General features: G+C 44.2%; 10 protein-coding genes and 1 long non-coding RNA gene across 16 annotated transcripts in view; 5 read left to right on the top strand and 6 right to left on the bottom strand.

The window, feature by feature from the left end:
* Positions 1-2,159: 2,159 nt before the first annotated feature.
* LOC311146351 (C-X-C chemokine receptor type 4-like) lies at positions 2,160-3,554 on the bottom strand. Its single transcript, XM_084182839.1, has 2 exons — positions 3,495-3,554; positions 2,160-3,311 (listed from the first exon to the last, which is right to left on the bottom strand). The coding sequence occupies exons 1-2, from the start codon at positions 3,507-3,509 to the stop codon at positions 2,205-2,207; spliced, it is 1,122 nt and encodes a 373-aa protein (XP_084038965.1). The 5' UTR covers positions 3,510-3,554; the 3' UTR covers positions 2,160-2,204.
* A 6,920-nt stretch (positions 3,555-10,474) lies between these two features.
* On the top strand, positions 10,475-19,826 carry mcm6 (minichromosome maintenance complex component 6). The gene is made up of 18 exons (XM_084183170.1): positions 10,475-10,669; positions 11,993-12,139; positions 12,956-13,066; positions 13,176-13,263; positions 13,408-13,569; positions 13,660-13,825; positions 13,909-14,054; positions 14,213-14,363; positions 14,509-14,650; positions 16,458-16,599; positions 16,702-16,809; positions 16,889-17,044; positions 17,153-17,281; positions 17,960-18,124; positions 18,360-18,480; positions 18,575-18,808; positions 18,892-19,031; positions 19,168-19,826. The coding sequence occupies exons 1-18, from the start codon at positions 10,572-10,574 to the stop codon at positions 19,270-19,272; spliced, it is 2,511 nt and encodes an 836-aa protein (XP_084039296.1). The 5' UTR covers positions 10,475-10,571; the 3' UTR covers positions 19,273-19,826.
* Positions 19,827-20,334: 508 nt separating this feature from the next.
* On the top strand, positions 20,335-27,325 carry LOC311146546 (uncharacterized protein). Its single transcript, XM_084183062.1, has 3 exons — positions 20,335-20,394; positions 26,516-26,798; positions 26,949-27,325. Exons 1-3 carry the CDS (start codon positions 20,349-20,351, stop codon positions 27,103-27,105), a joined length of 486 nt encoding a protein of 161 aa, XP_084039188.1. The 5' UTR covers positions 20,335-20,348; the 3' UTR covers positions 27,106-27,325.
* Positions 27,326-30,933: 3,608 nt separating this feature from the next.
* Positions 30,934-39,089, top strand: LOC311146953 (ciliogenesis-associated TTC17-interacting protein-like; the record flags this gene model as incomplete). Its single annotated transcript, XM_084183567.1, has 6 exons — positions 30,934-30,945; positions 34,620-34,706; positions 34,808-34,912; positions 36,021-36,144; positions 38,665-38,753; positions 38,856-39,089. The coding sequence occupies 6 exons, from the start codon at positions 30,934-30,936 to the stop codon at positions 39,087-39,089; spliced, it is 651 nt and encodes a 216-aa protein (XP_084039693.1).
* A 1,344-nt stretch (positions 39,090-40,433) lies between these two features.
* LOC311146758 (caspase-8-like) lies at positions 40,434-51,887 on the top strand. 6 transcript variants are annotated; one of them, XM_084183327.1, is made up of 12 exons: positions 40,434-40,523; positions 40,618-40,693; positions 45,267-45,423; positions 45,862-46,052; positions 46,248-46,353; positions 48,669-48,798; positions 48,974-49,129; positions 49,215-49,288; positions 49,416-49,530; positions 49,703-49,830; positions 49,956-50,317; positions 51,411-51,887. In XM_084183327.1, the coding sequence occupies exons 3-12, from the start codon at positions 45,316-45,318 to the stop codon at positions 51,538-51,540; spliced, it is 1,500 nt and encodes a 499-aa protein (XP_084039453.1). In that variant the 5' UTR covers positions 40,434-40,523; positions 40,618-40,693; positions 45,267-45,315; the 3' UTR covers positions 51,541-51,887. The 6 variants fall into 6 exon arrangements, with proteins under 6 accessions (XP_084039453.1, XP_084039455.1, XP_084039450.1 ...); XM_084183329.1 differs by having other exon boundaries at positions 40,464-40,523; positions 40,656-40,693; positions 45,221-45,423; XM_084183324.1 differs by having other exon boundaries at positions 40,464-40,523; positions 40,602-40,693.
* A 1,784-nt stretch (positions 51,888-53,671) lies between these two features.
* LOC311146638 (caspase-8-like) lies at positions 53,672-58,235 on the bottom strand (the record flags this gene model as incomplete). The annotated part of the gene is made up of 2 exons (XM_084183169.1): positions 53,672-54,723; positions 57,910-58,235. The coding sequence occupies 2 exons, from the start codon at positions 58,233-58,235 to the stop codon at positions 54,540-54,542; spliced, it is 510 nt and encodes a 169-aa protein (XP_084039295.1). The 3' UTR covers positions 53,672-54,539.
* Positions 58,236-58,537: 302 nt separating this feature from the next.
* LOC311146637 (kinesin-1 heavy chain-like) lies at positions 58,538-66,148 on the bottom strand. Its single transcript, XM_084183168.1, has 8 exons — positions 66,058-66,148; positions 65,615-65,739; positions 65,180-65,328; positions 62,786-62,973; positions 62,226-62,294; positions 61,907-62,113; positions 58,948-58,982; positions 58,538-58,616 (listed from the first exon to the last, which is right to left on the bottom strand). The coding sequence occupies exons 1-8, from the start codon at positions 66,112-66,114 to the stop codon at positions 58,598-58,600; spliced, it is 849 nt and encodes a 282-aa protein (XP_084039294.1). The 5' UTR covers positions 66,115-66,148; the 3' UTR covers positions 58,538-58,597.
* A 554-nt stretch (positions 66,149-66,702) lies between these two features.
* LOC311146639 lies at positions 66,703-70,086 on the bottom strand. Its single transcript, XR_014614700.1, has 4 exons — positions 70,001-70,086; positions 67,957-68,012; positions 67,535-67,622; positions 66,703-66,807 (listed from the first exon to the last, which is right to left on the bottom strand). It is a non-coding gene; the product is annotated as an uncharacterized lncRNA (long non-coding RNA).
* Positions 70,087-84,313: 14,227 nt separating this feature from the next.
* Positions 84,314-99,364, top strand: LOC311146833 (uncharacterized protein). The gene is made up of 11 exons (XM_084183429.1): positions 84,314-84,342; positions 92,319-92,399; positions 93,014-93,090; positions 94,938-95,122; positions 95,211-95,325; positions 95,411-95,510; positions 95,741-96,107; positions 96,211-96,349; positions 96,505-96,616; positions 97,119-97,194; positions 97,308-99,364. Exons 3-11 carry the CDS (start codon positions 93,021-93,023, stop codon positions 97,395-97,397), a joined length of 1,254 nt encoding a protein of 417 aa, XP_084039555.1. The 5' UTR covers positions 84,314-84,342; positions 92,319-92,399; positions 93,014-93,020; the 3' UTR covers positions 97,398-99,364.
* Positions 99,365-113,743: 14,379 nt separating this feature from the next.
* Positions 113,744-119,791, bottom strand: LOC311147141 (uncharacterized protein; the record flags this gene model as incomplete). Its single annotated transcript, XM_084183768.1, has 11 exons — positions 113,744-114,818; positions 114,996-115,133; positions 115,213-115,307; positions 115,522-115,738; positions 115,868-116,011; positions 116,258-116,470; positions 118,015-118,164; positions 118,419-118,637; positions 118,797-118,934; positions 119,071-119,214; positions 119,392-119,791. 11 exons carry the CDS (start codon positions 119,789-119,791, stop codon positions 114,727-114,729), a joined length of 1,950 nt encoding a protein of 649 aa, XP_084039894.1. The 3' UTR covers positions 113,744-114,726.
* A 72-nt stretch (positions 119,792-119,863) lies between these two features.
* LOC311147143 (uncharacterized protein) overlaps positions 119,864-121,896 on the bottom strand; it is a 10,515-nt gene continuing 8,482 nt past the window's right edge. Inside the window, exons 10-11 of the mRNA XM_084183769.1 lie at positions 121,669-121,812; positions 119,864-119,949 (exon numbers count right to left, since the gene is read on the bottom strand). Of these exons, the coding sequence (XP_084039895.1) occupies positions 119,894-119,949; positions 121,669-121,812 (200 nt within the window). The 3' untranslated portion in view covers positions 119,864-119,893. The remainder of the gene's footprint in view (positions 119,950-121,668; positions 121,813-121,896) is intronic.

Below are 121,896 nucleotides of genomic sequence, written 5' to 3'. Positions count from 1 at the left end.
GTATTGCCCCTGCATGCTTGCGTTCAGTTTGTTCAGTTTTCCGAATATGTCTGTTACATAGGCAAGAATACACATTTTCTTTTCATTACACAGAAAGTCAACAAAGTCTGTTTTTTACATCCATTGCAAATGACAACATTTCCGCTCTCAATTCAAAAACTCTTTCCAACACTCCCACTCAAAAAACACCAAGCTTCGGTGTGAAATAGAACATTGTTATGCTCTGATCCCATATCTCCACATAGTTTTACGAACAGGCGTGCACAATGTAGTTTACAATCAAAGTTACCTGCTGCGAATCGCCGAGTTCTGCACGTAGCTCTTTTGCTGCCAGTAGCTCTCGGTGTATTCATTATAGCTCAGTGGGTGTATCATACAATCCGTCCATATGGCAGAGGGAGACACATAACTAGAGTGCAGAGGCCTGCCTGCCGTCCCGTGATAGATGGAGCCCCATCTGTGCAAAAGCCCACCATTCGATCCCATGGAATCAGTTTTTTGTCAATATAGCCACGCAGCACACTGAACATCCCTGAGACAGAACAATATGTCCTCGTGAATAGCATCCCCCAACATGTAGCGAACAAAAGTCAATGCATGGGCATCTCGGGCCTCACAGCTAACGTCCATTTGGAGAGCATGTGGTGGGTATTTTGAGTCGTGCAGTCAGAGTTTCCTCCTGATTGCCAGCTATAGCATCAATTCTTAGTTTCACAATGTTATCTGACAAAGGTATTGATGTGAGTTTTTGAGCCTCTGCCTCCCCACACATTGTTTGAGAGAATGCCAAGAGTGTGCAAAGCTGTCCTCAAGGCAAAGGGAGGGTATTTGAAGAATCTCAAATATATCATATATTTTGATTTGTTGAACACTTTTTTGGTTACTACATGATTCCATATGTGTTATTTCATAGTTTTGATGTCTTCACTATTATTCTACAATGTAAAAAATAGTAAAAATAAAGAAAAACCCTTGAAGGAGTAGGTGTGTCCAAACATTTGACTGGTGGTGTATATATATATATACAGTATACACCTGTATATTTCTTTTTACTAGGATTTTGGAAATTCTCCCGCAACCCCATTTTCATATTAGGGACCCCTAGTTTGGGAACCGCTGCCCTTTACACACACACACAGGAATATTTGTCTGTTGTTAAGATGCAAATTCCTCCTCGTCTGTTGTGAATCACACACACCTGGTCCAGTGTCACACGTCTGAAACATGGCCGCCAGAAGATGTTTTGGGGTGACAAGTATTTTGCTACACTCTGCTCATACAGAAGTAATAAAGGCCTAGTGCACCAATTTCTTTGTGATTTTTATTTATTTATTTATCATCGGGTGCTATAACACCCTCAGCAACCCTACTTCCCGTGGCTATGGTCTGAAACATCGGCTATTTTCATTTTCAATGTGAATGTGTGTGTGTGGGTAAGGGGGCAGCAATGCCATGATGATAATAACGTGATATGAGGCATACCCATCATCTCACAAACACACACAAATAGCCCAAAAACCACACATGCGAAAAACGAAAAGCCCCTTACCTGTGTGGGTGGGGGGGTATACAGTTTCCATAACAACATCTGGAGAAACAATTAATGTCCGTCCCCCTGCCCACACACACAGCAGGATGTTTTAAGTGCGCTTGAATGGCCAACTGATAGCCCCATACTGATAGCCACGTAGTCTCGTGTAGCTCAGTTGGTAGAGCATAGCGCTTGCAACGCCAGGGTTGTGGGTTCGATTCCCACGGGGGGCCAGTATGAGAAAGAAATCAAAATAATGTATGCACTCACTAACTGTAAGTCGCTCTGGATAAGAGCGTCTGCTAAATGACTAAAATGTCAAATGTAAACTGCACCATGGGTATTTACCCGTTTCACTTTCAAGAGCGTGAAGATACAACATACACACACACCGTAACACCACTCAATGACAGAACAAAGTGAAGATGAATAATGTTTTTGTACATTTTATTACAAACATGTTTAGAAGTTTTAAAAAAGCATACATTCATGCATACATTCATACATACATACATACCATAACAACAGCGAATGGTAGCAAAACAAAATATATTTACAAAAAAATCTCAAGACATTAGAAAGAACTGACCAGCAGACTTCTCCTTACTCTCTCTCTCTCTCTCACACACACACACACACACACACATTATTAGGCTATAGCCTATTGTCTTTGTTAGCTGGAGTGCAGACTAGATGACTCTGACTCTGTCGTTGTGGACGTCATGGCGCCTGTTTGTCTACGCGGGAGAATCTTCAGGCTGGACATGCGTGTAAGTGTGAGGGCGCGGCGAGCAGAACTCTTGAAACCCACTCCCAGGAAGGCATAGAGCAGCGGGTTCAAGCAGCAATGGGCGTACGCCATTGGCTCAGACACCGCTAACCACACCCCAAGGCCTGACTCCAACGTACAGCCCCGAGGGATCAGCTCCAAGCGGAGGAGAGCATCCACTGCAATGCCAATGCAGTACGGCAGCCAGCAGAGGAAGAAACAGAGAACCAAAGCCACAGTGGTCCGCACCGCCCTCCTCTTCTGCCTCTGTCCTCCCAGAGGGCCGCGGGTCAGCCTGGACACGATCACACAGTAACACACCAGTAGCACCAGCCCCGGCACCACCAGCCCCACCAGCACCATCTGGAGTTGAAACAGGGACACCCACAGTGGGGCGTTCTCTGGCGGATAGAGCCTTGCACACACCATCTCCCCTTCTCCTGCCTCCTGGGTCCGAGCGAACACCATGTCTGGGATGGCGAGGAGACCAGCAGGCAGCCAGGCGCCAGCGTACACATACCTGCGAGCTAGCAGCTGCCGGATGTGTGTGGTGCTGGTGTCAGTGGCTTTGACCACAGCCAGGTAGCGGTCCAGACTGATGAAGGCCAGGATCAGCACGCTGCCATACAGGTTCACGGTGTAGATGACGTGCACACCCACACAAGTGACTGCTCCGAAGCGCCAGTCCCCTAGCGCTGCGTCCACAGACCAGAAGGGCAGCGCCAGCATGAAGAGCAAGTCGGCGGCGGAGAGGTGCAGCCGGTAGCGGTCCGTTAGGCTGAGCCGGGCCTTCCGCTGGCAGCCCAGTACAAACACCACCAGGCCATTCCCGGTGATCCCTAGGGTGAAGATGAAACCGTACACCACCGGGATGAAGATACGCTGCACGCTGGGGCTCAGCAGCTCACGGTCACACGGCTCCTCAAATCCAGCGCCGAAATCGCCCAAGCCAGAACCAAAACCGTAACTCGTGTCATTGTAGTCATAATCCGATTCTTGTATCACAAAGTGCTACAGAGAGAGGGAGAGAGAAGGATAATTGAGTCAACTTAAAAAATACCATGTGCAAAATTTTAAGAACCGATTCTACAATCTGATTAGTGATTAACATGATAACTGAGATAAATGCTGACAGCCATATAAAGTCCCATAACATTTTTGTTAACAAGGCCAAAATGCTGAATGAAACCATACGTTGTAGTAGGTCATGATGGAGACAGCTATATTTGTCTCTCTCTCTGTTCTCTCTTGCCACTTCTGTCTTTCTCTTCTCCAAGTGGAGTAAAGTTCTGAACCCGGTGAGGTTAAATAGCTGAGGCTACCCCTCTCCCTCCCTTGCTCCGCCCCAACACACACACACACACACACACACATCTGTGTCCTGCTGAAACGCTTTAACTGTTTTTTTGTGTTTTTTTTGTGGTGTCAGGTGCTGAAAGTGGCTCTATCGCAGGATATAGAGTGTGTGTGTGTGTGTGTGTGTGTGTGTGTGTGTGTGTGTGTGTGTGTGTGTGTGTGTGTGTGTGTGTGTGTGTGCCTTTGTTTACAGTTTAGGCCCCTAACATCAAATCTGTGAGAATAATATTGTTGGCAATGGCATGATGATATAATGCTGTTGTTGTCTATTGACAGTCAAACAATAAAGGAGAGGGGAAACGTTATAAAGGCATTCTCACTGCCCAGCTGTAGTGTGTATGTATGTATGGGGGCACAGCTGCTGTGTGTGTGAGATAAATTGAGAGAGCGGGAGAGCGAGTTTGTGGTTGCGCCACTTTGTCCCTTTTACATTTTACATTTACATTTACGTCATTTAGTAGACGCTCTCATCCAGAGCGACTTACAAATTACACAGAGCTGAATCAGAACAGTCCTGCATGAGTGGCTCCTGAATACGTTTTTGCTCCTCTCAGAGGTGCACAGGTGTGTGAGAGAATTCTCTGACTTGCGTCATCTGATATGATATGTTTATTATTGTGTGTGTGTGTGCTATTATTCTCAGATCAGATAGTGTTTCCTCCCGTTCTCCGTTCTGTTAAATACCATGGTCTCCCACAAGTTATTTGACCACAAATGAACAGTGTGTGTGTGTGTTATAACCGTGTCGCCTCTTGGTGCGCTAGTCCATACTCCACATGCTCAACTACAGATTGGCGCTAGATCGGGAGGCGCATGGTGCAATTGCGCATTCTGGGTTCTCAGTATAACCACAGCATGGGAGGGGTCGAAGTGTGTTTATGTTTGTAATAGGTGAGGCACATCCTGTGCAGACATAGACCCAGACAACACTGACAAAGGTGTCACCGCGCACTTACCACACTCTCACACCCTTATACAGATGTAAGATACTTTTGAGCCAGTTTTGCTACAGTAGGAAAATAATCCTTCAGCAACAGGAATGTGAATTATTATGTAGATTATAATTCATGGTTATTTTTTGTAGGGGTTGATACATTTTACGTTAGGGCAAATCAAGTCTGACGTTTTTAAAATGGAACTTTAGAAGCATTTTTAAATCTTGAATACACTACAAGTTTTCATTTCCTGCTGTGCAAGAACATTTTTATCAACAAGAGTGATCAAATTAAGATCCCACATCTGTACCCCCTCTCTCCTTCTCTCTCTACTCTTCCACACCATCATCCCTCTTTCCTTTCTTCCCTTTCTCTCGCTCTCTGTACCTCTCTCCTCTCCATTTCATCACCCACACTGTCTCTCCCTCTCCTCCCATCCGCAGAGGCCTAATTAAAGACCTCCTGTACTTAGGGCTCCACTTTGCACCCACTCCAAAAGATTGAAATGAAAATACGGTATTTGGATTGTTATCAGGCCTTATAACACAACTATGAACACTACCACAGCAAGGACTCCTGTAGGCCTACAACACTTACAGTATAGGGCATAAACAGTTAAATGCAGTTAAACACACACACACACACACACACACAGGCGAACAGGTGTTTCTGGTCGAACAGTTACCATGGAGCCTGTTCCAACGACAGCGCTGGTGACCAGCTGGGTTAGCTCCATACCTTCAGCTGTTTTACAGACCACCCGAGACAGACACACACACACACACACACACACACACACATCAGAACAGAGGAGCAAGAAAATAGTATTTCTGCACATAAGTAGAATGTTGGTGTAAAATGAAGGTAGAAGAAACACAGTAGGAAACAATAGGTAGGGAACTCGTCGTATTGCTGCTGCTGCTGGCCAGCTGAGACGTTTGAACTTAGAGCCAAGTAGGTTATTTGGGAGGGTGGGTCGTGGGTGACGAGCAGAGTCAATTTTCCCAGGGCCTCTCAAGCACTTCCCATACACACAAGGAAGCGGGAGAAACAGAAGCTAGAATTTGACTGCCCTTCCCAGCATTAAAACAGAGCTTCCTGACAGAGAGAGGGAGGAAGAGGAGGGGGAAGAGCGAAGGAAACAGAGAGAAGAGAGGAGAAGACAAATCAACACTCCTTAACAAGAACCCATTCCCGAATCAGTCACCCCTCAGCCACATCCACATATACACACGCTTCTACGCACGGTCACACACACACAGATGCATTAGGCATACCCCACATCCAAAACGTACCACTTCCCAAACCCATGCAGCTGCTAATGTGTCAGGGGTTTGGTGACACACACACACACATTATTCTCCTCTAGTCATAGAGTATTCATAACAGGAAGGACTTCCTCCCTCTCTATTTAGGAAAAGCAAACAGCTGGAAAGATCTCTCACAAACAGACACTCCTGTGCACAGGCAGACACATACACGCATACACACACCTGTAAAGATATGTCTACCAATGTTGAAACAGGCACAAATGCCCTCAATTTTATCCCTCATTTATCTCATCACTCGTCTCCTCTCTCCTCTAGTCTCCTCTCTCCTTCTACTCCGCAGTACCACTATAGTGATGGTCTGAACGCTTAATGGTGTGTGTGTGGTGTGTGTGTGTGTGTGTGTGTATTAGCTTACTGCCTACAGAACGTCAACGTATCTGTCAATGCGCGACAGACGGAGTTTCCTGTTGGTGAGACTCTGAACAATCCTGGGAAATTCGGACCGAGATGGGCTTCATCTTAAAGGGATAGTACATAATTTTGGCAATGAAGCTCATACTGAACGCAGAAGCATAAAAATAGTATCCACACGTTCATCTGACTCTGGGGAAGTACACTGAATAATACAAATGCAACATGCAACACTTTCAAAGATTTTACTGAGTTGCATTTCATATAAGGAAATCAGTCAATTTAAATAAATAAATTAGGCCCTAATCTATGGATTTCACATGACTGGGAATACAGGTATGCATTTGTTGGTCACAGATACCTAAGGTAGGGGCATGGATCAGAAAACCTGTCAGTATCTGGTGTGACCATTTGCCTCTTGCAGCGTGACACATCTCCTTCGCATACAGTTGATCAGGCTGTTGATTGTGGCCTGTGGAATGTTGTCCCACTCCTCTTCAATGGCTGTGCGAAGTTGCTGGATATTGGCGGGAACTGGAACACACTGTCGTACATGTTTATCCAGAGCATCTCAAACATGCTCAATAGGTGTCTGGTGAGTACGCGGGCCATGGAAGAACTGGGACATTTTCAGCTTCCAGGAATTGTGTACAGATCCTTGCAACATGGGGCCGTCCATTATCATGCTGAAACATGAGGTGATGGCGGCGGATGAATGGCACGACAATGGACCTCAGGATCTCGTCCCGGTATCTCTGTGCATTCAAATTGCTAGAATTGATCAAATACAATTGTATTCATTGTCCATAGCTTATGCCTGCTCATACCATAACCCCACCGCCACCATGGGGCACTCTGTTCACAACGTTGACATCAGCAAACCGCTCGCCCATACGACGCCATACATGCTGTCTGCCATCTGCCCGGTACAGTTGAAACCGGGATTCATCCGTGAAGACCACACGTGCCAGTGGCCAAAGGTGAGCATTTGCCCTCTGAAGTCAGCCATGACGCCGAACTGCAGTCAGGTCAAGACCCTGGTGAGGACGACGAGCACACAGATTGTGCAGAAATTCTTTGGTTGTGCAAACCCACTGTTTCATCAGCTGTCCGGGTGGCTGGTCTCAGACAATCCCGCAGATGAAGAAGCCAACTGTGGAGGTCCTGGGCTGGAATGGTTACACGTGGTCTGCGGTTGTGAGGCCGGTTGGACGTACTGCAAAATTCTCTAAAACGACGTTGGAGGCGGCTTATGGTAGAGAAATTAACATTCAGTTCTCTGTCAACATCTCTGGTGGACATTCCTGCAGTCAGCATGCCAATTGCACACTCCTTCAAAACTTGAGACATCTGTGGCATTGTGTTGTGTGATTAAACTTCACATTTTATTGTCCCCAGCACAAAGTGCACCTGTGTAATGATCATGCTGTTTAATCAGCTTCTTGACATGCCACACTTGCCAGGTGGATGGATTACCTTGTCAAATGAGAAATGCTCACTAAGAGGGATGTAAACAAATGTGTACCCCAAATTTGAGAGAAATCAGCTTTATGTGAGTATGGAAAATTTCTGGGATCTTTTATTTCAGCTCATGAAACACTTTACATGTTGCGTTTATATTTTTGTTTAGTATAGATAAAGGGCCTCATTGCCAAAATCCCAAACTATTCCTTTAACAGTATAAAGGGGCTTATTCTCCTTTATCTGCTCTGGTGTGAAAAAACTGGACATGTGAACGCATATTTAAAGGACATTACACTGCTTGCTTGGCAAGTACCACTTCATCCTGATTCAGGTCACACGAGGTTTGAACCCAGAACCTCTGCCTTGATAGCACATGTGACCACCCTCCTGGAGCATCTTACCAGTTGGCGCCACACGAAACACTAGCTATTTGCTGGTGCAAGTGGGGACACTTCAGTCTGAGGAGTACGTTTCACACATCCCCATGTGCTACATATACAAACAAACACCTGGTAGGCATCCACCATATTGCTTATCACCAGTCCTGTGTTTCAGATCAGTGTACAGTTGAAGTCTGAAGTTTACATACACTTAGGTTGGAGTCACTCAAACTCGTTTTACAACCACTCCACAAATGTCTTGTTAACAAACTATAGTTTTGGCAAGTCGGTTAGGACATCTACTTTGTGCATAACACAAGTAATTTTTCCAACAATTGTTTACAGACAGATTATTTCAATTATAATTCACTGTATCACAATTCCAGTGGGTCAGAAGTTTACATACACTAAGTTGGCTGTGCCTTTAAACAGCTTGGAAAATTCCAGAAAACAATGTCATGGCTTTCGAAGCTTCTGATAGGCTAATTGACATCATTTTAGTCAATTGGAGGTATACCTGTGGATGTATTTCAAGGCCTACCTTCAAACTCAGTGCCTCTTTGCTTGACATCATGGGAAAATCAAAAGAAATCAGCCATGTCGGGTTCATCCTTGGGAGCAATTTCCAAACGCCTGAAGGCACCACATTAATCTGTACAAACAATAGTACGCAAGTATAAACACCATGGGACCACGCAGCCGTCATACCGCTCAGGAAGGAGACGCGTTCTGTCTCCTAGAGATGAACGTACTTTGGTGCGAAAAGTGCAAATCAATCCCAGAACAACAGCAAAGGACCTTGTGAAGATGCTGGAGGAAACAGGTACAAAGGTATCTATATCCACAGTAAAACGAGTCCTATATCGACATAACCTGAAAGGCCGCTCAGCAAGGAAGAAGCCACTGCTCCAAAACCGCCATAAAAATGACAGACTACATTTGCAACTGCACATGGGGACAAAGATCGTACTTTTTGGAGAAATGTCCTCTGGTCTGATGAAACACAAATAGAACTGTTTGGAGGAAAAAGGGAGCAGCTTGCAAGCCGAAGAACACCATTCCAACCGTGAAGCACAGGGGTGGCAGCATCATGATGTGGGGGTGCTTTGCTGCAGGAGGGACTGGTGCACTTCACAAAATAGATGGCATCATGAGGAAGGAAAATTATGTGGATATATTGAAGCAACATCTCAAGACATGAGTCAGGAAGTTAAAGCTTGGTCGTAAATGGGTCTTCCAAATGGACAATGACCCCAAGCATATTTCCAAAGTTGTGGCAAAATGGCTTAAGGACAACAAAGTCAAGGTATTGGAGTGGCCATCACAAAGCTCTGACCTCAATCTTATTGAACATTTGTGGGCAGAACTGAAAAAGCATGTGCGAGCAAGGAGGCCTACAAACCTGTCTCCGTTACACCAGCTCTGTCAGGAGGAATGGGCCAAAATTCACCCAACTTATTGTGGGAAGCTTGTGGAAGGCTACCTGAAACGTTTGACCCAAGTTAAACAATTTAAAGGCAATGCTACCAAATACTAACTGAGTGTATGTAAACTTCTGACCCACTGGGAATGTGATGAAAGAAATAAAAGCTGAAATAAATCATTCTCTCTACTATTATTCTGACATTTCACATTCTTAAAATAAAGTGGTGATCCTAACTGACCTAAGAGAGGGAATTTTTACTAGGATTAAATGTCATGAATTGTGAAAAACTGAGTTTAAATGTATTTGGCTCAGGTGTATGTAAACTTCTGACTTCAACTGTAGGTAAGGGAGACAAAACAAGAGGTACATCCCAACAGTCCAAAGTGGCTCATTGTCTACTCTGCTTTACCTGCACTCAGTGCACTAATGTGAAAAAGCTGGACAGGTGAATGGCAGGTGATAAGCAATCTCCATGTTGCTCTCACCTGTCCTTTGTTCAGATAAGAGTCGACTACTGTGTATTCTATAGAGGAGAGATGAGAGAGGAAGGCACTTTGCCAGGGAGGACTGACAAGCTATGGTCCTTGTCCTTCCCCTGTGGAAGACCACGAAACCAGACAGCTTTTACAACACACGCAAATATAGTAATGCTGCACTTGAGAACCTGCTCTATCAGTTCAACAGCTTCCTCCAGTGGAGAAACTGCAGAACTGCACCCCACCATCACTCTGGAAGTAGCTTCAACCGGTAAGCGCTTTTTTTTCATGCAATGTTGCTCCTACAAGAGGAAATGGGGTTGTTCATATTTGCGTACCAAATTTGATTGGCTAGAATCTTTCAGGCTTTTACATGGTGTCAAGATACAACGATGGGATTGGTCAACTGTGTCGCCCCAAACGTCACATGGTCCTGGTTTTCGCGCGAAAAGTGCACTTTCTCTTCTCCAGCGTGCGTGGTAACATTAGTTAAGAGGAGACTGAAGAGATTTTAGAAACAATTTTATATTTCAGTACTAATCCAGTGAAAAGATGGATCTTGCACAGCCGACTCAGGAGAATGCGGGACAGATGGTGAAAGACGAGTTGGCAGAGAAATGCCAGAAGCTTTTCCAGGCTTTCTTAGAAGAGTGAGCGACATTATGTTATTGTTCTTCTTGGTACTTAACGTTAGCTAACTGGTAGCTTATAGCTAGCTAATAGCTATTGGATAGCTAGCAAAACTTTAACATAGAGAGACAACAATGTTATGTCTAGATTTACTATATTAATCAGTGTGCTACAGCAGTGGTTCCCAAACTATATATACATTATATTATATATATTAAATAGAATAATATTCAGACATATATGTGTGTTTCTATTTTTTTAGGGAACTCAGTCCGGCTTTAAACTTACTCTTAAAAGTTGTAATAGTAGAATGCACAAGGTGCAATATCGAAATTGGGTAATTTAGTGCATCATCAGTTCCTCATGTCATGTTAGTCATTGCATACCTAAGATAGCTATTTATAACAGAAATGTCCAAATCAACTAGCCCATGTCAGCTAACGTTTTTAAATTTAGTTTTTTTAGCCCATAGATATTGTTGTAATTTTTTAGTCACTCAAAAATCACATTAATACACATTAGACATGGCAAAATGTATAGAATTGCAAGAAAAGTAGCTTTAAAACAGGAAGATTCTCTCCACCAACAAAAGGGGTGTGAACAGTTTGAAGCCCCGTGTAGCTCAGCGCCAGGTTGGGGGTTCGATCCCCACGGGGGGGCCAATATGAAGAAAAAAAATGTATGCACTCACTAAACTGTAAGTCACTCTGGATAAGAGCGTCTGCTAAATGACTAAAATGTAAATGTCATGGGGGGGGGGCTGTTCAAACTTAGCAAGCTAACAAGCGCCTTGAAGTTGGTCAAGATGTGCACATAGTCAGTCTAGCCTCATAGGAGTCCTCTAATAACCTTATACATCAGATATACATGGAAATGGGAGACATACGATTAATACAACTAAAATCAAATTTTATTTGCCACATGCGCCGAATACAACAGGTTTAGACATTACAGTGAAATGCTTACTTACAAGCCCTTATCCAATAATGCAGTTTTTTAAAGAAAAAGTAAAATAAAAAAAGTGGTAAGTAAAAAAATAAAAGCAAATTATTAAAGAGCAGCAGTAAAATAAAATAGCAGTAGGGAGGCTATATACAGGGGGGTACCGGTACAGAGTCAATGTGCGGGGGCACCGGCTAATCAAGGTAATTGAGGTAATATGTACATGTGGGTAGAGTTAAAGTGACTATGCATAAATAATAAACAGAGTAGCAGCAGCATAAAAGATGGGGTGGGGTGGGGGAAAAACACATAATAGTACAATTTGTTAGAGGGCTGTAAAACGGCAGCCATCTTCTCCGGCGCCACTCTTATATTTGTTGTATTTGTGTGTGTGTGTGTAGGTACCAGACATCAGACGGTGAGGTGAAGTATGTCCATGATGCTGAGGAGCTGATCAGGCCTGAGAGAAACACTCTGCTGGTCTCCTTCACTGATCTGGAAGGATTTAACCAGGAACTGGCAACCACCATCCAGGAGGAGTTCTACAGGTAGTTACAGATCTAGGATCAGATTTTCCTTCTCTAAACCTATCAGAAGAGGCGAGACACTCTATCCATAAAAAAGGCATTTATTTTAAATCCATAAAAAACTGTGTGACATTTCGGTCATAGACCTTCATAAGACCTTCCCAAACTCTAAAGCTCAGTTCAGATACAACAGCTGAGAGGAGACGAGACGGTTTTATGCAGTTTTAGAACAAAGTTTGCTTGATCTGAACGGTCTAGTTTTAGAACGTTTCATGTCGGCTGCGGAAGTTTCCAAGATTCAACATCTTATCTCATGACTTGTGATGAGATGGATCCGTTTAGCCAATCAAAGAACAGTGCGCTGACGTTCTGTGTGTAGCCAAGCAGACAGCTAGCTAGCTATTTTGCTGCAGTTGAGCTACGCTAGCTTGCAGATATTTATCTGACAAGTCACAAAGTATGCCCTGTTTCTGGTGCATGCATTTAATGATACTTGTTTGCTACAACACCTTGCTACAACATGTGGCAATTTTGTATCAAAGTTGTATCACGTCATTGTAAAGAGACACCGTAAACGGTCTCAACCACCTGTCTTTTTTATCTTAATGCCCCATCTTTAGTCAGCTGTTCTACAACACAAAATTCTAAAACTGGCTAGTTTTGTCTCGTCTTTCCTTTTGTCGGCTAATGTGTATCTGAATCGAGCTTAACAGAGCACTTAGAACCTTCCTAGAACTTTGAGTGTTAGCTCGTGTTATTGATGATCTTAACATTACTCTGTCCAGCTAACAAACTCTTTCTCCTTTTGTTTCTCCTTCTATCTCTCCTTCTCTCCAGAGTATATCCCTTCCTCTGTCGTGCGGTGAGGAACTTTGCTAGGGATCATGGGAATGTCCCTGTGAATAAGGAGTTCTATTTGGCCATCCAGGACCTGCCCACCAGACACAAGTAAGACACATACCTGACAGAAGTTACAAGTCACACAAATAGTGTTCTGACAGGTTCTGTTGTGTAAGATGTTTTGTGTGTGATCTAACAGTCCTTGTTTTGTGTATAGGATCCGTGAGCTGTCCTCCCTGCGAATTGGTTCTCTGGTGCGCATCAGTGCTCAGGTGGTGAGGACACACCCTGTACACCCAGAACTGGTGAGTTGCACACACCGTATACCCTAGTATAGAGCTAATTAGTATTGAGGATAGTTAATGACGGCCCCAGTGCAGATATGATTCCTGAACAATCTTTAGCTGTGTGACATCTGTGTCTGATCCTCTCTGTTCTGTGTCCTTCAGGTGAGTGGGACATTCCTGTGTCTGGACTGCCAGGGGGTGTGTCCGGACGTGCCCCAGCAGTTCAAGTATGCCCCGCCCACCGTCTGCAGGAACCCCGTCTGCAGCAACCGCGCTCGCTTCCACCTCGACACACACCGCTCCAAATTCATTGACTTCCAGAAGGTAGGATGGCACGCGTGTGTGTGATTGTGTTTGTTGTCTGTTCTGACACTTCTGTGTGTCTTACGCTCGTGTCTTAACCGCTGTGTGTAGGTACGTATCCAGGAGACCCAGGCAGAGCTGCCCAGAGGGTCCATCCCGCGCTCCCTAGAGGTGATTCTGAGGGCTGAGGCTGTAGAGACGGCCCAGGCCGGAGACCGCTGTGACATCACTGGCTCACTCATAGTGGTGCCCGACGTCTCCCAGCTCAGCACCGCAGGTATGTACACACGCTGATAGACGTACACAGTTCACACACTGGCATGACACATTTCCCATCTCTCACTCTCTCTCTCTTTCTAGGTGTGCGGGCGGAGACCAGTTCCCGTGTAGGAGGGAGACAGGGTTATGAGAACGAGGGTCTTCGCGGTCTTAAAGCCCTGGGAGTCAGAGAGCTGTCCTACAGACTGGCCTTCCTCGCCTGCCATGTGGCTCCTACCAACCCTAGGGTACGACACGCTCACTCAAACCTCGAGACACACACAAACAGATGCTCATCCAATACTGGAGACACACACCCACATACACACTACCTCAGGTAACTAGTATACATATTATGCATGCATGTACGACATTTGTTTGAAGGGAGTTGTAATCGTGTGTATAGTTTGGAGGGAAGGAGCTGCGTGATGAGGATCAGACAGCGGAGAGCATCAAGAGCCAGATGTCAGTTCAGGAGTGGGAAAAGGTGTTTGAGATGAGCCAAGACAAGAACCTCTACCACAACCTCGGCACCAGCCTCTTTCCCACCATACACGGTCAGTACTACACTATTACTACAAACACAGCCTTTGCATGTGGTATTCTGTGTGTGTGTGTATCTGTATAATGTGTGTGTGTAATAAATGTATAACGTGTGTGTGTGTGTGTGTGTGTGTGTAAAATGTGTGTTTGTGTGTGTAGGTAATGACGAGGTGAAGCGCGGTATCCTGTTGATGTTGTTCGGGGGTGTTCCTAAGACCACCATGGAGGGAACATCTCTCAGAGGAGATGTAAACGTCTGCATCGTAGGAGACCCCTCTACCGCCAAGAGCCAGTTCCTCAAGTAAGACCCTATACACTTACACACTATACACTCCACATTACCTACTTACATGTAGGAGACTCCTCTGTCAAAAATCCCTCCACCCTATAGCCTACACACTTACACAACGACATACAGTTGAAGTCGGAGGTTTACCTACACCTTAGCCAAATACATTTAAACTCAGTTTTTCACAATTCCTGACATTTAATCCTAGTAAAAATTCCCTGTTTTAGGTCAGTTAGGATCACCACTTTATTTTAAGAATGTGAAATGTCAGAATAATAGTAGAGAGAATGATTTATTTCAGCTTTTATTTCTTTCATCCCATTCCCAGTGGGTCAGAAGTTTACATACACTCAATTAGTATTTGGTAGCATTGCCTTTAAATTGTTTAACTTGGGTCAAATGTTTCGGGTAGCCTTCCACAAGCTTCCCATAATAAGTTGAGTGATTTTTGTCCCATTCCTCCTGACAGAGCTGGTGTAACTGAGTCAGGTTTGTCGGACTCCTTGCTCGCACACGCTTTTTCAGTTCTGCCCACACATTTTCTATAGGATTGAGGTCAGGGATTTGTGATGGCCATTCCAATACCTTGACTTTGTTGTCCTTAAGCCATTTTGCCACAACTTTGGAAGTATGCTTGGGGTCAATGTCCATTTGGAAGACCCATTTGCGACCAAGCTTTAACTTCCTGACTGATGTCTTGAGATGTTGCTTCAATATATCCACATAATTTTCCTTCCTCATGATGCCATCTATTTTGTGAAGTGCACCAGTCCCTCCTGCAGCAAAGCACCCCCACATCATGATGCTGCCACCCCCGTGCTTCACGGTTGGGATGGCGTTCTTCGGCTAGCAAGGTCTCCCTTTTTCCTCTAAACATAACGATGGTCATTATGGCCAAACAGTTCTATTTTTGTTTCATCAGACCAGAGGACATTTCTCCAAAAAGTACGATCTTTGTCCCCATGTGCAGTTGCAAACCGTAGTCTGGCTTTTTTATGGCGGTTTTGGAGCAGTGGCTTCTTCCTTGCTGAGCGGCCTTTCAGGTTATGTCGATATATAGGACTTGTTTATTCTGGGATTGATTTGCACTTTTCGCACCAAAGTACGTTCATCTCTAGGAGACAGAATGCGTCTCCTTCCTGAGTGGTATGACGGCTGCGTGGTCCAATGGTGTTTATACTTGTGTACTGTTGTTTGTACAGATGAACGTGGTACCTTCAGGCGTTTGGAAATTGCTCCCAAGGATGAACCAGACTTGTGGAGGTCTACAACATTTTTTCTGAGGTCTTGGCTGATTTTCCCATGATGTCAGGCAAAGAGGCACTGAGTTTGAAGGTTGGCCTTGAAATACATCCAGAGGTACACCTCCAATTGACTCAAATGATGTCAATTAGCCTATCAGATGCTTCTGAAGCCATGACATCATTTTCTGGAATTTGCCAAGCTGTTTAAAGGCACAGTCAACTTAGTGTATGTAAACTTCTGACCCACTGGAATTGTGATACAGTGAATTATAAGTGAAATAATCTGTCTGTAAACAATTGTTGGAAAAATGACTTGTGTCATGCACAAAGTAGATGTCCTAACCGACTTGCCAAAACTATATTTTGTTAACAAGACATTTGTGGAGTGGTTGAAAAACGAGTTTTAATGACTCCAACCTAAGTGTATGTAAACTGTACTTACACACTACACCCCTATTCACTTTTACAATACCTGTCTAACCCTCACACAAAACCACCTCCACATCCCCTTCTACCCACACTATACACGTACACTCGCAGGCCTATCCCCTTACCCACTATCCCCTCTCTCTTAGGCATGTGGAGGAGTTCAGTCCCAGGGCTGTGTATACCAGTGGGAAGGCCAGCAGTGCAGCTGGTTTAACAGCAGCCGTGGTTCGAGACGAGGAGTCACATGAGTTCGTCATCGAGGCCGGAGCTCTCATGCTCGCTGACAACGTGAGTGTGTGTGTGTGTGAGCTGAGGATGGGGTGTGTGTGTGTTTTGTATTTCAGTTTGTGTTTTGTGCTTAAAGTGGGATGTGCGTCTCTTTGTCGACAGGGTGTGTGTTGTATCGATGAGTTTGACAAGATGGAGACGAGGGACCAAGTGGCCATCCATGAGGCCATGGAGCAACAGACCATCTCCATCACTAAAGCTGGAGTCAAGGTAGACCCTCACACACACTCACTAAAGTAGAATTGAACACACACACACGCTCCCTCTGACCTCCGTCCCTCTCCTCCAGGCCACTCTGAATGCCCGTACGTCCATCCTGGCGGCTGCTAACCCAGTCGGTGGTCGCTACGACCGCAGCAAGAGTCTGAAACAGAACGTCAACCTGTCCGCTCCCATCATGAGCCGCTTCGACCTCTTCTTCATCCTTGTGGACGACTGCAATGAGGTGTGTGTTTGTGTGTAAGAGGGAACATTTGTGTGTGTGTATGTGTCAAATGGTGTGTGTGTGTGTGTGTGTATAATTACTAATGGAAATATATGTGTGTGTGTGTAGGTGACAGACTATGCCATAGCCAGGCGTATCGTGGACCTGCACTCTCGCATTGAGAATTCAGTTAACAGACTCTACTCTCTGGATGAGATCAGACGATACCTGCTCTTCGCCCGACAGTTCAAACCCAAGGTAAGTGAAATGTGTGTGCTTCAAGGATTGTCACACTGTCACACTGAGTACATTTACATGCACACTAATCATTTGATACTAAACTGATTATGGCAATAGGCCGAGTATGGCATTAGTCATGTAAACACCTTACTCTGATTATCATATGATGCATTTTTCATCATCATGCTGATGACACTTTGCTTCTTGAATGTCCAATATCTTGAAAACATGACTGCTGACGACATTTTGGGACTGTATCAACTGTGAACGAATGAAAAAAAGACCCACTGTTTTTGATTTTCCCTTTAATCGGCGTCCGGTCATAATTGAAGTAAGCATACGCTGATTAAAACACCTAGATTTTTAAGCAATCTTTTGAAATATTAGGACATGTAATCACCTTAATCGGAGTTCCAGCGGTGTATTGGATCTGCGCATGTGCTAGCGCGAGCCTCTCATTTGCGCCAGTGAAGTGAGTTCTGAAAATGTAGCCTGATTTCAGATGCGTCCTTCTTCTTGCAAAGCATGTAAATGTTTTAATTGAAGTATTATATTAATCTGAGTATTCACAATAATCGTATTATTGAATGCATGTAAACATATCCAATGTCTGTGTTTCTGTGCCGTGATAGATAAGGCTTATGCCCAATTCCAATGGAGCAGTACTAATGTGGGTTAATTTGTGTTTTTGCATAGATCTCTGGTGAGTCAGAGGAGTTCATCGTGGAGCAGTACAAACGGCTGCGTCAGCGCGACGGCTCTGGGGGCGTGGCCAAGTCAGCCTGGCGAATCACAGTGCGGCAGCTGGAGAGCATGATCCGCCTCTCTGAGGGCATGGCCCGCATGCACTGCTGTGATGAGGTTAGAGGTCACACAACTTATACTTAACGTACACACAACTAATACCCAACGTACACATAACTTATACGCACAATGCTCGCACAACTGCTTTCTGCTCCCAAAACCTGTGTTTCGAGTTTGGTTCTGTCCTGAAGGATTGATCAAGTTTGCTCTGTTGGTTTGTCATAGATTGTGTGCTAATAAAGTGTTTAGGGTGTTCTGTCATAAAGTGTGTGTTATTTGTTGTTCCCTGCAGGTCCAGCCTAAGCACGTGAAGGAGGCATTCCGCCTGCTGAATAAGTCCATCATCAGAGTGGAGACACCAGACATCAATCTGGAACAGGACCAGGAGATGGAGGAAGAGGAGGGCGAGAACGGTACATACTCACACACAACCACACAACAAATAGTACTACTGCAGCTTTACTCCAGATATTTACATGTACTGAAACCTCTCTGTCCTCTCTGCAGGTCATGACGTTCCTGACGGAGTGAATGGAGGAAATGGCCAGGTGAACGGGCACGTTGATGGAATGAACAGCCACTCCAACGGAACTAACAGCCACACCAACGGAGTTAACGAACACACCAACGTTGTGAACGCCCACTCTGACAGCAGCTCCAAGCCATCCCTGCGTCTGACCTTCCCAGAGTACCGCCGCATCTCCAACCTGCTGGTGCTGCATCTCCGCAGGGCCGAAGAGGGTAAGGCACACAAACACACACACACACATTCTACATGTGGACAGTGTGTTATGCAGTGGTTAACTGTTTACCTGTGTGTGCAGCTGAGGAGGAAGAGGAGTTGAAGAAGACTGCAGTAATCAACTGGTATCTGAAGGAGATGGAGTCAGAGATTGACTCAGAAGAGGAACTCATCAACAAGAAGAGCCTGATAGAGAAAGTCCTACACCGACTGGTGCACTACGTAAGTACACACACACACACACACACACACATACCCATTGCACCATTGAGTCAGAGTAATAACACCTTTACAAGCCTTATGTCGAACAGACATCTTCACTAACTCTCTCGTTTTTCTTCTCTCTCTCCATCTCTAGGATCATATCCTGATAGAGCTGTCTCAGGGGGGGCTGAAAGGGTCAGAGACAGAGGCACAGGAAGAAGTTCTGGTCGTCAACCCCAACTACACTCTGGAGGACTAGACTCATCTCATGAGTCTGGTGGTCAACTCCCTCCCTAGCCAATCGCCTCTCTCTTTCTGTGGCTTTTACGTTGGACTCCCAATTCAAGACTGTTTTTATTGAATGTTGGTCAGTGTAATTACATTCTCAACTTTTGTCATGTTTAATTTTATTCCTGCTTTATAGAGTTTTTATCGACTCTGGCCTGTTTTAAACCTTTTATTTGTATTATTGTAGACAGGTGAATAATGTAAATATGTTGCTCTGATTTCTCCAGAGCATTAACTGGCATATGGCTGTTTGTGGGTCTCCTCAGTTAACATGATGTTAATCCTCTGTCTAGTGTGGTTTTACTTCCTATGTTAAATGTATATATGTATAAAATAATACACACAAATTAAAAGTCTAGCTTATGATGCATATTTTTTGTATAAAAAATAGAAATAACTGTTGTAGCATGTGGAAAAATGCTTCCCCAAAAAACGAAGAATAATCAAATGTGTGGTGCTGTTAATGCCCTCCCTGTGGCCAGTGATGTTTCAGGGAAAACTAACGCAATATACTTTAAAATGACTAAAACCAAATCGAAACTGTATAAATTATTATGGACCTACATTCATATCGTTTCTTGAGTGTCCAGCTCGCTAATATTCACCCAAATGAAAGCAAGACAGTCGGGGAGCATTGAAAATTCCCAGAAGGATGAATAGAGGACTATTTTGAGCACATTTTTACAGCGAGGAAATGTAACACATTTTCAGTATGGCCCTCTGGACGTCGTTAAAGACGGAATGCAGCCCCCGGGTCGAAATGAGTTTGACAACCCTGCAGTAAACATTTACCAAAGATAATGAAGTTATTAACCTGGGTGGAGGGGGATCACATTTATACCTAGTTGGAGTTGATATGATGATGATCGTAATGAATGAATATAGCCAAAGATGATCATGCTTTATTTTCCACTGATAAATCTACCAACCCTAATGACACTGGCTGACAAATCTCTCGGTGAATCGTCCGTTAGGTGACAGCAGAGGGCTGTAGAAAGCATGAATGGCGCTTTGCGCATGCCCAAGCAGAGTCCACTTTTACACAAGATGGCGGCACCCTGTAGGAAGCTTGCGAGGTCGGTGATGTTTAAAGGTATGTTTATTCTGAACTGCTAAAAAAACATTTATTTCGATATAACACATAAACATAGGGTGTCAGCAGTTTTTAGGGGTAATTATCATGTAACGGGTGTTCCTCTCCTTGTCTGCTGTCCTTCACCTGCTGCACAGGTTTGAAAACACAGGTCAAATGAAAACATCAACACCAGGGGTAACTTCCACAAAGCTGTGAACGAGAGAGAAACGCTCTGAATTTACGAACGGACAATCTGACAACGCTCTGGATTTACGAACGCCCAGAGCGCACTCTGGTACTCCAGATTGAATTTACGAACACACCCCAACATGGCTGTCATTTTAGCCCCATTTTGGAACAAAGTTTATGATATCCGCACTAGTAATTTTATAGGATCTCTATCTCAGGTAGAGGGCAATCGGTTCTATCACTTTTTAAAGTATTTTTAGCCAGATCCTAATTTGGATGCCGAATTTTATGTTCCTTTTTGACGGTGTAGAAGGCCCTTGCCTTGTCTCTCCTCTCGGAGCGTTCAGAGGGCATACTGGACGATCTGGCCGAGGAGTAGAGTTGATCCGAGCGTTTTGACCTCACAACCGCAGTCAAGAACCCAACAATCGTTGGCTAACTTGCTAGCTACTCTCAGACATAAATGAGAGAACACCTCACTCTGACCATTTTACTCGCCCTAGCAGAGCTGGTTAGGCTGTTTTCATGTTATCCACAGCGTTGGTGACTGTAAATGTGCTGTTACGCTTTTTTGCCGATGTTTACTGACACGGCAATATTAAACGGGTGATGAGCGTTCGTAAATTCATCAGATATTCTGCGCTCTGGCACACTCAAACGAGAGTTCTCTGAAATCGGAGTAGATAGCCAGAAGAAATTTACGAACGCACTCTTGGTCAGGGAGAAATCCAAAACCAGTCTAATTGTAATGAATGGCAGTAGAGGCATAGGTGATGAATTTTACATTTACATTTTAGTCAATTAGCAGACGCTCTTATCTAGAGCGACTTACAGTTAGTGAGTGCATACATCATTTTTTTATTTTTCATACTGGCCCCCCGTGGGAATCGAACCCACAACACTGGCGTTGCAAAATTTTCTGCTTTTACTTATGCAGGAAAATAAAAGTAAGGCATGTGATGTATCAGAAATTTTGTAATGGAATTATAGTCAACCTTAAATATTGTCATCTAATTATAAATACAGTTTATATGTGTTTTATACCAATTTTCCTTATAAATAGCCTCTAAAATACTGTACATGTAAACACCATAAATGTATCAGATTCAGTTTTCTTGGAAAGCTGTGAGTGCTATTATGATACAATATCAGTACTCATTGCATTTACAACTTGTCTAAGTCCTATCATCATCTGATTTGAGCCAGTGTATGACTGTGGATTGACTGCATTGCTTTAATTGAATATTGGCAGTTAATTTGAAAAAAAATTATTGAATCATTCCTCTAAAACTGGCTGGCTAGCTAGTTAACACACATTTACATTTAAGTAATTTAGCAGACGCTCTTATCCAGAGCGACTTACAAATTGGTGCATTCAACTTAGGATAGCCAGTGGGACAACCACCCTTTTTTTCTTAAAGAGGTAGGGTTTCAAGTGTCTCCGGAAGGTGGTCAGTGACTCCGCTGTCTTGGGGGAGCTTGTTCCACCATTGGGGTGCCAGAGCAGCGAATAGCTTTGACTGGGCTGAGCGGGAACTGTGCTTCCGTAGAGGTAGGGGGGCTAGCAGGCCAGAGGTGGATGAATGTAGTGCCCTCGTTTGGGTGTAGGGTCTGATCAGAGCCTGAAGGTAAGGAGGTGCCGTTCCCCTCACAGCTCCGTTGGCAAGCACCATGGTTTTGTAGTAGATGCGAGCTTCAACTGGAAGCCAGTGGAGTGTGCGGAGTAGCGGGGTGACATGAGAGAACTTGGGAAGTTTGAACACCAGACGGACTGCAGCGTTCTGGATGAGTTGTAGGGGTTTAAAGGCACAGGCAGGGAGCCCAGCCAACAGCGAGTTGCAGTAATCCAGACGGGAGATGACAAGTGCCTGGATTAGGACCTGTGCCGCTTTCTGTGTGAGGTAGGGTCGTACTCTGCGAATGTTGTAGAGCATGAACCTGCAGGATCGGGTCACCGCTTTGATGTTAGCGGAGGGTGTTGTCCAGGGTCACGCCAAGGTTCTTCACACAGTGCAGATAACACTATCTTATCACAGCACTGAAAAAATCATGGTTGACCAACTCCTTGACCAACATGGCTGACCTTTGGACCATCATAAGAAGATTCATGTCCATTCTAGTATTCTAATTCCTAATTATATGGGTCTGGGGACCTCTCACCAACCAAGAATTCACAAAATGGGACAAACACCAAATTGAGACTCTGCATGCAGAATTCTGCAAAAATGTCCTCTGTGTACAACGTAAAACACCAAATAATGCACACAGAGCAGAATTAGAACGATACCCGCTAATTATCAACATCCAGAAAATAGTCGTTAAATTCTACAACCACCTAAAAGGAAGTGATTCCCAAACCTTCCATAACCTCCCCATATGTAACTCTGTGTTGTTGTTTTTATCGCACTGCTTTGCTTTATCTTGGCCAGGTCGCAGTTGTAAATGAGAACTTGTTCTCAACTGGTTTACCTGGTTAAATAAAGGTGAAATAAAAATAAAAAATAAAAAAGCCATCACCTACAGAGAGATTAACCTAAAGAAGAGTCCCCTCAGCAAGCTGGTCCCGGGGCTCTGTTCACAAACACAAGCAGACCCCACAGAGCCACAGGACAGCAACACAATTAGACCCAACCTAATCATGAGAAAACAAAAAGATAATTACTTGACACATTGGAAAGAGCTAAACAAAAAACAAAGCAAACTGGAATGCTATTTGGCCCTAAACAGAGTACACAGAAGCAGAATACCTGATCACTGTGACTGACACAAAATGAAGGAACGCTTTGATTATGTACAGACTCAATGAGCATAGCTTTGCTATTGAGAGAGGTCGCCTTGGGCAGACCGAGAGAGAAGACAGGCTATGTGCCCACTGCCCACAAAATTAGGTGGAAACTGAGCTGCACTTCCTAACCTCCTGCCAAATGTATGACCGTATTAGAGACGCATATTTCCCTCAGATTATACAGAACCACAAAGAATCGACAGTTACTAACCTCGATTTCGACTTCAAATCTGACTTCTACTCCGACTCAGCTGTTCCCTTGTTCATTCCACTGTTTCATGGGCTACCAAAACACTGCAGGCGTAGATGCAGCAGACGAGTCGGCATCCTTGTAAAACTGAGACAAAGAGAATATCGATCGGCACTCCCTTCCGTTCTATTGGCAAATGTCTAGTCACTCGAGAATAAGATGGATGAGCTTCGTTCGAGAGTCTCCAATCAGAGAAACTTGAAAAGCTGCAATATTATATGCCTTGCAGAGATGTGGCTGGATGACTATGTATGTAGAACTCAGTGGTTTCTCCATGCAGCAGCACAATCGGACGAAGGAGGCCTCGGGCAAGTCCAAGGGGGAGGGGTGTGCCTCTTCATAAACAACAACTTGTGTGCTGTTTCCATTGTGAAGGAAATGTCGAGCTTTCGCTCAACTGATATAGTATACCACATGGGAAGCTGCAGACTTTTCTCTACCAAGAGAGTTCTCATCCATAATTATCACGTCTGTCTACATCCCTCCACAAGCCAACACCACTGACACTGAATGAACTGTATGGGGCCATAAACAAACAAGAAACTGCTCACCCAGAGGCAGCATTTCTTGTGGGTGGAGACATTAACATGGGGAGACTTAAAACCGTTCTACCTCACTTTTACCAACACGGCTCCTGCGCCACTAGGGGCGCTAAAACTCTAGAACACTTTTATTCTACCCTCCCTTAGGCAAATTTGATCGCAACTCTTACTATCCTGCTTCTTTTATACAAACAAAAGCTCAAACAGGAAGTGCAAGTGACGCGCTCAATACGGAAGTGGTCAGATGAAGCAGACGCGAGGATAAAAGACTGTTTTGCTAGCACAGACAGGAAGATGTTCCGGGTTTCATCCGATAGCGTCCGATAGCATTGAGGAGTTTACCATATCAGTCACGGGCTTCATCAATAAGTGCATAGACAACGTCATCCCCACAGTGACTATACGAACGTATCCAAACACTGGGCTAAAGGCTAGTGGTACCGCTTACAAGGAACAGGACACGGACGCATACAAGACAGCCCGTTACGACCTCCGACTAGACATCAAACATTCAAAAGGACAATATAGGAGGAAGATGGAATCCTATTACACCGGCTCCGACACTCATCGTATGTGGCAGGGCTTGCAGACGATAACGGATTACAAAGGGAAACCCAGCCGTCAGATGACCAGTGATGCAGAACTCCCAAACGAGCTAAATAATTGTTTATGCTCGCTTCGAGGAATACAGCACTGAGTCTTGTGTGAAAGCCCCTGTTCCGGATGACTGTGGGATCTCGCTCTCCGTGGCCGATGTGAGAAACTATTAAACAGGCTAACACTCGCAAGGCTGCCTGGCCAGGTGCGTTCTCAAAGTATGCGCAGACCAGCTGGCAAGTGTCTTCACTGACATTTTCAATCTCTCCTCTCGTCTGTAATCCCATAATGTTTAAAGCTGACCACCATTGTCCCTGTTCCCAAGAACTCCAAGGTAACCTACCTAAATTACTGTTGCCCTGTAGCACTTGCATCTGTCATTATTAATAGATTTGAAAGGCTGGTCATGACACACATCAACGCCATCATCCCAGACACCCTGGACCCACTCCAATTCGCATACCACCCCAACAGATCCACAGATAACACTTTCTCAATTGCACTTCACACTGCCCTCTCCCAACTGGACAAGAGGGGAAATAACTTTAGGGGACCAAAGGAATTGGGACAAATTCCCTTATGTGTATTAAAGTAGTAAAAAGTTAAGTATTTGGTTTTATATTCATAGCACGCAATGACTAAACTTTTTACTACTTTAATACACATAAGGGAATTTGTCCCAATACCTTTGGTCCCCTAAAGTGGGGGGACTATGTACAGAAAATTGTGTAATTTCTAAACTGTTCACCCGATAGGGATGAAAATACCCTCAAATTAAAGCTGACAGTCTGCACTTTTAACGTCATAGTCATTGTGTCATTTCATCCAAAGTGCTGAAGTACAGAGCCAAAACAACAACAAATGTGCTACTGGTCCCAATACTTTTTTGGAGTTCACTGTATGTACGCACTATATACACACTACACTGATACTCTCACACAAAACCCACACACATTCACATACACTACATACGCCCACACATAACACACGCACATACCGACACAACACAAATACACACACACACACACTCCTCATATGCTGCTACTCTGTTCTCTATTTTACTCTTATTATTATCTGTCCTGATGCCTAGTCACTTTACCATGCCTTCATGTACATGCTGTATCTACCTCAAATACCTCGTACCCCTTCACATTGATATGGTACTGGTATTCCCTGTTTATAGCTCCATTCTTCTGTATTATATTAATGTGTTACTATTTGTCTTTGTATTATAATTGTTTAAACTCTGCATCGTTGGGAAGGGCTCGTAACCAAGCATTTCACGGTAAAGTCTACACCCGTTGTATTCGGCGCAAGTGACAAATAAAATTGTATTTGTATGTACTTCAAAAAAGGTATAAATAAGCATTTACAAATAACCGACAAAATGCCTATTTGGCTCCTCCAATGTAAATCACTCATGACTGCCATGCACAGGTCGGAAGGCTACAACCGCTCAGTACATTGGAGGTACCGAAGAGGCATTTTTTCGGTTGTTTGTACATTTTTATTTAAACCTATTTTGGAAGTACATACCGGCCGTATCGGGAGTAAATGAAGATGATTGCTCAGCGAAACTCCATATTTGGTGAGTAACGAACGTATTTTGACGTAACGCTTGCAAAGCTGTCAAATGGGAGTTTGAATCAGGGATTCCTAGGCATTAGACAGGAGACCCGTCATACTCATCGTCAACATCTCTAACGCATAGATACTGGGGCAGCTGATTCCGAAGGCTAGAATTATTTGACCTGACCAGTACTCTCACTGTTTTAGGTTTGTGTCAGATCCCAGGCCGGTCACTATGGACACAGAGGTGCCCGATCAAGTTACAGGCTCTGAGGTGCATTCCTCCCTGGTGTCTCACCCGACTCTACCGACCACTGACCACCACCAGGCCGACACTGATCAGCACCAAAACAGAACAGCCGAGAAGCGCTGATCAGCAGAAAACGACTGACACGCTGAAAGAGCAAAAGGAAGAGACTGAGGAGGAGGGACCAGTGTACATCCCCACGAGAAAGGCCAAGAACCCCATGATGAAGATCGGATATGCCTGGTGAGAGACCCTTTGTTCTCTAACGTGGTTTATATTCAGATTTCTATTGTATAGAAACGGCTGACAATTTGATATTGTATTCAGGTGAATAACCCCTTTGGTAAGTTCCCATTCTCTCTCGCTCTCTTTCCCCTCTCTCTCTCTCTGTAGGATGATAGGTCTCCCTGCAGGTATAATAGGGTTCATCCTGATGAAGAGAGAGGTGGATAAGAACCGCCTGAAGCAGCTGAGGATTCGCCAGCGGATGAACAGATCCAATGAAGGAGAGTACGAGGGTAGCCGTTACCGTAACAACAGACTGGACTGATACCAACTGCACTGAGAAGATGTGTGTGTGTGTGTGTGTGTGCGTGTGTGTGTGTGTGTGTGTGTGTGTGTGTGTGTGTGTGTGCGTGCTTGACTGACTGACTGAATGTGTATGTCTGCAGCTTGTGTGTGTATGTTCACTGCCTCTGCTACCATTGGACTGATGAAGCCTTAAAGAGACTTACTGATGTATACAAATTAAAAACAGTTGTTGAGAGACACCCGTACTTTGCTCAGTAGCTATGTTCACACCTACAAGAATGTATATGAATCAACTGTATATGTTACCCCACTCTTCCACCAAGGCACCTGCAAGTTCCTAGACATTTCTGGGGGGAATGGCCCTAGCCCTCACCCTCCGATCCAACAGGTCCCAGACGTGCTCAATGGGATTGAGATGTGGGCTCTTTGCTGGCCATGGCAGAACACTGACATTCCTGTCTTGCAGGAAATCACGCACAGAACGAGCAGTATGGCTGGTGGCATTGTCATGCTGGAGGGTCATGTCAGGATGAGCCTGCAGGAAGGGTACCACATGAGGGAGGAGGATGTCTTCCCTGTAACGGACAGCGTTGAGATTGCCTGCAATGACAACAAGCTCAGTCCGATGATGCTGTGACACACCGCCCCAGACCATGATGGACCCTCCACCTCCAAATCGATCCCGCTCCAGAGTACAGGCCTTGGTGTAATGCTCATTCCTTCAACGATAAACGCGAATCTGACCATCACCCCTGGTGAGACAAAACCGCGACTCGTCAGTGAAGAGCCCTTTTTGCCAGTCCTGTCTGGTCCAGCGACGGTGGGTTTGTGCCCATAGGCGACATTGTTGCCAGTGATGTCTGGTGAGGACCTGCCTTACAACAGGCCTACAAGCCATCAGTCCAGCCTCTCTCAGCCTATTGCGGACAGTCTGAGTACTGATGAAGGGATTGTGCGTTCCTGGTGTAACTCGGGGAGTTGTTGTTGCCATCCTGTGCCTGTCCCGCAGGTGTGATGTTTGGATATACCGATCCTGTGCAGGTGTTGTTACACGTGGTCTGCCACTGCGAGGACGATCAGCTGTCCGTCCTGTCTCCTAGTAGCACTGTCTTAGGCGTCTCACAGTACGGACATTGCAATTTATTGCCCTGGCCACATCATGCCTCCTTGCAGCATGACTAAGGCACGTTCACGCAGATGAGCAGGGACCCTGGGCATCTTTCTTTTTGTGTTTTTCAGTGTCAGTAGAAAGGCCTCTTTTAGTGTCCTAAGTTTTCATAACTGTGACCTTAATTGCCTACCGTCTGTAAGCTGTTAGTGTCTTAACGACCGTTCCACAGGTGCATGTTCATTAATTGTTTATGGTTCATTTGAACAAGCATGGGAAACAGTGTTTAAACCCTTTACAATGAAGATCTGTGAAGTTATTTTGATTTTTACGAATTATCTTTGAAAGACAGGGTCCTGAAAAGGGGACGTTTCTTTTTTTGCAGAGTTTATAAGTTATCCTGTATGAGCTTATGTGCTGAATACAGTACGATGTTACAGGTGTCAAACGTATTGGCATGTGGCAGCAGTGTGTAGGAGGGAGGTCCCAAGGTGTGAGAAGTGTGCAGAAGGTCATGAGACAAAGGAATGTGTAGCATTGGGGAAAGTAGTGGTATGTGCTAATTGTAGGGGTGCCCATGGGGCTGGGGATCAGAAATGTCCCGTGCGAGAGAGGTAGATTGAGGTTTCCAGGGTTAGAGTAGTGAAGAAGTTGTTATATGCTGAGGCAGTGAAGAAAGTAGAGGAAGATGGGTCAAGGGGGAGGAGTGGTGAGTAGTATATACAGCTCTGGAAAAAATGAAGAGACCACTGCAAAATTATCAGTTTCTCTGGTTTTACTATTTAAAGGTATGTGTTTGGGTAAAAATAACTTTTGTTTTATTCTATAAACTACTGACAACATTTCTCCCAAATTCCAAATAGAAATATTGTAATTTAGAGCATGTATTTGCAGAAGATGACAACTGGTCAAAATAACAAAAAATATGCAGTGTTGTCAGACCTCGAATAACGCAAAGAAAATAAGTTCATGTTCATTTTTAAACACCACAATATTAATGTTTTAACTTAGGAAGAGTTCAGAAATCAATATTTGGTGGAATAACCCTGATTTTCAATCACAGCTTTCATGCGTCTTGGCATGCTCTCCACCAGTATTTCACATTGATGTTGGGTGACTTTATGCCACTCCTGGCGCAAAAATTCAAGCAGCTCGGCTTTGTTTGATGGCTTGTGACCATCCATCTTCCTCTTGATTACATTCCAGAAGTTTTCAATGGGGTTCAGATCTGGAGATTGGGCTGGCCATGACAGGGTCTTGATCTGGTGGTCCTCCATCCACACCTTGATTGACCTGGCTGTGTGGCATGGCGCATTGTCCTGCTGGAAAAACCAATCCTCAGAGTTGGGGAACAATGTCAGAGCAAAAGGAAGCAAGTTTTCTTCCAGGACAACCTTGTACGTGGCTTGATTCATGCGTCCTTCACAAAGACAAATCTGCCCGATTCCAGCATCGCTGAAGCACCCCCAGATCATCACCGATCCTCCACCAAATTTCACAGTGGGTGCGAGACACTGTGGCTTGTATGCCTCTCCAGATCTCCGTCTAACCATTAGACGACCAGGTGTTGGGTAAACCTGAAAATTGGACTCAGAGAAGATGACCTTATTCCAGTCCTCTACGGTCCAATCCTTATGGTCTTTTGCAAACCTCAGCCTGGCTTTGCACGACTTCAGCCCTGCCCCTAGGAGCCTGTTTCAAACCGTCCTCGCGGTGCACTTCACACCAGCTGCCATTTGCCATTATTTTTGTAGGTCACTTGATGTCATCCTACGGTTGTTGAGTGACATTCGAATGAGTTGGCGGTCATCCCGGTCAGTAGAGTCGTTTTCGCCCTCTGCCGGTCTGTAGCTTTGTTGTCCCCAATGTCTGCTGCTTGACCTTGTTCTTATGAACCGCCGTCTTTGAAATTTTAAGGATGGAAGCAACCTGACGCTCACTGTATTCCTCTGCCAGTAAAGCCAAAATTGAACCCTTCTTTTCCTCACTCAAAACTTTCCTTTTCAACTCTTTTGGCATGGTCAATAGTTATTTTTTGATTAATATTACTTTTGAGGTACTATTAGCACTGTTTTTTGCCATCCTGCTGGTCCTATTGCAAGAGGATAGTGATGACCACAGCAGTGGTTTTTATACTTTTCCTCGTTAAATAAGATTTGGTTCATGTGATCACCTAATCAGTGCCTAATTCAGTGGAATTCAACAGACACTGGCATGGAATGGCTGTCATACATGTAGAGATACTGATTTAAGAAACATTTGCAGTGGTCTCTTAATTTTTTCCACAGCTGTATGTACCAGTACAGAGGAATAGGCCAACAAGTGATATATGTTTCAGTAAGATTGGATTTTTAGCATTAATAGCAATGGTTATTAATTGTACTGCAGGGATGGAACGTAAGTCGAAGAAAATTTAGGTTGTGGTGGCAGCTGCAGAGAGGTATTTGGGTGTGTGAGACTTGACATCAGAAGAGTTACAGGTAGGGTGGTGTTAATTATTATGAATATATATATATATATATATATATATATTTATTTATTTATTTATAATTTGTGAGTAGTGTTAGATGGTAGGGTATTTATTTATTATATATTTTTCAAGCAGTTGTACTCCAGTCTAGTAGGTGGCGGTAATGCAACATATTGGATGCCAACCGCCGTTAAACCTCATCAAAGAAGAAGAAAAAGACTCAAGGCTGGAGACTATCTTCAGCAAATATGGTTGACAAAAATACTAGGATGGAAGCGAATGTAAATAATTGTAACGTCATAACGAATCATGCAAAAAATGTACAGTTGAGAGGAATATGTTAATGTTGAGACAAACGATTACGCAGATTTTTTTGTCAAAGTTAATTGACGAAAATCGCTATTTAGCAAGCTAGCTGACTGGCTAGCTTTATTGGCGTTGTGACATGAGTATGAAATTGTAATACTGGTTGTTTAATGTTTTAGGGACTCCTGAAACAACCACCAAACCAGGCTGTCGTCTTGTGAAACAGTGGATGTAAAGAATCTAGCTAGCTAAAGCATTTAGTGCAAATTGAATGTACAATTTTGTAAGCTTGCCTTGCTGATATTTGCTATGCAATGGAGCTGAAGTAACGTAGCTAGCTAACTATTTTCTTGCTTATTGTGTAGTAGTGGAGGATAAAAAAATACCTGTATGCTTATGGATGTGTAGCTAGCTATGTAGCCGATCGTTGTATGGACCCTAAAACGTTTGGTATAAATATTAGTTCAGAACCTAGCTATGAACCTCAGCTATCATAACTGGTTGTATCAACCTCAAAACAGTCTGAATGACATTAATGAAGCCTATGGATTGAGTAGAATATTTAACTTTGTGCCAATGATGCAAGTCCTATATACATGTAGTTATGACCATGCATGAGATCCCCACATTGTAGCCTGTACATTGAATATATTCACTGATCATGTACTCTACCTTGGCAAATAAAGGTGCAGTTCATGTATGAATGTCTGTGAGACATTCTTTTTCAGTCATCCAATCCCAGGAGTATAAAACTTAACACTTTGTCTGCATGTATCTATTAAAATTATACACTTCAACAGTGTTTACCAATCCTGGTCCTGGGACAGCAATGGTTACACATTGTAACTATACAATAGACTACAAACATGATTTAACTAGTTAAAGGCTGATTTGTAATTCATATATACAGAATTTAAAAAATGTACACTACCCTTCCTATGCATCATGTAAATACTCTAAACGGTTCATCTCACTATCTAATTTCCTTCATCGGCATTGATCTGAGGACACAGGATAGGTGTAGTTTTTCATTAAATGAGACATAATTTCAACCAGTAGAGAATGTGAAACACTATTTAAAAGTTAATTATCCAAGTGTTATAAATACATAATACATGCATTATAAATATTATATTCTAAATACAAGTTCAATCTGTACTTCAATGCACATCTGGTGTGCATTATAAAAACAAAGAAAGAGGCAGGTAGAGGTAAGAAAGAGGTAACCAGGGCCAAAAATAACTTGAACGTGCATTACTATTCACCCCCCAAAGTCAATACTTTGTAGAGCCACCTTTTGCAGCAATTACAGCTGCAAGTCCCTTGGGGTATGTCTCTATAAGCTTGCCTGGTCCGTGAGTTTTGGTGGGCGGTCCTCTCTTGGCAGGTTCGTTGTGGTGCCATATTCTTTCAATTTTCTAATAATGTATTTAATGGTGCTCCATGGGATGTTCAAAGTTTCTGATATTCTTTTATAACCCAACCCTGATCTGTACTTCTCCACAACTTTGTCCCTGACCAGTTTGGAGAGCTCCTTGGTCTTCATGGTGCCGCTTGCTTGGTGGTGCCCCTTGCTTAGTGGTGTTGCAGACTCTGGGGCCTTTCAGAACAGGTGTATATATACACTGAGATCATGTGACACTTCGATTGCACACAGGTGGACTTTATTTAACTAATTATGTGACTTCTGAAGGTAATTGGTTGCACCAGATCTTATTTAGGGGCTTCATAGCAAAGGGGGTGAATACATATGCATGCACCTCTTTTCCGTAATTTATTTTTTAGAATTTTTGGAAACAAGTTATTTTTTTCCTTCCACTTCACCAATTTGGACTATTTTGTGTACAGTCGTGCTCAAAAGTTTTGAGAATGACACAAATACTAATTTTCACAAAGTCTGCTGCCTCAGTTTTGATGATGTCAATTTGCATATACACCAGAATGTCATGAAGAGTGATCAGATGAATTGCAATTAATTGCAAAGTCCCTCTTTGCCATGAAAATGAACATACTCCCCCAAAAAAACATTTCCACTGCATTTCAGCCCTGCCACAAAAGGCCCAGCTGCCATCATGTCAGTGATTCTCTCGTTAACACAGGTGAGAGTTGACGAGGACAAGGCTGGAGATCACTCTGTCATGCTGATTGAGTTAGAATAACAGACTGGAAGCTTTAAAAGGAGGGTGGTGCTTGAAATCATTGTTCTTCCTCTGTTAACCATGGTTACCTGCAAGGAAACACGTGCCGTCATCATTGCTTTGCACAAAAAGCGCTTCACAGGCAAGGATATTGCTGCTAGTAAGATTACACCTAAATCAACCATTTATCAGATCATCAAGAACTTCAATTGTTGTGAAGAAGGCGTCAGGGCGCCCAAGAAAGTCCAGCAAGCGCCAGGACCGTCTCCTAAAGTTGATTCAGCTGCGGGATCGGGGCACCACCAGTGCAGAGCTTGCTCAGGAATGGCAGAAGGCAGGTGTGAGTGCATCTGCACGCACAGTGAGGCGAATACTTTTGGAGGATGGCCTGGTGTCAAGAAGGGCAGCAAAGAAGCCACTTCTCTCCAGGAAAAACATCAGGGACAGACTGATATTCTGCAAAAGGTACAGGGATTGGACTGCTGAGGACTGGGGTAAAGTCATTTTCTCTGATGAATCCCCTTTCCGATTGTTTGGGGCATCCGGAAAACACCTTGTCCGGAGAAGACAAGGTGAGCGCTACCATCAGTCCTGTGTCATGCCAACAGTAAAGCATCCTGAGACCATTCATGTGTGGGGTTGCTTCTCAGCCAAGGGAGTGGGCTCACTCACAATTTTGCCTAAGAACACAGCCATGAATAAAGAATGGTACCAACACATCCTCCGAGAGCAACTTCTCCCAACCATCCAAGAACAGTTTGGTGACGACCAATGCCTTTTCCAGCATGATGGAGCACCTTGCCATAAGGCAAAAGTGATAACTAAGTGGCTCGGGGAACAAAACATCGACATTTTTGGTCCATGGCCAGGAAACTCCCCAGACCTTAATTACATTTTACATTTTAGTCATTTAGCAGACGCTCTTATCCAGAGCGACTTACAGTTAGTGAGTGCATACATTTTTAATCCCATTGAGAACCTCAAGAGGCGGGTGGACAAACAAAAACCCACAAATTCTGACAAACTCCAAGCATTGATTATGCAAGAATGGGCTGCCATCAGTCAGGATGTGGCCCAGAACTTAATTGACAGCATGCCAGGGCGGATTAAAGAGGTCTTGAAAAAGATGGGTCAACACTGCAAATATTGACTCTTTGCATAAACTTAATGTAATTGTCAATAAAAGCCTTTAACACTTATGGAATGCTTGTAATTATACTTTAGTATACCATAGTAACATCTCATAACACTGAAGTAGCGAACTTTGTGAAGACCAATACTTGTGTCATTCTCTAAACTTTTCACCACAACTGTATGTCCATTACATGAAATCCAAATAAAAATCCATTTAAATTACAGGTTGTAATGCAACAAAATAGGAAAAACGCAAAGAGGGATGAATACTTTTGCAAGGCACTGTATGTAAGAATGCTGTTCATTGACTATAGCTCAGCCTTCTACAGAGGACCAAACTCTGCAATCTAACATTCCCATCAATCCTCTGCTCTCAGCTTCAAAACCACCGATTGGACAGGAAGTGTCACATGGTTCAGCGAGATGGACAGCTGGTGGTGAACAAAATCACCACTGTGGGAGAGGTGAGAAGGGGGGAGGTAAGGGGGCAGAGTGTATGTTTTTACATTGTGCTCTTTGAGAAGGATTTCTATCTGAGGAATTTTAACCGTGTGTGTGTGTGTAGGAGGTGAGGAAGCAGACTGTGTCGTACCCTCTGTCCTCTCTGAAGGGGTTAGTGTGTGAGGGATCTAACCTGCTGCTGCTGAGGGTCCTTGCTCTGAGGAAGAACGTTTTCAGGTCTCTCCAGAGATGTTCAATCGGGTTCAAGTCCGGGCTCTGGCTGGGCCACTCAAGGACATTCAGAGACTTTTCCCGAAGCCACTCCTGCGTTGTCTTGGCTGTGTGCTTAGAGTCGTCCTGTTGGAAGGTGAACCTTCGCCCCAGTCTGAGGTCCTGAACGCTCTGGAGCAGGTTTTCATCACGGATCTCTCTGTACTTTGCTCCATTCATGTTTCCCTCGATCCTGAGTAGTCTCCCAGTCCCTGCCGCTGAATAACATCCCCACAGCATGATGCTGCCCCCATCATGCATCACTGTGGTTTTATCACACCAGAGAATCTTGTTTCTCATGGTCTAAGAGTCCTTTAGGTGCCTTTTGGAAAACTCCAAGCGAGCTGTCATGTGCCTTTTACTGAGGAGTGGCTTCAGTCTGGCCACTCTACCATAAAGGCCTATCCCATCTCCACAGAGGAACTCTGGAGCTCTGTCAGAGTGACCATCGGTTCTTGGTCACTTCCCTGACCGAGGCCCTTCTCCCCAAATTGCTCAGTTTGGCTGGGCGGCCAGCTCTAGGAAGAGTCTTGGTGGTTGGAAACTTCTTCCATTTATGAATGATGGACGCCACTGTGTTCTTGGGGACCTTCAATGCTGCAGACAGTTTTTGGTACCCTTCCCCAGATCTGTGCCTCGACACATTCCTTTGACCTCATGGCTTGGTTTTTGCTCTGACTGTCAACTGTGGGACCTTTATATAGACAGGTGTGTGCCTTTCCAAATCATGTCCAATCAATTGAATTTACCATAGGTGGACTACAATCAAGTTGTAGAAACATCTCAAGGATGACCAAAGGCAACAGGATGCACCTGAGCTCAATTTTGAGTCTCATAGCAAACAGTCTGAATATTTATGTAAATAAGGCATTTCTGTTTTTTATTTTAAATAAATGTGCAAACATTTCTACAAACCTGTTTTTGCTTTGTCATAATGGGGTATTGTGTGTAGATTGATGAGGGAAAAAATGTATGTAATCAATTTTAGAATAAGGCTGTAATGTAACAAAATGTGGAAAAAGTCAAGGGATCTGAATATTTTCCAAATGCACTGTATGTGCGGTCAGAGGGAGCTGGGGTGCAGGCAGCAGACGGTGGGAGAGGAGGTTGTGGAGGTGTTTGGGGTGGAGAGGACGGTCGACTCGGTGGAGGAAATCCCAGCCACGTGGCACTGCTACTTCCTGTCTGATAGATAATGACATAATTTACACTTACACTATTACAGACTACAAAGGGAAGCACAGTCGCAAGCTTCCCAGTGACACAAGCCTACCAGACGAGCTACACCACTTCTATGCTCGCTTCGAGGCAAGCTACACTGAAGCATGCGTGAGAGCACCAGCTGTTCCGGATGACTATGTGATCACGCTCTCCGTAGCCGATGTGAGTAAGACTTTTAAGCAGGTCAACATTCACAAGGCCGCAGGGCCAGACGGATTACCAGGACGTGTACTCCGAGCATGTGCTGACCAACTGGCAAGTGTCTTCACTGACATTTTCAACATGTCCCTGACTGAGTCTGTAATACCAACACGTTTCAAGCAGACCACCATAGTCCCCGTGCCCAAGGACACTAAGATAACCTGCCTAAATGACTACCGACCCGTAGCACTGACGTCGGTAGCCATGAAGTGCTTTGAAAGGCTGGTCATGGCTCACATCAACATCATTATCCCAGAAACCCTAGACCCACTCCAATTTGCATACCGCTCCAACAGATCCACAGATGATACAATCTCTATTGCACTCCACACTGCCCTTTCCCACCTGGACAAGAGGAACATTTACATGAGAATGCTATTCATTGACTACAGCTCAGCATTCAACACCATAGTGCCCTCAAAGCTCATCACTAAGCTAAGGATCCTGGGACTAAACACCTCCCTCTGCAACTGTATCCTGGACTTCCTGACGGGCCGCCCCCCAGGTGGTAAGGGTAGGTAACAACACATCTGCCACACTGATCCTCAACACGGGGGCCCCTCAGGGGTGCGTGCTCAGTCCCCTCATGTACTCCCTGTTCACCCATGACTGCATGGCCAGGCACGACTCCAACACCATCATTAAGTTTGCCGACGACACAACAGTGGTAGGCCTGATCACCGACAACGATGAGACAGCCTATAGGGAGGAGGTCAGAGACCTGGCCGTGTGGTGCCAGGATAACAACCTCTCCCTCAAAGTGACCAAGACACAGGAGATGAGTGTGGACTACAGGAAAAAAAAGAGGACTGAGCACGCCCCCATTCTCATCGACGGGGCTGTAGTGGAACAGGTTGAGAGCTTCAAGTTCCTTGGTGTCCACATCACCAACGAACTATCATGGTCCAACCACACCAAGACAGTCGTGAAGAGGGCACAACAAAGCCTATTCCCCCTCAGGAGTCTGAAAAGATTTCGGCATGGGTCCTCAGATCCTCAAAAAAGTATACAGCTGCACCATCGAGAGCATCCTGACTGGTTGCATCACCGCCTGGTATGGCAACTGCTTGGCCTCCGACCGCAAGGCACTACAGAGGGTAGTGCGTACGGCCCAGTACATCACTGGGGCCAAGCTTCCTGCCATCCAGGACCTCTATACCAGGCGGTGTCAGAGGAAGGCCCTCAAAATTGTCAAAGACTCCAGCCACCCTAGCCATAGACTGTTCTCTCTGCTACCGCACGGCAAGCGGTACCGGAGTGCCCAGTCTAGGTCCAAAAGACTTCTCAACAGCTTCTACCCCCAAGCCATAAGACTCCTGAACAGCTAATCATGGCTACCCGGACTATTTGCACTGCCCCCCCACCCCATCTTTTTACGCTGCTGCTACTCTGTTAATTATTTATGCATAGTCACTTTAACTCTACCCACATGTACATATTACTTCAACTACCTCAACTAGCCGGTGCCCCCGCACATTGACTCTGCACCGGTACCCCCCTGTATATATAGCCTCCCTACTGTTATTTTATTTTACTTCTGCTCTTTTTTCTCAACACTTTTTTGTTGTTGTTTTATTTTACTTTTTTACTTTTTTATTTTAAAAAAAAAATGCACTGTTGGTTAAGGGCTGTAAGTAAGCATTTCACTGTAATGTCTCCACCTGTTGTATTCGGCGCATGTGGCCAATAAAATTTGATTTGATTTGATTTTGATTTACACCAGACCAGAGAGACCCAGGCCCTACAGGGCACCACTGCTCCTGCCATCTCTTTCTCTCTGTGTGATGTTATATCCTGTTCCCCTTTTGGTACATGGCCAGCCGAGTGCAGGTGTGCTCTCCCGTCACCATGAACCTACTGCTGCTCCCACCCCAAACACACACATGTACCCAAACACACACACGTACCCAAACACACACATGTACCCAAACACACACATGTACCCAAACACACACATGTACCCAAACACACACATGTACCCAAACACACACACGTACCCAAACACACACATGTACCCAAACACACACATGTACCCAAACACACACATGCACCCAAACACACACATGTACCCAAACACACACATGTACCCAAACACACACATGTACCCAAACACACACATGTACCCAAACACACACATGTACCCAAACACACACATGTACCCAAACACACACATGTACCCAAACACACACATGTACCCAAACACACACATGTACCCAAACACACATATGCTCACATACAAAGGTGTTCCCCTGTTTTCATGTTCATGTGTATGTATGTGTTGTGTGTCAGAGGTGAGGGATGATGAACCTGTGTTTGAGAAGAGGCCTCTAGCCTGGGAAGAGGATATGCAGATGCACTCCAAGTTTCGGGACAGAAAGGTGTCTTTCCCTACATCCTACCACTTACCCCCTACTCTCTTACTCTTAAACCACTAACCCCTAGGTTTCCAACATTATCTGACGTGTTTGTGTGTGTGACAGGAGGAGTTGAAGGCGGAGCATGCCACGTACCTGCGGCAGCACCCGGAGCTCTGCGCCATGATGGCCGACTTCCTGCAGTTCCTGTTACTACGGAAACCTAGCGTTGTCTCTGTGTTGTCTTTGTGTTCGCCCGCAAGTATTTATCCCCCTGCGCCTCCCGCCGACCCTCGGGGAGCACCTTCAACACCTCATCCTGAGGATACACACGGGGGCTGTCTCAATAGTCTGAAGTAGATTCCTCTCCATATTTCCTCTCCTTCATCTGCACTGACCTGAATGGGTTGGGTAGGTTACTTTCTAATCTTTGTAATCCGTTAGTTACTAGTTACCTGTCCACAATTGTAATCAGTAATGTAACTTTTGAATTACCCAAACTCAGTAATGTAATCTGATTATTTTCTGTTACTTTTGGATTACTTTTCCCTTAAGAGGCATTAGAAGAAGACAAAAAGTATCCATCACATTTATTTTTAAAATGTTCCTACACACTCCAACACTCAGACAATTTACAAATGAAGCATGTGTGTTTAGTGAGTATGTCAGATCAGAGGCAGTAGGTATGACCAAGGATGTTCTCTTGATAAGTGTGTGAATTGGACCATTTTCTTGTCCTGCTAAGCATTCAAAATGGAACGAGTACTTTCAGGTGTCAGGAAAAATGTATGGAGTAAAAAGTACATAGTTGTCTTTAGGAATGTAGTGAAGTAAAAGTAAAATGTTTCTCAAATATAAATAGTCAAATAAAGTACAGATACCAAGAAAAACTACCTAAGCAGTACTTTAAAGTATTTTTACATAAGTCCTTTACACCACTGGATAGTGGTCTCTGACTTGTGGTCAGACTCGCTCAGGTGGAACAAACTTAAACCTTTTTTCAAACCTGAATTGAATGTAATTGAGGAAACAGAAAGGTGTCATAATGTTTTTTTTGTTTGTATTTTTGCAATCAACCTTTGTGAATTAAAACATATTCCAAGAAGTAATCATCTAGTTTTTCAAAAGTATCTGTAATCTGATTACAGTATTTTTGCTGGTAATGAAACTGATTAGTTCAATTACAAAAAATCTCTTTCACCTGTCCCATATACAGGGTTGGGGAGTAACTGATATGGGACAGGTAAAAGCAATGTGATGTATGCTTGCAGACAGTGCCTACTAGAGATTTGCATTGACTTGTCCAATTAATTTATGTCAGTACAGATGGAGTGAAGAGAGGAAGTCACTTGTTGAGATGCAGCCCAGTTCTCTTTAATGCATTCCTTATTTCATCTGAGTGACAACTCAGGTTTGGGCAGTAAGGCGTAGCAGTTGTTATGAAGGAAATGAGATGGGGGGGATTTTACTAGATTATTGGGACATAAATTAGGAATTAGAGTTCATTTTTAGCTGTGTGTGGTATCAATTGGAATTTTAATCAAGCATAATTTTTATTGAAGCAAAATGTGCTTTTGTGGTTGTGTTGATTATACTTAATACATACAACAACAAAGGCCTTATGATTATCTCTGTACCCAGAAGAAGGATGACGACAATTTGTGAGAACTTTTTCTTCAATGCGTCATGTTACTGTACAACCACGCCCATTGTCATGACATACTTCCTGATTCCAATCATAAAACAGTAGAGAAGAAGTAGAACCGAAAGAAACGGGACAGCTCGAAGAGTGAGGTGGTATTTCTTATTTTTAATACATTTTGCGTACAGTGTATGTCACAGTTGAGTAAATTGACTGTTATCTTTATTTAGTCGTGTCTTCTCTCAGTGGCGTCTCATTAACTGACTACGTAGTTTCATTAGTAGAAGAAGCCAGGGGAAAATACTAGCTCAGCCGACCCAAGGTGAGTTTTGTCCGCTTTTAAAGTTTATTTTAAGTTCTTATCCATTACAACAGTCAAATGTTGTATTACTGTTGAATTACAAGTTGATTTAACATGGTGTAAACATTTTTTGCATAGTATTTGCGATAACAAAAGTACAGAGTAAGCTATTCTGCCAGCAGCACAAATGATGACGTCACGGTTATGCTTATTCAAAAATAAAAGTCCGCAGTTCAACACATCAATTATCATTAGCTGATTAAACAGATACAGAATTTTTATCAATGGCCAATGTTCTACCTGTCTCCGCTAAAGTGGGGTGGGAAATACACTACAGTTGGGTCTGTGGAATCTATATATGGTGTTATTTCATGGGGGACTGTGGTCTAATGCCGCATTCACGTTATGTCAAATTAATGTAAGATATTTGCGTAAAGCGTCCTATTGCTTGATTCTGATACTTCTCAAGTGGGTAACTCGAGTTTCCGACGTCACGTGAATGTGGCATAATTACCCAGGAGCACTTTATACTCCACCCATTCCATTGGCCACAACTCAGTAGGGTCTGTAAAAACCACAGCATCACTTTATGTAAGGCAGGGTTTCCAACTGCCGGCCCGCGGGCCGAATTTGGCCCGAGGGTGGTTTTATTTGGCCCCACAAGTTTTCTGAGCTTTTAGTTTGTTTAATTTTAAATGTTGGACATAAAAAAACTGTGAAAACACCAGGAAATCAGCTCCAAATGATTTTAATTTAAATCTGTTCCCAAGTATTTCCACGCATAGTAGAGAGACGTGATCATATACAAATGTAAGCAAGGTTTGAAATTATGTTTTAGTCAAATATATCGGTTTAGGCTTCTTGCGGTCAATCTAGTTGGTGATCCCTGATGTAAGGTCTTTATACTAATCAAATATATTTTGTTTTTCAGGGGGGCTTTGTCAAATGGCTGGTTATTACTCAGTCTGTCTTGTTATAGACATGCATTTAATCCTGCATGTTATATTAATTCCAAAACAATAAATTAATTTACTATTGTGTTAAATCTCAGTTAGAAAAACAAAGCATTCTAAAAAAATTTAAATAATGTTTTGCTTCCAGTGTGAATTAAAAGGCCATTCCATGCTAGACTTTCATGCACTCTTGCCTTGCCCTAATGGAGGTGCCAAATACTGATTATTAGCAGGTGATTAGTTGAGAACTGCTTCAAAGACACAATGATGGACTGGCATTAATCTGACCTAGATTAATCTAATGGGGATGAGCTGGCTGCACCTTTACACATTTAAATCAGCCCGAGGGCAGCCTTGACATGTCCCAAAAAATGCATCAGGTCAATCGCTTGGCCTAACAAATAAAATATATTTTTGGCAGTATCCCAGTAAAATCATGTTGCTATAGATTCACCCCAGCCTTCCAGTGATTTTCTTGAGCCCACCTTGGTCGCAATCAAAAGGTTTGCCTCTTGTACTTGGTTTTGGACTTTAATGGATCATATAGCCCATCTATATGTATCCCATGTACAGTGTATTGCAGTGGAGGGGGTGGAGAATGAAGTGCTGCTGGATATTTACAAGAGCTGGGAATTGCCAGGGACCTCACAATACGATATTATCGCAATACTATATGTATTGTGATTCTCACGATTCTATATGTATTGCGATTCAATACTGTGATTTGATTGCCATTCGATGTTCCAAACATATTGCTCACCGTATGTCTGCTGCAGAGGGACGAGAGAGACATGAGAAAACGAGTTTTGATTTTCTCTCTACAACCCAATATTTATCCCATATACAGTGTATTGTATTGGGGGCTATGGAGGGGGTGGAGAAATAAGTGCTGCTGGTTATGTACGACACAGTCCCATTAAAAAACGTTACATATTTCATAAGTAGAGACCCTACTGAGGGAAGTTTTTATTTTTTCTCTACAAGCCAATAAGTATCCCATATACAGTGTATTGCATTGCAGTGAATGGAGTGGGTAGAATCACCAGCATGCCGTATTAAACCCGTTGCCCAGCACAAGAGACCAAGACGATTGAGTAATTCCAATAACATGTATTTGATTAAAAGTGTATTTCTTTAAATATAGTCTACACAAACACTTTCAACTTATCAGTATGTGTGTAAACTTTCAAAAGAAATGCTGGTATAAATAATACAATATTAAAAATAAAAGTATGTCAAATTATCAATTTTATTTTTTCAAAGGTGATGGCAATGCTGTGAAAAACAGTTGTACTGCACTAGTGCAAAAAAATAATATTCCCAAAGTTTAGCATGTCTTTGAAGGAAAATAAATCTGCATCTGTGCTGCCAGCATAATATCCTGCTGCTAGCAGAAACCTTGCCACTTCGTTGCTACTGGTGTTGAGGCTGAAAGACATAAACTCAGCAAAAAAATAAAGGTCCCTTTTTCAGGACCCTGTCTTTCAAATATAATTCGTAAAAATCAAAATAACTTCACAGATCTCCTGTGGAATGGTTGTTAAGACACTAACAGCTTACAGACAGTAGGCAATTAAGGTCACAGTTATGAAAACTTAGGACACTAAAGAGGCCTTTCTACTGACTCTGAAAAACACCAAAAGAAAGATGCCCAGGGTCCCTGCTCATCTGCGTGAATGTGCCTTAGGCATGCTGCAAGGAGGCATGAGGACTGCAGATGTGGCCAGGGCCATAAATTGTAATGTCCGTACTGTGAGACGCCTAAGGCAGCGCTACAGGGAGACAGGACGGACAGCTGATCATCCTCGCAGTGGCAGACCACGTGTAACAACACCTGCACAGGATCGGTACATCCGAACATCACACCTGCGGGACAGGCACAGGATGTCAACAACAACTGCACGAGTTACACCAGGAACGCACAATCCCTCCATCAGTGCTCAGACTGTCCGCAATAGGCTGAGAGAGGCTGGACTGAGGGATTGTAGGCCTGTTGTAAGGCAGGTCCTCACCAGACATCACCGGCAACAATGTCGCCTATGGGCACAAACCCACCGTCGCTGGACCAGACAGGACTGGCAAAAAGGGCTCTTCACTGACGAGTTGTGGTTTTGTTTCATCAGGGGTGATGGTCGGATTCGTGTTTATCGTCGAAGGAATGAGCGTTACACCGAGGCCTGTACTCTGGAGTGGGATCGATTTGGAGGTGGAGGGTCCGTCATGGTCTGGGGCGGTGTGTCACAGCATCATCGGACTGAGCTTGTTGTCATTACAGGCAATCCCAACGCTGTACGTTACAGGGAAGACATCCTCCTCCCTCATGTGGTACCCTTCCTGCAGGCTCATCCTGACATGACCCTCCAGCATGACAATGCCAGCAGCCATACTGCTCGTTCCGTGCATGATTTCCTGCAAGACAGGAATGTCAGTGTTCTGCCATGGCCAGCGAAGAGCCCGGATCTCAATCCCATTGAGCACATCTGGGATCGGAGGGTGAGGGCTAGGGCCATTCCCCCCAGTAATGTCAGGGAACGTGCAGGTGCCTTGGTGGAAGAGTGGGGTAACATCTCACAGCAAGAACTGGCAAATCTGGTGCAGTCCATGAGGAGGAGATATGCACTGCAGTACTTAATGCAGCTGGTGGCCACACCAGATACTGACTGTTACTTTTGATTTTGAACTCTCCTTTGTTCAGGGACAAATTATTCAATTTCTGTTCGTCACATGTCAGTTGTTGAATCTTGTTAGGTTCATACAAATATTTACACATGTTAAGTTTGCTGAAAATAAATGCAGTTGACAGTGAGAGGACGTTTCTTTTTTTTGCTGAGTTTATGTACAAATAGTTTGGCCTGCAGCATCCCACCCTGCATCCCACTGCTGGCTTGCCTCTGAAGCTAAGCAACGTTGGTCCTGGTCGGTCCCTGGATGGGAGACCAGATGCTGCTGGAAGTGGTGTTGGAGGGCCAGTAGGAGGCACTCTTTCCTCTGGTCTAAGGAGATCCTAATGCCCCAGGGCAGTGATTGGGGACATTGCCCTGTGTAGGATGCCGTCTTTTGGATGGGACGTTAAACGGGTGTCCTGACTGTCTGTGGTAAATAAAGATTCCATGGCACTTACCGTAAGAGTAGGGGTGTTAACGCCGGTGTCCTGGCCAAATTCTCAATCTGGCCCTCATACCATCGTGGCCACCTAATAATCCCCAGCTTCCAATTGGCTCATTCATCTGTCTCTTCCCCCTGTAACTATTCCCCAGGTGGTTGCTGTAAATGACAATCTGTTATCAGTCAACTTGCCTGGTAAAATAAAACAATCTATGACTAGGAAAAAACTCATCAGGTAAAAACACATGTTGACATCCTATCTATAAAACAATATGAACTCGCTGAGCTCACATCCAGTCACTCACCTCCCCTTCATTCATTCATTCATTCATCCATCCTTCACTCATGACTGTGGCCTGTGAGTTTCTCATCCTGTCATCCAGGAGTTATATAGAGGCTGTTCACTTCTCATAGCCTTTTAGGAAGCCTTCCTCCTGGGCATCTCCTCATACCTGACCCAGCAATAATGGACCAACATGTTGGCTATAAGCCTCCTCTCCTCTCCTCCCCCCTCTCTCTCTCTCGCTCTCTCATAGCCCTGTGCAAGTGGATGTTGCTGTCTGGTCGGGGGATCCAGTGTGTGTGATGGACCTGCACCTGCTGTCCCGTATTGATGAGGAGCTGGACTCCTCTGAGGTGGCTGCCCTGTGCTTCCTGTGCAGAGATGTGCTCAACAGGAAACGCCTGGAGACGGTGAGGGATAGGGATCACATATAGAGGGCTAAAATAGAGATGAATGGCCAATCCTAACCTAATTCTCTGAAATTATTTGATAATAGGTATTAGGAATGTGGTAATAGCGCATCCTAGCCCTCAAGCAGACTATGTAGTTAGTTTATGCCATATTGCTGTGCAATCCTTTCAGATGTTACAAGTGCCGAATGGAAACTGGTGAAAGGTGTAACCAAAACCATAAATTGAATTTGATTTGAAAAATACAACAGAATGTACATTGGATCCCCAGAGCATAGCACTTAAAAGCTTGAATTAAAACACTTGTTTTCAAAGTGGTCCATGGCTATAGAGAGTTTCCTATCATCCGTCCATTCCTTTTATATCAGTGAAGGGGAGTGTGCAAGTGTAGAGAATTGGAACCTAGCCCCTGTCTAATCCTTCGTGGTCTGGCTTCAGGTGCAGGATGGGCGTGACCTGTTCCTGAGGTTGCAGGAGAAAAGCCTGCTGGAGGACCACTACTTCCTGTCCCAACTCCTCAATGTCATTGGTCGACTGGACCTGCTCCGCCTCCTGGAGACGGACAGCAGACAGCCGGAGCAAACGGCCCACACCCAGACAGACGCATGCCCTGCCCTCTCACAGTACAGGTAAGCACAGAGGTGTGTGTGTGTGACTGCATTCTCACAACAATGGACCACATAGAACAGCAACACTGAACGGTCATTCTGGTAATTCACTGGTTGCATTACGTCTTTTTCTCTCTCTCTCTCTCTCTCTCTCTCTCTCTCTCTCTCTCTCTCTCTCACTCACTCACTCACTCACTCACTCACTCACTCACTCAGGAGGATGTTGTATAAAGTCTCAGAAGATGTAACTCAGGAGAATCTCACCAAGATTAAGTTTTTGCTGAGCAACAAACTGCCCAGAGGACGACTGGATCTCTGCACTGTAAGAACACCTACATGCTCACATGCACACACTCGGGCACGGTCCGACCTAGCCCGAGCCCCACCTGAGCCCGACCCCTACCCAAGTCCGACATCATCACATAAATGAAATGAGGCCGAACTCGATTTTTAGAAAATATAATGTTGCCATTTCACCAGTAGGCTATATTGACTGTTGAGAACAAAGTAGTTGAGGCGGCAGCAGATTGAGAAGACGAGGAAGCATCTTTTCTAAGAAAAGTGAGTAGGCCTAGAAAACTCACCTTAGTTATGATCAACAACTGTTGATTGTGTCTTGACTTTATAAAACATCCATAGCTTTAGAAATTAGACAGATCTTGCTGCTGTTGCCCGTTTTCGAGTGTTTGTTTAATACTGATTACGTAATCCGAACCGATATCCAAGCCACACGCAACCACAACATGGACAAAGCAATTGCATTTTATGAATGTGACTGTTGTTGCTATGCTGTAATAAAGGCTTTACAACTTGATTTCTCTGGGATTTCAAAACATTTGTTTAGTGTTTACATTGATCCAAACAGTCAATAAACACCAACCTTTTAATCTACCAACACCTGTTTAGCACAGAATATGCCCACAGCGTGCGCTCCTCTTCCTCCTCCTTCTTGGTCTTGTATTTTTTCTTATCATTATTGCTATTATTATTATTATTATCATTATAATAATAAGTATTACTTTTTTATAATTACTAGGCCTAGTATGCTAGTAGCCTTGCATAATCTATCTATCCACCATTGAGCACCATGAGAGCTTGTCTTGTTATAGTCGTCTTTAAAGTCACTTAGGCCTACTTCATTTTATCTCAATCAATCATTCATTCATGTCACACAGCATGATTCATGCGTCTAAAAATGATAAAGCATTTTCTTTTGAAAATAAAATAAAAGAGCCTAGAATAATTCAACAATACACAAATACAGCAAAACTTGAATTAAACTCAGTCTCAAATAGCCGCCTGTCCTTTTTTAACAGCTGGACAACGGCGCACATTTCAGCAAATAAAAGCCTGTTTCAAATAAACGCCAGGTCTAAATGAGTTGCTTACGAGGTTGACCTTGAATTACCATGAATTGTTTAGGAGGTTTAATGTTTGATTTGTTACATTAAATAATTCAGTAATGACTTGACAAAATGATGTCAATCATCCGTTTTTATCGGCAGTGAGAAACTGCTAGCAATTGGCTCCTAACAGCTGAGAACTGCTAGCTAACTGGCAAGCAAAAATATAGTCAACAACTTCGGGAGTACAGACCCCCAGAAACTGTCCGATCGCCATCTAGTGGCGAAAGTAATAACCTTTTTTCATAGAGACATACTAAGACAAAATAAATGTGACACAGTGTGTAAATGATAACACATTAGTGCAGGAAATGAAGACATTTATTAAAATGCTGGAAGTGAATGCTAGAATGAAACAATTAACTATGAAAATGAGCAAAAGCTGTGTGCATTAAGGAAATGGACGCCTGGCTCAAATAGAAGCCTATCTCCAATAAGCGCCTGTTGTGTTCAGTGATTTAAGCAAATAAATACTGGACTACTAATTGAAGTTTTACGGTAAGTAGATTTTCTGCCTAACATCCACCATTTTAATAATCGCTCAAAAGCGCCATGTTGTGGATGCATGTTCTGAAATAACTGCATCAAGCCTAGGCCTGATTTAGGTAAACATTTGGATCAGTTATGGGTCTCCTTTCAATAGTTTACAAGGTCCAGAAAGGCCCATTAGCGGTGCAGTCATAGGGTGTATATTTGTTAGAATGTATCGGCTTCTCCTGATTCTGAGATGCGCTGCCTGTCTAGGTCTTGTGGATCATCATTCTCCCGAGTGCGCTCCAGCTTTTTTGCATCGCAATTTGAAACGTTTAATTAATCAGATAAATATGTTTAATCATTGCCACATTTCTCTGGCCCAGCCAATATTGAAATCCTGGTGCTGCAGCTGCTGCTGAGAGCAGTAGTAAAATGTGTGCTAGACATGCATTCTTTTTTTCTTTTTTTACACAGCGGGGCAAGCCCGAACCCGGCCCAAATCAATTCTCAGAGATTCAGGCCCAGCCCGTTAAAAGCCCGTCAGGCCCCGTCGAGTTCAGGCTGAAAATGGGAGCTCTATGGCTGCGTTTACATAGGCAGCCCAATTCTGATATATTTTTTTTACTAATTGGTATTTTACCACTCAGATCAGCTCTTTTGACCATGTAGCCTAACACACACACACAATTACACTCTCTCTCTCCTTCCCTCTCTCTTTCGCGCTCTTTCTGTCTCTATCTCTCTCCCCCCCTCCCCATAGACCGCCCTGGAGGTGCTGTGTGAGATGGAGAGGCAGGGGCTGCTGACAGAGGACAGACTGGACGAGCTACAGATGACACTGGAGGAGTGTGATACACAGCTGGCCCACACAGTACGGCAGCATAGAGGAGGTACATATTGACGCACGCATACACACACACACCTGGCTAGCAGGGACAAGTCACTCTCACTGTTCACTCTTCCCTCTCTCACGTCACTCTCTCTCTCACTGACTGATAGTTCAGTATTTATGCAGTATATAAAAATATATATATATTTTATTTTCATGTGGTTGCTGTTTTTCAGCAAGGGGCAGTCTGTCACGGCAGGAGTACACTGTTCAGCCAATCAGCAACCAGGAACAGCAACCAAGCACCTCCCACTGCTTCAGCATGGAGCAGAGGGCCCCCAGCCCCCCTCTGTTACTACAGAGCCTGTCTATATCAGAGACACAGCCCAGCCGTAAGAAACACACACACACATATATACACACGCGCGCGCGCACACACACACGTAGTTAAAGTGTGTTCTTGTCCTATGTCCATAGGTGAGCGTGGGCAAAGCGTGAGTGTGTACTCAGATTCAGGGATGGAACCTCAGCCTGGGTCTGGGCCTGACCAGGTAACCACTTCAACGATGCAACTTTGGAACACCTCTTGGGTTAGACAGTAGGGTAGACTTTTGACACCAGTTTATTTTTGTCCATGGTGGTAACTCTAGTGTGTGTGTGTGTGTGTGTGCCCAACAGATGGAGCGCTATTCCATGACCCATAAACCTCGGGGGACCTGCTTAATCATCAATAACCACCACTTCATAAGATTTTCAGATCTGACAGACAGAACCGGAACTGAGCAGGACGAGAGTAGGCATCCTCGCTCATTGGTTGATATTATGAGCCTGATCTCATTCAGTGAGGCCCATTGGCCAACCTGGATTTTTAATTCTCCCATCTCTCTGTCTCTCTCTGTGTCTGTATGTCCGTCTGTCTCTTGCTCTGTGTGTGTGTCTCTCTGTCTCTGTCTCTCTGTGTGTAGAGGCTCTGAATACGGTGTTCTCCAATTTGGGGTTTAGGGTGGAAGTGGGTAGCGACATGACAAAGAAGACCATGTTGGAGGCAGTACAGGAGCTTGGAATGCGGAGTCACTTACAGGCAGACGCTCTGGTGAGTAGTGAGGTCATAATTCTCCAGTCTCTTCAGGAGGTACAGTAGCTCTACTCTTGAAGCCCAATTGGACTCCAATGAATGAAAGTAGATTAAACTATTGTAATCCCTGTGTCTGGTCCTAGGTGGTGTGTGTGCTGTCCCATGGGGAGAAGGGGTGTGTGTTTGGAACAGATGGAGAGGAGGTGCCCATTCGCTCCCTCACACAACCCTTCACCAGCGAGCAGTGCCCTTCTCTGGTTGGCAAACCCAAACTGTTCTTCATCCAGGCCTGCCAAGGAAAGGGCTTCCAGCGAGGGTCACCATTACCCCCCCCCAGTAGGCGACAGGGGCAGTATGAGGCAGACGCCACCGAATCCGTCCCCTGCTATGCAGACTTCCTGATCGGTATGGCAACAGTGGAAGAGTGCAAGTCATTCCGAAACACTAAGGATGGTTCCATCTACATCCAGGAGCTCTGCAAACAGCTGGACTGGGGAGCGGACAGGTGAATTAGAGGGGAATGGGGTTAGTAGGTCTGGCATTAACCATAGAGATGTATAAAGATCATTACAAAGAAATAAGAGGTTGCCATTGAGGGATTCCACCATTTTAAAGGCCCAATGCAGCCTTTTGTATATCAATATCAAATAATTTCTGGGTAACAATTAAGTACCTCACTGTATAAGTTTTTCATTAAAATTGACAAAAAATTGCTTTTTTAGCAGAAAAGTATTTCTCAAGCAAGAATTGTGCTAGGAGTGTCTGGGAGTGGTCTGAGTGGGGAGGGGAAAACTGAAAACTAGCTGTTATTGACAGAGAGATTTAGAACTCTCTTTGTTATTGGTCTATTAACCAATTGACCGCCTAGTGATGTCACCAGGCAAGCCGAAACTTAATTTTGACTACACTGGGCCTTTTAAATAGTCAACTGGGTGGGAATTCAATGGGTTGGGAGCGATTAGCCAATGATCAGACCATTGTAGTCTTCTTCAAATTGGTTTGAATTCCCACCCAGTTGACTATTACTCCTAGTGCCACTAGAGATCCTGGTTCGAATCCAGGCTCTGTCGCAGCCGGCCGCGACCGGGAGACTCATGGGCGGCGCACAATTGGCCCAGCGTCGTCCACGGTAGGGGAGGGAATGGCCGGCAGGGATGTAGCTCAGTTGATAGAGCATGGCGTTTGCAAAGCCAGGGTTGTGGGTTCGTTTCCCACGGGGGGCCAGTATAAAAAAATATGTATTCACTAACTGTAAGTCGCTCTGGATAAGAGCGTCTGCTAAATGACTAAAATGTAAATGTAAAATGTTTGCCTAGTTTGTAAATGGCTTTATGCTATGTGACCGCCATCTAGTGGCCACAAAGGAATTACACACAATATTTGGTTCAAGATTCCAGCACTGCAGGTGGCGGTATGTCACAAATACAAGCTTTACACTTTTTTCAGACATCAGAAGAAAAAAAAGGACTCTTTTAAAATGGAGATGATGCTGCCTTTGCGGTCACAGACGCCATAATGGCAGATAAAATGTTGCGGTCTCTATATATCTCAACAGGTGAGAGCTGTATTGTGATGTGTATTTCCTGTTTCCTCTGTAGTGGGGAGGATATGCTGTCGGTGCTGACGCGTGTGAATCGTGAGGTCAGCAGAGGAGTGTTTAAAGACTCCAAACAGATGCCCGAGCCCAAGTACACCCTCACCAAGAAACTCTTCCTCTCCTACCTCTGAAAAACCTCTGGTTGGCTGACTTAAACCGTCAAATCTTGTCCCGCCTTCTGGACTAAGACACTTCAGAATGGCTGTCATGTCTTAACAGTAATCTATCATTCTCAGGAACCCTACCACAGCTTCCTCTGCCTTGGCCAAACTCCCATAAGACAGTGTGTTGAACATTAGTTGGCATGTCTGTTTTCCTGAAAGATGTTTTAAGCTCATGAGATTAATAACTTTTTCCATTAAATGCTGGCAATTGAGGAATGTTTACTTTATCTGTGGAGCAGAACTATAATACATGTGTATTCTATCACTGCTGGTTCTGGAGATGGTCAGTAAAATGGGTGTCTGTTTTTCTATTAGCCATGTTTCAAATTTTTTTAGTTCAAGATGTCTCTAATTCTGAGGAGTATGACATGAAGACTTCAGCAATCCAACTGTTGATCACATATTTATTTTCAGGTATAAAATATGTTAAGGTGAAAGGCAGGTAAGAAAACCCCAAAAAGGAAAGAAGATTAAATCACATAAAAACATGTAATATAGTAAAGCTTAAACAATGTGTTGATATATCAATTGCTTTGTTCTTGCTATGAAATATGAAAATCCACTTGTTTACAAAAGAATGGTGATTCTGAACTGTATCTTTCCCCCTCAATCTACACACAATACCCCATAATGACAAAGCAAAAACAGGTTTTTAGAAATGTTTACAAATGTACAGTGGGGAAAAAAGTATTTAGTCAGCCACCAATTGTGCAAGTTCTCCCACTTAAAAAGATGAGAGAGGCCTGTAATTTTCATCATAGGTACACGTCAACTATGACAGACAAAATGAGAAAAAGAAAATCCAGAAGATCACATTGTAGGATTTTTAATGAATTTATTTGCAAATTATGGTGGAAAATAAGTATTTGGTCAATAACAAAAGTTTCTCAATACTTTGTTATATACCCTTTGTTGGCAATGACACAGGTCAAACGTTTTCTGTAAGTCTTCACAAGGTTTTCACACACTGTTGCTGGAATTTTGGCCCATTCCTCCATGCAGATCTCCTCTAGAGCAGTGATGTTTTGGGGCTGTCGCTGGGCAACACGGACTTTCAACTCCCTCCAAAGATGTTCTATGGGGTTGAGATCTGGAGACTGGCTAGGCCACTCCAGGACCTTGAAATGCTTCTTACGAAGCCACTCCTTCGTTGCCCGGGCGGTGTGTTTGGGATCATTGTCATGCTGAAAGACCCAGCCACGTTTCATCTTCAATGCCCTTGCTGATGGAAGGAGGTTTTCACTCAAAATCTCACAATACATGGCCCCATTCATTCTTTCCTTTACACGGATCAGTCGTCCTGGTCCCTTTGCAGAAAAACAGCCCCAAAGCATGATGTTTCCACCCCCATGCTTCACAGTAGGTATGGTGTTCTTTGGATGCAACTCAGCATTCTTTGTCCTCCAAACACGACGAGTTTAGTTTTTTACCAAAAAGTTATATTTTGGTTTCATCTGACCATATGACATTCTCCCAATCCTCTTCTGGATCATCCAAATGCACTCTAGCAAACTTCAGACGGGCCTGGACATGTACTGGCTTAAGCAGGGGGACACGTCTGGCACTGCAGGATTTGAGTCCCTGGCGGCGTAGTGTGTTACTGATGGTAGGCTTTGTTACTTTGGTCCCAGCTCTCTGCAGGTCATTCACTAGGTCCCCCTGTGTGGTTCTGGGATTTTTGCTCACCGTTCTTGTGATCATTTTGACTCCACAGGGTGAGATCTTGCATGGAGCCCCAGATCGAGGGAGATTATCAGTGGTCTTGTATGTCTTCCATTTCCTAATAATTTCTCCCACAGTTGATTTCTTCAAACCAAGCTGCTTACCTATTGCAGATTCAGTCTTCCCAGCCTGGTGCAGGTCTACAATTTTGTTTCTGGTGTCCTTTGACAGCTCTTTGGTCTTGGCCATAGTGGAGTTTGGAGTGTGACTGTTTGAGGTTGTGGACAGGTGTCTTTTATACTGATAACAAGTTCAAACAGGTGCCATTAATACAGGTAACGAGTGGAGGACAGAGGAGCCTCTTAAAGAAGAAGTTACAGGTCTGTGAGAGCCAGAAATCCTGCATGTTTGTAGGTGACCAAATACTTATATTACAGCCTTGTGTCTTCTTGGGAATGTCCCTACAAGCACGGCACACCTGTATTTGGGGAGATTCTCCCATTCTTCTTTGCAGATCTTCTCAAGCGCTGTCAGGTTGGATGGGGAGCGTCACTGCACAGCTATTTCCAGGTGTCTCTAGAGATGTTCGATCAGGTTCAAGTTTGGGCTGTGGCTGGGCCACTCAAGGACATTCAGAGACTTATCCCGAAGCCACTCCTGCGTTGTCTTGGCTATGTGCTTAGGGTCGTTGTCCTGTTGCGCTTGGAAGGTGAACCTTCGCCCCAGTCTAAGGTCCTGAGCACTGGAGCAGGTTTTCATCAAGGATCTCTGTACTTTGCTTCGTTCATCTTTGCCTCGATCCTGACTAGTCTCCCAGTTCCTGCTGCTGAACAACATCCCCACAGCATGATGCTGCCACCACCAGGCTTCACCGTAGGGATGGTGCCAGGTTTCCTTCAGACGTGACGCTTGGCATTCAGGCCAAAGAGTTCAATCTTGGTTTCATCAGACCAGAGAATTTTGTTTCTCATGGTCTGAGAGTCTTTAGGTGCCTTTTGGCAAACTCCAAGTGTCACGTCTGAAGGAAACCTGGCACCAGAAATGTCTAAAAACCATTTTTTCACTTTGTCATTATGGGGTACTGTGTGTAGAGTGATGAGGGAAAAAACGAATTTAATCAATTTTAGAATAAGGCTGTAATGTATCAAAATGTGGAAAAAGTAAATGGGTCCATTTTTGAAAATTACAACCTTACCAATATGGAGAATGTAGTCAGTTTGACCATATGTCAATGTTAAGCAAGCTAGCTAACTTTATTATTAGCAAAGTTAGTTAGCTCACCACCAGTTGGCAAGTTGGAAATTTCAGATTTTCCTAGTTCCGACTTGGGGTGGCACTGTGAACACCAGCCTCTTCGTCAGGGTGTAATTGGGCTCGGGAAACTGCTCGGCCTGCTTGTAATCCTTGGCATTCTTATCCCAGTATTGCCCATCCTTTTGCCTCACGTCTCTATTGACATGCGTTAGGATGGTCAGGATGTCATCACCTCTAGAGAGAGCAGGAGATACACACATACCAGACAATGCAGACATTAACACCCAGAAAAGACAACAACTCACAACTCACTGCTCCCATAAAATACACATCGCCAGCAATGCATAAATTTCTGATTAGAGTCAGGGGACTTGTTCACTGTGAGCTAATAGATTTTATAGTAATATTATTCTAACCTTTACTTAACTAGACAAGTCCCTGGTTTACACCTGATAGTGTGTAGACTGGAGTTCTGAACAACACTGTTATTCTGTAGTATATGGTCAGTTTTGTATTGTCAGCTCTTTTCCTACTAAACATCTGCTTTGTTATGTAAGAATATTTTAGCCACTAGAACAGTAGTTCTCAAATGGTTTTGCTCGGGACAGAAATTGAACCAGGTTGTTTCAGTCACGACCCAATATTTTCATCGCGAAAAACAATCGCTTAAATACACTGCTCAAAAAAATAAAGGGAACACTTAAACAACACAATGTAACTCCAAGTCAATCACACTTCTGTGAAATCAAACTGTCCACTTAGGAAGCAACACTGATTGACAATACATTTCACATGCTGTTGTGCAAATGGAATAGACAACAGGTGGAAATTATAGGCAATTAGCAAGACACCCCCAATAAAGAAGTGGTTCTGCAGGTGGTGACCACAGACCACTTCTCAGTTCCTATGCTTCCTGGCTGATGTTTTGGTCACTTTTGAATGCTGGCGATGCTTTCACTCTAGTGGTAGCATGAGACGGAGTCTACAACCCACACAAGTGGCTCAGGTAGTGCAGCTTATCCAGGATGGCACATCAATGCGAGCTGTGGCAAGAAGGTTTGCTGTGTCTGTCAGTGTAGTGTCCAGAGTATGGAGGCGCTACCAGGAGACAGGCCAGTACATCAGGAGACGTGGAGGAGGCCGTAGGAGGGCAACAACCCAGCAGCATGACTGCTACCTCTGCCTTTGTGCAAGGAGGAGCAGGAGGAGCACTGCCAGAGCCCTGCAAAATGACTTCCAGCAGGCCACAAATGTGCATGTGTCTGCTCAAACGGTCAGAAACAGACTCCATGAGGGTGGTATGAGGGCCCGACGTCCACAGGTGGGGGTTGTGCTTACAGCCCAACACCGTGCAGGACGTTTGGCATTTGCCAGAGAACACCAAGATTGGCAAATTCGCCGCTGGCGCCCTGTGCTCTTCACAGATGAAAGCAGGTTCACACTGAGCACATGTGACAGATGTGACAGAGTCTGGAGACGCCGTGGAGAACGTTCTGCTGCTTGCAACATCCTCCAGCATGACCGGTTTGACGGTGGGTCAGTCATGGTGTGGGGTGGCATTTCTTTGGGGGGCCGCACAGCCCTCCATGTGCTCGCCAGAGGTAGCCTGACTGCCATTAGGTACCGAGATGAGATCCTCAGTCCCCTTGTGAGACCATATGCTGGTGCGGTTGGCCCTGGGTTCCTCCTAATGCAAGACAATGCTAGACCTCATGTGGCTGGAGTGTGTCAGCAGTTCCTGCAAGAGGAAGGCATTGATGCTATGGCCCGCCCGTTCCCCAGACCTGATTCCAATTGAGCACATCTGGGACATCATGTCTCGCTCCATCCACCAACGCCACGTTGCACCACAGACTGTCCAGGAGTTGGTGGATGCTTTAGTCCAGGTCTGGGAGGAGATCCCTCAGGAGACCATCCGCCACCTCATCAGGAGCATGCCCAGGCGTTGTAGGGAGGTCATACAGGCACGTGGAGGCCACACACACTACTGAGCCTAATTTTGACTTGTTTTAAGGACATTACATCAAAGTTGGATCAGCCTGTAGTGTGGTTTTCCACTTTAATTTTGAGGGTGACTCCAAATCCAGACCTCCATGGGTTGATACATTTGATTTCCATTGATAATTTTTGTGTGATTTTGTTGTCAGCACATTCAACTATGTAAAGAAAAAAAGTATTTAATAAGATTATTTCATTCATTCAGATCTAGGATGTGTTGTTTAAGTGTTCCCTTTATTTTTTTGAGCAGTGTACAATCTGGAAAACAATTTTTTATGCTATATTGATAGTAAATGTAGCACTTATATGGCAAGGGAAAAACATTCCCATCTTTCATTGTCAATAATAACATTTTGCCCAAATTCTTGATGAAGAATGTTAATAAACTCACTGGTTTGAGACCACAAAATCAACCAAAATAGCGCTGCTAATAGCTATATTGAAAATACTGTGATTGAAGAAAACATTTTCAGAGATTGAAGTTACACTATGCAGAAATCGCTCCACTATTTCCTGGTTGCTAAAACTCTAATAGTTCACCTAATTTCAGTTTATGTGACAAAATAAGATAGTCTTGTGTAGAGAATCATTGCACCACTGTGAAATATATTATATTAACCAAAAATATTGTTGTTTCAGCTCTTTGAAGATGGTGTACAAAACCGATAGTAAAAGACGCAACAACAACAAAAATAAGAACGGGAAGCTATGCTATATTGATAGTAAATGTAGCACTTATATGGCAAGGGAAAAACATTCCCACCTTTCATTGTCAATAATAACATTTTGCCCAAATTCTTGATGAAGAATGTTAATAAACTCACTGGTTTGAGACCACAAAATCAACCAAAATAGCGCTGCTAATAGCTATATTGAAAATACTGTGATTGAAGTTACACTATGCAGAAATCGCTCCACTATTTCCTGGTTGCTAAAACTCTAATAGTTCACCTAATTTCAGTTTATGTGACAAAATAAGATAGTCTTGTGTAGAGAATCATTGCACCACTGTGAAATATATTATATTAACCAAAAATATTGTTGTTTCAGCTCTTTGAAGATGGTGTACAAAACCGATAGTAAAAGACGCAACAACAACAAAAATAAGAACGGGAAGCAAAGAAATAGCGCACATAGAACAGATCTACCGCTTTAGACATGCTTTCAAGTAGAATGATATATCTATAACTCACATTTCTATGAGCATTTGGTCAGGTCACCCATAAAGTTACATATTGCCACTTTAAATTATTTAAAAATGTAAGTTCATTATCATTTCTACACACTTTTTAAACTGGTTTAAGTTCAGACTGGAGTATTTTTTCATAAAGAATCAATAAATAAACATTATTTTTACTCAGACGCCCGCGAGCCACCAGTTGAGAATTGCTGCTCTAGAGCATATATTCAATCAGGCTTCACCTGGGACAGCCCTGTTTGAGCTGTTCGCACAGAGTCTGGATGAACCAGAACCCCTGGTTTGGGTCTCTGAAGGACTTGTAGTCTTCAACAGTGGCCATGGCAACCAGGAAATCAGCATCAGCTGGAATGTAGATCTGGTGACTTGGATTTGCGTCCGCCTCCAACTCCACTCTAGCTTGGGTATCTTTCCCCCGACATGCCTGGATGAAGAACGCCTTGGGCTTGCCAATGAGGGTGGAGCAGTTGGTGCCTTTGAAGGGTGGAGAAGAGGTCATTGGTGGAGATGGGTTTGTCATCTGTGCCATAGATAACTCCTTTGTCACCATGACTCAGTACGCAGCAGACAAAGGCTTCGCCATGCTTCTCTTCACCAAACCTCTTCAATCCTTTGCTGGCCTGCACTGCTGTCTGGTCTAGGAGTACAGTCACCTTAAAACCAAGCCACTGGAACACATCCTTCAGAACATTTACAGGAAAGGCACACACACACAACAATTTCAAGACAAACACTAAACCAAGCCACTTAAATATCTCCCTTTTACAGTACCAGGATGTTTTGAGGCAAGAGGAACAAGATCAATGTTAATGCAACAACAATATGGAACAAATATGTTATAGAACTGTCTTTGTCTGATCCTTTTCTTTCCCCCATTTCATTAAAGTGCACAATGACCTCATGGCAGGCTGGTCATTCTGTACTGACAGACCTGGAAACACAGAGAAAAGCCATGGGATTAAGCACAAACATGCATACACACGGTGCAGAGTCAGGAGACAAGCACTTACTTAACTCAGTGCAGTGTACACAGGTTAAAAGCTCTATGTTCCTTGTGTATGTTTTGTAGTGCAAAAAGAAAAATGTTTTATTCATTGACTTGACTGGAGTTGGTGGTGGTCTGAGGTGCTCAGTTGGGTTATGAGTAGTATTGTGAATCTTGTGTTTTGAGCAGTTTGTTTTATTGTGTTTTGTGTAGTTGTGATGATTTGTTTGGTTTTGTTTTAGCTAAGAATGAACGCATACGGGATTGCTACAATTACCTCACTACTCGTTCCAACTGCCTGGCCAGTAGCATCTGGAAAAAACAGTTAGCATGTGTTAGTGTCCCTACTACAGACAATATGAGTTAGCAGATCCATGCTAACTGACAGTCCTGGTTGGCAGCATGTTATTGTACAGGAAGGATTGTTCCATAGGCGTGTGTTTTTAGGGAGTGATATTGGTTCTTGTAGAATCTGTTTCATTTTCTTCCATATTGTTATAGTGTTCTTAACTATGAAGTTGTTAATGTTCTTAGCTTTATCCTTTGAAAATAGACACGTGAAACGATTCTGGGTATGAGCATGGGTTGGACCATCCTTTTCTGGTCATTCATTTTGAAATAAAGTTTACTTAAAAACTGGAAATCAAATAATCCTCCATCGTTAAGACAGGGGTGAATGAAATGCATTATTATTGAAATATATATATTTTTAAATGGCAACAGAGAGAAACAAATGAGCACAATTTGAAGCCATATGGTATAAAGGATTACATGCACTAGAAATATCCAAAGGATGAAAAATTCGGAAAAAAAATAATATTATGAGAACAAACAAGATGGGTATGGATATGGTGGGAACATGTAGGTCTGAGCAAGTACGATGTCATTAATGTTTGTTGAAATGTATGTATGTCTGAGTTGGTGTTTTTGTCTTTATTCGTCTTTATTTTTATGTCGAAGGTTGGGCATTAAGTCCCAGCCATCGTCATGTCTAGTTTATTGGAGCCATGTCTGTGAAATGTTAAGTTGTCTTTTGTCTATGTCTATTTTCTATTGTCTAAGGATGTAAATAAAATCATAAAAATGTTTTTACATAAGAAAAAATTAAGTGACATTTTACAATAAATGTAATAACTGAATTCCCACCCAAATCCATGAAAACAGTAATATGTTTGATGTGCTATAATTCTGTCAACATCTAATAATAATAATATAATATGCCATTTAGCAGACGCTTTTATCCAAAGCGACTTACAGCCCAGGGACTGCGGTTGAAAATTAGCCGGCTGGCTAAAACCGGCACTTTTACTGAAACGTTGATTAATGTGCACTGTCCCTGTAAAAATAAACTCAAACGTGCATACATTTTTGTGTATGGGTGGTCCCGGGGATCGAACCCACTACCTTGGCGTTACAAGCGCCGTGCTCTACCAGCTGAGCTACAGAGGACCACATCTGATGGGTTTTAAAAAATTCTAAACGTTTGGAGTATCTTCACTCACTGTCCAACTGTTGCACTTATTAGAATTGTTTTTAAAACCTTATAACAATTTTGATGACCGTTGCTAATGTACAGTTGAAGTCGGAAGTTTACATACACTTAGGTTGGAGTCATTAAAACTCGTTTTTCAACCACTCCACAAATGTCTTGTTAACAAACTATAGTTTTGGCAAGTTGGTTAGGACATCTACTTTGTACATGACACAAGTAATCTTTCCAACAATTGTTTACAGACAGATTATTTCACTTATAATTCACTGTATCACAATTCCAGTTGGTGATACACTAAATTGACTGTGCCTTTAAACAGCTTGGAAAATTCCAGAAAATGATGTCATGGCTTTAGATGGTTCTGATAGGCTAATTGACATCATTTGAGTCAATTGGAGGTGTACCTGTGGATGTATTTCAAAGCCTACCTTCAAACTCAGTGCCCCTTTGCTTGACATCATGGGAAAATCTAAAGAAATCAGCCATGACCTTAGAAAAACAATTGTAGACCTCCACAAGTCTGGTTCATCCTTGGGAGCAATTTCCAAACGCCTGAAGGTACCACGTTCATCTTTACAAACAATAGTACGCAAGTATAAACACCATGGGACCACGCAGCCGTCATACCGCTCAGGAAGGAGACGTGTTGTTTCCTAGAGATGAACGTACTTTGGTGCAAAAAGTGCAAATCAATCCCAGAACAGCAAAGGAACTTGTGAAGATGCTGGAGGAAACAGGTACAAAAGTATCTATATCCACAGTAAAACAAGTCCTATATCGACATAACCTGAAAGGCCGCTCAGCAAGGAAGAAGCCACTGCTCCAAAACCACCATAAAAAAGCCAGACTACGGTTTGCAACTGCACATGGGGACAAAGATCGTACTTTTTGGAGAAATGTCCTCTGGTCTGATGAAACAAAAATAGAACTGTTTAGCCATAATGACCATCGTTATGTTTGGAGGAAAAAGGGGGAACGCTTGCAAGCCGAAGAACACCATCCCAACCTTGAAGCACGGGGGTGGCAGCATCATGCTGTGGGGATGCTTTGCTGTAGGAGGGACTGGTGCACTTCACAAAATAGATGGCATCATGAGGAAGGAAAATTATGTGGATATATTGAAGCAACATCTCAAGACATCAGTCAGGAAGTTAAAGCTTGGTCGCAAATGGGTCTTCTAAATGGACAATGACCCCAAGCATACTTCCAAAGTTGTGGCAAAATGGCTTAAGGACAACAAAGTCAAGGTATTGGAGTGGCCATCACAAAGCCCTGACCTCAATCCTATAGAAAATGTGTGGGCAGAACTGAAAAAGTGTGTGTGAGCAAGGAGGCCTACAAACCTGACTCAGTTACACCAGCTCTGTCAGGAGGAATGGGACAAAATTCACCCAACTTATTGTTGGAAGCTTGTGGAAGGCTACCCAAATGTTTGACCCAAGTTAAACAATTTAAAGGCAATGCTACCAAATACTAATTGAGTGTATGTAAACTTCTGACCCACTGGGAATGTGATGAAATAAATAAAAGCTGAAATAAATCATTCTCTCTACTATTATTCTGACATTTCACATTCTTAAAATAAAGTGGTGATCCTAACTGACCTAAGACAGGGAATTTTTACTAGGATTAAATGTCAGGAATTGTGAAAAACTGAGTATAAATGTATTTGGCTAAGATGTATGTAACCTTCCGACTTCAACTGTATCTTCATGAGCAGGGACAGTGAGGGACATTGTCTCACCGATTTCTGGTTGAGCTCATCGCTGAGCATCTCAAACTCCTTGGTCTTGTCCTCCACCTCCTGGCTCTTCTGGTAATAGTTAACAGCCAGCTCCTCCAATGCCTGCAGAACCTCCTTCACCTCATCCTGGAAAGCTTCGTTCTCAGCCTGCAGGCGGTTCAGCTCTGACTGCAGGTTATCGTGGTCGCGCCGCGACGACACCAGCAGCTACAAATACAAACATGCTTTGAACCCATTTTATGATTCAACCCATAGGGCTCTGGTTAAAAGTACTGCACTATATAGGGAATAGGGTGCCATTTGGAAAACAGACACTCACCTCCTCCTGGTCCAAAATCTGCTGCTTGAGCTTCTCAGCTAGCTGGCTCTGCTGGTTGATCTCATCATCCTGGACACAAAGAGAGAGGACATGGTTAACATCACAATCATTTTAACAGGGCTCAAACTGTATGTTGAAACGATCAAGTTTGTCTACATTTTGGCCTCACTTTGAGCGTTGTCTACATTCAAAATGAGGTGGTTAACACTGAGTCCATGGCTGTGTTTCTGAGAGAAGTCTGCTGCACATAAACCCGAACACCTAACCTCAGAGCCTGCTCTCGCTCAAGCACAGTACCCTCTCTGAATTCAACCATTGACTGTTCCACCCTGTGGTCTCTATGACACTCAGCTCCTTTCCTTCAACTTCTTGGCTGTTCTGTTCCTACAGGACAGGAGGTTCTGTGGCCGGTTTCACCATTGAGTTGGATCAAGGGTGCAATTGGCCCATAATGGAGATAGCCGTCAATGGCCCTGCCCATGCTGTCACAGAAGAGGTCATTGTAAAGATGAAAGATGAGCTTCGACACACACACACGCTCTGTGGCAGGTCTCTCTCACCTTATCGTCCAGCTGCTTGTAGAGCTCGGCCAGTTCCACCTCACACGTGTCCTTCTCAGCGTCAGTCAGACGGAGCTGGGGCATGTTTGGGGTGGAGGCAGGCTTGTCGTTGGGCAGATTGTCCAGGGCCAGCACCTCAGCTTGGGCCTTCTCCTTGTCAAACTGCTCGTCCACCGGCACACTCTCACCTGCAGGGGGCAGTGTGGTCACACAGAAAGGTCAGACAGGAGTAGGATGAAGTTGCTTCTAGAAGCTGATCTTCGGTCAGTTTTGCATTTTCCTCTCTAATGGTTAAGGTTAGGATTGGTGGAGGGAAAGCTGATCCTAGATCTGTACCTAGGGGAAACTTTACCCCAGAGAGGTCAGACAGACACCCTGTAAGGCCTTTACTGTACAGCACAGACCTAGTAGAACAGCAGGTCTTGTTCAATAAGGCATACCGTAGCAAGACTGTTCACAACAGAGTATTTTTGTTCCGGGTTTGCACCCATTAAACACGACCCAGGTTTGCATGGTCAACGTACGTGTGCGTGCATAAGTACGTGTACGTTTGGTGTCGTGTTAGGGAGGGGGGATATTTTATTAATCTGGAGTGGAGTCTTTCCACTCATTGCAAATGGTTTCCAGTGAATGATACAGCCACTCAGCTAAAATGAGAGCGAGACCATTATGTGATGAGCCCAAACCAAGGCTGCGTCCCAAATGTCACCCTATTCACTATATAGTGCACTACTTTTGACCAGAGCCCTATGGTCTGTCAAGGTTATGTTGGTCCTGTTCAAAAGTAGTGCACTACATACACTACTGGTCAAGTTTTAGAACACCTACTCATTCAAGGGTTTTTCTTTATTTTTACTATTTTCTACATTGTAGAATAATAGTGAAGACATCAAAACTATGAAATAACACATATGGAATCATGTAGTAACCAAAAAAGTGTTAAACAAATCAACATATATTTTATATTTGAGATTCGTCAAATAGCCACCCTTTGCCTTGATGACAGCTTTGCACACTCTTGGCATTCTCTCAACCAGCTTCACCTGGAATGCTTTTCCAACAGTCTTGAAGGAGTTCCCACATATGCTGATCACTTGTTGGCAGCTTTTCCTTCACTCTGCGGTCCGACTCATCCCAAACCATCTCAATTTGGTTGAGGTCGGGGGATTGTGGAGGCCAAGTCATTTGATGCAGCACTCCATCACTCTCCTTCTTGGTAAAATAGCCCTTACACAGCCTGGAGGTGTGTTGGGTCATTGTCCTGTTGAAAAACAAATCATAATCCCACTAAGCCAAAACCAGTTGGGATGGCGTATCGCTGCAGAATGCTGTGGTAGCCATGCTGGTTAAGTGTGCCTTGAATTCTAAATAAATCACAGACAGCGTCACCAGCAAAGCACCCCCACACCATAACACCTCCTCCTTCATGCTTTATGGTGGGAAATACACATGCGGAGATCATCCGTTCAGCCACACCACGTCTCACAAAGACACGGCGGTTGGAACCAAATTTCTCAAATTTGGACTCCAGACCAAAGGACACATTTCCACCGGTTACTTGTGTCCTTTAGTAGTGTTTTTTTTTGCAGCAATTTGACCATGAATGTCTGATTCACACAGTCTCCTCTGAACAGTTTATGTTGAGATGAGTCTGTTACTTGAACTCTGTGAAGCGTTTATTTGGGCTGCAATTTCTGAGGCTGGTAACTCTAATGAACTTATCCATTGCAGCAGAGGTAACTCTGGGTCTTCCATTCCTGTGGCGGTCCTCATGAGAGCCAGTTTCATCATAGCGCTTGATGGTTTTTGCGACTGCACTTGAAGAAACTTTCAAAGTTCTTGACGTTTTCCGTATTGACTGACCTTCATGTCTTAAAGTAATGATGGACTGTCGTTTCTATTTGCTTATTTGAGCTGTTCTTGCCATAATATGGACTTGGTCTTTTACCAAATAGGGCTATCTTCTGTATACCCCTACCTTGTCACAACACAACTGATTGGCTCAAACGCATTACGAAGGAAAGAAATTCCAAAAATGAACTTTTAAGAAGGCACACCTGTTAATTGAAATGCATTCCAGGTGACTACCTCATGAAGCTGGTTGAAAGAATGCAAAGAGTGTGCAAAGCTGTCATCAAGGCAAAGGGTGGCTATTTGAAGAATCTCAAATATGAAACATATTTTGATTTGTTTAACACTTTTTTTTTTGGTTACTACATGATTCCATATGTGTTATTTCATAGTTTTGATATCTTCACTAATATTCTACAATGTAGAAAATAGTAAAAAATAAAAGTAAATGAATGAGTTGGTGTTCTAAAACTTTTGACCAGTAGTGTAGGTAACAGGATGCCATATGAGACTCAGCCCAGGTGAATGTCCTCTCCTCCTCACCGTTCCTCCAGCGGTTGAGCTCATTCTCCAGCCAGGTGATGGTGTTCCTCAGGGCCTTTCCCTTCTCCTTCTCCCTCTCATACTTCTTCTTCCACTGTTCTTCCGTCAGCTCCACGTTCACACACACTGTGTTCTTAACGGTCTTCGCTCTGGAAACATCACAAACAGGACCAAAGCATTACACCCTATTCTAATTCAGCAGCCCTGAATAGCTCACAAAATAGTGATTGTGGTAACTCATTGTGAATTGTTTATGTATTTGTTTCATATGATGTAAAACTCATCATCATCAAACGTTTTGCTCTGTACTGAAAGTGATGTCTTGAAAATGTGACTGCTGACATGCACACTTTTGGCGGATTGTATCAACAGTGGACTACTGAAAATATTGTTTTTGAGTGAACTATCCTTTTAAGAGCTAGTGAGTGAGCCGACCTCTGTCCGAACATGAGGGTGGACTTGGTCTCCGACTCGTTGTTGGCGGAGGGGGAGGCGCAGATGACGATGGTGGTCCTACAGTTCCTACAGGTCATTTTACTGTCTCTGTACGGGATATAGCCCTGAAACAAAGCAGGCCAAACTAACAAAGAAAATTCATTAAGAGAAACAACAATACAATTGCCTCCAGGTTGTTAAATTCTGAACAAAGAAACAAAACAAATCAATCTATGATTAAAATAAAAGGTGTAGAATTATACAACTTTGAATCAGCTTGAACCAAAACCTTGCCTTGAGGTACATGTATTTTGACCTCTTAAAGAATTGAGGATACTGTTGATGTGAGGTATTGGTCTTTAGTGAGTCTATGCGTCTTTGCACTGAATGAACACCAAACAAACTGCCAGTCATAATATCCGTCATAGTAGAGAAGTACTCACAGAGACTTCAGCCAGGGCTGAAATGTCATTGCCCAGTGATGACAGAGACTTCTTCATGTTCTTGGCCTCGTCCAACACGGCACCCTCTGCTCCTGTCTTGCTGACATGGGAGGAAATAGACAGACAGGGACCTTCTGGTAAGATGGAGGACTTGAACAGTAACACTTGCTTTGCAACAGAGTCCTTAAGAGGCCTTAATATTATATTATCATGGGTCAAGCATGCGGTCTGAGGGACATTGCCTAACAATGTTTATCAGTCCTGATAATACTAAGATTAGGCAACTGGCAAAAATGAGGCTCACAAGATTAGGCAACTGGGAAAAGACAGATGGGCTATGTGCATTTGCTCAGAGATGGAAATATATTTTCCATTTCTACCATGCTGCAGAGAGGACTAAGTGTGAGAGAGTGCAGAAGAGAGAGCGAGAGACCGCTCTTGCTCAAGCATGCGGTCTGAGGAACATTGCCTAACACCTTTATTAAGATGACATATCGGTATCTGCCTCAGCCTCATCAGAACGGGAAAGAGCAGTGTGCAAGTTTCTCTTTTCTTTTCTAATATCATTGTTTTATTCCCACGCACCTGCGACAAGCTAACTCCGATGTGCAAGGGCTATTCCTACCTTTTCACTTCCAACCAGGTCGACGAGGTGGAGCTTGCCGCTGAGTTTCTGCTCTGTAGCAGTGTTCTCCTGCTTCACGCTGATCTGGAAGATACTGTGACTTCTGAAGCTGTGCTCATTCATATCTACAGCAAGACAACACATCTGGGATCAGCGCTGATCAAGCAGTTATATTAGTACACAAATAGACACAGATTGCATCTCAAATGGCACCCCATTCCCTACATAGACCAGAGCCCTCAAAAGTAGTGCACTATAAAGGGAATGAATATACACTACAGACAGAGTGTATAATCATGTAGTATGTGGCGCACTGTTTCTTATTATATACAGTAGATTGGTTAGATTTGATGGATGAGTCGGTTACGGTAACCAGAGCTCTGACACATGCGTGAGAATAGCCTGGATGCTAGATCTGTTTGTGCTCTCTTGCCAACTCCTTATGGAATGGTCATGCCATGTTTGGCGTGACAAGGAGTCGGTAAGAGAGCGGAAACAGATCTGGGACCAGGCTAGCGTGAGAAACCACTGAGCACATTAAACCATTTCTTAAATCAGAACAAAAAGAAAATCAAACTCAATGACCTATTGAGTTCATTGGGGCGTATCAGGTAACATTACAGACAGAGGAATCATTTCGGGAAAAAGAATATGGCATTGAAATGGATACACAAGATAAGTGAGGCTCAGGGTTGGTGCTTTGGGATGCGTCCCATATGGGACTCTATTCCCTTTATAGTGCACTACTTTTGACCAGGGCCCATACCAGAGCCCTATGGCATTGATCAAATGTAGTGCACTATAAAAGGAATAGGGTGCCATTTGGGATGCATAATTGGTTTGGTCTCTTACATGTAACTGCTACGTGTCTGTCAGATTTGCCTTTGTCGATGGTGTCCATGACTTCCTCTTGGCTGCAGACAAATCTCTCAGTGAATCACTGTGGACAAAAAAAAAAACAATGATGTGACACTGGGCCATCTTATCCATCCTAAATATAATAATAATAATAATAATAATAATAATAATAATAATAATAATAATAATAATAATAATAATAATAATAAATGCCATTTCAACAGATGCTTTTATTCAGAGCGACTTGCACTAGTGCGTGCATACATATCTTCAGAGAATGTGTATTTTCATAGGGAATAGCTACATTAGCAAGGTTAGGTGACACCATGTGTTTTGTTAAAAGGTGGCTGCAGTCTAACTCTGTGACAGTTTACTGGGTGAGGGATAGTTAGTTCATCCCTGGATTGAAGACTCACCTTGACATTGGGGACTCTGTTTTTGTCTTCATGCACTGACACGTTCGTCTTTGACACTGGAGAAGAGAGAAGGAAACATACAGCATGGTCAAGACTCTAGAATATTCTGGCTAGTTCTGTCTCCATATCAAAAAGCCTGTCTGTAGCTCAGTTGGTAGAGCATGGCGCTTGCAACGCCAGGGTTGTGGGTTTGTTTCCCACGGGGGGCCAGTATGAAGAAGAAAAAAAAGATGTATGCACTCACTAACTGTAAGTCGCTCTGGATAAGAGCGTCTGCTAAATGACAAAAATTTAAATTTTAAATTGTTCTGCTTACAAATCAAGATTGAATAGTAGCTTGCAGCCCATCTATGAGTGGCTCGCCAAACAATTCTGAAAGTATATGTAATTTTCACATGTTCCACCGCAAACTGTCATAAACTAATCTCACAAGTATCAGATACCGCAAGCTCCCAGCTACTACCTAATGAATGCAACATTGACATTATCCCACCCTGGTTAGCCACTATGAGCTTAAAAAGACAAACCAAACACCAGGGTTGGGTAGGCTACTTTCTAAGTGCAATCTGTTACAGTTAATTGTTACCTGTCCAAAATTGTAATCAGTAATCTAACTTTTGGATTACCCAAACTCAGTAATCTGATTACATTCAGTTACTTTTAGATTATTTTCCACTTAAGAGGCATTAGAAGAAGACAAAAATGTATGTTACCAATTGAAAGACATCTATTGCAGGACAAATCCATGTTAAAGTTTACGTAGCTGGCCATACATGGATGTTACATTTTACTTTATGGGTTGGTTATGTAGGCTTCTTCTAACCCATCGCTTTCTACTACATATCATTGTATGATTAAATTATATCTTTACATTAATATATATAATTTATAAGTCCAAAAATGGATGTAGCAACTACAGATTGCCCCTTTAAGTCTATCAAAAGTGTGTGAGTTTGAGCATGTGTCTATTAGGCCTATGGATTTTTTTTTTTATCAGCATGAATTAGATTGAGCAATAAAAGCCCCACTTTTATTCCATAGGCTGGGATACGCACTTTGCAGCTGTTGCAAGAGCGCATTTTTCACTGGCAGTCCACTGGTTTCAAAAACAATGATTGATAGGTATCTTAAACTTCTTAAATTCAACCATTATTGGGTTCAAATACACATTTAGATTTGTGAACAGCCATACACAACAACCACAATCCGTAAAGCGCAAATAGCTAAATGAGAGAGCAGCAGTGTGATTCACATCAATGCGCTATGTAGATATCAATAATACGTGATATCCGTATCGCCGTAGACTACACCACTGCTGTCATCTTTACCTCCAAGCGTTTATTCACATTGGATAATCTTTGGATGCCGACAGAAGTCGCACCATTGGAAGACATAGTTTAGACTGTAGCCTACAAAAGCCTATTCTTGCTCTTTTCCCGCGATCCATCAAAAATACAATTTGCAGATTGCGCAAAACGCCCCCGTCAGAGGACTCCAATTTTGATACAGTAAAGCTTGACAACATTCAGCTGTTTTCGTGATATGTATTATCTAACACTTACAATTTATTTCCGTTTTGGTTACTTAGCAGTTCTATCAACATTTAACGTTAGCAACATTAGCTATGTTTCAGAGGTTCAAAGTTGGATACTAAATGATGTGTGGTCTGTCGCGCAGTCGAATTTTACAATATACAGCGTGTCCCACAAAATGTGTATATATTTATATTCTTTTTTTGAAAACTCAAAACCTAACTTCACTTACATACATTGAAATGACATTCAGTGGTCAGCTAGCTAGAAGGGTGTCTTTAGTCGCAAAACGTACAGTTTTACAGTTATTTTTCAGTCCATTTAATGTTGAGCTCGAGGTGATTTAGTCTTCTAACTGCTAGAAAGTGTCCGAAGTTAGGGGGGAAATTAGCTGAGTAGCGGCCTAGCTAACGTTACTTTCGTGTCAACTATCAGTAAGCATATTTTGCAGAAGTGGTTATCAAGATATATTGACAACGGGTTGATGGGTAATAGTAATAGCTATGATTTACCTGTACGACTAAAGTGATTCGCTCACCGATTGAATTCATTAAGTGTTCGCTTGCGCTGACCGCACTCCCCTCTTCCCTCTCGAAAACCACGTTTGAGTACTTTCATGTAGCTGCTGTCCAATCGGAGTAGGAACAGAGAAGTCTTCCGAAGGCTAAAAACGATACGGAACCCATGGAAAGAGATATTATGTCACTTTTCTCAGGTTGTGTTATAGTTTCCCTGGTGGTCTAGTGGTTAGGATTCGGCGCTCTCACCGCCGCGGCCCGGGTTCGATTCCCGGTCAGGGAACTGCTTTTGAATCCCCTCAATTGAAAGTAGTTTTTTAATGTTTGGGATTATTCAAAAAATTCATAGGTTAATTACCCACTGAACAATTTATTTTTCATTGTTTTTCACCATGTTAACTGTGAATGACAATGAAAAACCTTTGATGGTCACCATGTTAAAAGTTTTTCATCATGTTAACTAAAATGGCAAAGGAAAAGTGCAGATGCTTGGGAGTACTACAAGGCTGCTTTGGACAATTGCCAACGTGCGGTGAGCTTTCCCGTGACCCGTTGAAAATGTAGGATACATTAATTTGTTCGACAATGATGTAGGTCATGGAACTGTTTGTTACATGAAAAATGCTTTGTGGACTTCACCAGACAGATGTTGCGTTGAATTTATTCTGCTACTGTATCTTCTTATTGTCTCGGAGTTAGGCCTATATATCACGGTGGCAAGGCCTATGGCTATGAGCTAACAGGTTATAGAGCAAACAACGTAATTATCACAACACATAGGTTGTAATATGGCGTTTTTTTCATGGATTGGCTTTCCCAGTGATTTGACCACACACCGATACTGCTGAGTGATTTGCTCGCCGTGCGCTCCGGTCTTCCCTCGAAAAAGCCAAGTTTGAGTACTTTCATTTAGCTACTGGTACTGTCCAATCGGACAAAGTCTTCGTCACACGATCTAGAACGCTTACGTACTGTGATATATGTTATGTCACTTTTCTCTCTAGATGTTATAGTTTCCTTGGTGGTCTAGTGGTTATGATTCCGGGCTCTCACCGCCACGGCAAGGGTTCGATTCCAGGGAAAGGAATTGCACTTTTACATACTCAATCGAAAGTACCGTTTTTGACTGCAATCGAAAGTACCATTATTGGGCTCCCGAGTGGCGCAGCGGTCACTACAGACCCCCTGGTTCGATTCCAGGCTGTATCACAACCGGCCGTGATTGGGAGTACAATAGGGCGGCACACAATTGGCCCGGTGTAGGCCGTCATTGTAAATAAGAATTTGTTCTTAACTGACACGCCTAGGCTTATTACACACGGAACAACTTCTGGTTCCAAGGATTTTGCATTGTTTTTCACAGTTAACATGGTGAGCCCAAAAACAATGAAAAACTTTGATGGTCACCATGTTAACTGTTTTTCATCAGGTTAACTGAGATGACAGAGGACAAGTGCAGACATACTCCACAGACCACATCCTGTCGTTTCCAATGGGAGGCAAGTGAGCCGAGTAGGTGGGATCAAATGCAGTGGCGGTTTTACACGGAGGCCGGGGGAGGCCCGTGCCTCCCTGGAAATGTCCCTGGCCACCCCTGTGGCCCCCCCGTGCTGACCAAATAAAAAATTATGAATTTATAACTATTTTACACGCGAGCGCCAAAAGCGGAACTAATGCAACGCTCTACACGGCAACGTTCTACACGGGTAAATTAGAGTGGCGCACCCGAAGGTCGAAGGTAAGCAAAACGATTTAATATCATAAGTGACTTGTTGTTCTTGCACATAGCCTACATGTTCCTTTTGTTCCTCACACATAAATCAAATCAAGTTTTTAAATGTCTGGTCTCGATTTGTTTAGAAATGTAATCATATCTAAGCAAACTCATCGAAGCAGAAGCAAATATCCAAATGTTAGTAGGCTATCCTTGCTAGGTCTACACAATGTTGTGATGTTAACCACGTAACTTCATCCGTCTTGGCTGTTGCATCGCGATAACAAATACATTTTTAGTAAAGTAATCAACAGGTTATCTGCCAGTGTTAAGTAGGGAGGGATGGTTAGGTAACAAAATGTAATGCATGCCCCTACGTTTTTTCTTCTTCTAATAGTTATCATGAAACGAGGAAGGGACATAAAGTCATTTTTTTGCCCCAGCAAACAAAAAAGTTAGATAGAGTTTATGATTTTATTCTTTTGAATTATCTCTGCCAAACATCTATGTACTACAAATCTTCAAGCTCCACAGATGTTTTATGGCATCCACTAAACCTCTTTAGATATTTGTAAATTATACAGTGTGATACCTTTCAACTATGATTTTTCCTTTTGAAAACAAGCAAAGCAAGAAAAAAAAGAAACAAAATCACTCCAATCATTGCACACTTGTGTCGTTCAGACTTTGCAGGTCCAGCTTTGACATGATGATCTAACTAACACTAATATTGTAACTAATATTGTAACTGAAATATGTATGATCCTATGATGAGCGATTGCTTACTTCCCTTTCACTCTTAAAAAATTACTGAAAAAAAATGTGTATAAAAAGGTATATGTAGTATATGATTGTTTAGTGAGCATTCATGCTGTCATTTTTTCCTAATGTGAACTATGGTGGAAATGTGCTGTCCTAAATGGACTTGCCCATACAGTGGGGAAAAAAAGTATTTAGTCAGCCACCAATTGTGCAAGTTCTCCCACTTAAAAAGATGAGAGAGGCCTGTAATTTTCATCATAGGTACACGTCAACTATGACAGACAAATTGAGAAAAATTTTTTTAGAAACTTATATTGTAGGATTTTTAATGAATTTATTTGCAAATTATGGTGGAAAATAAGTATTTGGTCACCTACAAACAAGCAAGATTTCTGGCTCTCACAGACCTGTAACTTCTTCTTTAAGAGGCTCCTCTGTCCTCAACTCGTTACCTGTATTAATGGCAACTGTTTGAACTTGTTATCAGTATAAAAGACACCTGTTCACAACCTCAAACAGTCACACTCCAATCTCCACTATGGCCAAGACGAAAGAGCTGTCAAAGGACACCAGAAACAAAATTGTAGACCTGCACCAGGCTGGGAAGACTGAATCTGCAATAGGTAAGCAGCTTGGTTTGAAGAAATCAACTGTGGGAGCAATTATTAGGAAATGGAAGACATACAAGACCACTGATAATCTCCCTCGATCTGGGGCTCCACGCAAGATCTCACCCCGTGGGGTCAAAATGATCACAAGAACGGTGAGCAAAAATCCCAGAACCACACGGGGGACCTAGTGAATGACCTGCAGAGAGCTGGGACCAAAGTAACAAAGCCTACCATCAGTAACACACTACGCCACCAGGGACTCAAATCCTTCAGTGCTAGACGTGTCCCACTGCTTAAGCCAGTACATGTCCAGGCCCGTCTGAAGTTTGCTAGAGTGCATTTGGATGATCCAGAAGAGGATTGGGAGAATGTCATATGGTCAGATGAAACCAAAATAGAACTTTTTGGTAAAAACTCAACTCGTCGTGTTTGGAGGACAAAGAATGCTGAGTTGCATCCAAAGAACACAATACCTACTGTGAAGCATGGGAGTGGAAACATCATGCTTTGGGGCTGTTTTTCTGCAAAGGGACCAGGACGACTGATCCGTGTAAAGAAAATAATGAATGGGGCCATGTATCGTGAGATTTTGAGTGAAAACCTCCTTCCATCAGCAAGGGCATTGAAGATGAAACGTGGCTGGGTCTTTCAGCATGACAATGATTCCAAACACACCGCCCGGGCAACGAAGGAGTGGCTTCGTAAGAAGCATTTCAAGGTCCTGGAGTGGCCTAGCCAGTCTCCAGATCTCAACCCCATAGAAAATATTTGGAGGGAGTTGAAAGTCAGTGTTGTCCAGCCACAGCCCCAAAACATCACTGCTCTAGAGGAGATCTGCACGGAGGAATGGGCCAAAATACCAGCAACAGTGTGTGAAAACCTTGTGAAGACTTACAGAAAACGTTTGACCTGTGTCATTGCCAACAAAGGGTATATAACAAAGTATTGAGAAACTTTTGTTATTGACCAAATACTTATTTTCCACCATAATTTGCAAATAAATTCATTAAAAATCCTACAATGTGATTTTCTTGATTTTTTTTCCTGATTTTGTCTGTCATAGTTGACGTGTACCTATGATGAAAATTACAGGCCTCTCTCATCTTTTTAAGTGGGAGAACTTGCACAATTGGTGGCTGGCTAAATACTTTTTTTCCCCACTGTATATGTTGTAAAGCCTTTTTTTGTACACCTGCTCATCAACTGACAGTGAAGTACACAAAGACACAGACACACACACACACACACACAGACACCTGTAATATTCTTGTTTTCATGTTGTTGCTGATATCCATCAGTGTTGTTCATATTGCTACATTGTGTTGACATGATTGTTGCTTTTAAACGAATGTTAACTTAATGTTTATTGTCTGCATCCTATTGGACTACTGGATGTTAATGTGTAACACGTTTCCCTGTTTATGTGCTTTAGCAATACTGTATGTCAATATGGTCATGCTAGTAAAGCCTCTTTGAATTGAATTTCTTTTCTGATTTGGTTTATTTTACCTAAATGGATACAGGGTAGTGTGTTTTGTTTATAAATCACTCAGAAAGTTTTCTTTCTTAAAACAAAATGTGGAATCAACTGTCCACAGTAGTGGGGCTTCCATAAATAGGAAATGGCACATTGTTGTACCCTTTGTTGTATCCTGGAGTTTTGTTCACATTGAATATGAACCCTGTATTTGTACCCTGTACTTTTTATTTTATTTTTATTTTTTTATTTTTTCATTTTTATGGCACTATCTCTCTTGCATCTGCACTCTTGTACACAATACGTGTTATAATAAATGTCATATGATTTTAAAGTAAAATAAAGTTTATAATCTTTGAATATCATGTGTTGCCAGTTTTTTTATGTGTGCCCCCCTGATTAAACACTGGCCCCTCCTTGGCCCCCCTAGTAAAATGTGTCTAGAACCGCCACTGATCAAATGTAGCATAGTTTTGTTTGATAAAATCCATTTTTATATTCAAATGTAGGAACTGGGTTCTACAGTTTGACCCCCTGCGGTCTCTTGCTCCAATAAAATAAATAGAAAAGGCATGTTTTTTTGTTTGCATTATCTTTTACCAGATCTAATGTGTTATATTTTCCTACATTAATTTCACATTTCCACAAACTTCAAAGTGTTTCCTTTCAAATGGTACCAATAAAATGCATATCCTTGCTTCAGGTCATGAGCTACAGGCAGTTAGATTATGAGTTTAATGTTATACATGTTCTATAAATCAGATATTAAAACATTTTGTTGTGGGCGTTAACTGTTTGGCATCAGCTAAAGTAACGTTATTGTTTGTAGGTAGCTAATAGTTAGCTACAGACAGTAGCTATTGTAAAATGCAAGCGAGAACTGTAGCTAGCTAGCTATTTTCCATTAGAAAAACATGCTGAGGAACTAACAGTAGCTAACAGTTAGCTAAATCAATAATGTTAAATTAGCTGGGCTCCGCACATGCAAGAAACTAGCTGACGTTAGTAAACAGTTGTCAGTTTGCGAATCAATACTGGAGACTATTGGTACAATATAATTGAGTGAGGTTATTAACTATAGCTAACCCGTTACTCTTCTCATAATACATTTTATAATTTCACATGGGCAATAAGAGAGAAATAGTAGCTAGCTCAATATATACACTATAATATATATTTCTCTGCTAACGTTAGCTAGCTACTGTAGCGCAATAAATCTGATTCTGCACGTGCCAGAAAAATAGCAAAGAGTAGCTAGCTAGTTTAGCTAGCTAATCATTCAGGACCGCACATCTGAGAGAGAACAGGACGTATTTGTTTACTTGAAGAGCTAGAAACAGCTAGAACATGGATGAGCACGGACGAACAGCGTTTGTATGAATGGATGTACTCTCTACAGTACTGAGCTAGAACCAGGTGTTATAATCAAAATTATTTTACAATCGTTTTGTTTTGAACAGAACCATTACCAGGCGGACATTGGAAATAGTTTCTGAGTTACGGTGAGGACAAAGCACGGTTCCCCCAACTCGCGGGCCGAATTTGTCCCATGGGTGGTCTTATTTGGCCCCTAAAGTTTTCTGAGGCCAAAAAAAATAAAAATAATAATATTGTTGGACATAAAATACTGGAAAAACACCAGGAAATCAGTTCCAAGTGATTTATATTTAAGAATCTATTCAAGTTTTCCCATGCATAATAGAGGTACCTGATCGTATCCTTTAGCATAGTTATGCTCAGAACCGATGTGGACCAGCAGCCTCTCGCATGCCTTACAGTCATGGAGGATTGCCTCTTTCTGCACCTCCTGTGCAAGCCATCTGCTTATATAGCTCAGGATCTTATCCTTCAAACAATCACCATCTGCATCCCCTTCGGCAGTGTTGATCTGTGAATTGGGGAAATAATATTTGTGAGTAATACAAACACCTCTTTTTAAAGTTGTTTGTGTCATATTGAAGTTGTTTACCGTTGTAATTGCTGTAGGGTCACTGTCTGAAGCAGTGGGAAGATGCAACTGGCCATGACCGGGGGATGATTCTCTGAGTTGGCACGCAACATCATGTTCGATGCCATTCCAATGCTCCGTTCCAGCCATTATTATGAGCCGTCGTGTCACACCCTGGCTCTGGGACTCTATATGTTGAGCCAGGGTGTGTTCATTCTATGTGTTCTGTTTCTTTGTTTGGGTGTTCTAGGTTGTCTGTTGCTATGTTTGCATGTGTGACTCCAAATCAGAGGCAACGAGTGTCAGCTGTCGGCTGGTTGTCTCTGATTGGGAGCCATATTTAATCGGTATGTTTTCCCTTGGGTGTTGTGGGTTTTTGTTCCGTGTCGGTATTGTTTACCGTGGACTTCACGAGTTGTGTTTTGGTATACTTTAACTAATTAAAGTCATGTTTGTTTCACACGCTGCGCCTTGGTCTACTTCTCTCCCTGACGATCGTGACAGAAAAACCCACCATACCAGGACCAAGCAGCGTGTCCAGGAACACACGCAGGAGGTGACTCTTGTGGATGTCCTCCTCGGTTGGGGGCAGATTACTGAGGAGGAGGCCGTCCGGTACCGGAAGGCGATAAAGGGGGAGACCCAGGCAGGAGAGGAGCAGCGGCGCCAAACGGGTCAACGTCGGACAGGCGAGAGGCAACCCCAATAAATTTTTAGGGGGGTGCACACGGCATGGGCGACTGGGCAGCAGGAGGCTGCCACAGGGCGAAATGGGAGACGAGGAGAGAAGGCCACCGGGTTACGGGAGCCATTGGCGAGAGGAGGGAAGGAAGTTGTAGAGGCACGGCGAGAGGTACTGAGGTGTATTGCCAGTCCGGTCCGGCCCGTTCCTGATCCCCGTTTAAGGCCAGTGGTGTGTGTTCCCAGTACGGTCCGGCCTGTTCCTGCTCCACGCACCAAGCCTACGGTGTGCGTCGCCAGCCCTGCCCGGCCTGTTCCTGCTCCACGCACCAAGCCTACGGTGTGCGTCGACAGCCCAGCCCGGCCTGTTCCTGCTCCACGCACCAAGCCTACGGTGTGCGTCGCCAGCCCTGCCCGGCCTGTTCCTGCTCCACGCACCAAGCCTACGGTGTGCGTCGCCAGCCCTGCCCGGCCTGTTCCTGCTCCACGCACCAAGCTTACGGTGTGCGTCGACAGCCCAGCCCGGCCTGTCCCTGCTCCACGCACCAAACCTACGGTGTGCGTCGCCAGCCCAGCCCGGCCTGTTCCTGCTCCACGCACCAAGCCTACGGTGTGCGTCGCCTGCCCTGCCCGGCCTGTTCCTGCTCCACGCACCAAGCCTACGGTGTGCGTCGCCAGCCCTGCCCGGCCTGTTCCTGCTCCACGCACCAAGCTTACGGTGTGCGTCGACAGCCCAGCCCGGCCTGTCCCTGCTCCACGCACCAAACCTACGGTGTGCGTCGCCAGCCCAGCCCGGCCTGTTCCTGCTCCACGCACCAAGCCTACGGTGTGCGTCGCCAGCCCTGCCCGGCCTGTCCCTGCTCCACGCACCAAGCCTATGGTGTGCGTCGCCAGCCCTGTCCGGCCTGTCCCTGCTCCACGCACCAAGTCTACGGTGCGCGTCGCCAGCCCGGTCCGGCCTGTTCCTGCCACTCGCACCAAGTCTACGGTGCGCGTCGCCAGCCCGGCCCGGCTCGTTCCTGCCACTCGCACCAATCCAGGGGTGCGAGTCGTCAGTCCGGCACAACCCGTGCCTGGGTCATCGGTGCCAGATCAGGTACCGCTTTATTGCTCCCCAACGGAGCTGAAGCTAGCCGCTCCTGCTACGTCCAGGTCAGCTCCAGCCAGCGGAGCCAGACTGGACCAGGGGCGCTATGGGGGGTTCATTGGAGGGTGGTGGTCAAGGCCGGAGGCAGAACCGCCGCCGAGGAGGTATGCCCGCCCAGCCCTCCCCTGTTTTGCTTTAGTTGAGGCGCGGTCGCAGTCCGCGCCTTTAGGGGGGGGTACTGTCACACCCTGGCTCTGGGACTCTATATGTTGAGCCAGGGTGTGTTCATTCTATGTGTTCTGTTTCTTTGTTTGGGTGTTCTAGGTTGTCTGTTGCTATGTTTGCCTGTGTGACTCCAAATCAGAGGCAACGAGTGTCAGCTGTCGGCTGGTTGTCTCTGATTGGGAGCCATATTTAATCGGTATGTTTTCCCTTGGGTGTTGTGGGTTTTTGTTCCGTGTCGGTATTGTTTACCGTGGACTTCACGAGTCGTGTTTTGGTATACTTTAACTAATTAAAGTCATGTTTGTTTCACACGCTGCGCCTTGGTCTACTTCTCTCCCTGACGATCGTGACACGTCGTCCCATCAGCAGCCTCCACTGTTCAAATAGTGTGTCTAGTGGTCAGAATGGGAGTCCAAATAGTCTTGCATTACAGGAGTAATATAATCTTGGTTTCTGTAAAGTGTGTCAGTGAGTGGATCCTAGTCTAGTTTGAGTTGGAAGAAGCATGGCATATTTTAATGTATTTGTTTTAAATCAACTTACTTACATTTCCAAGTGTCAATCCATCGTATTGCTTCCTGAAGGAAATCCAGCTTGAAGCTGTTCTCTTGTCTGAGAGCCCTCCTCCATGGATTTCTATCCCAGCAAGATCTAGAAGGAAAAAGCTTGTTGGTTTGATAGTGATTTCTATGTGCAAGGTTTTCAACTGTGTAATACACCCTGTACTGATTGCATTTACATTTGATTTACGATACCTTGAGTTCAGAACGTCAAACAAATTGTTCATTTTTTCCAGGAAATGGGCTGTGCATTCCACCTCCTTAGGTAGTTTGCCTAGCTGCATCATAGTTTGCATCCCTTGAGGAAGTAAAGCTGTCACGGTTTACTAAGCCAGAACCCAGAAGCAGACCAGGACAAGGTGAGTTGAAACGAAGGTGAGTATTTATTTAACAGATTCAAAAAAACGATGTAGAATAATCCAGGGGACAGAGCGGGCGGCAGAGATGAGTTGGTGGAGGTGCAGTGGCAGATCCAAGAATGGCTCGGCAGCCGCCGACAACCAGGCAGGGGTTGGGTGAAGGTTCCGGGAGATTGACTGCAGATAGAAACAAAACGGAGGTTAGTACACGGCAAGCCAACAAGGTGCAAAACAACAAAACTAACGCTAGAAACTCCAAGGCTGATACACTGACAAACATACTGTTCATGGCTAACGATCTGGCAGGGAATGGATGTCAGGTCAGGGCTTAAGAAGGGTGATGATCAGGACCAGGTGTGCAGACCGCTGATGAGATGCAGGTGCGGTTAATCGGGAGATCTCCCGCCTAGCAACGTCGCCCGGCAACCAGGCCGGGAGCGTTCACGAACCCTCAGGAAACTGGAGATTCCGAGCAGAAAAATGGCAACACAGGCAGGAACCGACTCAGGATGCAGGGTTCATGACAGTACCCCCCCTCCGACAAACGCCACCGGGCAGACTACCCGGAGCGCCAGGATGGAGGCGGTAGAAGTCACGAAGGAGGTCAGCATCAAGGATCTGGCGCCGAGGAATCCAACTCCTCTCTTCAGGACCATACCCCTCCCAGTCCACGAGATACTGGAAACCCCGGCCCCGCCGTCTGGAATCCATAATGCGGCGCACCGTGTAGGCAGGACCACCTCCGATCATCCGAGGGGGAGGAGGAGGAGGCGGAGGGGGTAACAGAGGACTGAGGAGAACAGGCTTGAGGCAGGAGACATGAAAGGTGGGATGGACTCTGAGCGTTCTAGGTAACTTGAGTCGAACCGCAACAGGATTGATCACCTTCTCCACCACAAACGGACCAATGAACTTCGGTGACAGTTTCTTAGACTCAGTCCGCAGAGGAAGATCCCGTGTGGCCAACCAGACCCTATCTCCGATGGTATAGGTGGGGGCGGGAATCCGGCGACGATTCGCCTGGAGCTGATACCGGTCAGAAACTCTAAGGAGGGCCTTTCTGGCCCGATGCCAGGTCCGGTGGCAACGACGAATGTGGGCCTGAACAGAGGGCACTGAGAGATCCTTCTCCTGAGAAGGAAACAAGGGAGGTTGGTAGCCATACAGGCACTGGAAGGGAGACATCCCAGTGGCAGATGTAGGGAGAGTATTGTGGGCATACTCAACCCAAGGCAACTGAGAGACCCAGGAGGTGGGGTTGGAGGAGACAAGGCAGCGTAGCGTGGATTCCATCTTCTGGTTGGCTCTCTCCGCCTGACCATTAGATTGGGGGTGAAAACCAGATGTGAGACTGACTGTAGCTCCAATGGCCAAACAGAAAGACTTCCAGACAGCAGAGGTAAACTGAGGGCCACGGTCGGAAACTATGTCACTGGGCAACCCGTGGACCCTGAAAACCTCCCTAACCAGGATCTCGGACGTCTCAGAGGCCGAGGGAAGCTTGGAAATGGGCACAAAGTGGGCGAACTTGCTGAATCTGTCCACGATAGTCAGAATGACCGTGTTCCCCTCAGAAGAGGGCAACCCAGTGACAAAGTCCAGGGCCAGATGCGACCATGGTCGCCGGGGAATAGGGAGGGGGTGAAGTAGTCCAGAGCTGGGCCGGTTGGCACTCTTATTCTGCGCACACACTGGACAGGCAGCAACAAACCTCCGAGTATCTTCTCCCATGTCCGGCCACCAAAATCGTCTGCGAAGTAACGCCATCGTCCGAGCCACGCCAGGGTGACAAGCCATCTTGCTGGCGTGGGACCATTGGAGGACAGCAGAACGAACCGACTCAGGCACAAACAAACGACCGGGTGGACCGTTACCGGGACCGGGCTGCGTCCGAAGGGCCGCCATAACCTCCTCCTCAATCCTCCACATAACTGCTCCCACGACACAGTTCCGGGGAAGAAAGAACCCACTCTCCTCCGTCTTGGAGAACATCCGGGACAAGGCGTCCGCCTTGCCGTTCTTAGACCCAGGGCGGAACGTCAGGGAAAAATTAAAGCGTCCGAAAAACAAAGCCCACCTGGCCTGACGGGAGTTGAGACGTCTAGCCGATTGCACGTAAGCAAGATTATTGTGGTCGGTCCAGACAATAAACGGTTGCTCCGCCCCCTCCAACCAGTGGCGCCACTCCTCCAAGGCAAGCTTCACCGCGAGAAGCTCCCGGTTACCCACATCGTAGTTCCTCTCCGCAGACGAAAGACGACAAGAGTAGTAGGCGCAGGGATGGAGTTTCCCGTCAGTGGAGCATCGCTGGGACAGGATGGAGTCAACCCCCACATCAGACGCATCCACTTCCACGACGAACTGACGGGCCGTGTCAGGTTGAGAGAGAATCGGTGCGTTGGTGAATCGCCTCTTCAAATCCAGGAACGCTCGGTCCGCCTCAGGATTCCAACTGAAGGTCCTGGTACTGGAAGTCAGGGCAGTTAAAGGAGCGGCCACACGGCTGTAATCCCGGATGAATCTGCGATAGACATTCGCAAACCCCAGAAACCTCTGGAGCTGCAATCTCGTACCGGGCTGTGCCCATTCCAGAACCGCCCTAACCTTCTCCTGGTCCATCCTAATCTCTCCCCTGGAGATGATGTACCCGAGGAAGGATGTAGTGTGGGCGTGAAATTCGCACTTCTCGGCCTTCACGAACAGGCGATTCTCCAACAATCGCTGCAGAACCTGCCTGACATGCTGGACGTGGCTGGAAGGTTCCTTCGAGACGATAAGAATGTCATCCAGGTAAACAAACACAAAGAGACCGATCATATCTCTCAGGACATCATTCACCATACTCTGGAACACTGCTGGAGCATTGGTCAGTCCAAACGGCATCACCTGATACTCGAAGTGACCCATCGGTGTATTGAAACCCGTCAACCACTCGTCCCCCTCTCTGATCCGGACCAGGTGATACGCATTGCGTAGGTCTAGCTTGGTGAACACAGTAGCACCCTGTAAGGAGTCGAAGGCAGAGCTCATCAAGGGCAGGGGATACTTGTTCTTGACCGTGATATCATTCAACCCCCGATAATCAATACACGGTCGAAGAGAGCCATCCTTCTTACCCACAAAGAAGAATCCTGCCCCCAGGGGTGATGACGAGGGACGAATGAGACCAGCAGCTAGGGACTCCTTGATGTAGGTCTCCAAAGCCTCACGTTCAGGTCGGGAGATGCCGTATAACCGTCCCTTGGGATAGACAGCTCCAGGGAACAGGTTTATGGCACAATCATATGGTCGGTGGGGAGGGAGTGACAGAGCCCTCTGCTTACTGAACATTTCCCCCAAATTGTGATATGTCTCAGGAACCAGGGACAAATCTGGGGGTTTAGCCTCAATCACCTGACTGGGAACAGAATGGGAACAGGCAGTCTTGAGGCAGTTAGCATGACAATCAAGGCTCCAACTAGTTACCTTGCCAGTCACCCAATCGAACGTGGGATTGTGTTCTTTCAGCCAGGGGTATCCAAGGACCAGAGGAACATGGGAAGAAGGCAGAATGAAGAATGAGATCACCTCAGAATGATTCCCTGACAACAGCATCTTAACCGGTTCAGTCCTCATCGTGATACGTGCCAGACTACTGCCGTTCAGAGTGGTAGCTTCAATGGCTTCCGGTAATCGCTCCTTGGAAAGCCCCAGCTGTTCCACCACTTCGGCATCAATAAAGCTTCCATCGGCACCTGAATCGACGAAAGCGTTAATCGCTAAACTCTGATTCCTGTTCATGAGGGTAGCCGGGAAACGGGGTCTGACAGAGGTATTGAGAGGTTGAAACTGGCTCGCTAAAAGTCCTCCCAACTTTAGCGAGCCGAGCAGTTTGACGACCGCCGGGAACAAGTGGAGATGTAATGTCCTGAACTACCACAGTAGAGGCAGCAGTTGGTCTTACGTCTATGTTGGCGCTCCTCCTTGGTTAACCCGTGCCGCCCCACTTGCATGGGTTCAGAATCTGGAGGCAGGACCTCTCCACTAATCCTGTGTGGTGGACAATGATCGACGTATTCTGGTCCACCCCCTGACCCGACTGGGAACTGAGAAGCTGATTGATTGGACGGGCCCCATTGCTTCTCCCTCCTTCTCTCTCGAACTCTGTTATCCACCCGAATAGACAAGGCTACCAAGCTGTCCAGGTCACTAGGCTCCGGATAGGAGATGAACTCATCCTTGAGCTGCTCCGACAGCCCCTGGTAAAAGGCCGCTTGCAGAGACTCCTCATTCCACCCACTCTCCACAGCCAAAGTCCTGAACTCGATCACAAAGTCGGCAACGCTGCGAGTTCCTTGGCGAAGCGAAAACAGGCGCCTAGCTGCGTCCATACCTCGGACGGGATGGTCAAATAGCTTCCTCATCTCGGCCGTGAACTCCTGGTATGAAGCCATGCAGGTGTCCTGTCGTTCCCAAACGGCTGAAGCCCACTCCAGAGCTCGACCATGCAGCAACTCAATGACAAAGGCTATCCTAGCCTTGTCTGTGGCATAAGAGTGGGGCTGTAGATCGAACACTAATCCACACTGCATAAGGAAAGAACGGCATCTTCCCAACTCCCCCTCATATTTATCAGGCGTCGGAACCTTGGGCTCACGGAAGGGCACAGCTCCAGAAGCGGCAGGCGAGATGGGTGAAACCGGTCGTGGATTCTCCACCGGCAAACTGAGCTGAGCCTGGATCTTCGTCAGACTGGTAGAAAAGTTCAGAACGGACAATGCTATCTCCTGTAGTGCCGTGCTATGTTGTCCCAACATCTTCTCCTGATGGGTAATGGCATGGCGAACAGAGTCCAGGTCCGCTGGGTTCATTTCTGGCCGGATCGTTCTGTCACGGTTTACTAAGCCAGAACCCAGAAGCAGACCAGGACAAGGTGAGTTGAAACGAAGGTGAGTATTTATTTAACATATTCAAAAAACCGATGTAGAATAATCCAGGGGACAGAGCGGGCGGCGGAGATGAGTTGGTGGAGGTGCAGTGGCAGATCCAAGAATGGCTCGGCAGCCACCGACAACCAGGCAGGGGTTGGGTGAAGGTTCCGGGAGATTGACTGCAGATAGAAACAAAACGGAGGTAAGTACACGGCAAGCCAACAAGGTGCAAAACAACAAAACTAACGCTAGAAACCCCAAGGCTGATACACTGACAAACATACTGTTCATGGCTAACGATCCGGCAGGGAATGGATGTCAGGTCAGGGCTTAAGAAGGGTGATGGTCAGGACCAGGTGTGCAGACCGCTGATGAGATGCAGGTGCGGTTAATCGGGAGATCTCCCGCCTAGCAACGTCGCCCGGCAACCAGGCCGGGAGCGTTCACGAACCCTCAGGAAACTGGAGATTCTGAGCAGAAAAATGGCAACACAGGCAGGAACCGACTCAGGATGCAGGGTTCATGACAAAAGCGTTCGTTAGTACTACTACATTATGTTTTACGATGTTCCATCTTTTCATGCCAACATTTATTAATATTTGTATAGTTATGTGGTAGTACAGTATTTTCAAGCAATAACAGGTTAGTGTAGTGTCTTGAATGTATAAAGTGTATGAATTTGTAAATTGTCACTATTTGCATATACACTGCTCAAAAAAATAAAGGGAACACTTAAACAACACAATGTAACTCCAAGTCAATCACACTTCTGTGAAATCAAACTGTCCACTTAGGAAGCAACACTGATTGACAAAACATTTCACATGCTGTTGTGCAAATGAAATAGACAACAGGTGGAAATTATAGACAATTAGCAAGACACCCCCAATAAAGGAGTGGTTTTGCAGTTGGTGACCACAGACCACTTCTCAGTTCCTATGCTTCCTGGCTGATGTTTTGGTCACTTTTGAATGTGACAGACGTGACAGAGTCTGGAGACGCCGTGGAGAACGTTCTGCTGCCTGCAACATCCTCCAGCATGACCGGTTTGGCGGTGGGTCAGTCATGGTGTGGGGTGGCATTTCTTTGGGGGGCCGCACAGCCCTCCATGTGCTCGCCAGAGGTAGCCTGACTGCCATTAGGTACCGAGATGAGATCCTCAGACCCCTTGTGAGACCATATGCTGGTGCGGTTGGCCCTGGGTTCCTCCTAATGCAAGACAATGCTAGACCTCATGTGGCTGGAGTGTGTCAGCAGTTCCTGTAAGAGGAAGGCATTGATGCTATGGACTGGCCCGCCCGTTCCCCAGACCTGAATCCAATTGAGCACATCTGGGACATCATGTCTCACTCCATCCACCAACGCCACGTTGCACCACAGACTGTCCAGGAGTTGGCGGATGCTTTAGTCCAGGTCTGGGAGGAGATCCCTCAGGAGACCATCCGCCACCTCATCAGGAGCATGCCCAGGCGTTGTAGGGAGGTCATACAGGCACGTGGAGGCCACACACACTACTGAGCCTAATTTTGACTTGTTTTAAGGACATTACATCAAAGTTGGATCAGCCTGTAGTGTGGTTTTCCACTTTAATTTTGAGGGTGACTCCAAATCCAGACCTCCATGGGTTGATACATTTGATTTCCATTGATAATTTTTGTGTGATTTTGTTGTCAGCACATTCAACTATGTAAAGAAAAAAAGTATACAAAATATTATTTCATTCATTCAGATCTAGGATGTGTTATTTTAGTGTTCCCTTAATTTTTTTGAGCAGTGTATTTATGTTAATGTACTTCTTTACCTGCAGAGACAGTGTGGCTAAACAACTGGGTAAACAACTGTGTTGCCAGCTTCACTATGATGAGTGTGATTAGAAGGAGTCAACAAATAGCGACAACAAAATACAGGCATAGGGGAATAATCTACCCCGGCAATACAAGGTACGAGTAGCTCCACCGAGCCACACTTAACTCACATAAAACAATCACCCACAAGGACAAGGGGGCAGAGGGAACACTTATACATGGACTAATGAGGGGATAAGAACCAGGTGTGTGTAAAGACAAATGGAATGATGATATATGGAGCGGCAGTGGCTAGTAAGCCGGTGACGACGAACGCCGAAGCCTGCCTTAACAAGGAGGGGAGGCAGCCTCGGCGGAAGCCGTGACAGAACCCCCCCCCCTTGACACGCAGCTCCAGCCTCGGGGACGGCCAGGAGGACACGGAGCAGGGCGAGCCGGATGGCGACGGTGGAAATCACGCAACAGGGAGGGATTGAGGATATCCCTCACCGGGACCCATCACCGTTCCTCCGGACCGTACTACTGAAGGCCACCCACCCGACGCCTCAAATCCAGGATGGAACTGACAGAGTACGCCGGGGCCCCCTCGATGTCCAGAGGAGGTGGTGGGACCTCCCGCACCTCAGACGCCTGGAGCGGACCAGTCACCACCAGCCTGAAGAGAGACACATGAAACGAGGGGTTAATACGGTAATCAGGGGGAAGTAATGACCTATAAGTGACCTTGTTGATTCTCCTCAGGACTTTGAACGGCCCCACAAACCGCGGGGTCGGCTTCCGGCAGGGCAGGCGGAGGGGCAGATTTCGGGCGAGAGCCAGACCCGATCCCGCGGTACGAAGACCGGGGCCTCACTGCGGTGGTGGTCAGCGTTGGCCTTCTGATGACGCACGGCGCGTTGGAGGTGAACGTGGGCAGCGTCCCACGTCTCCTCCGCACGCTGAAACCAGTCATCCACCGCAGGAGCCTCGGTCTGGCTCTGGTGCCACGGTGTATAGCCTTGGACTTCACGTTACGTTGGTTTGTTGTTTTGGTTTGTGTTTATTATTTAATAAACATGTTCACATCGCACGCTGCACCTTGGTCTGACCCGTCTCTCAACGATCGTGACAGAGTGACCTTTTATTGTCCCCCGCACAAGGTGCAACTGTGTAATGATCATGCTGTTTAATCAGCTTCTTGATATGCCACACCTGTCAGGTGGATGGATTGTCTTGGCAAAGGAGAAATGATCACTAACAGTGATGTAAACAAAATTGTGCACAGAATATGAGAGAAATAAGCTTTTTGTGCGTATGGAAAATGTCTGGGATCTTTTATTTCAGCTCTTGAAACATGGGACCAATACTTGACATGTTGAGTTTATATTTTTAATCAGTGTAGATACTAAGCCTAATACCTTAGGCCTTGCTGTAGGCCTATGTCACGATCGTCTGAGGAAGCGGACCAATACGCAGCGCGTGGAGTGAACATGATGACTTTATTAAATAAAAGCAACCACGAAAACAACAAACAAATGACGATAGTGAAGTCCTACAGTGACTATGACTGAACCTGGAACAAAAACCCACAATGCCCACAGGAAAACATTCAGATTAAATATGGCTCCCAATCAGAGATAACGAGCCGACAGCTGACACTCGTTACCTCCGATTGGGAGTCACACGACACCACAATTAACACACCCAAAACACAACCAACCGAATACACCCTTACAACCAACCCCACAACAAATACCCAACAAAACAAATACACCCTGGCTCAAATCCAAAAGTCCCGGAGCCAGAGTGTTACAGCCTACTTGTATTGAATTAAAAACAAGCATTGTTCATACCCAAATCAAAGTTGATTGCTCGTGTTGTTGTAGAAAATTGTCCATATACTTATTAAACAACCAAAGTACTTCCAGAGTTTTTGTAGAATCAAGATAGACTTTATTACACAAGCAATAGAGCCGAGCTGGTCTGCAGAGCAACTAACTTTCCAACACTCAGCCCTCAGGTTATATACAGTTCTATTCCTGCTCATTTTACATACTTTTTAGCTTAATTCCTCCCTGTTTAGTTCCTGTCACGATCGTCGGGAACAGAGGACCAAGGCGCAGCGTTGAAGGCGTACATGCTTTTTTATTAAATGATATACACGAACAAAAACAACAAACGATAACGTGACGTCCAAAGGTGCAAAACACAAACCTATACAGGAACACGGAACAAGATCCCACAAACACTGTGGGAAAACTGGCTGCTTAAGTATGGTTCCCAATCAGAGACAACAAGCAACAGCTGAATCACGTTGCCTCTGATTGAGAACCACACTGGCCAACATAGAAACACAATACTAGAATAGATGAAAAACTCACACCCTGGCTCAACATACTAGAGTCCCCAGAGCCAGGGCGTGACAGTACCCCCCCCCCCCCCCCCCCCCCAAAGGCGCGGACTCCGGCCGCGCCAACCAAAACCCACAGGGGAGGGACCGGGTGGGCACTCCGCCTAGGCGGCGGATCCGGCTCCGGGCCTGTTCCCCACTCCAACCCCCCAAAGTACCCCTGGTCCGGTCTGGCCCCGCTGACTGGAGCTGGACTGCACACTGGTGGAGCGGATTGCTCTAGCTCCGGCGTGAAGCAGCTGACCGGTGCCGGACCAGGCACCGGTTGAACAGGCACGGGCCGTGCCGGACTGACGATGCACACCACTGGCTTGGTGTGGGGAGCAGGAACGGGCCGAGCCGGGCTGACGAAACGCACCACTGGCTTGGTATGGGGAGCAGGAACGGGCCGGGCTGACGAAACGCACCACTGACTTGGTGCGGGGAGCAGGGACGGGCCGGACCGGGCTGACGAAGCGCACCACTGCCTTGGTGTGGGGAGCAGGGACGGGCCGAGCCAGGCTGACGAAACGCACCACTAACTTGGTGCGGGGAGCAGGAGCGGGCCGGACCGGGCTGACGAAGCGCACCACTGACTTGGTGCGGAGAGCAGGGACGGGCCGGACCGGGCTGACGAAGCGCACCACTGCCTTGGTGCGGAGAGCAGGGACGGGCCTGACGAAGCGCACCACTGACTTGGTGCGGAGAGCAGGGATGGACCGGGCCGGACTGGCGACGCGCACCATTGGCTTGGTGCGGGGAGCAGGAACAGGCCGGGCCGGGCTGGCGACGCGCACCATAGGCTTGGTGCGGGGTGCAGGAACAGGCCGGACTGGGCTGGCGACGCGCACCACAGGCTCAGTGCAAGGGACAGGAACAGGCCGGACCGTACTGGGGACACACACCACTGGCCCTACGCGGGGATCAGGAACGGGCCGGACCGGACTGGTAACACACCCCAGTACCTCTCGCCGTGCCTCTCCACTTTCCTTCCCCTTTGTGACCAGTGGCCCCCGTAACCTGGCGGCCTCTTCTGCCAACCCGCTGGACCGCTCTATCGCGGCCTCCTGCTTCCCCGTCGTCCACGGCGTGAGCCCCCCCGTAAAAAATTTCTGGGCGTCTCTCCTACCCGTGGACCAGGTCTCCAAGTCTCTCGCCAGCCTTTCGCCCTTCTGCTTCCAAGTCCAGCCCTTCTCTTGCTCACACGGCTTGACCCAGTCGAGGAGGCGATGGAGATCCGCTAGAGACTCCCCTGGCGATGGCTCCTGGACCCGCTGCTTGGTCCAGTCTTGGTGGGATCTTCTGTCACGATCGTCGGGAACAGAGGACCAAGGCGCAGCGTTGAAGGTGTACATGCTTTTTTATTAAATGATATACAAGAACAAAAACAACAAACGATAACGTGACGTCCAAAGGTGCACACCACAAACCCATACAGGAACACGGAACAAGATCCCACAAACACTGTGGGAAAACTGTCTGCTTAAGTATGGTTCCCAATCAGAGACAACAAGCAACAGCTGAATCACGTTGCCTCTGATTGAGAACCACACTGGCCAACATAGAAACACAATACTAGAATAGATGAAAAACTCACACCCTGGCTCAACATACTAGAGTCCCCAGAGCCAGGACGTGACAGTTCCTCCGTTATTGTTTCCAGTGGTCACCGTTTGACCGCTCCGACCGACTTCCTTATTTTATAATAGTGGCGAAATCTGACTTCACTTCCTTCTATATTCAGTTTCTGGAAACAATAGTGGCAAGCCCTGTCATGTAAAAATAACAGAGCCATTTCCTGGCTCTGCTCTGTTTATTCTTAAACATATCAATCGATACTTAAACATGGTTTAAACATGGCAGGTCCATTTTCTGAGCCATAATCAATTCTCAACCATATACAGTTTCTCATGCATAGTGTACAGTTCCCACACATAGTAGGTCCATTCCCATGTGATGAACTATGTTTAATTTTATAGTCTGAAAAGATGTAACTATGTTTAACATATAGTTTAACATATAGTCTACTGAAAATCCCCAATAGTATACACAGATTTTTTGATGTTATTGCAGGTGCAGCGAAATGCTTGTGTTTCTAGCACCAACAGTGCAGTAATAATACCTAGAAAACAATACAAAACAATACGCACATAATCCAAAATTCGAGATCTGACTGAATTTCCATAACGTCCTTTTGTACCCTTCTTTCTCCCTTTTTTGAAGTAGCTGCCAGCCACTGACGTGAGATAGTTGGATAGGTGAAAGCAAAGGGCTACATAGGCTACAGTATGGATCTTGGTGAAAGAATAGCTTTCATAGGTCCTGTCAAGTCAGAGCAGTTAGTAGGCTAGGCCTACTTCCAGTAGTGGTGCGTGGGTAAAATCATTGGGGAAGCCAATCCAGGAAAAAAAGTTGTGATAATTATGTTGTTTGCTCTATAACCTGTTAGTTCATATACCTTGCCACCGAGATATATAGGCCTAAGGCCGAGACAATAAGAAGATTGGCAGAATAAATTCAACCACACCTTTGTTTCATCACAAAACCAGAGAGCAACATCTGTCCGTTGAAGTCCACAAAGCATTTTGCATGTAACAAACAGTTACTTGACCTACAGCATGGTCAAGCAATTTAATGTTTACAAAATTTTTGGACTACTACACAACCATTGATTTAGAACCACGAAGAGTTACCACAAGTCAAAAAGAAAACAGGAGCTGCCTCCACTATTCCAGCGTCATTTCAACTTCAACATTTCAACATAATCAAATCACCTATGATTAGTTTAATACGGTGACAACTAAAATATACCCAAAACTATTTAGTCCAATCAACGTAAGCTAATTATGATGTGGCTGACAGGTGTGGCATATCAAGAGGTAGCCCTTTGCTTTCACATGTTATAGAGAAACACCAATGACATCCTCCTCTCTTTCATGTTGCCGAAACGGTCTATGACTCTGTTATACAGTACACGCTTTTAGTTTTTGTTGTCCTAGGCTACCTGGCTAAAATGCTTGCTTGCTAGCCTAACTTCCTTTCATGGGCAACGATGCGCCAGGCCAGCTACTACATCTAGCTACATATTGAACTTCCATCCTCTCAGGCCAGGGGCACAATGTATTAATTTATGGTTGGATCAGAATTGCCGTTTATAATCATTGGCCAGTACAGAGAACAAAGTAAAACCAGAAGTCCAAATACCTATCTCCATCCATGGCTAATTTAGCAAAGGGATGATTTTAGCTAGCTAGCTAATTTATGTTTTTTCTGTAAATTACGTTCTGCTTTTGATGTGATGTGATTATTGTTAAGCCAAATCCAAACTGGCTTCCCTTGACACTTTTATTTGGGTGCGCCAGAACCATTCACAGTTGAGCTCACTCAGTTTAGCTCAACGCTAATTGGCTATTATTATTTTATTTAAATTATCTAGGGAGGCCAAATGCTCACTGGCTTCCCTTGCATTGAATGCTATGGGCAGCAACAATGTCATACTCTTTTTGACCAGACAGCATCAGATAGACGGGCTACACATACTGAGAAGAGGGGCGCTGTTTGCTCGCTCAGATGCTTTCTCCCGTGAGATACATTCAGCCTCTTGAAGGGAAATGATGAAACACAGCGCCCCTGGTACATTTCTGGGGGAAGCCTGGCTTCTCTTGACACCAACGAGTACAAGCCACTGCCTACTTCGAGGAGAGGAAGAAAGGATGTGTTGTGGATGAGTTCGAACAGGCCCTGAGTTGTAGTTTCCTGTCTGTCATCCTTCCAGTAATGAGTAACGTCACGTTTCCCTCCCCAGGCAGTCACAGTGTGTGCTCTTTCTGCTGACACTAGACGGCATCAAGACCAAACCAAGGAAGACACTCAGTGAAACACAACGGTATTTTACTTTTATCATGATATAATGACACCATCATTCTAACCTCTATCCTACCTCTTTATTAACACTTAAGCCTAACACGTTTTGTGCTGTTTTGAACTTTTGATATGTCCAATGTTAAGGGGACAATTTAGTGTTTGTGTTTCTCAGCTATCTAAAACCATGAATATATACTCAAGTTTCTCCTAGACACTGATCCAAGGTCAGTCTGGTTTGTACTGGATAGGGTAAGGATTTGATGTAGTTAAGCTGGTTCTAGATCTATACCTCAGAAAAACATCTACCAGAAAATATAAAGCTCATGGAATGACATGATTAAAGAACGACTCCAGGCGACACTCTAAAACCTGATAAAAAGTATGTAGAAATAAGTAAAAAATGTGCGTCCCTCTGTTGAATTTTGAAGTCCTGATGTGCCTTGAGTTGTTACCCATCACTAATGTAGGAGGACAGATCATATAAGCTCATCAGGTCTGAGTGAGGATGCTGAAGTGGTCAGGTTTTTACCATGGTGTTATATCTGTGTGTGTGTGTGTGTGTGTGTGTGTGTGTGTGTGTGTGTGTGTGTGTGTGTGTGTGTGTGTGTGTGTGTGTGTGTGTTTCCCCCCTCACAGGTTTGCAATGGTGCTATATCCGCTGGGCCTCTGGGTCTGTGCCGTCATGCTGCATGCCCTTGGGAGAGCAGAGAAAGGTGAGTGATGAGAATGTGTGTTTTATGTGTATCATCCTTACATGTTTTTACCCTGCAGTGTTGGGGAGTAGTGAACTACATTTAGTTCAACTAGTAATTGAACTACATTTTGCAGTAGCTTGGTGGAAGTTGAATTACAATAAATTACAATCATGGTAGTGTTTTCAGTAGTTCATTACTTTTTTGCCATGTAGTGGTGTAGCTAACTACTGGAACTACACACTACCTTGTTTGCAAAAAGAACAGAAAATATGTGTGAAATAGGCAAGAATGTCCTTCCTTTTTCGGGTTCAGACCTTTTTTAAAATTTTTAAATTATTTTTTTTTTAGTCATTTTAGCAGATGCTCTTATCCAGAGCGACTTACAGATAGTGAGTGCATACATAATTTTTTTATTTCATACTGGCCCCCCGTGGGAATCGAACCCACAACCCTGGCGTCGCAAACACCATGCTCTACCAACATCCCTGCCGGCCATTCCCTCCCCTACCCTGGGCCAATTGTGCGCCACCCCATAGGTCTCCCAGTCACGGCCGGCTACGACAGAGCTGCCTAATTCTCACTTGAAACATAGTTTTTGTCTTGATTAATAATAGGCTAAATTACACATTTCCCTGTGTTGTACATATATTTCCACACTATGAGTTTGAAATAATACTGTGAAATTGTGAAAATTATGATAATACCCTTTTAATTTAAGAGCAGTTAGAAAAGACCGCCTGAAATTTCAGCCTGTTTTGGTGGGATGGGGTTTTGGTCTGTCTGGTGACATCAACATGCATTCAATTAGTTAATAGACCAATAAGAAAGAGAGTTCCAAACCTCTCTCCCAATAAGAGCTAGTTTTCAGTTTTCCCCTCCCCACTCAGACCACTCCCAGACAGTCCTAGCAAAATTATTTATTGAGAAATTGCTCTTTGCTAAGAAGCTGTTTTTGTTTATTTTTGACCATTTTAATTGAAAACAATCTCAGTGAAGTACTTAATTGTTACCCAGAAAATATTTGATTTTTTTTATATATTTTTTTTATGGCTGCATATTGAACCTTTAACAACTGTTTTTCCTATTTCTTGTCTGATGACATTTTAGATATGATAACTTTTCCCAAAGTAGCTTGGATGTAGTGAACTACTTTTTCAAAGTAGCTTTAGTTAAGTAAACTGCACTGAGTGTATAAAACATTAAGAACACCTTCCTAAAATCCTTCTTTAACGTGTCTCCTCTCCTTCATCTACACTGAAAGAAAGTGGATTTAACAAGTGACATCAATAAGTGATCATAGCTTTCACCTGGTCAGTCTGTCATGTTAATGTTTTGTACAGTCAGTTCTTAAGGGTAGCTTTAATGTAGCCTAACTTCTTCTAGTGTGAAGTAATTGGTCAATTGGTAAACTATCATTTCAGAGTAGCTTCCCCAACACTGTTACCCTGTAGTGTGCTATGTGTACCTGTCACGATCGTTGAGAGACGGGTCAGACCAAGGTGCAGCGTGGGATGCGTACATGTTTATTAAACGAATAAACACTTGACAAAATAACAAAACAACGAAACGTGAAGCTCAAACAGTGGCTACAACACAACAAGCCAAACGCGAGTCAAGATCCCACAACTAAGGTAGGCAACCAGGCTACCTAAGTATGATCCCCAATCAGAGACAACGAGGGACAGCTGCCTCTGATTGGGAATCACACCCGGCCAAACATAGAAATCTCAAACTAGATCTACAACCTAGAAATACAATAACATAGAATTCAACAGAAACTCACACCCTGACCCAACCAACAAGAGTTCTCTCGATCAGGGCGTGACAGTACCTTACTGAGCTCTATTTCTGTGTCTGTCTGACAGTAACTCAAACGACTGAGCCAAGTTTCTCTGGGAGCACAGAAGGGTTGAAGACTGGGACAGTTACTATAGGGCCGGACGAGACCCAAAGCCCTGATACACACAGACACCAGAGCCTAGAACCAGACCTGAACCAAGAACGGCCTCCCTTGGACCTCTGTAAGGATGATGAGCTATTTAACGGAGAGGTGAGATCATTGTGATAATCTGTGGTCCCTGTGATGGCCCTGTCTCAAACCATTTTAGATGTATAATCTCTCCCTCTCTCTCCACCAGATGCACCAGAAAATATACCAGAGGGATCCTCATGGTGTTATGCAGCTGGTTAAGAGCGAGGACTACGAAGAGACTGACATTGTCACCAGCATTGACCCCTTCAAACTATCATACAGTAAGACAAACGCACAAAGACACAAACACACACTCACACAATTGCACACGCATGCACGCTCACTGAACCCTATCTGTAACGTTAGGTGGACTGGCCTGCTGTCTTATCTACCCAACCAATCAACTCAACTGCTCCTGGAAATTCCATGGTCTCCCTAATGACAGCCAATACTCTTCCTATGTCTCGTAAGCACCTCCGAACAATATCCAAGACACACAGAAAATGAAAGGCTTAGCAACAACATTGTTTCATGCAATATTAATAGTACAAGCTTGTCAATTCATAGGTTATTACTGTGAAATTACCATTTTACAGTACAATAAAATGCTAATCTAATTTTAGTACGAAACCCACCCTCAACCCGGACAGCACACAGTCTGCTTTAAGCGCTGCTGTGTGTGTGTTTGAATATCAGTGCGTGTAGGAAAACTGAGAGGATCTCCAGTGTGGACTGTGTCTCTGAGGTGATGGGAGGCCAGGGAGCCCAGGGATGGACTGGTAACGCTGGCGGTGTGGTTCGGGACGTGTCTGCTGGCTGCCAAGGCAGTGTGGATGACAGCGTCACCTCTTTGATCCTGACTTTCAACGTGTCACTCCCTGACGTGTGGTGCATCTACATCCTTAAAAACGACACCAGAGATATTGAAGTACTGCGCCCACCCCCCAACATCACTGCCTGGGTCAGAGAGGAGGGTCTGCTGGTGCAGTGGGATCTCCCGTCCAGCCGGTCTAAGACCACCACCACCAGCTGCTTCCACTACCAGCTACAGATCAATGACCTGGTAATACTATACCAGAGAGAGTTGTGTTGTCTAACTTGTCTTGTGTGTGTGTTCAGTGGTGGCCCTGTTTATTAAGAGGCTATTTGTATATGTGTATTGTAAGCTGAGGAGCTTTAAGGCGGGACTGACATACACTGAGACCAACCTGGACCGCACACAATCATACGATGTGAAGATGAGGGTGAGGAAGAGTCTTAACTGCAGAGGATCTCAACACTGGAGCAGCTGGAGCAACACCATCAGTGAGTCTGCCTTCATCAATATTATAATCATATCTGCTTGTAAAACTGAAACAATAAAACGTAATAATGCCAACTGGATGCTTTACAGCGGTAAAAAAAACATAATTTGCTTTCTTTTCTTTCGTTTATGTTTACACCGCTGTGTGCGTGTTCAGCCGTGGCCCTGTCTGAATCACCCAATCAGCTGAACTCTCTGGTGGTCGTTGGTGTCACTCTGGGGATACCCATGATCCTCCTTGCTCTGCTGCTGCTGATCCGACTCCAGAGGTATTTTGTTGGGTTCATGGAATTTCATGGAGAGGGAGGAAGAGAGAAATGGAGGGATGAAGAGAGAAAGAAATGGAGAGAGAGAGGGAGGAACCAAATAGAAACACAGAGAAATTGAGAAAAAGAGAGAAGGAAACCGAGAGAGAAAGGGAGTGACCAGAGAGAAACAGAACATTTACAAAAAAGACAGACAGACACACAGAGAAAGATACACAGAGAGATGAGACAAGTGTTGAGGTGTTAGATTTTAGCGTCTGTCCACAGACCACACACATTTTCACAGTGAAACTGAACTTCCTTCCAACGAGAGGTGGAAAACACCCGTTATTCTTAGAAAACAACAGAAAGAGGAACACAAATGCCTGTGTGATTGAACAGTAACTGGCAAGAACAATATGAAAACAGTATACAATATACTGTTTAAATGTAATTATATAATGCTATGGTGTTAGTGGTGTGATTCCCTGGCTACTGACTGACTGACTGTAGTGTGTGTTTTCAGGGAACGTCTGTTTCCCCCCATCCCTGGTCCCCCACTGAAGATGAAACACCTCTTGGAGAGAGACGACCTATTTCAGGTGAATAAACACACGTACAGAGCAGAAACATTTGTTATGTTTACTTGGTGAACTATCATATCATAACCCTTCTCTTGTGGAGCTAACAAAACTTCTCTCTTTCTGGTTTGCAGTTTGTCCCTCAGGCCCTGCCGTCCAAATGTGTTGAGGAGATCACAGTGGTGGAGGAAGCTGAGGAAACACCTGTCAATATGGCCAGTTAGACAAGATGGCCGGTTTAAAGTAGTCTCGTAAATACCAGACAAGCTCGCGGGATCAGGCAGCTTTGCAAGGCTATGTTTAAAGCCCTATCATCCTTAACCGCTAGGCTCGTGGGCCGATCTGTAAGAAGGATCCCCTTAGCCTATCAGAGGTCAAGATGCAGTCATTACCATTTGTTAATACCTATCCAATCCTTTCAGATCTACAAGAAGTAGGACGAGGAGAGAGTGTGCTTGTAGGGCCAGCAGTTTCCTTGGTCTGGTCTGTTGGATTCTAGCTTGAACACTTATTCATGTTACCATATTATAATTTATTGATTACTTTACATGTATAATGAATGTATATGTTGGGGTCAATGGAGGGTGGATAAGAACTAGGTGTATGGAAAGTTAATCAGTGGATCCTATGGTGTGAGGCAAAGGGAAACAGTCTAGTTTCAGTCACTGATAAGGAAGGACAGCCGTGGATTAGGGAGGAGTGAGGAATTCGGCCCGAGGTCAGGTCAGATGAAGTTAGGAGGAACAGTCCTGTCACACACATATACTTGCATGCCCACAAAGGTTCTAGTAGGAGGCGGGGCCATGACTACACCAGTGAGAGGAACCAATTAAGTTCCTAACTAGCAACAGAGATGTGTTGGCTGTCTAGATGTGCAAGGAGGTGACTCCTAGTAGGAGGGTATAAATATAAGTGCTTGTGGAAACATGTTTTAGTCTTTGCAGCTGTTTGACCCAGTGGGGGAATACACTTGGTTTGAGCTTTTCCTAGTCATCTGTTTGAGTTTCTACTCTATTTGTTTAGGTTAATAGTCCGGAAGAATTATTGACCTTGATGGTGTACTCCAAACCATACTTCCTTCAGATTTAAATATAGTCAAAAGTACTGTCAGACTGATTTGTAATACTGTCATAGCCCAAATGAAAAAAGTAAACATTGGCCGTTGATTACATCACTTTTTTGTGACATGGTGGGGTCTCCATTATTTTTCTCATAATATCTTAAAGGGGTCGCGGTCCAAAAAAGTTTGGGAACCCCTGGTGTAACTGAAAGCTACTCCAAAGTAGAAGCTAAGCATATGACATTGACATGCATTGTCCTTATGTGCTTAGCTTCTACTGTGGAGTAGCGTCATCCACAAGAGGCTCTGCGGCCCTCTAGCTGTCTGCTCCCCCAATGGCTGTAGTAATAACCACATGGCAAATTATTTGGACGTTACCAAAAAGTTGGACTTGCAGCCAGCTCTAGGATGAGTCTTAGTGGTTCCAAACTTCTTCCATTTAAGAATAATGGAGGCCACTGTGTTTTTGGGGACCTTCAATGCTGCAGAATTGTTTTGGTACCCTTCCCCAGATCTGTGCCTCGGGACTCTACAGACAATTCCTTCGACCTCATGGCTTGGTTTTTGCTCTGACATGTACTGTCAACGGTGGGATCTTATATAGACAGGTGTGTGCCTTTCCAAATCATGTCCAATCAACTGAATTTACCACAGGTGGACTCTAATCAAGTTGTAGAAACAGCTCAAGGATGATCAATGGAAACAGGATGCACCTGAGCTCAATTTCGAGTCTCAAAGCAAAGGGTCTGAATACTTGTGTAAATAAGGTATATCTGTTTTTTTATTTGTAATACATTTGCAAGAATTTCTAAAAACCTGTTTTCGCTTTGTCATTATGGGGTATTGTGTGTAGATTGAGGATTGTTTTTTTTGTAATCCATTTTAGAATAAGGCTGTAACGTAACAAAATGTGGAAAAGGGGAAGGGTTCTGAGTACTTTCCGAATGCACTGTATATGCCCTTGTCCATAGTCATATCAGCAAGGAATGGATTAAGAAATGAATATGCCATTAATACCAAAAACTTTAAAAAATGACATTTTATTTATTTACAGTATATTTTTATTTAACCTTTTATTTAACCAGGCAAGTGAATTAAGAAATGTCCCAATAAATAATCTCTATTTTTGCATTTAAGCCTCTGTTTTGGATTTGTCCACTTTTTCAACTGTCTCCATCTCTCCAAGTCAATTAAGAACAAATTCTTATTTGCAATGATAGGCTTTTCATTAATCAAATCGTCAACAGTAACATATTCGTTTAACATATAAGTCATATACTGTACATTAGATACACAGAGAGAAAAACATTAGCAGATAGCAGTTGTGTGCACTTATGACAAAAATTGTCCTCATGCACACAAATAAACATGCAAACCCACACACAAACGCACTCTCCTCGTCCTACTTCTTGTAGATCTGAAAGGATTGGATAGGTATTAACAAATGGTAATGACTGCATCTTGCTCTGTGATAGGTTCAGGGAATCCTCATTACTGATCAGCCCACGAGCCTAGGGGTTAAGGATGATAGGGCTTTAAACAGGTAGGCAGGTAGCCTAGCGGTTTGAGCGTTGGGCCAGTAACTGAAAGGTTGCTTTGAATCCCCAAGCCAACAAGGTGAACAATCTATGGATATGCCCTTGAGCAAGGCACTTAACCCTAATTGCTCCAGGGTTACCATTCATAATGGCTGGCTGTGACCCCACTCTCTTAGGGAGAGTGGGATATGCAAAAAACACATTTCCAATTCTCACGTGTGAAATAGGACAAAAATAAGCACCCACCAAATTATATCACACACACTTCAAAGCGTTCCACCATGTGCAACCACATGCCTTGTTGTGGAAGCACAAACGTGCGCTTTTGTAAACAACAAAAGCATTGTCTCATAAAGGCTCAATTAAATGCATGCATACACACAAACAAATCGTCCCACTGTAAGGATGTGTTGGTTTCACATTTCCATATAGGCAGTCTCTGTTGAAAAGATAAAACCGTTAAAATTATATTACAAGCACTGTGTGTGTGGGACGACCTACCGCTCCACAGCCTCTCATCTCTCAGCTGTGTTTTGTCCAGGGGGTGTGTGGTCGGGGGTATGCTGTCAGCAGGGACTATCTGCAGAGGTGTACTTAGTGATTTGGAGGCTGTTATGTTTGCTGTATTGTCTTGCATTTTGGGCTGCTACTTTGTGTACTTGTTGATTGTTAATAAAGTGCAGTTATTCTCACATAAATGTACAGCTCAAAACACTGACTACAAGGCATTGCACGGACAGGTATAACATGGGAGGTATTGCCTTGATAAGTTCCTTTCCTGAGGACGGCTCACCCCTCACAGTTCTAGGTGACTTCAACCTCCCTATGTCTGCCTTTGACTCATTTCTCTCTGCCTCCTTCTTTCCACTCCTCTCCTCTTTTGACCTCACCCTCTCACCGTCCCCCCCTACTCACAAGGCAGGCAATACGCTTGACCTCATCTTTACTAGATGCTGTTCTACTAATCTCACTGCAACTCCCCTCCATGTCTCCGACCACTACTTTGTATCCTTTTCTCTCTCGCTCTCCCCCAACACTACTCACTCTGCCCCTACTCAGATGGTAATGCGCCGTCGCAACCTTCGCTCTCTCTCTCCCGCTACTCTCTCCTCTTCCATCCTATCATCTCTTCCCTCTGCTCAATCCTTCTCCCTCCAATCTCCTGATTCTGCCTCCTCAACCCTCCTCTCCTCCCTTTCTGCATCCTTCGACTCTCTATGTCCCCTATCCTCCCGGCCGGCTCGGTCCTCCCCTCCTGCTCCGTGGCTTGATGACTCATTGCGAGCTCACAGAACAGGGACCCTGGCAGCCGAGCGGAAATGGAGGAAAACTAGACTCCCTGCAGACCTGGCATCTTTTCACTCCCTCCTCTCTACATTTTCTTCATCTGTTTCTGCTGCTAAAGCCACTTTCTACCACTCTAAATTCCAAGCATCTGCCTCTAACCCTAGGAAGCTCTTTGCCACCTTCTCCTCCCTGCTGAGAGCGAGAGTTGCACCCCTCCTCAAAAAACCTACAGTCGATCCCTCCGATGTCAACAACTACAGACCAGTATCCCTTCTTTCTTTTCTCTCCAAAACTCTTGAGCGTGCCGTCTCTAGCCAACTCTCCTGCTATCTCTCTCAGAATGACCTTCTTGATCCAAACCAGTCAGGTTTCAAGACTGGTCATTCAACTGAGACTGCTCTTCTCTGTGTCACGGAGGCTCTCCGCACTGCAAAAGCTAACTCTCTCTCCTCTGCTCTTGTCCTTCTAGACCTGTCTGCTGCCTTTGATACTGTGAACCATCAGATCCTCCTTTCCACCCTCTCCGAGCTGGGCATCTCCGGCGCGGCTCACTCTTGGATTGCGTCCTACCTGACCGGTCGCTCCTACCAAGTGGCGTGGCGAGAATCTGTCTCCGCACCACGTGCTCTCACCACTGGTGTCCCCCAGGGCTCAGTTCTAGGCCCTCTCCTATTCTCGCTATACACCAAGTCACTTGGCTCTGTCATATCCTCACATGGCCTCTCCTATCATTGCTACACAGATGACACACAACTAATCTTCTCCTTTCCCCCTTCAGATAACCAGGTGGCGAATCGCATCTCTGCATGTCTGGGAGACATATCAGTGTGGATGACGGATCACCACCTCAAGCTGAACCTCGGCAAGACGGAGCTGCTCTTCCTCCCCGGGAAGGACTGCCCGTTCCATGATCTCGCCATCACGGTTGACAACTCTGTTGTGTCCTCCTCCCAGAGTGCGAAGAGCCTTGGCGTGACCCTGGACAACACCCTGTCGTTCTCCGCTAACATCAAGGTGGTGACCCGATCCTGTAGGTTCATGCTCTACAACATTCGGAGAGTACGACCCTGCCTTACACAGGAAGCGGCACAGGTCCTAATCCAGGCACTTGTCATCTCCCGTCTGGATTACTGCAACTTGCTGTTGGCTGGGCTCCCTGCCTGTGCCATTAAACCCCTACAACTCATCCAGAATGCCGCAGCCCGTCTGGTGTTCAACCTTCCCAAGTTCTCTCACGTCACCCCGCTCCTCCGCACACTCCACTGGCTTCCAGTTGAAGCTCGCATCTGCTACAAGACCATGGTGCTTGCCTACGGAGCGGTGAGGGGAACGGCACCTCCGTACTTTCAGGCTCTGATCAGTCCCTACACCCAAACGAGGGCATTGCGTTCATCCACCTCTGGCCTGCTGGCCCCCCTACCTCTGCGGAAGCACAGTTCCCGCTCCGCCCAGTCAAAACTGTTCGCTGCTCTGGCATCCCAATGGTGGAACAAGCTCCCTCACGACGCCAGGACAGCGGAGTCACTCACCACCTTCCGGAGACACTTGAAACCCCACCTCTTTAAGGAATACCTGGGATAGGATAAAGTAATCCTTCTACCCCACCTTACCCCACTCCAAAGAAAAAAAAAAAAAAAACATATTGTAAAGTGGTTATCCCACTGGCTATAAGGTGAATGCACCAATTTGTAAGTCGCTCTGGATAAGAGCGTCTGCTAAATGTCGTAAATGTAAATGTAAATGTATTAGTGAGTGTGCAGTGAGTAGTAAGAGTTCAAGTTTATTTTCCATGTGTAATGAATACTTTTGAAATCATATTTATTCGTGTTCTCAGGATAATACAGTGTCACCTGAAGTGTTCATCCTGCAGAGGAGCGTTGGATTCTGTAACTGTGGACGGACGGTATCCTTCTGAACCAGAGAGAGGAAGGATTTACAATCAGTTTCAGTAGGGTCATTTTCACAACATGCTAATATACAGTGGGGAAAAAAAGTATTTAGTCAGCCACCAATTGTGCAAGTTCTCCAACTTAAAAAGATGAGAGAGGCCTGTAATTTTCATCATAGGTACACGTCAACTATGACAGACAAAATGAGGAAAAAAAATCCAGAAAATCACATTGTAGGATTTTTAATGAATTTATTTGCAAATTATGGTGGAAAATAAGTATTTGGTCAATAACAAAAGTTTCTCAATACTTTGTTATATACCCTTTGTTGGCAATGACACAGGTCAAACGTTTTCTGTAAGTCTTCACAAGGTTTTCACACACTGTTGCTGGTATTTTGGCCCATTCCTCCATGCAGATCTCCTCTAGAGCAGTGATGTTTTGGGGCTGTCACTGGGCAACACGGACTTTCAACTCCCTCCAAAGATGTTCTATGGGGTTGAGATCTGGAGACTGGCTAGGCCACTCCAGGACCTTGAAATGCTTCTTACGAAGCCACTCCTTCGTTGCCCGGGCGGTGTGTTTGGGATCATTGTCATGCTGAAAGACCCAGCCACGTTTCATCTTCAATGCCCTTGCTGATGGAAGGAGGTTTTCACTCAAAATCTCACGATACATGGCCCCATTCATTCTTTCCTTTACACGGATCAGTCGTCCTGGTCCCTTTGCAGAAAAACAGCCCCAAAGCATGATGTTTCCACCCCCATGCTTCACAGTAGGTATGGTGTTCTTTGGATGCAACTCAGCATTCTTTGTCCTCCAAACACGATGAGTTGAGTTTTTACCAAAAAGTTATATTGTGGTTTCATCTGACCATATGACATTCTCCCAATCCTCTTCTGGATCATCCAAATGCACTCTAGCAAACTTCAGACGGGCCTGGACATGTACTGGCTTAAGCAGGGAGACATGTCTGGCACTGCAGGATTTGAGTCCATGGCGGCGTAGTGTGTTACTGATGGTAGGTTTTGTTACTTTGGTCCCAGCTCTCTGCAGGTCATTCACTAGGTCCCCCCGTGTGGTTCTGGGATTTTTGCTCACCGTTCTTGTGATAATTTTGACCCCACGGGGTGAGATCTTGCGTGGAGCCCCAGATCGAGGGAGATTATCAGTGGTCTTGTATGTCTTCCATTTCCTAATAATTGCTCCCACAGTTGATTTCTTCAAACCAAGCTGCTTACCTATTGCAGATTCAGTCTTCCCAGCCTGGTGCAGGTCTACAATTTTGTTTCTGGTGTCCTTTGACAGCTCTTTGGTCTTGGCCATAGTGGAGTTTGGAGTGTGACTGTTTGAGGTTGTGGACAGGTGTCTTTTATACTGATAACAAGTTCAAACAGGTGCCATTAATACAGGTAACCAGTGGAGGACAGACGAGCCTCTTAAAGAAGAAGTTACAGGTCTGTGAGAGCCAGAAATCTTGCTTGTTTGTAGGTGACCAAATACTTATTTTCCACCATAATTTGCAAATAAATTCATTAAAAATCGTACAATGTGATTTTCTGGATTTTTTTCTTCTCAATTTGTCTGTCATAGTTGACGTGTACCTATGATGAAAATTACAGGCCTCTCTCATATTTTTAAGTGGGAGAACTTGCACAATTGGTGGCTGACTAAATACTTTTTTCCCCACCGTAAATCAAAGGTAAAACAAACTGGTGACATTAAAACATACTCAAATGTTGAAAACACTATCCACTCATTCTGAAAGGGCTTTTAGTTCTAATTAGGTATTACTACTCATCTCAGTACAATACTTCTATGAGTCATTTTCAGCAAATTAATAGACCATTTCAATGACTGTTCAATTACTGTTCCTTTTTCATGCTACAGCAATTGAGAATGGTTCTAACAAACAATCTAGTTGAATTGAAATAATGGTACACCTTTGTAGCCCGAGTGACAGCCTGATAATTAGATACAGATACGGTCAATGTTATGATTGAAGAAAATGTGTTTGCTTGCTTGAGTTGTAAAAGCTCAGTATAATAGCCTATGGCTATTTACTCCATCTCTACATCCATATTATATTATATTTAACCCTCATACTACCAACATATTTTACATACATGGATTACCAACTGTGGTCATTTTGACCGCATGAAGAAACTATTGGAAAAAGCAACAATCATAGCAAAATATCTACTTAATTCATATGAAAACATCATTAGTCATGTAAATATTGTTATCTGGGAAAAAAATAAATAATGTTCAGCTTTTTTTCCAAAGTACAATCCACATATGTACTAAAAAGCTGATTTACTTATTATAAAAAAAAAAAATTTGGGGGGGGTAGATCAGCTTTAATATTGCAGATAGATTGTAACTTCCATCAATGTAATTGTCTGCATCACTTCCAATCCCCCATATGTTTTTTTCCCCTATACACATACATATATATACACATCCTTTTAAAACATATATTTCCCTTTTATACTTTCCAACCCCACCACCATTTCCCTAATTGGAGTAAACTACTGAACAACAACGCTTAGGCCTCTACTTCCAGTTTATACATACTATATACATTTTATGGACACAGTCAATTTTACAATAATTCTATTTTGTTTGTTTTTACTCCTGAACTTCCACTACCCTCAACCGCTCCGATCATTTTCATGATGTCCATCCAGTTAGCATCTATATTTCATATCTTTCTAACTGTGCTCTTTCACAAAAGCTCTCAACCTATAACCTACAGTGTGGAGAACAAGTATTTGATACACTGCCGATTTTGCAGGTTTTCCTACTTACAAAGCATGTAGAGGTCTGTAATTTTTATCATAGGTACACTTCAACTGTGAAAGACGGAATCTAAATCACATTTTAAGTAATTCTTTTGCATTTTATTGCATGACATAAGAATTTGATCACCTACCAACCAGTAAGAATTCCGACTCTCACAGACCTGTTAGTTTTTCTTTAAGAAGCCCTCCTGTTCTCCACTCATGACCTGTATTAACTGCACCTGTTTGAACTCGTTACCTGTATAAAAGACACCTGTCCACACACTCAAACAGACTCCAACCTCTCCACAATGGCCAAGACCAGAGAGCTGTGTAAGGACATCAGGGATAAAATTGTAGACCTGCACAAGGCTGGGATGGGCTACAGGACAATAGACAAGCAGCTTGGTGAGAAGGCAACAACTGCTGGCGCAATTATTAGAAAATGGAAGAAGTTGAAGATGACGGTCAATCACCCTCGGTCTGGGGCTCCATGCAAGATCTCACCTCGTGGGGCATCAATGATCATGAGGAAGGTGAGGGATCAGCCCAGAACTACACGGCAGGACCTGGTCAATGACCTGAAGAGAGCTGGGACCACAGTCTCAAAGAAAACCATTAGTAACACAATACGCATTCATGGATTAAAATCCTGCAGCGCACGCAAGGTCCCCCTGCTCAAGCCAGCGCATGTCCAGGCCTGTCTGAAGTTTGCCAATGACCATCTGGATGATCCAGAGGAGGAATGGGAGAAGGTCATGTGGTCTGATGAGACACAAATTGAGCTTTCTGGTCTAAACTCCACTTGCCGTGTTTGGAGGAAGAAGAAGGATGAGTACAACCCCAAGAACACCATCCCAACCATGAAGCATGGAGGTGGAAACATCATTCTTTGGGGATGCTTTTCTGCAAAGGGGACAGGACGACTGCACCGTATTGAGGGGAGGATGGTTGGGGCCATGTATCGCGAGATCTTGGCCAACAACCTCCTTCCCTCAGTAAGAGCATTGAAGATGGGTCGTGGCTGGGTCTTCCAGCATGACAACGACCCGAAACACACAGCCAGGGCAACTAAGGAGTGGCTCCGTAAGAAGCATCTCAAGGTCCTGGAGTGGCCTAGCCAGTCTCCAGACCAGAACCCAATAGAAAATCTTTGGAGGGAGCTGAATGTCCGTATTGCCCAGCGACAGCCCCGAACCATGAAGGATCTGGAGAAGGTCTGTATGGAGGAGTGGGCCAAAATCCCTGCTGCAGTGTGTGCAAACCTGGTCAAGACCTACAGGAAACGTATGATCTCTGTAATTGCTAACAAAGGTTTCTGTACCAAATATTAAGTTCTGCTTTTCTGATGTATCCAATACTTATGTCATGCAATAAAATGCAAATTAATTACTTAAAAATCATACAATGTGATTTTCTCACAGTTGAAGTGTACCTATGATAAAAATTACAGACCTCTACATGCTTTGTAAGTAGGAAAACCTGCAAAATCGGCAGTGTATCAAATACTTGTTCTCCCCACTGTATATACTTATTATGGACACAGCATGCCCTACGTTAGTTATCTTGCTGTTATTAGTTGTTGTTAGTTGTTATTAGTCCCATCCTTCAGCTCCATTCAACACCTCCCATCTATCTCTTAACACCATCCATATTGGATTTCTATACTGTACTGTGATGTTTCACAAAAGTTTTGAACCCTTCTATTCTCATTGTTTCTACAGATTGTAAATTGAAAATATTTTTTTTTGCTAAAAGTATTATTATATTATTGATCGATTGACTATGACTTTTCAGATCACCCAGTAGTGCTATCTGCAGGGTTAGCTCCAGGTAAATATTGCAATCCTTCAGCTATTCCTGGGCCTGTGACAAAAAACAAGCCACAAATGAACAGTACCAAAACAAATGGATCTAATGATTCTGTCTCTTCGCAGCAAAATCTGCAGAGCAGCGAAGATTGTATCCCCCATATAAATAACGTTCTATTGGTAGCAAGAATTTTGTATAATAATTTAAATTGAAAAATTCTAAGTTTTGAATCCGGTGTCATTTTGCGTATCAGTTCATAAACCATGGAATCAGTACGTAAAAAATCTCTTCCCAACTATTTTGCAATCTATATGGGATGGCTGTCAATCCTTTGGTCCTTAAATGAAACTGGTATACTTTTTTATTTATCACAATTTTCTTTAACCAATTATGTTCTTTAATGCAGGGCCGACAGACAAGTTCCTTACTTTTTCCCCCTTCCACTTTCCTCTTCCATTTTTGCGGTAATGCTGCAATTATTTGGTTGTAATTTTGAGTAGAGCAGACATTTCCATATGTTTTTGTTAGCTGCATGTGCGACATAACTCCACCAGTCCTACCTATGATATCACTTACGAAGGTTATACCTTTTTTTTGTTTTTTTATAAAAGAATACTGGCTTTTTATCAATTAGTATATTTGAGTTTAACCACAATATTTGTTGCATTATTTGTTCTGTCGTTTCTGGAGGATTAAATTGAAATTGCAACCAACTTTCAATGGCTTGTTTTAGAAATAGTGATATTTGGGAGATTATTTCCTTTTCAAATAACTGAAAGTGAGAGGTTGTAATCTGAATAAAGGGAAAAAGGCCATTCTTGAACATGGGGTGAGACAATCTTACTAATTTGCTAGAGAACCAGTTCGGATTGAAGTATAACTTTTGTATGACTGAAGCTTTTAGAGATAGGTCTAATGCTTTAATATTTAATCATTTCTGTCCTCCGAATTCATATTCATTATACACTGCTCAAAAAAAATAAAGGGAACACTTAAACAACACATCCTAGATCTGAATGAATGAAATAATCTTACTCAATACTTTTTTCTTTACATAGTTGAATGTGCTGACAACAAAATCACACAAACATTATCAATGGAAATCACATTTATCAACCCATGGAGGTCTGGATTTGGAGTCACCCTCAAAATTAAAGTGGAAAACCACACTACAGGCTGATCCAACTTTGATGTAATGTCCTTAAAACAAGTCAAAATGAGGCTCAGTAGTGTGTGTGGCCTCCACATGCCTGTATGACCTCCCTACAACGCCTGGGCATGCTCCTGATGAAGTGACGGATGGTCTCCTGAGGGATCTCCTCCCAGACCTGGACTAAAGCATCCTCCAACTCCTGGACAGTCTGTGGTGCAACGTGGCGTTGGTGGATGGAGCGAGACATGATGTCCCAGATGTGCTCAATTGGATTCAGGTCTGTGGAACGGGCGGGCCAGTCCATAGCATCAATGCCTTCCTCTTGCAGGAACTGCTGACACACTCCAGCCACATGAGGTCTAGCATTGTCTTGCATTAGGAGGAACCCAGGGCCAACCGCACCAGCATATGGTCTCACAAGGGGTCTGAGGATCTCATCTCGGTACCTAATGGCAGTCAGGCTACCTCTGGCGAGCACATGGAGGGCTGTGCGGCCCCACAAAGAAATGCCACCCCACACCATGACTGACCCACCGCCAAACCGGTCATGCTGGAGGATGTTGCAGGCAGCAGAATATTCTCCACGGCGTCTCCAGACTCTGTCACGTCTGTCACATGTGCTCAGTGTGAACCTGCTTTCATCTGTGAAGAGCACAGGGCGCCAGTGGCAAATTTACCAATCTTGGTGTTCTCTGGCAAATGCCAAACGTCCTGCACAGTGTTGGGCTGTAAGCATAACCCCCACCTTTGGACGTCGGGCCCTCATACCACCCTCATGGAGTCTGTTTCTGACCATTTGAGCAGACACATGCACATTTGTGGCCTGCTGGAGGTCATTTTGCAGGGCTCTGGCAGTGCTCCTCCTGCTCCTCCTTGCACAAATGCGGAGGTAGCTGTCCTGCTGCTGGGTTGTTGCCCTCCTACGGCCTCCTCCACGTCTCCTGATGTACTGGCCTGTCTCCTGGTAGCGCCTCCATGCTCTGGACACTACGCTGACAGACACAGCAAACCTTCTTGCCACAGCTCGCATTGATGTGCCATCCTGGATGAGCTGCACTACCTGAGCCACTTGTGTGGGTTGTAGACTCCGTCTCATGCTACCACTAGAGTGAAAGCACCGCCAGCATTCAAAAGTGACCAAAACATCACCCAGGAAGCATAGGAACTGAGAAGTGGTCTGTGGTCACCACCTGCAGAACCACTTCTTTGTTGGGGGTGTCTTGCTAATTGCCTATAATTTCCACCTGTTGTCTATTCCAGTGGACAGTTTGATTTCACAGAAGTGTGATTGACTTAGAGTTACATTGTGTTGTTTAAGTGTTCCCTTTATTTTTTTGAGCAGTGTATAAATAGGCCAGTTTAATTTTGTCTGGCTTGCCGTTCCAAATAAAATTGAATATTTTCTTCTCATATAATTTAAAAACTGTTCGCTAGGTGTAGGCAAGACCATAAGCAAATATGTAAACTGGGATAATACTAAAGAGTTAATCAGGGTGATTTTTCCACAAATTGACAGATATTTACCTTTCCATGGTAGCAAGACCTTATCTATTTTTGCTAACTTTCTATTAACATTTATTGAAAAATTTATGCACTCACTAACTGTAAGTCACTCTGGATAAGAGCGTCTGCTAAATGACTAAAATGTAAAAATGTATTGGAGTGAGAACATTTATTTCATTTAGGATATGTATTCCAAGTATATCCACATCACCATTAAACCATTTTATTGGTAAACTACATGGTAATGTAAAAATTTTATTTTTTTAGTGCTCCAATACGTAATATAGTACATTTATCATAATTTGGTTGAAATCCAGAGAGATTAGAAAATGTATCTAGATCCTCTATGAGGCTGTGGAGGGATTCTAGTTGTGGATTTAAAAGAAAACATGAATCATCAGCATACAATGACACCTTTGTTTTTAAGCCCTGGATTTCTAATCCCTTGATATTATTGTTGGATCTGATTTTAATAGTGAACATTTCAATGGACATAATAAATAGATATGCAGATAGTGGACAACCTTGTTTTACTCCTCTTGACAGTTTAAAACTATCTGAGAAATAGCTATTATTTACTATTTTACACATCGGGTTACTACACATGATTTTAACCCATTTTATAAGAGATTCTCCAAAATTGAAATGCTCCAGGCATTTATATATAAACTCCAATCGTACTTTATCAAATGCCTTTTCATAGTCTGCTATGAATAGCAGGCCTGGTTTCCCAGATTTTTCATAGTGTTCTATTGTTTCCAGTACTTGCCTTATATTATCTCCAATGTATCATCCATGTTAAGAAACCTGTCTGATTAGAATGAATAATGTCCGACAATACCTTTTTAATTCTATGCGCTATACATTTTGCTAGAATTTTGGCATCACAACACTGAAGTGTAAGGGGCTTCCAATTTTTTTAATGGACTGGATCTTTTATATTTCACATTTGTATCCTGTTTCAGTAATAATTAAATCAGCCCTTCTTCTTGAGTGTCTGATAATCTACTATTTACATAGGAGTGGTTAACGCGCTAATTGCGGTCCTCTAAGTATACCAAAAAAGGTTTGGTATACCTCGACTGGTATGCCATCCAACCCTGGAGTTTTCCCGGACTTAAAGTCTTTAATTGCATCCAGAAGTTCCTCCTCTGTAATTTCACCTTCACATGAGTCTTTCTGTATGGCTGCTAATTTTACATTATCAATAGAAAACAATTAGCTTCAGTTAGAGGAGATGGAGGCGACTGAAACGAAAACATATGCTTAAAGTACTTTGCTTCCTCCTTCAAAATATAATTTGGTGAATCATAGGTGACTCCATAATTTGTAACCAGTTTCAGTAAATTATTTTTGGTAGCATTTCTATGTTGAAGATTAAAAAAGAATTTGGTGCATTTTTACCCATATTCCATCTAGTTTGCTTTATTTTTATAATATATTACACTTGATCTTTCTTGAATAAGTTTCTCCATTTATTTTTGTTTTTCCTCTAATTTATTCTGAGCCTCTATGTTACAGTTTTTATTGCTATCTATCTGTTCTGTTAGACCTTCTATTTCCTTTGTTAGTATGGACTCTTTTGACCTAAATTGCTTTTGTTTTCGAGATGAGTACTGAATGGCACATTTAAAAGTGTCCCATACAATAAGGGGATTTGCTGTACCTATGTTATGTCGGAAAAAATAAGTTATAAATTCCTCTGTCCTAGTTAAAAACAAGTTATCATCCAATAGGCTTTGATTAAATTTCCAATATCCTCGCCCACGTGGAAATTCAGTAAGAGTAATGTATATGCCAATTATATGATGGTCCAACCGCATTCTGTCCCCTATCAACACTTTTTAAACTTTTGGTGCCAACAAGAATGATATAAGAAAGAAGTCAAGACGACTAGCTTGATTGAGTCTCCGCCATGTATATCTCACTAGGTCAGCATATTTAAGCCTCCATATATCTACTAATTCTAATGTATCTATGACATTCATGATTTCCTTAAGAGCATGAGGGTGATAGTTTGTAGTGTGATTTATTTTACGGTCCATTGAGCTATTTAAAACAGTATAATAATCTCCCACCATAAAAATAGAGTATTGTATTGCTTGCAGGGTTGATCATTTATTGTTTATATTATCAAAGAAGCATGGATCATCATTATTTGGTCCGTAAAGGCTAATGAGCCATATCTGTTTATGGTCCAATAACATTTTTAAAATCATCCATCTACCTTGTGTATCTGTTTGGACAATTTGCACATTCGGATCAAAATTACTGTTAATTAATATAATCACCCCTTTTGAGTTTCTTTGCCCATGGGAGAAGTATTCGCCCCGCCCCAGTCCTTTTTCCACACAACTTCATCTAGAATTGTTGAATGAGTTTCCTGTAAACAATAGATATTATATTCCTTCTATTTGAGCCATGTAAATATTGTTATTTTGTTATTATCTGCTAAGCCATTACAATTATAACTGGCTATACTTATTTCACCACTTATCATAATGAGATACAGGTTTCAAATCTATTTATCATAATATATGCTTGTAAATTTACCAATACAAAATACCATAGATTTACTGTCATTTGATTGTATTGACATTTCGTTTTTAGCAATGTTAAATAAATACTAAAACAAATAAATAAAAACTGAAATACTGAAATATTTAAATAAATACTAAATATTTTTTCATGAGAGATAATAACCAAAAATATGGCTTATTTGTCTTTATTTACACCACATCGGCTATTTCAAATTCTTGTTTGGAAGCTTTTTAAGTATTAAACCACTTGAGTTTTTCCCCGGTCATGACAGCATAATTATTCCCTGTATGTAAAGACGTATCTGAATCGGCGCGCACACACAGCAGCGCAGCTGCTTCGTGGCGAGCCAGGTGCTCAGCATAGAACGTAGCTCAGTGCGCTATAAGCGTGGGAGGTAGCAGCGGCCGACCAAAGAGCAACACACAGGTGGTTTTGGAAAGAGAAACAGATCCACCGCAATCAGATGCTATGCGAGAGATGGGCCTACCGCAGCTCGAGCGTCTGTTTAGGGGTGGTGTGGGTTGGGGATGTGTCAAATTTTGAGGTCTCAAGAGCCTAAAGTGGCTTTCTAGTAGTAGACACACTTAGGACCACTACACACATCACAGCCAGGTGACTAGCTATTTATAAAGGGGAGAGGAGTTTCCTTTTAGCAATATTTAAGATCCATGTTCTTATTTTACTTAATTCTCTCTCAACCTTGGTATGAAAATATAACTACGCTACTATGGTCTTGAACCCTTCCTCCCTATTTACCACCAGACACATAATAGATATCCACTTCACTTCATCCCCACCCACACACACACTCATATCTCACCTCTTTCTCACCCCTCCCTCTCTCTATGTTTCTCTCTCTCTCTGTGCCCACTGGGTAAAGCATTAGATTACCGTTTCAGCTCAAAAGAAAGTTAACATCCACTATCACGACTATGAACATTAGAGTCAAAAATGATTTAGGTGATGTTAAGACGGAAAGGTAATGAAGATTAAGTGATTCATGCCATTTTTGAATATGTTTATTGACAGGTAGTCAGACTCTCTTGACAAGATGTTGAGACCAACAACATTAGAGTACTTATATTTGGGCTGAAAGCTCTCAATATGCTGGTGTAAAATGTACCAACCAACCCACTCCAGGATTCCATACAATTCTCCCAACATTACTCACACTCTTAGCCAACCGTACAAAAGACTGAGCAGTGATCCTAGACTTACACCAGTGACGGTATGGTTACACCAGTGTTCCCCATTACCCCCTGGTTACACCAGTGTTCCCCATTACCCCCTGGTTACACCAGTGTTCCCCATTACCCCCTGGTTACACCAGTAAGACCAGTAATCAGAGACAGATGAGACAGACAAGTACATCATTAAAAGTAGTGGATGGTATTTTTATGATCAGAGAGAATGGGCGGCAGGTAGCTTAGTGGTTAAGAGCGTAGTGCCAGTAACCGAAAGGTCGCTGGTCCTAATTCCCAAGCCGACTAGGTGAAAAATATGTCGATGTGCCCTTGAGCAAGGCACTTAACCCTAATTGCTCCTGTAAGTCGCTCTGGATAAGTGCGTCTACTAAAATGTAATCCTTTTCATTTACTGCTAAAATACTTTGGTAATTAGTAAAGATTTAAAAATAAATATACCTGGGGTGCACACAAGTGCATTCATTATGTTACTAGACGGTGCAAAAACTTAATAGAGTAAAATTAAACAGCAAAGAACTGCTAAAAGTAGGATAATTTCATATCAGGACCAAACCCGGTGGTAAAAACAGTGCATGCAAAGAGTGAATTATATAGTATAAAAACCATACTATTACAGACAGACACATCTACCACCAACACCACAAGTCTGATGAAACACAGAGGAAAAGAAAGAGAGGAAAACATGGAAGAGAGATATCCAGACTGGGAAATATAGGACATTTTGTCATTTCATGCAGGAGCCAAGGGTAAGTAAACTATCTTTATGAAAGGTCAGTGGGCCATCAGTTGGTGCTTCCATCCCAAAGGTATTTGACCCGCCTCTGCAGTTCATCGATTAATTTCTTCTTAGCTTTCTCCCGGCTGGCTTGCCACTCTTCAGAAGGACAGAGAGAACAGCCAATCAGAAAATAGCCTGAGAGCGAGAGCATGTGTGTGTGTCCCACAGGGGACCAGTACAAAGAAGATATTTGCACTTACTACTGTAAGTCACTCTGGATAAGAGCGTCTGCTAAATGACACAAATTTAAATGTTTGTGTGTCAGAAGCCTACCTTTGTAGGAGCAGATGAGAGGGGCGGAGAAGGTGACTTTGGTCCCAAACTTGTCATTAGTGTACTCAAATCCAGGTTTCTCCAGACCTCTCTTCGCAAACCACTCCTCTAGAATGTTCCTCACTGAGGCTGTGGAGTCTGTCAAGGGATTCACAATATCAAAACTAGTGTGTGTGTGTATGTGTGTGTGTGTGTGTGTGTGGTGTGTGGTACTGACCCATCTCATCCTCCCCAAGTAGGCCCAGTAAGCGCTGGCTGAGTTGGGCTCTGGTAGCTTTCTTACTGTCCTGTCCTTCAGTCTCCATGCTGTACCTGCCAATCCAATCACAATCATGCACCACCATCAGGCAGTTACTTCTACTCACTACAAACAAGTCTATTATATAATTGTGTGGTAAAGAGATAGTTCACTCAAAATACAAATTTTCAACAAATTCAAAAAAAAAACACTGAGGGAGTATTCATTCAACTTTAAATTCATTTATATTTAGAAATGAGAGTTACATAAATTGTAATCAGTCTTTACCCCGAGAACCTCAGCTGGGTGGAGCTTTTGTACTGAGTTCCTGAAAGGGCGGAGTTAGCAGATGTAAGGCCTGCCCCCTCCAACAGAGTCCTGAGCCTTTGCTTCGCATCCTCAGTGCTGCTGGTTGGGGCCACAGGACCACAGTAGCCAATGAAAGGAGCCAGACAAGACAGCGCCCTCTGATAGGCCGACTGACATGCTGCAGCCTCACTGGAACCTGTCAATCAAATCTGCCTTTATGTGATACAGTTAATTCATTCAGTACATTCATTTACTAACATTATCCTGCACTACTCTCTCATATATGATAAATAAATCCATTCCAACTAATCATGGTCTTATATACCCTCTCCACGGTAAGTGAAGACACAGGTGATGTCTTTGAGATTGCAGCAGAACCTGCCCTCTGGTTCTGCTACTTCCTCCACAGGCAACGGGAACGACCGCTGCAGGAGAAACGTCTTTACTTTCCCTATGGACTGACTCTCATCTACAGAGAGAAGGAGAGAGAGAAAGATGGGAGGAGAGGAAGAGCGAGAGGGGGAGAGAGAAGAAGGGGTGTGAAGACAGGAGAGGAGGAAGATAATGAGGATGGTGAGATCGATTCATTGAGGAGTAATCTTTTTAATTTGAAATAACGATCTGTGGCTCAACTCGTCTGTATTTATGAGAAGCTTTACATACAAGTACAATTGACTGGCTGATTAATTGATTGAATGACTGATTGATTGCTCACCAGTGCCAGGCTGGCAGATATCCCCCGCTGTACCCAGACTGTGGTAGGAACAGCGAATAGCCTCTCTCTTAGAGCTAAACAGGGTCTGGTTCTGGAAGGTATAGCGGTCTAGTCGGACCTCCACCATCCACTCACACCACAGCTCCACAGACACATCCTCACACACCACACATGGGGGCTGCAGACTCCACAGTGCCAGACACCGCCGGATTTCTGAAGCACACATACACGTGCGAAAACACACACACACAAACACACGCTAAGTAAAAGGTACTGAGTAAAACGTTACTGCTAGTTTACTGATATTGAGGCTTAGAATCATTCAGAAAGAGGGTAGTTCCAGGGGGTGGAACCAATATTATTTTCCAATCGTTTCATTTTGAACAGAACCATTATTTTTTTCGTTCCGTTGCACTGTTCCGACCAGCAAAATAAAGTTCTGGAACCGGTTTGAACCCCAAAAAAAGTACAGGTTTATATCCTTCCATTTCGGCTCCTTTAAAAACATTTTTTTTTTTTACATTTAGCTCAACATTAAATTACTTCACCAATCATGCAGTGCGGATAGAGCAGTTTGCTATGGGGAGGGCAAGCTATAGCTCAGTGAGTTGTTTACACGTGAGATGCAACTGAAATTCTGCGGGTGGGGAGAGAGCGAGTGAGGGTGGAGGAGGCGGCTTGCCTTGAAGCGCTGGGCTTCCTGTGATGACATGCATTATCTGAATTAGGCCCACCGAATTACACCTACGGAGAAGCGGCTTCTATAGAGGAACTTTTACTGTCTTTTAACCAGCCTTCGCTTTGGCTCCCCCTCCTGTCCAGCTCAGGTGTTCGGCGTTGCCGGCCTTATAGCTGCTGCCGAACCTACTGCTGGCAAATGCCCTTCACTCATCAACCCCGGACTTGTCTCGTCATCATTACACACACACCTGGTTCCAATCCCCACTCTATCACTGTATATATACTCCCTCTGTCATTTGTCTTTGTCGGTCATTGTAAATGTTACTTGTTTTCCTGAGAGGAATCTCGCCTACTATTTCCTGAGAACGTTATATTTTGCACTTTGGGTTCGCCCTGTGCCTTTTTGTTTATGAAGATACAGTTTGAGCACAACAGCGTTTGGGTTTCGTCCCGCTTTGATCTATGGTGCTTAAATAAATTCAGTAGTCCTAAACCTGCGACTGCCTCCTGCCTACTCCTCTCTACACCAGTGACAAGAGCTGGCTTAACGTTGGACCAGAGATAGCTAGCTAGCTGACACGCTTGTGTGTGCAGATCGTCACCAGAATAAAAAATGCGTCTTATCTTTTTGTAGTTAATAAATACAATGTGAAATGTGATAACTATAGTATCCCCAAAAAGTTAATCCATTCTTCTCTAATACAAAATCTCTCTCTCCATCTTCTGAATCAAGCTTCGGAGGGGGAGGGGCAGGTAGCCTACCCGCACACACACTGGCAAAGATTTTTAGCTGGCAGGCAGACACTGGAAGAAGTTTCTGATTGACAGAGGGAGGGCTTTGCATAGGCGCTTTGTTGCATTTTGTTGCTTTTGCCTGGAACATAAAATAACGTTATTAACCGGTTGCACTTAAAAGAACGGTATTGTTCCGGAACAGTATAGATCACTTTCCTTCCCGGTTCTGATTCTGTTCCTTGAAAAATGTCATTATTTTCCGGTTTTCGGTTCTGTACCCTGAACCGGTTTCCAACCCCTGGGTAGTTCTTTGAGCAGAATAACAAAGAGAGGAGAGTCACCTTCCATCTCTCCCCCTGCAGATCTCTTAGGCGGAGGCGGGCCGGAATCTTCAGGTGTTGTCTCCATGGCAACTGCATCACTAACTGACAACTTGTCAGCCTGTAGAGTGGCGCCAGCAGCAGCAGTTTCCCCGGTCATCTGACTTGCAGCTGTGGGGAGAGAGAGCATGAGATAGAAATCATGAAAGAGAGAGAAGCCATGAGAGAGAGAGAGAGAGAGAGAGAGAGAGAGAGACACAGACATACAGAGAAAGATACAGAGAGAAGACAATGTATTAATAATGGAAAAAGTGCTGTGTTTGTTTTTAGCCTCTGACCAGAGCAGAGCCAGCAGTAGCAGTTTCCCATCACCTGACTTGCAGCTGTGGGGAGAGAGAAAGAGATAGAAAGAGGTCCAGACTAACCTGCTCCAGTACTGATCTTGTTAGCCTCTGTAGTTTTGTAGTCTGGCTTGGCTCCTCCTCGTCCTCCATGCTTAACCAGCAGCTCCTGGAGTTTACCTTTGTAGTTCTGACCCACTCCGCTGATGTCTCCGCCCAAAACCCCACTCAGGACCCCATTCAGACGTCTCAGGGCCTCCTTAGCTGCCCAATGCTCTGCCTGCTGCTTTTTTGAGGCCGCCTCTTAGAGAGAGCGAGAGAGAGAGAGGGGTGGGGGTGTGTTACAGATGATTGTGAGACATGATCATGTCATGTCCTGGAAAAACTACGATTACCCTTTATAACCAATGTTTACATCTCATCAAATGTGCTATTGTAATGACATTCGTATAAAAAAGTAACCTGTGCTATGGAAGGTGAGCTCGCCTATGATTCCCAGAGTGCATCTGTGGTTTCCTTCCATTGTTACTACACAGTCCTCCACTGGGGGGCCACACTCTGCCCGTCTGAAGAACTCCAACACACTCTGCTTCTCACCACCTGCAAGGGCAGCAATGACTTTAGGCTGAGTCACAACAACATCCACTAACCAATAAAGTAGGATGACGTTGTCCCCGTACTGATCTATGGTCAGTCTACCTGAAGATGTCCCCCACATCTAAGGTGTGTAGTGTACCTGCTGTAGGTGGAGGATCCAGCGACAGGGCCTGGAGCAGACTGCAGTAGGCTGCTTGTAGCGCCCCCTCTTGAGTGGGGGCCTCCAGTGGGGCGAGGTCCTTCTGCACACATACCATCACACACGCAAAGAACCCCTTGCCATCTGAAAAATGGAGGACGCTCTCGTTTTGATTTACTTAATTTCACACTTCTTTAAAGTGTGTTCTTTCAACAGTGTTGACGGATGTCTTATTTTTTTTAACGTTTCTTCTAGGTACAACGTTTTCTGTTAATATGAAATGGACAATAAAGCTGTGAGTTTTAATGTGATTCTGTGTACCTGAAGAGACGCTGCGCTCCTCTGGGAGGGTGGGCGTTGTTTGGTGGGTGTCTGACTCTGAGGCCCCTCCCCCCTGGGTCTCCATGTTAATTGTGGTATTTATGGGGACTGTGGTATGCATGGCAACCATGGTGACTGTGGTAGCCTTGGGGTCCATAGTAACTGAGGTTTCCATGCGTGACACTGGGACCACCTGACTCTCGGGGGGCTGCAAGCTAGGTATCATGGGAGCTGGTGGGATGTGAGGGCAGCCTTCACCGTCGTCTGAACCCACTCCTTTCTCTTTCTTCCCTATCCCCCCTTTCTCACCCACACTTGTCACCCCTCCACTCTCCTCCACTCCCCCTCCTCTCTCAGTGATCTCCCCCGTCCCCCTTCCTCTGTCTGTGACGTCATACATAGGCCTGTCCAGACGTGGGGTCTGAGCCTCCAGCAGCTCTTTCAGGGTGCTCACGTAGTTCCCTCCCACCACTTCCTTACTGCCGAGAACTCCGGACAGCCGCTAAAGGGCCACTTTAGCTGCCTGCTGCTGTGCCTGTTTCTTTTTGCTGGAACCCTCTGGAGTGAACCAGAAACCATATTTTAAACATTATACAATACGTACAGTATATATCTACAGTTGAAGTCAGAGGTTTACATACAACTTAGCCAAATATATTTAAACTCAGCTTTTCAAAATTCCTGACATTTAACCCTAGTAAAAATTCCCTGTCTTAGGTCAGTTAGGATCACCACTTTATTTTAAGAATGTGAAATGTCAGAATAATAGTAGAGATAATTATTTATTTCAGCTTTTATTTCTTTCATCACATTCCCAGTGGGTCAGAAGTTTACATACACTCAATTAGTATTTGGTAGCATTGCCTTTAAATTGTTTAACTTGTGTTAAACATTTCGGGTAGCCTTCCACAAGCTTCCCACAATACTTTGGGTGAATTTTGGCCCATTCCTCCTGACAGAGCTGGTGTAACTGAGTCAGGTTTGTAAGCCTCCTTGCACACGCTTTTTCAGTTCTGCCCACTAATTTTCTATAGGATTGAGGTCAGGGCTTTGTGATGGCCACTCCAATACCTTGACTTTGTTGCCCTTAAGCCATTTTGCCACAACTTTGGAAGTATGCTTGGGGTCATTGTCCATTTGGAAGACGCATTTGCGACCAAGCTTTAACTTCCTGACTGATGTCTTGAGATGTTGCTTCAATATATCCACATAATTTTCCTTCCTCATGATGCCATCTAATTTGTGAAGTGCACCAGTCCCTCCTGCAGCAAAGCACCCCCACAGCATGATGCTGCCAACCCCTGTGCTTCACGGTTGGGATGGTGTTCTTCGGGTTGCAAGAACCCCCTTTTTCCTCCAAACATAACGATGGTCATTATGGCCAAACAGTTCTATTTTTGTTTCATCAGACCAGAGGACATTTCTCCAAAAAGTACGATATTTGTCCCCATGTGCAGTTGCAAACCGTAGTCTGGCATTTCTATGGTGGTTTTGGAGCAGTGGCTTCTTCCTTCCTGAGCAGCCTTTCAGGTTATGTCCATATAGGACTCGTTTTACTGTGGATATAGATACTTTTGTACCTGTTTCCTCCAGCATCTTCACAACGTCCTTTGCTGTTGTTCTGGGATTGATTTGCACTTTTTGCACCGAAGTACGTTCATCTCTAGGAGAGAAAACGCGTCTCCTTCCTGAGCGGTATGACGGCTGCGTGGTCCCATGGTGTTTATACTTGCATACTATTGTTTGTACAGATGAACGTGGTACCTTCAGGCGTTTGGAAATTGTTCCCAAGGATGAACCAGACTTGTGGAGGTCTTGGCTGATTTATTTTGATTTTCCCATGATGTCAAGCAAAGAGGCACTGAGTTTGAAGGTAGGCCTTGAAATACATCCACAGGTACACCTCCAATTGACTCAAATGATGTCAATTAGCCTATCAGAAGCTTCTAAAGCCATGACATCATTTTCTGGAATTCTCCAAGCTGTTTAAAGGCACAGTCAACTTAGTGTATTTAAACTTCTGACCCACTGGAATTATGATACAGTGAATTATAAGTGAAATAATCTGTCTGTAAACAATTGTTGGAAAAATGACTTGTGTCATGCACAAAGTAGATGTCCTAACAGACTTGCCAAAACAATAGTTTTAATGACTCCAACCTAAGTGTATGTAAACTTCCGACTTCAACTGTATATACATTTGACATACACACAATATATTTACAATAATATTTACAATAAAGTATCCATATGGCCTTATACTGAATGTGGCGTTACCTGGGACATAGAAGGTGATTGGTCCAGTGAATCGAAGAGTGCATTGGTAGCTCTTCCCCTCTGCATCAGATTGGATGGCCTCCTCTGGGGGTGGGACATCCCGCGTATGACAGTGCTCCAGGACCACATCCTTACAGGAGGAAGCTGAAGTACAAGAACATAGTTTCCATGACAACAAACATTTTGATGTACATAAGAGAAAACAGGAAAGGCAGATGTACATGACTG

The sequence above is a fragment of the Coregonus lavaretus genome, assembly GCF_964263955.1.
Source record: "Coregonus lavaretus genome assembly, chromosome: 19".
Classification (NCBI taxonomy): domain Eukaryota; kingdom Metazoa; phylum Chordata; class Actinopteri; order Salmoniformes; family Salmonidae; genus Coregonus; species Coregonus lavaretus.
The sequence above is the reverse complement of the archived record's forward strand: the minus strand, read 5'-3'. Positions and strand labels throughout refer to the sequence as shown.

Excerpts from the sequence above, each read along its gene's own strand:
- mcm6 (XM_084183170.1), top strand. The coding sequence starts at position 10,572 with ATGGATCTTGCACAGCCGACTCAGGAGAATGCGGGACAGATGGTGAAA. Across the intron at positions 13,570-13,659 it reads AATTCATTGACTTCCAGAAG|GTACGTATCCAGGAGACCCA; the intron begins GTAGGATGGCAC and ends CGCTGTGTGTAG. Across the intron at positions 14,055-14,212 it reads TGGCTCCTACCAACCCTAGG|TTTGGAGGGAAGGAGCTGCG; the intron begins GTACGACACGCT and ends TCGTGTGTATAG.
- LOC311146833 (XM_084183429.1), top strand. The coding sequence starts at position 93,021 with ATGGTGCTATATCCGCTGGGCCTCTGGGTCTGTGCCGTCATGCTGCAT. Across the intron at positions 96,350-96,504 it reads CAGCTGGAGCAACACCATCA|CCGTGGCCCTGTCTGAATCA; the intron begins GTGAGTCTGCCT and ends GTGCGTGTTCAG. Across the intron at positions 97,195-97,307 it reads AGAGAGACGACCTATTTCAG|TTTGTCCCTCAGGCCCTGCC; the intron begins GTGAATAAACAC and ends TCTGGTTTGCAG.
- LOC311146758 (XM_084183327.1), top strand. The coding sequence starts at position 45,316 with ATGGACCTGCACCTGCTGTCCCGTATTGATGAGGAGCTGGACTCCTCT. Across the intron at positions 46,053-46,247 it reads CCTGCCCTCTCACAGTACAG|GAGGATGTTGTATAAAGTCT; the intron begins GTAAGCACAGAG and ends TCACTCACTCAG. Across the intron at positions 49,831-49,955 it reads ACTTACAGGCAGACGCTCTG|GTGGTGTGTGTGCTGTCCCA; the intron begins GTGAGTAGTGAG and ends GTCTGGTCCTAG.
- LOC311146637 (XM_084183168.1), bottom strand. The coding sequence starts at position 66,114 with ATGAAGAAGTCTCTGTCATCACTGGGCAATGACATTTCAGCCCTGGCT. Across the intron at positions 62,974-65,179 it reads GCTCAACCGCTGGAGGAACG|GTGAGAGTGTGCCGGTGGAC; the intron begins GTGAGGAGGAGA and ends TGCCCCCTGCAG. Across the intron at positions 58,983-61,906 it reads ATGAGCTCAACCAGAAATCG|ATGCTACTGGCCAGGCAGTT; the intron begins GTGAGACAATGT and ends TGTTTTTTCCAG.
- LOC311146546 (XM_084183062.1), top strand. The coding sequence starts at position 20,349 with ATGGCGGCACCCTGTAGGAAGCTTGCGAGGTCGGTGATGTTTAAAG. Across the intron at positions 20,395-26,515 it reads GAGGTCGGTGATGTTTAAAG|GTTTGTGTCAGATCCCAGGC; the intron begins GTATGTTTATTC and ends TCACTGTTTTAG. Across the intron at positions 26,799-26,948 it reads ATGAAGATCGGATATGCCTG|GATGATAGGTCTCCCTGCAG; the intron begins GTGAGAGACCCT and ends CTCTCTCTGTAG.